The sequence below is a fragment of the Rattus rattus genome, chromosome 11, assembly GCF_011064425.1.
Source record: "Rattus rattus isolate New Zealand chromosome 11, Rrattus_CSIRO_v1, whole genome shotgun sequence".
Classification (NCBI taxonomy): Eukaryota; Metazoa; Chordata; class Mammalia; order Rodentia; family Muridae; genus Rattus; species Rattus rattus.
The window spans coordinates 68,017,967-68,162,145 of NC_046164.1; the positions used below are offsets into that span (position 1 = coordinate 68,017,967).

General features: G+C 49.4%; 2 protein-coding genes across 2 annotated transcripts in view; one reads left to right on the forward strand and one right to left on the reverse strand.

The window, feature by feature from the left end:
* Positions 1-5,473: 5,473 nt before the first annotated feature.
* Positions 5,474-101,392, reverse strand: Jakmip1 (janus kinase and microtubule interacting protein 1). Its single transcript, XM_032917018.1, has 13 exons — positions 101,131-101,392; positions 43,834-44,096; positions 37,757-38,251; positions 28,159-28,368; positions 27,084-27,203; positions 24,528-24,674; positions 23,718-23,858; positions 22,248-22,307; positions 11,947-12,075; positions 10,776-10,904; positions 8,427-8,510; positions 7,313-7,375; positions 5,474-5,882 (listed from the first exon to the last, which is right to left on the reverse strand). Exons 2-13 carry the CDS (start codon positions 43,960-43,962, stop codon positions 5,709-5,711), a joined length of 1,881 nt encoding a protein of 626 aa, XP_032772909.1. The 5' UTR covers positions 43,963-44,096; positions 101,131-101,392; the 3' UTR covers positions 5,474-5,708.
* Positions 101,393-141,663: 40,271 nt separating this feature from the next.
* Positions 141,664-144,179, forward strand: part of Wfs1 (wolframin ER transmembrane glycoprotein) — a 24,571-nt gene continuing 22,055 nt past the window's right edge. Inside the window, exon 1 of the mRNA XM_032916520.1 lies at positions 141,664-141,768. The gene's annotated coding sequence lies outside the window, so the exon portion shown is untranslated. The remainder of the gene's footprint in view (positions 141,769-144,179) is intronic.

The following is a 144,179-nucleotide window of genomic DNA, read 5'->3' on the forward strand; positions in this document are numbered from 1 at the left end:
GGATCTCCCTCTAGTATTTATAACATGAAGTGAAATGTCAGGCAGGCCGGTGTGGTGGGGTGATGGTGCCCAGAAACATATGGGTGCCAGCTAGCAGGAAGTTGGCAAAGGTGAGCAGAGTATAAGCCAGAGGTGGGCAAGGGGTGGCAAAGCAGAGACTAGCGGATGCCAGACAGGCCTCATTTCTTCCTCTGTGAGAGGACACAAGAGGTTAAAGGGGCCTGGGGGTTCTATGATACTGGACTTGGCATAGCTGCTGGGACATGTGTGGCCCTGTGCTGCCTGAAACCTGTTCCCAGTGAGGCCCTCACCTTCCACCATGGCAGCCTTGCCCCTAGGGACACTCCAGGGTCTGGAGAGCCAGCGCTTACCAAGGTCCAAACACTAGCCCACTATGAGCCAGACAGCCCAAGGCATAGACTGCTCCTACTCTATTCATCCGATTCTGAGACCCCTGAACAGCAAGTAGTGGACCCAAGAATCAAACTAGGAGAGGTCTCCTTGGAAACAAGGGAGGTTGCAAATGTGGCTTCTTCCTCATTCTCCAGAGACTCACTGGGAACAGAACACTGACAGACTACATGAGTTATATATCTTTAGTCAGCATTAGGTGATTCTATAGGGCCTGTGTTATGAAGGGCTGGAACACCACATTCAATTTTGCTGATGACAGCAGCCATATACTGTATCTGCCTAACACTGTGGTGGACACCTGTTTCTCATGGACCTCCAATGAGCCGAGTGTGACTCACTGACCCAACCATCCACTGGAGAAAACAAACATGGCCAGGTAAGAGGCAGAAGCAGAAAGCACTGAGTCCCACCCAAACATCACCCTTCCCCAACCGTGTGACCTGGGACAAGGCACTATCACAGTGTCTCATCTCAGTGTTTTGTGCCCTTGACCTGGCTGAGGGTTGGGAGATGATTATGTGCCTAGGGGAGAAAACTGTATTTTAAATGTCCTGCTGACAACTGTGGAAGGAATTCAGTCTAGATCATCCAAAAGTTTCATTTCAGAGTTTGACTTGTGTGGAAGGAAAAGATCTACAGGAAAGACTCTACAAAAAGCTTCGTGCATCTCAACTTCTAGTTTACTGTAGGAGGCATGTAAGCCAGCATGTATCCATTTTAGAAAAAAAAAGTCAAAATTTAGCATCTTTAATACACAAAGCACACACAGAAAGAACGGTTACAGCAAATACTTATGGGATGGATGGATGGATGGATGGATGGACGGACGGATGGATGGATGGACGGATGGATGGATGGCAAATGAATGAATAGAAAACCTTCCAAAGAAATGCAATCACACTTCATGAGGCAAGAGAAACAGTTGAGGCAACACTGGAAATCTCACCATGCTGAGTACCCACTCAAACACAGTACCACTGTGACCTCACACGGTGCGGTGTCTACCAACTGCCCATGTTTTTTATTAAAGCCACATTGTAAGTGGAAATAGACTAGGTGCCAAAACCTTCAGGTTTATGGCTCCAGGCTCTGCCAAAACCCTGGTAAGTGGCTTACTATCTGGCCCGGATTCCTGTCCCAGAATGTATGCGTGGGCTCTCCGGTGCATGTAGACATGTAGTGTGAAGTTGTCCCCAGGGAACACCGGTAAAGAGGAAAGGGTGGGCATTCCCTGGGCGCTGAGTTACTGGAAGGTGATGAGGTTCTCTGTGGGTATCTGTGACGGAATGGCATCGAGGCCATTTGAATATGTCCCCGTGAGCCCTTCAAATAGCTTAGCAAGCAGGAGAGAAACACGGCATGTTAACTACTCCAAAAGCGAACGGACGTGGAGGGGCACTGGATGAAAATAAAGCAAACACCACAGGTTGTTTCCTTCCAGAGGGCGATGTGCACTTCCCCCTGAGTTTCAAGGCTTTCTGCAGTGAGCGTGTGGGGCGCTCCATCTCGAACACGCAAAGACATGCATGTGTACATGCAGACGCAGACTGACCCACACACATGCTCCCAAATAAAGCGACACACCAGTGTACAGTCTCTGCTATGGTGCTGGGTGCGGGGACAAGATGTGAGCACAAGGACACTGCCGGGTCTACCTTTTCACACAGGGCAAGCACAGTTCCCGCTTGGATTACTGCAACCTGCTCTTCATTCCTCAAATTCTACAACACAAAAAGGGGTAAGGGGTTGACACTGGGTTCCAAGTCCACGGCGGACAGTCAGTGCCAAGCCCTTCTGGGGTGCATGCTGGTGATCAGCCCTCAGTCAAGAACCAACCAGGGTCAGCCATCTGAGGTGGATAGCTCCAGTCCCCCTAGGTGGACACAGTTCACAGAGTGGCCCCAACGCTTGGGAAAATAGTGCCTTGTTAAAGACCATCTTTTCAGAAGGCAAAGAATTCATCACCTTTTGACCTCAGCAATCTTGAGTATGGGACCTTCTGTCTGTACGTCCCTTAGTCTTTAGGCTGGTTGGTCCCCTGTTCACCGAAGATTGTAAGGCTGTTCTCAGTATAGAACCCCACTCTGACAAATACAGACCCGACCACCCACATGGGGACACGGCCATACAAGAGCCTTCCATTGTACTTCTCAGCTCTCTTAAATCAGAGAAAATTTAAAAACAAAAAAGTCACACAGAACACCCCAATCAAAACAAGGACACAAAACTGGGAACCGATCGCTGATAGTTACCCCGTTATCGCCAAGGATATCTAAGTTCTTCATAAGTTCAGAGATATTCACACCCTGGAAAAGATTTCCAATGTTCATTCTCATGTGAGCTGCACGTAACCATCCACACCGACTCTAGAGCCATGGCTCACACGCCGCCTCCTGCTCTGAAGCCACAGTGGGGCCCAGCCTCTGGCTCTGCGCAGGCAGGTGGGGAAGGCGTAGCTATGGTTCCTATGCTGAGATTCACTCCAGCGCAATCCGGCTTTCTACGCTCATGGGCATCTGAAGGGCTCATGTGGGGTCCTGTGGGGGCACCAGGCCTGTGGCCAACCATAGTCACCATCAAGAAAGCCCTTGTTATTGGGCACTGTGCAAAAAAAGAGACCGCCCATTGCGAGATTGAGTTCAGAGTCTTCCTGTCGGTAAGCAGAAGGTAACACTTGATGGTCCTTTCACCCAGCTCTCTGTCTTTCAAAACAGCAGTACAGGCTCTGTCCCTGACCTAATGGCACAATCCCCCTTTACCACCGCGCCAGGCCTCAGTCCGCCCCTGAATGGCAGGTCCATGGGACATACCCCACCCCCCAAGCATGCTACCTTTACTCCTTCCTGGTGACAGAACAGCTGGAGGGCGCTGCTGTTGTTCTCGGGGAAGGTGGTGATTTGGAGGTTAAAGGCTGGCGACCTCCGCTCTCTCTCCTGGGGAAAAGACGTGGTTTAAAGACAGAACTTGACTGTGCTATTCACCACTTGCCATCTTCCCACGTTATCAGCAAAGGAGGAACTACACGGCACACATCTGGACCACACGCTCCTGGTATGGGACGTGTGGTGTCTTGCTGCCCTTTCGGGGCCAGAGACCTCTTTGGACATTTCACATCTCCCCTACTGCCAGGGAGAAATAAACGATTGAGTCTCACAGGTCTGCCTGTTGCAATCCAAACCCCAGAACTCACAGAACTCACAGATGAGGAGGCTTAATCAAAACAATGTCCCAGATTCGACAGAGAACAGAAGCCAGCCACCATGGGGTATATTCTAGGCCGGGTACATTAGTTATCCCAAGTGATGTCCAGGCTACCTCACAAGGCACATACCCATGGAGGCTTGGGATGGCTGAGTCTGAGGTCCCCTGCTAGTGAGTGGCAGAACTGGGCTCACTTCGGACTCTCTTTGCTTTCCATCACAATGGGTGACTCAGCTTGGAGTTTTTAATTTGGTTTTGTTTCTTTGGTCCACACTAACAAGACCCATGATCACCACTGTCCCCCCACCTCAGATATATGATCAGGTGTCCCAAAAGAGACAATCACCAGCCATACACCACACGAGCACTTTATAGAAGGCCTGCGGGAGCCTGGTAGCTTAGAGGAATTATAGCATGTTGGCAGAACAGCACCCTGGTCTCCTGTGCATTTTCTTCATGGAGCTGGCTTTAAGCCCATGACACTAGCAGATGAGTTATGACGGCTTGGCACCCTCTCAAATTCTACATCGGATCAAGCTGCTCTGGGGGGGAGGGGTGCACTGAAATTACAGTAACAATAACTTACAGACCTAGGACACCTTTATAACCATACCAAGAGAAGTGACGGGAATTAGTGTGAACCCGGAAAGCACACCTTAACACACTGAGTGAGGCTTGAGGGGAGGGCTGGGGGCCGTTCACAGTGAGTTTCCAGGAAGCCCTCAGCTGGCGCACCTCACTTCGCACTGCTCTAAGATCTAAGACAGTTACAATCATTCACTTCCCCACACACCTGCCGCCAGACGTACTCAATCGGTGGGCTTTTCCCAGAAAAGGGGGGGTCGGAGCAGCCTGTGTTTTGTATGAACAAAGTCATAAACCTGCTTTCCAGTGGCTCCGAAGGCCCTTGGAAAGTTCTGGCAAAGAGTGTGGTATCTGGAATTCTCAGTGCAAAGGGGTCATAGCGAAGGACTTGTGGAAGGCATTCTCACAGCGGTGGGGAACGAAGCATGACCTCATGACTTCTAACTTCTGATGGATGGATAACGGCTAGAGCTGAGGCACAGTGACAATGGAAGTTGAAAGCCACCCGGCCCATCCTTGCCAGGAGAACAAGGCTCGGGCCACAGAAGGAGGGAAAACGAAACCAGAGAAGCCACAGATGAGAAAGGACGCCCACTGGGATGGAGAGAAGTCACACATGCAAAGGTGTCGGCTGGGGAAGCAGCAGTGTCACAAGAGCCCGTGGAGGCGCGCCACAAATGCAGACATGTTTAGAATGCTGATGACTTTTAAACGGAAGCAGAATGGGAGGATGAAGGGCCGTGAGAGCAGAGCAATACCGTAACACACCTGACGCAGGGTTGTGACTGGAAGCAACAAATTCCTCAGTGTCCCCTCAGAGTCCTACTCACTGCCCTGAGGCATTCCCAGAGGGACAAGGTTTCTACGGGTGCAGTGTCTGAGAGTTTCCGGTTGCAGTTTGAATCACATATAATTTAAATTCAAATGCCTGCAGTGCCCAGGTCTGTATTTACTGGGCGGAAGGGTTTGAGTGGAAGTAGCTGGTAACACCTGTGTAAATACATCCTCCTGCCTGCCTGCCTCCACTTACCTTGCGTTTGCTTTGGCAGGCAGAAAATGGGCCCACACTACTGTTAAACACAGCAGGGATCGAGAGCCGGCTGGGGGGGCAGACCCCCCCGCCCCGCTATCTCAGAAGAGGCCTGCTGCATGCAAGATCAAAGGTGTGTTATCCATTGCAACGGTGTTGCTGTCTGGGGCTGCGGAAGGCACACCCAGTGGCTGCATGCAGGATAGTAGTTATGGAAATGAAACACAAATAAAAAAGGCAAAATATTGCAAAAACAACTTATTTTATTAAGTGCAAAACAAGCGGTAGGCAATAAGTCGATTGCTCTGGTACAGGTCCACAGGCGTCGCGAGCATCCTCCCCAGGACATGTTAAGGCAGTGAAGTTACCCCGAACATACAGATCTTTTTAAAAAGACGAAGAGGAAAAGAACGGAGGAAGGAAGGAGAGAAACGGTAACGCGCGTCCCTTCACGCATGCTTGGAAATAGCAGAGAGCTTTACACGAATTTCAGTTTGGGCTCAAAGAGAATGTCTGCTCCGTTTGAGAGCTTACAACAGATAGAGTCTCTTACTTCGAGTTCTAGCACTCTGAATTCTAACAGCTCGTTCTGGTCCTTGGCGTCTTGCATTTCGCTCTTTAGCTGGTTCTCCTCCATCTCCAGCCTGTAAATCTGGGGCAAAGACACCTTTACGTTAATGGCCTCCGTGGTTGCTCCCCATACCCCGGGGGATCCCACAACTAGAATCCAACATCAGTGGGTAGTCTGAGAGAAAAAGGGCAGAGCTGGCCACGGGCCCATCTGCCGGTGAGCCTGGAGTGAGGGGGAGTGGCTGGGCTAGATTTGCCTCCATAGCACCAATCCCAGACCAAGAGACTAAAAACGCCTTATATTTTTGCTGAACAAATGAGTGGTGGGGCCTGAGGCCTGGGGCTACCAAGTCCCTCCCTGATGTCAGTGTAAGGGAAGTAAATGGTTCAGCTCCCAGAGCCCTCCAAGCCCTTTCAAGCCAGGCCCCAGATAAGCTGTGGAAGCCACTACAGGCAGGTACTGTGGGGGCTCAGGTCTCTAACACCCCAAAAAGCTCTTAAGAGAACACTAATTGCCCTGAGAGCACACAGCAGCTTGGAAAGAGCTTAAGGACGCAAGTCAGAACTGCTCTGACCCTCAGTTTCCACCCAAAGAGGATAGCAGTCGTGCCTACAACCTATAGCAGCGAGAAGCCACCAAGACAGTGTATGTAGGCGAGAGCTTTGGGGGGGGTAGCTATTCTCTCTCCTCCTATCAGAAAGCCAAAGAAGGGTTATCGTGCAGGTAATCCCAACCTCAGGAGACACCAGGAAACACTGAGTTCCTTGTGTGGCTTGTAGGACTAAAGCAAGAGCCACTAAAGCCCTCCTGACACATAGGGCCCATAAGGTGGCCAAGACCAGCCACCCCTCGATGCCTGAAGGAAGACAGGGTCAGGGCAGGCCACCTATCTGGAAGATGGGCCTTGCCAGTTCAGACCTGGTATTTCGGGATGCTTTAGACCTAGGGCCCACCCTAGATTCTCTTCTGCTGGCACGGAATATGCATACTGATCACATAGCTCAAATATACTGGGCCTCAGGAAACAGGGAGTAGGAAGGACTGCAGCTTGGCATGGCGGAGGGAAGCTCAAACTGCTCTAAAAGGGCTCTGGGATTATGGTGGCACAACTTGGCATCTACTTTAGCAATAACTGAATGGCCCCATCGGAGCAAGGGAAAGCTAATCCCAATGCCAAAGCACATTCAGAGCTTCAGGGAGGCCCATGGTGAGAGGGCAAGGCATACAGGCTCCGAAACAGGAACTGACCCAGCTGAGGGGGTCCTACCTTGGACACTGGACTCTGTCTGCCTTGGGTGTCCCCGTGAGGAACGGCTTCCAAATCAAAGCAAAGGGACCTAAAGATGCTGTCCCAGGGGACAGACCCTGAGTCCAGTGGGAAAGACCCCTCTCCTATGAGAACTACTGAGTCATGGGGCCCTGGTCGTTATGGTGTACTGATGGCTTGGGGCAGGTTAGTGGCCTCTGTGGTTCAGTTCATGACCAGGCCGGAGGCTCTGGCCTGAGCATACCTTCTCCAGCAGGTCCTGGTTTGTCCTCATGAGTACCTGCTTCTCCTCTACCCACGCAGCGTCCTGCAGGAAACACAGGGTATTTATTCACTGGTTCCACTGTTGACTGAGCCATCAACTCCCAGACATGGACAGCAGCCGAGTGACTTCATCGCCCCTCTAAACCTTCACAGTCAGGTAAGAACAACAGGGTCCCTCTAATTGCCCTGAGAGCACATAGCAGCAGAAGGGATGACCAGACCACAAGTGGCAAGTGAGCTCGTTTAAGGCCTCCTAGCCCCACTTGACCTGCCTCACTACTGAAGCTTCAGGGCAACCCCAGGCAAGACCAACAGAACAACCATTTGCAGAGCCCAGCCTGGCACCAATCCACAGATCTCAGAGCAAATCAAACCCTACTATTTAAGCAGCTAAGTTTGGAGGCAGTTTGTTACCACACACACACACACATGCACACACACACACACACACACACACACAACACACACACGCGCACACACACACACACACACACACACACACACACACACACACACACACACACCCCTACCTCTTAGACCTCTCCATATTCCCTCAGTCCCTGACTGAGAGCAGGAGCAAGGGCCTATAGACACCCATGCCTGTGCCTCAGCCCTTCATAGGCCAATGGGGCCACGTGACTGGTTTGGGCCAGTAAGCTATGCTGAGGCAGTGACAGTCACCTCAACCTGCTGACAGGAAGAGTTCTAGGATGGCACCTCCAGTACCGAGTGCCCATGTAGAGTAGATGACCCTCTGCTTACAACAGGCACCAGCAAGAAAGGCCTAAGGGCTGCCTACCTCTGCCTGCTCTCCACTTGGCCTGGACTAATTAAATCAGAGAGGAAAGTCCATGAAGATAACCAACTCCTATGGCATAGTCACAGCCTTAGCCTGTTGCTATGGACCAAGTGGTCCACCAGGCAAGCTTTCAGGCCACACTTTGACTGTGGCAACACATTCTTGCCTGGGGTCACAGTGATTCCTCAACGGAACCTCACCCTTGCCCTCGGCACACCAAAGACACCATTGGACCCCAGGGGCACCATGGGGACAAAACCATAAGGATCACAGAGTGCACAACCTTCCTGCTTACCTGTCCCTTCTCAACCAGCAGCTTCTCTAAGTCCTCGATTTTGGCCTGGCATCTCAGCAGGTCAGCCTGAAGCTGCTCCCGAGTCTGGAAGGAAGGAAAAAAGACCAGGAAGTGAGCAAGTCACTGGCAGAGGTGACACAGAGGTAAGGGATCAGGCTGCCAACCCGAGGGTATGTGCACACCCCAAGAGTTTGGGGGTAGTGAACCCCCCAGTGAACTAGACTGTCGGGGGGAGGGCGGCAATGGGGGGAGGGTGGGGAGGGGAACACCCATAAGGAAGGGGGGGAGGGAAGGGGATGTTTGCCCGGAAACCGGGAAAGGGAATAACACTCGAAATGTACATAAGAAATACTCAAGTTAATAAAAAAAAAAAAAAAAAAAAAACAAAAAAAAAAAAAAAAAAACAAAAAAAAAAAAAAAAAAAAAAAAAAAAAAAAAGAAAAAAATAAATCCAGTATTAAGGGAACCAAAAAAAAAAAAAGAGTTTGGGGGTAGGAGGGTCCTTTTACATGAATGCCCACATCACAACCACTTGAAGGCTTTGAAGTCCATCTGCAGCCCTATCATAAGCAAGAACTAAGAGGTCAGGGGAGGTGATGGCTCTAACTCTCCCAGCAAAAGACAATCAAAGGGCAGCCTGGAAGAGGAGCCATCTTCTGGGATGAACTAGCCCAAACTGGATGCCTCAGGGCCCCAAAGCCAGCTCTGACAAGTGCTTTCTCATTCAGCACCATCCAGCTGCTGACAGCTGTGCTTGGTGGTCTAATGGGGCTCTCTGTTACCTACAGTAAAGACCCAAACCTAATGCCTCATAAACCAGACAAGTCATGTACATCAGGGAAGCCATTGACCATACAGCAAGAAGAAGCAGGCAGGGACCAGTGCAGGCACATACACGAGGCCCGGAGGCATAGCTACTTGGCTATAGCCACACAGTGACACAGGGAATGGGAAGACACAGATGTGACCTGCTTCCCAGAAGTCAAGAATCCAAGCTAGGTGTGTTGTCAGAGGCCTGAAATCTTGGCTCCCAGGAGGTGCATTGGGAGTTCAAGGTCATCTGGAAAGTGGGGAAATCTATCTCTTTCCCTTCTCTTTTTAAGTTATGAAACAAGGCCTCACGTTATAGCCCAGGCTAGCCTAGAACTCACTATGTGGCCCCAGCTGGCCTCCAAGTCATGGCAATCCTCCTGCTATAGCCTCCAAGTGCTGGGATTACATGTATATGCCCATGCCCTACCATGCATTTCACGGTGAAATCTCCATTAACTGGCCAAGTGGGTGATGTTAAATTAAACACAGATAACCTAGACATTTGCCTGCTGAGGCTCAGAAAAGAAAGACTGATCTTTTATGGTAGCAGAAATGGCTATATCCCCCGGGGATCTTGTTCCCTGTGTGTCTGCTCCTGTCCAACCCCTGAAATGTTACCACCCTGATCCCTGAGTGCCAAGTTCATTTTGGAGATGGTTGCTCCTGCCTATGCCTTTCATCTTCCCGAGACCTACAAACCAAGGTGTTTTGTATGCTTTAGGACCCCTAAGCCCTAATGCATGGGGTTCCCGGGTCTGCTTCCAGAGCATTCTGAGCCACAGTGGCATGGTCCCAGCTTCCAGATATGTTGGGGACCATCAGGCAAGCTGCTACTTTCTGGAGCTTCTATTCCTTTTTCAGGACATAGGATTGATTCGTCCTAGCTCATAGGACTATGGGAGTGAGACAGAGGACATGGGACAGCACTAAACCAGTATGGACTCTCTGGTGTCTCCAGCACTCCCAGAGGGACATGCAAATACCATAGACTTCAAGGTGGGAGAAGGGTCAGTGGGAGGAAGTTTCCAGAAAAGTTCATCCCAATACCAGGATGTATTCCCTGAACCTGTAGTGCCTGTGCCTTGGGTGCTCCAAGAACCCCTGAAAGTGTTTCTCGAGGACACTGGGGGGGTGAGGGGGAGGGACTCAGGTCTACAGGGAGGATAGGTCTGAAGCCTGAAAGGTTGCCTGAGTCTATAATTTCTCACTTCCTTACATTCCATTCTATTTTAATTTATTGTATGTGCGTGTGTTTGCCTATGTGGAGGTCATAGGACGACTTGCAAGAATCAGTTCTTTTGCTACCACATGGGCTCGGCAGACGGAACTAAGATCATCGGGTTTCGCAGCAAGTCCCTCGGCTGTTTGGTCGTCTGCCTGCCCCCACCCCTTCAACCCTGTACGTCTTCTCGCCTGCAAACAGATGGTAGGCGGAAAGTGGAGGGTATAGTGTCCACCTCCATCAGTTATAAGATTCCAGGTCCCCTCCTGGTTCCCAGTCTCTGTCCCTCCCCACCAACGGTGGGACACACTTACCCGGGCCTCCCTCTCAGCATCCAGTGTTCCCCCAACCTGCTCCTGAAGCAGGGCGTAAGCCCTCTGCAGAGCCTGGTACTCCCTAGTCAGCTGGCAGAACCTCAGGTCAGCCTCTTCTCTGGTTGTTGTCTGAACCAAACAATAACAAGACAGACAAACAAGTCAATCCATGACTTGATGAGGCTTCAAGGGACAGAGCCAAAACACGAGCAAATGCCCACATCTCTCCAGCGTGTCTACAAATGCCTAGTGAGCTTGCCGTGCCAGGAAGTAATGGGAAAGACCGGTAGTGAAGGCCTGGTAGTGAAGGCTGCTGGGAGGAAATGCCTTCCCCACTTCAGCACCCCACCCTGAGCACTCACAGGCCTCCTGGGGACCAGCCTGACTCCACAGGTAAAGGTTCACTCTGAGAAGGTGTCCCTCTGACCCCACGTCTGGGAGCTTCTGCTCTCCAGGCAGACGCTGGCTGGTACGTGAATGGAGAGCACCTGTGTGTGAAAGCCCTCGTGTGGTCATGAGAGGACAGTGCAGGGTGACTAATGCAGCAAGTCACTGTTGCAGGCATCATGACAAGTTTGTAAAAATCTCAGATAATGTTGGACCAAATTTTAGCCGGATACTTAGACAGGATGTGGCACTTGTGGCATTTCCCACATGGTGGGTCCCTCCGGAAGCACCCGAATTTAAGGTCAGTGGGTTGACTTGGAGGAAGGGTCCATCCTCCTGAGGGTCCTGATGCCATTCAAGAAGGCACTCCATAGTAAAGTCTGAATGGACCCCAACCATGGGACCGTAAGAGGTGGCTACTCAAAGAGCTAGGACAAGGAGACGCAGGATGGGCAATTCTTAGGCTCCTCCGGGAAGCTGCACGGAGCTTCCCAACAGGGCACATGGGACACCAGAAAGCTCCACCAGTCCCTGCCACAACCAGAGCCAGTGCACCCCTTCTCACTCAGGCTCAAGAGACAGCCGCTGAGGGGTGCATGGAGGACAGACAGAGGAAGCCTCACAGGAGATCAGCTCTGAGGAAGATGCTCATTGGGTGCCCTCTAGGCAGCAAGGACCAGCTTTCCTTGCTCTGAGGCCCTGTGGCATGGCAGGATTGACCACCAGAGAGGGAGCGGCCCTGGCCAAGAGGAAGGTTTGTCCCTAGCATATGCAGTTTGCTTACCTCATCTAAGTCCTCTTCAGGCGTGGCTGGGGTCCGGTCTGTCCTGTCTGTGTTGTAGGACGTCTCTGACAATGTTTCAGAGTCCACAGACTCCTCATCAAATCCAAAAAATGTCTCCACAACATGCTTCTGTGAGAGGCAACGAGCATGACGTCAGGAAGACAGCAGCTGCCTATCCATGGCCAGCCCAGCGCACTGGGGGCTGAGGCAGGGCGGACAGAGCTGTGGCCCCCATCTACGGCTGGCTCAGGATAGGGGCGAGCCGCTAAGGCAGCTGAAGATGTGGCTAGCTTAACAACGCCGATCAGGTGAGAGGAGGGGTCATAGGCAGAGAGGGCTATGCAACTCCTGAGTTGGCCCTAAATGCAAGGTCCTCTGAGCCCTAAGTCCCTCCTGGCCATGGATGAGCTGCCACCCTTGCAGCAGAAGAGGGGACCTCACTCACTGTCTGCTTAGTCAAGGTCCAGCACCCAGAGCACTGTACAAACTGAGATGTCTGATCCCACAGAAGGAGCTGAAACATGGGATGCCAGGAAGAGGACATGGGAGACCCAGAATTCTGACCCTGGGGCTAGGCTGGAGAAGCAGCTTCGACTCTGCCTAAGAGGCGATTTTCTTAGCTTTGGATGACAATGCATTCAGATCACTGACATAATTAGAAAGAATCACATTAAGGGCCCTGTATTCAGAGCCTCGGACAGCTACTATGCCATTTGCTGACTACCTGAGACTCTGGCCACACCTCTCTCACTCCAAACTGTACAGGACGTGGGGCTCTGCTCATTCATTCGTTCAATCATTCATTCACTCTTTCAGGAATCTCGGGCTGAGCAGCTTCAGTGGTCCAGACAAGGGTCAGCCTGATGACATGAGCAGGGATAGCTGCTAGGGAGCACAAGCCCCAGAGGCTGCCTCCATCAACCCCCATCTCCACATGCACCCCTCTTTCAGGCTCCAGGCACACTGCCCTTGGTTCTCTTCCTAAACACCCCCCTTTGAGAGAATTCCTTGCCTTCACACTCAGGGTGCTTTCCATGACTGAGAGAAAGTAGCCTCATTGCAGTGATCAGCCCCGGCCTCCCAGGAATTCCCAGAGTCGCACACCTCTCCTCAACCCGCAGATGAGGCAGGGTGTACCCCACACCCCAGCCACTGTGGCCCCAATCACGCATGTGCAGACAGGAGAACATGGAGGTCACCAGCAAACAACATCATGGGGAAGTCCCTTTGACATTACAGGGAAGGGGCATGGAGGAGCTTCTTGGTCACTTTGTACAGTTAGGGTTTCTACAGAGCCTCTACAAGGCTCCTGCAAGCACTCCCCACCAGAATGTTCCTCACATGCTTTGGGGTTTGCTCGTGACCTCCTTGAAGGTTCACGTGGCCAGCATCTGCTGGGTATCCACCTGCCTCCAAGCCCAGGTGAGCTGGCAGGTTAAGACGGTGAGACCAGGTTAGGCTTCATGCAGTCCAAGTGGCCTTCAGCATCTCCCCCTCCCCTCAGAAAGAAAGCCCCACCCCTGCAGGCATTGGAGACTCCAGGAAGCAGTGGAGTCTACACCAGCAGCTCTCCTCTGCCTCGAGCTCCACACCCCTGTTGCCTTGGGCTGCTGCCTGGCCAACCTTATTTTTCATAAACACTGCTAATTGCCTGGGCTCTGGGGACAGATCTGCATGTTGGCTGTGCTAACTGGTGGCTTGTTGTAGTGACATTTCTGCTCCTCCTCCTCCTACCGAGTGGGCTCCAGGAAGATTCTAAATGACACGCTTCCCAAGATCAGGACGTCGTGTTGGGCTACAGCCATCCGGTGTTAGCATTCTGGAAGTTTCTGGGGCAGGTCAATGGCCTAGGCTAATCTGCTCTTGAAGACCAGGGTGACTTCCAATGAAGTGCTCAATGACAGAGCCTAATAACAAGGTTTCAACTGCTCAAGTTCCCAACTGAACAGGCCAGGGTCAGGCCCAGGTAGAGCCTCACAGTAGACCTAGCCCTAGACTGGGGCTGCAGGAAGCCATGGTATACCAGGGAAAGCCGGAAAATACTTACAGGGAGGAAGTCAGCACAAACCTATAGTCTCAGTGAAATCCCACCATAGTGGAAGGGGATCCATCCCTGGGGAGGCTCCTTTCTGGTTTATTTTCTTTTTTAAATAATGCCTCATGCCGTCCAGGCTTGCTTTAAAGTCCATCCCTCGTGCCCCCACCTCGCAAATGGCAGAATTAGAGGTGTGTGTGCCTGCATGCCGGGACAGCTCCTTTGTCTAGGAGATGAGGTGACAGAGAGGCTGACAGAGCCAGCCCACCCAACACAGCCTCACTAACAGCACAAAACAGAAAAGCCACCTTGGTGTTTAAAGTGAACACAGTGCCTGTGTCCTTGAAGAGCTGGAAATTTATTTTGGCTGCTTCCTCGATACCCTGAGGTAGCCCACATTTACTTCCCAAGAGTGGGGGAAGGCTACCAGGAGATGTCCCCTGCCTGCTGCCAAGTGCCCTGTGTCCCTTAATTCTAAACTTAATGAATGTTTACCTCATGAAACTCTTTTTTTTTTTTTTTTTTTTGGTTCTTTTTTTCGGAGCTGGGGACCGAACCCAGGGCCTTGCGCTTCCTAGGTAAGCGCTCTACCACTGAGCTAAATCCCCAGCCCCTCATGAAACTCTTGAACAGCAAAGTTCCCACTATCTACAGGTACCAAGTGCGCTGACCGTGAAAAGGGCTTGCCCCTCTAGACACCCACCCTCCTTACAACACAGGTCCGTCTAGCCAGTGTCATTTTTATAAAGAAATCCAAAGTTCAAAACGTAGTTTGGGGGCTAAGGGTGTACTTCAGCTGGTAGATCTCCAGCGCAGTGTGCAACAAGGGTGGCATGCATGGCTGTGGGGTGCTGTGCTGACAGCTGTGAGTCACTGGACACACAGGGCATGACGGAGGTAGAGACAGGACGGGCAGAAATTCAAGGTCAAAGTCATCCTCAGATACATGGTTAAGTCTGAAGCTGCCTCGAGCTACAGGAGACTTTGTGCATGAGCACGTATGTATATAATTGTAATTTTCACCAATATGCTTTTAGAGCAAATGTTTCCTCTCCATATACACACAAGCTCATGCTTGACACACAGGAGAGGATACACACACACACACACACACACACACACACACCTCTCCAATGGACTCAGCATACCACACACACATAGACTAACCTCTCCACTGGATTCTCTCATTTTTCTCATTCTTTTCTCTCTCTCTCTCTCTCTCTCTCTCTCTCTCTCTCTCTCTCTCTCCCTCTCTCCCTCTCTCTGCCTCTCTCTCCTCTCTCTGCCTCTCTCCCCCTCTCTCTCTCTCTCTCTTCTCTCTCTCTCTCTCTCTCTCTCTCTCTCTCTCTCTCTCTCTCTCTCTCTCTCTCTCTCTCTCCACACACACACACACACTCCCTCTCCCTCTCTCTCTCACTCCTCCCCCCCTCTCTCCCACTCACTCCTCTCTACATACACACACACACACACACACACACACACACACACACACACACACCTCTCTACTGGACCCAGCATCTCATCAGCTCTTCTCTTCACCTTCCCAGCATCCAGCCAGAATTGCCCAGAAGATCTAGGACCTTGCAATGGCAGCCAGGAACCTCCAAGACAGATCTCCCATCCCAGGCAGCTGCGTACCTTCATGCTTATAGGTCATCTCCTGGCAGCCAGAGAAGTACAGGCACACGAGGGCGCAGAGGCAGAGGAAGAAGGAGAAGTAGAGCACAAACAGAATGTACTCCATGTTGGGGATGCTGCAGGGACTGCTAGGCTGTGCTGGCTGGACAGGCCATCCCTGGCTTCTCTCTAGCCCCAGAAAAACACACACCTGCCCCTCACAGCTTCTTGAATAGTGTCGGCGGCAGGAGCTGGAGAACAGGGACGCCCCAAAGGGTGCCCCCTTGGCAACGGCGACGGCACCATGGACCAGCTCCCAGATGCTGGTGACAGGGTTATCAATGGAGAGTAGCCAGTTTCCAGGCCAGCCCCAGGTATTAGTCATAGAGCACAGCTTCTCAGCCAGCGTGTCCTCTTGGGACTTCCCTCCTAGGACCCAATCTCCCTATACCCAGGACTGTTGTCAACAGTCCCAGGTCCCTGGATAGTTGCAAAGAAAGCCCTTGGGCACAGCGGTAGCAACGGTATCGTGACGAGAGCCTTCTGCTTCAGGGCCAGAGCCACAAAGGATGGGACATCTCTTTGCTCACCTGCCTAGGACAGCTCCACACTAATCCACCACCACCCGTGGGTGGGTGTCCGGGCACTCAGCCCTGCTGTCCCTGAAGTGTGTCTCTCAAAGCTTATTGACCTTGGCTCTCACACAACCTGCAACACTCCACTACGGAGAGTTGGGGAATGCCTGAGCTATAGGGAAGTCAACAGTTCCTCGCCCAGTCAGAGGTCAGGGGCTGGATTTAGGGGTGCAGCCCTTAGAGAAGTACCACTATGACAGCAGAAAAACCTGGCCCCTTATCTCTCCCACACAATGGACAAAGACCAGCCTTGTGTTCAACTTGGGCATAAAAATCTATGACCGCTTCATGCAGTCACCGTTCTGAACCTCTGGGCTTGCTATGCTGAAAGGTGTGCCTTCCTGACACACAGGACATGATGAAGCCACACAAGCCCCCGGGCCACAGCTGGCGAAGGACTGACTAGGAATGGGTTCAGTTGCAAACACAGCGATAAAATCACTTTTAGCAAAAGTCACACTGAAAACCAGTAGGATGCCCAAGGCAGGAAGTCACTCCACAGCAGTGTCTGCTCCCGAAGTGCCCGACGTTTCTCTGGCCCCACCCTCTGTGAGCAGCAGGGCTAGCTGTGAGGCTGTTAGTTTTGTAGGACTCCTAGGTGTGGTGTCAGAATGGACTCAGGAACAACAAGTCAAAAGGATCTTCCACACATCAGCCATGAACTGCTCACTGCCAGCAGTAAACCAAAGTCCCTAGGGAAGAGGGGACTCAGATGCATGGCCCAGCAGGCTCTACAGCCTTTCTGGGTAGACACCACCACAGGACACTTACTGGCTCAAAGGCTATGCTGTGGATTAGGCGGACCTGAGAATCTGCATTTAGTCCAGTCACAATAACCCAGCTAGCCTCAGCTATTGACCTGACACAGCCTTGGACCTCAACTAAAGAGCAGCCCTGACAGGACTGGTCTGCAGCCATGTCTGAAGAACTGTCTTGGTGACTGATGTGGGAGGGGCCCAGCCCACCATCGACATTGCCATCCTTGAGCAGGTCCTGTACTGTAGAAGGCTGGCAGAGCATGAGCCAGTCACTAACAGTCCCCCATGGTCTCTGCTTCAGTTTCTGTTCAGATTCCTGCCTTGAGTTTCTGTCCTGACTCCCCTCGATGATGAACTATAACCAATGAACTAAAACAAAGCCCTTCCTCCCATAGTCATGGTGTTTACTATACCAATAGAAAGCAAACTAGAACATGCAACAAGGCTACTGTTCAAAGACAAAGAGAGAAGCGAGGAGGCACTATTGATTCCTGACCACAGACACAGAACCAGGGCTCCATTGTGATCTGATCCGCATGTGATTTCGTTCTGAGAACTAGGAAGCAGGTCCTAGGAGTGTACAGCCCTTGCTTATCTCAGACCTTAGAACCTGTGTTGGGGCTTACTCCTCAATGCTCCAGGTCTCAGCTTCTCAGCAACATCTAAGATCCCCATCAACCATGTGCTCAGAGCTCTGCTAGGGTTCGATTCACATGCCTATGGGACAGTAGCTATTGACAGCCTGCATCCCGGTTCTTGCCCCATACTGAGGCCTCCTTGCTGCCAGACCCCTACAAAGAGTCCCTAGACTCCAGGACAGGGCCCAATGAATCACCAAGTCCCTCCCAACCCTTGCATCTCTCACTGGGAACTAATGTTAGCCAGCACTAAGCTAGCAGGAGGCACAGAGAGTCTGCACAGTCTTGCTCCAGAGGGAATCCCACGGCAGAAGAGGGTGCTCCTGGGAAGCCCAGGGTGACATGAAGATAATCCTTAAGACTCTGGAGATCATTCAAATATGAGAGCCACCAGTGGGGACACTGCCCTGTCTCTACCACCTGCACATCAGGGTGTGCTGTGATGTAGAGGGGCCCTCCTTCCTAGGGAGTGATGGTCAATCTCACCGTTCACCTGAATGGACTGACAGAAACACCCAGGAAAAGTAGTCAAGAGAACCTTCAGAGACTATCAGACCACAGCCATCAGAGGACTTCAGGTTTTGAGCAGCTGGTCAAGAGGTGGTAGAAACTTGGAGGTGGGGCCTGGCTGGAGGAAGTGATCACTGAGGGAGTGTCTCTGGAACTATATCTGCCCTGGTCCCTTCCTGTGCTTTCTCTCAGCTTCCTGCATAGCATGTGGGCAGCTTGCACCATATGCTCCTGCGGCTCGCTAGGGGCCCAGAATCAACGGAGTCGGCATGACGGACAGTGCCATCAGAGGCTGCAAGCCCACCCAAGCCCTTCCTCCCTTATGCTGTTTCTGGCAGATGTCTGGTCTCCATGGTAACAAGAGTAATTAATACAGGGGTCCTTAGAGGATAGGGGCTTCTTTAGGGTCAAGGTGTCAGGAGCCAAGAGCAAGAATGGATCTGTGAGGCTTCTGGAAAATGTTACAACTGTCAGTGAAGTCATTCGAATGATCTTTGAAGCTGGAGGACCTGGCACAGGGACATGGTCCCCGGACATAAACTGTACAGAGTGAAAGGGGGCCACTTACAGGGAGAGACAACGAAACCTCAGTAGTTCAGCCTGTAGGACGAGGCAGGGATGCACCAGGCCTGAAGGGCACCAATGGGGCGTGGATGACTAAAATCATGCTAAGGCCCAAAGGCCCTATCTCCTGTGCACCCGGTCTGCACAGGGCTGGGAGGAAAAGCAGGATCCTGGGATCAAAGCCAGCCTACGTGAATCTAGAGAAAAAGAGGTGTTGGTGGCCCAGGAAACGGTAAGTGGGAAATCACTTCCCATGGGCTGGGGATGCAGATCAACTGCGGAAGGGCTTACCTAGCAGGTACAAAGGCCTGGGTTCAGTCTCCAACACTCCATAAGACTGGGCTTGGTGGAGCATACCAGTAACCCCGCCACTCAGGAAGTGGGGTCAGAGGATCCTCAACTACACAGAGGTCAAAGCCAACTTGGGCTATAAGCAATCCCACCTTTACGAAAACAAAATCCATAAAAGTTTCCCAAGCCCATCTTCTAGGGCTCTCACTAACATACCCACACACACCCCTGCTTCTCTGAGGTAGGCAATGTCCTGCAAATGCATTTCTCAGGAGACGCTGTGCACCTAGTCAGTCAGCCATTCTTTGGGGACACCTGCTCTGTGCCACCACTCTTTGGAGACAGATGTGACCCACTCTGACTCACTGTCAGTGTGCTGTTTATGTCTCTCCCAATCAGTAGATTTGGAAATCAGGACCAGTGGAAGAAAGACACAGGCTGTTTGATTCCCAACACCGAAGCACAGGGCGAGTGTTCCTATCTGAGATGATTGGGAGCACAAGTACTTATTAATTGCTGAGTTTTTCTGATTGGCAGAATTTTTTTAAATAGACTTTATCAGTGAAATATCCCTAATCCAGAATCCAAAACCTGAATTTTTCATTTGATACAGAAGACATTTTAAGTTTCAAAATTAGAGTTTTGGATTAAGGCTTCACAGCCCATGTAGGCTTGAAGTAGTCCTGCCTCACAACGGGTTCCTTGGCAACCTCTAACCATGGACTGTTTCACGCCAAGCCCGTGGAATGAACCAACCAGCCGCCCGCCCTCAGTATTTTAATTCCTGTCTCACAAGCACTGTTGGCAGATGTCACCATCTTCTTCTGGCAGCAGGGGGCGCTTTCTCCCCATTAGGTCCATGTTGCAACCACTGAGAGGGCATTAGCCAGAATCACCCAGACTTTCTGAGCAAAATGACTTTACTGCAGACATTTACCGGAGCAAAATGTCCCCCAGAAGGGGGAAGGGCAGCAAATAATTGTACAGCCACCAAACGCAATGTGCAGCAGTTGGCAGAATCAGCTGAAGGCTGTTGTGTGGATTCGTCAGGAGCAGAGACAGGCACCACAGCGTTCCTCCTAACCACAGGAGGGAGAAAGCATGTCTACAGCTGCACGGCGCTGAACAAGTAGATGGCCCACACATCCAGCAGATTACGTGGCCGTGAACATTCGTATTTCTGATAACAGCTCATGGTTATGACAAACATTTCCAGTGTAATGTTGAGTGAGAGGCAGTTAAGTCCTAGATGGGTGTAGGACTGACACTGACCCTGGAGATGTGCCACGGGGACATCTGTTTCTATTCCCAGCTCTTCTAGAATGTGGCCAGCAGGTCTGTGACTATAAACGAGTCGTGCTGGACCACCTCCCGGTCCATTTTGGTTGGTCGGTTATGAAGTGTTTTGTTTTGTTTTGTTTTGTTTTGTTTTGTTTTGTCTTAGAGAGGGTCTCACTGCGTAGCCCTGGCTGAGGTGGCTTGAAGCTTGCTGTATGTGTGAACCAACCTGGTGTCAAACTGCCTCCCTTTGCCCCCAGAGTGCTGGGATTGAAGACGCGCAGCATCCTGCACAGCCTTCCGAGCATCTAAGATCAGCACACAAAGACCTGCCCAACCAAGCTCAGCCCGATAGACCGTGAGTCTGGGACTCAACCCCATCTGCCCTGGCTCTTCTTCAGGCTGTCCCTACAGCTCTGTGTCCTGTAACTGAGCCAGGGTGGCTCTGAGGATGAAAAGAGAGGGTGGGTGGACGCTAACTAATCCAAGCACCCATGGGCTCAGACATTGACCCCAGCGCCACCGCAGGCTACCCGGGAGCCAGAAACGGCTCAGAGACGTATTTTACACGCTCTACATTCTGACATATACATCCACATTAAAAATTCTTGGATTTTTATATAAAGGTGTCATGACTAAATTGTGTCCCCCTCAAAAGATATGCTGAGGTCCTGGCTGTGCTGTGGCCAAATGTGAATTTTTTCGCTGGGTGCAAAAGAAACAATGGAAGAGTTACTGACCGTGCACTGAGGTACTGTAGCTGAGCCCAGTATGTCCCTAAAGATGACAGGGGGACCCAGGAGTGGACCCGTGTCATGCACGGAATACCCACCATTACTGGAACACTCCAGGAGAACATTGGAGGAGATGGAAAAGGCCCTCCAGACGCCAGAGGGAAGGAGCCTGACCTCACCAGCACCCTGAGACCAGGCTTCTTCTGGCCTCTCAAATTATAAGACACTAACTTTCTGTCATTCCAAGGGACCTATTTTTGTTCAGACAATCCTAGGAAAATAATATGTAAGGGCTTTATACCTCCCTCTCCTCTTGGCTTACTGACGACGGGCCTCATATAGCCCAGGCTAGCCTCAAACTCGACAACTAGCTGAGGCTAGTTTTGAACTCCAAACCTTCCCATTTCTACTTGTCCAGTGCTGGGGTCGTAGGTATTCCCCACCACTCTAAGGTGAAGACTTATGCTTCCCTTTAAACAGTGGAATGCCTAACACCATCGGCCCACCTTGTGCCAACCATGTTCTGGGCCAGATAAGGGTTGTCTCCGCCGCTCCCTGCTGTCACCCTGACTCCACCAGGGAGTGCGTCCTTAGTCGTTTGCTATCATGCCTTTGCAGCTTTTCTTACACAGAAGTACTTCTCTACAGCCATCTCTGTCAGTAGATGAAGCTGCCAGGTGCCAGTTCAGGAAGGGGCAGAGATCCATCCCAGACAGGTGGCCCTGGGTGCTGACAAGTAAACTGCAGCTTCTTCTAGGCCTCCCTGTGGGCCTCTAAGTCTCCCCACCCAGCTCTGCACTCTCCTGCCAGAACACCTAGACAGACTCTGGGAGACCGCACAGTTCCATTTTACAAAAATAACTCCATTCTGCATCTTTCAACAAAGTGCCTGGGATCCCAGAACACACGGTTAAGAGGCATAAAACAAGGCTGAGTGTCCTTCGAATCCCTCAGAAGGCTGGAGTATTTATGTTTTTAATTTTGGATGCACATAACCCAAGGTCCAAACACTGAATTCCATTAGTAAGTATTCTATGAATAAATTACCATATCTGGGTCACATTACTGTGCTATACTGCATGTGGCCCTAAGACAGGCAGAAGAGCCTTTCTTTCAACAGACAACACACAGCTTGTCACGCAGTCATGACACCTCTGGGACTGGGACTGGCCCTGTTACCCTCCCCTCCTGTAAGCCTGGCTCATCCTGAAGATTCATGACAGACACTAAGGCAGGCTCACCTTGGGGGGTTTCAGGCTCTTCCCTCGATGCCTCTTGGAGCGCAGCAGGCGTTCTCTTTCCTGCAAGGAAGTATAGCCACTTGTGAGCACTTGCAGCCAGGCCCCCACCGCAGCACCACACAGTGAAGACTTAGAGGTTCTGTGCACCAACCTGCCTGCTTACCTCCCTGTCTGTGTGGCCTAGTTCACATTGTGGGCACCCAACTGAGAGCCTGGTGACAAGGCCCTCGTCATCCACCCTAATAGGCTATCTCATCACAGACAAACCTGGATTATTCTTTGGCTCAAGAGGCTGCAAAGCCCAAGCAGTATGACCTCACGCTGGTTCTGCTGGCCTTGGCAGGGTTTGCCTGCAACAGGAGCAGTGGGATGTTTATGGCTTTGAGCTTGGGCAGAGCCAGGGTGGAATCCCTCACAACCCTTATTACTGGCTGGGTGACCACTTTATTTTCTCCAGTTGTTTCCTCCCTGCTGTGTGGGGCTAGGAACTTCCTGCAGCAGTGCTTGGTTGGGGTCCTCTGCAGAAAGGAGGACGGTGCTGAGGAGGCACTGTACCCAGAGGGAGCTCTCAGCATCCCCTCCTTTCCCTCCAGCAGGACAAAGCTGGGACTAGGCCTGACCATCCTCCCACCGGATCCTGGCAGACTGGTCATTATGCTCCCCAGCCCTGTTTTGGCTTGTCATTCTTCTTGTCACTCATTGTCTCTTTACTGAGTGTATCTTGTCATCCTTGGCTACATTATGTCATCTAGGTAATGAAGCCAAGATGGACAGCTACGTGGATAGTGGAAGTAAGAGAGGGGGGGAAGGAGAGGAGGACAGAGGATGGGCACTGCTTCTCATCAAACCCGTTGAGGATGTGATCATAGCTTCCCGGCCTTCAGAGTCCTGTGGATGGAGCCATCATGCACACACAGGTCTTGTGAGCAAGCAGAGCCCACTCTGCTTCTGAGATCCAACTGGAGCTCACTGCAGATGTGCCTGCCGGCACTGCTTGCAGGGAACTATCTTTGGGATAAGACACCCCCTCTCTACTGCAGGCTCGCTCCCCTCGCCTTTCAGCATAACCACCCCTGAGCAGTCATGAAGCCCACAGGACAGCCTTAGCTGGTCCTCCAAACTCTGATCTGATGACAAAGTTCAGATTTGCAGGCTCAAACTCCCGGTATGCAATAGCTAAATTTAAAAAAAAAAAGAAATGAATCCAGGTTAATAATAACTCAGAGGCCCCTCAGAACAGATCCAGGCTGCCTCTTCACCAGGGCAAGCCAGGAGCCCATTGAAAAGTGGGTTGCCATGGAGACTGTTCCCAGGTAGCACTGATCTCATTTCAACCAAGCTGAGGCTGCTTCCTGGAGATCACAGGGGACCTAGTGCCTGAAGCTGGGCTGTCAGGTCCCACTCCCATCATGATGCCCGCTCTTGACTCCGCCTCCTGGGGTGCCACCCTGCCCGAGAGTGACAACATACCAGAGAGAGGTCATCAATGACATGCTGCTGTTCCAGCACCTGCAGCCTCAGGAACTCTATCTCCTGCTCGTCCCTGGTCAGACTGAGGTCATTCAGGGACGTGTGTCGCTTTAGTGAGGCCTGGGCAGACAGCTTTTCTTTCTGCAGCCAGAAGGAGAGAGGGTACTGAGGTGTGCTACAGTGTGAAGGACAGCACTGCTGTGGGGCTCAGGGGTGGGGATGACAGACGCCTGGTCCCAAGATGGGGAAGACACAGCTGCAGGCCAAGGCCAAGCCATGTGTGGTCATCGATGCTCACTGGAACAGGATGGGGTGGCAGGGCATGGGGCAGAGGGTGTTCTGAATGATCCCCGAAAGCAAGCCAGAAGGCAAGACAGGCAAGGGGAACTCCCCCACCACAGGCTGTTCATACTCATACCTGGGCCCCAGTCTTCTAAGCTGTGAAATGGGCACTCCCGTCAATGGACCTGAAAGCATCTTACAAACCACCCAGAGCACAGATACCAGGCATCCTTGCTGGAGGAAAACCCTGGCCCTGTGCACAGCCTTTTTAGCAGTAACTGTTTCCATAGGAACCCATGAAGCATGATCATGGGCTATGATCCATCCAGTGGATAAGCCTGCCTTATTGATTCTGCCCTTCCCTCCTCTGAGAAACTGAGGGGATAAGGCAGGCACTCAGCAGTACACGCTGGAGACGTGGGGAGGAGGAAGACCAGCCGGGGACTGTGCCCACTGGGAGGTGTCTTGGGGTGGGTAGAGATCATGGACCACAGCATCTAGCTGTGTGGGTCCAGGGCTGGGCCTCACCATCTCCACGTTTTCCCTCGTGAGGCTCTTGAGTTTCTCCTCCATCCTCTGGATGCTGTGCAGCAGATCCTCGTTCTTTTTATTCATGCGTTTGTTCTTCTCTACCAGTGGCTTCAGCTGCACCTCTGTCTCCCGAGAGCGCTTCAGCTGCAGCAGGTACAGACACAAGTCAGGAGGCTGCACAGCCCCACGGGTGGCCAAGCTCCACCGCTGAGGCCAGCAGAGATTCAACATGGTCCCTCTTCAGGAGCACGACCCCCAGACGTTAATCCAGCCAGCCCGCCTAGTCTTTTTGGGCCCCTCTTTGGCAGGCCACAGGGCAACACCCTGCAGACAAGAGCCCTGGCCTCAGTCCGGGGCATGGAGCTGAGTATAGGCCTACAGCCCGGAGGGATTCACCACAACCTCCAAGCAGACAGTCCCTGCAACAGTGAGGTGTATTTCCAGGCTATCATATGTTCAGCCTCTGTTAACCCTTTTGGGCCCCTCTTGTCCATCTTGTCTTCACCCCAGTTCCCAGCATCTTTGAGTTAGGAAAGTTTTGTGGTCAGATCTACCTTCTAAAACAATCCATGGTTCTAATGTGTGGTGTGAGGGCCAGACCAGTGGGGCAGTGACCAGTGAGAGGTCACAGTGGCCGCCAGGGAGGAGGGGCAGAGTCCTCTGTGGTTAAAAGCAGCCACTCTTTATTCTTTTAAGCACAGTTAGTACAACTGCAGGGTTGGCCACTGATCAGCTACACAGCCATGGTCAAGTTTTCAGCCTGTTCCCTCATCTATAAAACTGAGGGAACGGCCTCATCTGCTTCAGACTCACGATGACCACCTGCCTTCACAAAGCTCTTTCAATGGACCAAAAGCAAAAGCAACCAAAACATCCCCATGTCAGTACCACAAAAGGGGCAGGCAGCCATGTCACCAAGCCCTCGTCATGAACCTGAATGAGCTCTGACCCTCTCAGCTCACTTACTAAGACCCCCAGCTACCCAGGAGGGCCATGGCCACTAGGCTGTGCCCTGAAATGTGAGCAAAGAGGTGGGCCTGTGGTCCCCGAGGGCACAATCACAGCACTGGAACCAGGACCCAGAGGCCGACCCCAGCACCCACCCCCAATCCCTGTGAAAACTGAACACTCAGAAGCTGTCTGTCAGATTCCAAAGGCACCGTGTGACCCATGAGCTACTTCCAGAGTTCTACTCCTGCTCTCACCCCAGAAAGGATAGCTACAGCCCCTCTGAAGTAAACACAGGCATGGGGCTTCTCGGCATTACTTATAATCATAAAGAAGCCAGGAGCAGCCTCAATGGCCACGAGGCAGGGATGGTCAGCAGGCTATAATGCTACCATACCAGGAAGTCCAAGACAACCATGAAAAGAACACTACTAATCAATGGGAATGGCTGTACTGATAAATCTAAGTGAAAAGGACGCCTTGCGGAGCATTAAAAAAAACAATCCCACTTTGTAAGTGCAAAGTCAAACCAAACACCCTTTGGGTGTGGATTTGTTTACTAACGTGAAGTCTGCAGCCATCCTGGTCAGGAGCCACTGCACTGTGGGGAATTCAGGTGCCGACTACCTCACTCTTTCTACCTGAAACTTGTTCAGGCAGTCCCTGTGTTTTGCTACACGCTCAGTAAATTGTCCTATGGCTCACGAGTATTTATTCAGCTCATGAATATTTAAGCTAGAAGTAGAAACCTAATGGGTATACAGTGTGTCTGAGGTGTGCCTTCAAGTACACTAGGAAGAAAGCAATTTTGTTTCTGCTAAACCCCTGAAGATACATTTCCCTTCACAGTCAAGATTAGGACAAGCAACAAGACCGTGAGGCTTTTCCCAAGTTTCCTGCGCTAACAATGGAAGACCAGCTTAGCTGGGGCCAGCAAGAGGGCTCGATGGGTGAAGGTGCTTGCCGCCAAGCAAAGACCTGAAGTTGATTATGGGGTGCTGGGTATGGAATCCAGGGCTTCCCGCATGCCAGGCAAAGACTCTAGCCACTACACGGCCAGCATGCATGCTCATCTGTTTTAAAAATAGAAATGTATCAGCTCTTATGCCAAGTAAATAAAGGAAAAAAAATAGAGCTATCCGTAAGCATGCTACCTAAACAGACGGCTTTCCATATCTGAAACCATGCCAAGGCCTGCTCTGTACGTCGATTCTATCCTGCGATTTAAGGGCAAGGAGTTTCCCTGTCGGCTCCTCGTCACTGTGCAGCATCAGATCCTGTGCGAGAGGCTTTGGTATTGAAGGCCTGTGTTTGTTGTTACTTTCTGATGCTGGTAATACTGCGAAACCCTACAGAGATCACCCTCTCCGGCACCCTCTCTCATTGACTTCCCAACTGGATCCCTACACAGACAATAAGCAGAGAGACTTCTTCCATATATGTGATACACACACGCGTGCACACACACGCACGTACACACACACACACACACACACACACACAGAATGGGAAAGAGTAAAGAGAGCCAGAAACCCCTCAGCATCCACTCCTGGCCCTAGTCCCTTCCTCACGTCCACAGATGCCATGTGTGTCTCGGGTGGTTACCAGTTCGTTCCTCTCATCAGCCAGCAGGGTGTTCCTGTCTTCCAGCTTCCGAATCACTGAATTCAGTTCGGCAATCTTCAGCTGAAATCGCCTCACATCTCGCTCATCCATATGCTGATCCTAAAAATAAAAACTCTGAAGAAGCTCAAATGATTCCTTGGAGCCTATGAAGACCCCGTGAAGACACAACAGGGACAGCCCTGTCTAGAGGACCCTGTGCTCGACAAGGAGGCGGGCAGACGGACATACCTGTTCCATCCTCCTGGGGACACTTCACCTCAACCTGCCTGAGACTGAAAACCTCGGTGCGATTCAAACACCAGCCCAGGAGGCTGGAGCCGAAGCTCCCACCCACACTGCGTCTCTTCTGAAGACCCACTGGGTGTTGTTGTGGGATCTAGAATATGCTAGCACTTTCCTCCACAGCAGGCTGTCCTGCTCAATTCTGAAACATCAGCATCTAATGTACATTCAGCACAGAGCATTCATGACATCTGATGAGGCAGAGGGAGGGAGGGAGGGAGGGAGGGAGGGAGGGAGAGAGAGAGGGAGGCAGGGAGGGAGGGAGGGAGGGAGGGAGGAAGGATAGGACTGCTTCACCTGCCTATCTTAGTCTCCAGGGGTCCCCCAAAACACACACACACACACACACACACACACACACATACACACACACACACAGGCCTCCTGGGCTGGTGTTTGCCCTGGCTCTTTGAGGAAACCCTGCTAGTCTCGGGCCTCTGACTTTGTCACTCTCTGACTTGCCCAGCAGCCTCCTTCTTGCAGAGCCCAGCCATGCACCCCTGCTCTCTGAGACCTCCGTATAGTTATTGCACAACAGGCTCAGCCAGCCAGTCCTTCACGAGAACCTTCTCCGTGCTGAGCCTGGCACACCCTGAATATCAGTCAAGGTGGGAAGGGTCCAGGGAGGAGTGAAGTGTGAGAGGGTAGGAAAGGCCAGAGAACAGCCAGCAAGCTCTGGCTGACCCAGCAAGCTGAGTAGGACAGTAGCCAGCAGAGGAAGGATGCAGGTAAGTGGTCTTCTTCACGGTTAGCAGGAGACACCGTCCCTCACCTGGCCACCCATAAGTTCTGTCATGTCACCAATGCCTGGAGGAAGCTCCCTCTTTGGGCTGCTGTGGTGGCGTTCGGCCTCCTTGACCTGGACCAGCTGCTCATCCAGAGCCTCCTTCTGTAATAGCAGCCGCTGGGTCTGCCCGGCCTGCACACCAAGCTCCTTCTCCAGGGCCAGGATCACGCGTTCCTTTCCTTTGATCTCGTCCATCTGGTAGAGCGGAAAACAATGGGCCATCAGAAGTGGGCTCAGGACCAGGGTGGGAGGTCCCTGCCAGACTCCGGACTGATGCTGGGGCTGGGTCCACTGAACTGGGAGCGATCTGAAAGTGGGGCAGCCGGAGTCTACAGCACAGAACCTCTAATTTCACAAACACTGAAGACAGAGCCCTAGGTCTGAGGATCTACAGAGTTATGGGTACTTCCCCTGCAACTCAGTGTCCTAAGACTCCCCTAACTCATTAGCTCCCTACTGGCTCAAGCAGGCCGGCCCATCCTGCTTCCTCTCAGATGATCAGATGTGTTTCTTCCAGAGGTAACTGCTCCTGCCTCCCACTCCCTCACAGAGACTTTCCTGGCTGCCTGTATTCTACATGCAACTGATGCAGAAATGTATGTCCCCAATCCTAACTTCTTCTGAATCCCAGAGTCACAGAACTACTAGCCACCCAAACCCTGCTTGGCCTCCAGTGGACCCCTTCTCCAGGTGTGGGGAGCCCCCCTTTGGGTACAGAGGGACACTTAACCCTTGCTTGTCCAGTCAAATCCAGCCTTCCCTGGGGCAGCACACCAAACAGGGGACAGAGCTTAGCACGGTAGGCCAGACAGAGCAGGGAACCACACTGAAGGAGGTTTGCAGAGGAAACTTCAACACCAGACCATCTTCAACTTACTCTTGTGAAGCCAACCATTAGGGAGGTATTTCTGTGAGGACAAGGTCCGGGCTAGAGTGTCACCCAGAATCTACATCTTCTCTACAATCTCTAGATGTGTTCTTTCTTTACAAAGACAGCTGTCGCACCACCATGGGACAAAGGATCATGGGCAACCCAGGAGCTAGGATAGGTGGAAAGGTCCCTCCTCCAGACCCTTCAAGACCACATGGTCCTGGTGACACCTTGGGTTTGGCATCCTAGGGCTTGCTCTGGAGCTAAGAGCCCTTGGTGAGCTCATAGCCCCACTCCAGGAGACCAAGAAGGTTTTAAAGCTTTCAGGTCAGATCACTGGGGAGTTTCCTATCACCCACAGATAGAACCTGGGTTCTTACCAGCAAGTCATCAGCCTGTGACCACCATCACTCTCTCAGCTCTACAAGGCATAGATAGGCCTTTCTTCCCTTCAAAGTCCTGAGAAATAGACCTGGTTCACCCAAGACTCGCAAACCTGATCTCAGAGTGAGGCAAGTGTGGCCTGATTGGCAGGAGAACCCTGGTGGCTCCTCCCAGCCCTCTCCTCCTCTCCACACTGCGAGACTGGTTCTGGAAGGCAGGGCCCCGGGATGTGCAAGGCAGTGGAAATCACAGTTGGGACAGCAACTTACCTTGACCTTTAGAAACTCTGTGAGCCCCACAGCTCTGCAAAGTTTGTAAGGTTCAAAAGGTCAGAGGCAGAGGCCACTACTGCTACAGCCATTCTCACTGTCATCCTGGGCACCTGTAATGGGGTAAGCAGTGTCCCCAAATGCTATGCTAGCCGCAGGACTCACAGCATGACTTTCCTTGGATATTGGATCTGTACAGATACAATGACGGACACGAAGATGATACCTATGGACCCCAAATCCAAGGACTGGTGTCTTTGGGACAGAGCAGGGTACAGACATGGGGAGATGTGGGGGTGAAGGCAGAGACTGGATGGAGTCAGCCACACTCCAAGGAGTTTCAAGGATAGATAGCTGCCACAGAACCTGAAAGAGATGAGGACCTTCCCCAAAGCCTATAGAGGGCTCATGACACTGATGTTGCCTTGGTTTTGGACTCCGATCCCCAAGAACACTGAGAGAGTCGAGTTCTGCTATTGTCAACTAAAATGTGACATTTGTGGGCAGGGCGACTCTGGAGTAGCAGAGCACTGTTCTCGGGGGCTAAGCACCCTGTATCTAGGAAACCAGGAATAGCCAAGGAGGATCAAGCCAAAGGAGGAAGCAGACACGTGTGCTTAAATGAAGATGCCACATTCTTCTCCATCTTCCCTCCTAGCTCTAGGGACAAAGACAAGATGGCCGGTGTGCCATGGAGACAGCCGTAGAACTGGCCTGAATTACAGGGCCTTCTGAGGAGACTGCTAGGAGACACTGTGTGGCTCAGACAACCCCACCTAGGACTGCCAGATTCTATGAAGGGGATAAATAATACCCCAGGCCCCCGAGGATGCAGAGGATGCTCCACCGCACGTGGATATACAAAATCCCAACTCAGCCAGGGAGCTAGGAACCGGATGGCACTGTTCCATGCTTCTCCTCACCATTGCTCCTGAGCCACTTCTTCTAAAGGTGTGAGGAAGTGGAGGAACTGCTTGCATGCCTGATGTGGTCCAGTAAAAGAGAAAATACAACTTGGGCCACCTTCACATCAAGTTGACATGCGTAACAAATGTGCTTAGGATGACGGCTGACAGACTTGCTCCCTCCTGCCAAGTGGAATGCTGTATGTGAGGGTGCGTATGCAGAGCGATCAGGAAAGGGGAGATGGCCTTTTTAGTCCTACAGTGAACAACCTCTCAGTCAGCGATCCCTGAGTGTGTTACGTGGAGCTGTGGCCATCTGCTTGACCACACAGTGTCCGTGGAATACAGACACGGACTTGGCAGGTCTCCTACCAACTACAGGAGTCGCTGGATGTTTTGGTTCACCTAAAGTCCCATAGCTTTACGTGGTTATCCCTAATCACTAGTAAGGCCAGAGGCTCAGTGTTCCCAGAGGGACAGTGAATGAGATGGAGTCTAAACTCTTCCCCAGGGCAGACTTTCCCCTGGAGCTTCAGGTCCCACCAGCCCAGGGATGCTCTGTCTTCTCTTTCCTGGCCTTCATGCTCTACAACAGGTGGATTCCTGGGACTGGGTGCTATGTGTCACCCTCTGTGACCCACGCGAAGTCAGGTTTTGAGGCCTAACACCACTCTAGGCTGGACCATCAGTGAACAAATGAAATTTTACATTTTTGAGTTTCTGAAACAACCACTGTGGTCTCATAAAAGCACATAATTGGATCCAAAGCAGCTTCATATGCCCAAGGTTTGCATGGCCCCAGTAAGCCATGAAATAATAGCATCTTTGACAGAGACTGAGACCAATGGGGGTGGGAGCAGGGAACTCTCAAAGCCCAGACGGTGGGACATCAGCACCCTAGGAAGTCCCAGGGCCCTGAGAACACCAATGGCCTCCTCAAAGTCCAGCACCTAGAATCACTATGCCTGGAGCTCGCTTGTCCTCTTTAGTGATATCAGTAAGGCTTTTTTGAGGGAGGAAGGGAAGGTGTTGGGACACATTTCCCACAGCCATCCCATCCCCCTAGTCTAACAGTGATGCCAACTAAAGATGGAGAGGGGGTCACATGGACAAGGGAAGCCCCAGCCCTAGGCCTTACTGGTCTCCACATCCAAGAATACAAAAAGCCACTCTGGTTTTCTAATAAGCAGAGCAGTCAGTATCTGCATCTGCTTAACTTACTGTGGGTCCCCAGCCCCCACAAACAAACAAGCCAAAGTCTACATGCCTGAGCTTTTGGGGGAGGGGGCACTCCCAACAAAGTGCCTGGGCTTCCTGGGGTGAGGAAATAACTACCCTTGACGTGACTCAACCCTGTGGAGCCAAGGCATGGAGGTCAGAGCATGGACGGCTTTCCCTTGATCTTCTCCTCTTCCTGGGCCATGGGAGACAGGCCTTGCACAACTACCTATTCTGCAGGTTCAGGTTTCCCATCCCATAGGCTGCTGCAGAGTCCAGACAGGAACAAGAAGTTACAAGATGTCCTGGCCTTTACCAAACCTGTTACCCGCTGGCCCAGCTTTGCTGGTAATGACGGTGACTTGTTCCTTCCTCCTCTGCTGGATGCTTTAGACTCTCAATTGGTTCAGAATCAGAAGAGAAGACGGCAGAGCGCTGTACCCACGTCTCAAATATCCCACTGTGTGTGCATTTCCTTCTCTGTATCACTTAACCTCCTGCCAGAGGTGTCTGCTGAGAGCAGGAGTCCACAAAGCTTCAGGCCCTCGGCTAAGTCTGCATGGGGTAGGCAGTGCAGTTGTACAGAGAGTGACGGACCTCAGGAGAGCGTCCCTGCATGTTGCAGTTCTGCACAGTCAGCTACAATGTGATCTCAGCCACCCAAAACTTGCCAAGTTTTGCTCAGATATCTATAAGCACTGTACAGGCCAATCACTGCCTTAGATAACTGTGAGTTGATACACCCACCTGGGGCAGCAAGAAAACATTACCCAGCACCCAGGGGAGCTCCTGTGGGGCCTTCCTCACAGACCCACCCTGCAAGCGGCTTCTGCTCTGTCCTCCAGTACCACCCTCCTCTTTCCCCTTCCCCTGCATGGTAGAAATACACAGGATGGCTTCGCCCTCATCTTTGGGTTTTCTCCTTTCTCCTGGCACATGTCTGCAGTTCACTCAAGTTCTTGTACACACCAGAAATGCACTCTTTCACACCATCCCTTTAACTGACTATGCCATTGTTCACATTATTATTAATTTCCTATTTGCATAGCAATACTTCTCTGTCCTTCAGGGAAAGTGGGCCTTCTTGCTGAAGGTCTGACCCTCCTGTAGGCACTTTTTAATGGAGTTGGTTTCTCTGTGCTCCGGGAACTACAGATGTGATCTATTTACTTCTGCCGTCTCTCTCCTACTTGTCACACTGGAACTTCTATGACCCTTTCTTCTTACCATCCTCAAACATAAGAATTTCTGGTACCTCAACTTATTTCTTCAATTAACTTTTAGCTGAGTCTTTCGTTTGTTTCTTTGTTCTGGATCGAAGTCTCACGCACGCCTCTGGTAAGATGGGAGGACTTACAGGAGTGAGAATCCATTCACGGCCCAGGTCTCACCCATCCCCTGGGTCAGACATCTTCCCTGTGTTGAGCACACTGTAACGCATTATTTAAGCAATCACTCAGTGTTTAAACTAAGGGCTACAGATAAACCTAAGTGCACCTTCCTAGGCATTCTTCCCCTTCCTGCCTGAACAGCTTGCATGCCATTTGAGCTCCTACTCTTTGGGAAGTACGCTGCCCTCATACTCCCCTTTTCAGAGAGTGTCATGGCTGGGTCTGGACTCCCACACCAGCAGGCTTGCTCTGAATGCTTTGCTTCACAAGGGTCCCGTGTGTGAGACAGGGGTTTCCAGGGACTTCTTGGGACTACCGGTCTTTTTAACTGAGCCACTCCAGTGACTGTAGGAGGTGTCTTGGCTGTAAATACATCATGGTAGAAACAATTCCTTACAGATACCACACTGTCCCACTGCTGTTTACTGAAACGCCATCCTTTCCCTACAGCACCAGAGAAATAGCCTTCTTCTAGGTCAAGTGATCCCATGTCTACAGGTCTCTTTCTAGACATTACTTGGGGATAAGATGATTGTTAGCAAGCAGGAAGACACACACACACACACACACACACACACACACACAGAGAGAGAGAGAGAGAGAGAGAGAGAGAGAGATACACGCTTGCACAAACAAGCACACACACCTACCATTCCAACCCCTTTAAATGTTTAGTACTAACCTAGAATCTGTTTGCCGACGCCGTGCTACACAGTGATACTCTCAAAATGCAAACACCGTCTTCAAATGTCTGCCATGCCTACTCCTCACTCCTCGGCTGGACGACGGACATCCCACAAGGAAGGGCAGGGAGAGTCACTGAACCCTCCCTGAATATTTAGCCACGCCTCCCTGTTCCATGCAACTCTGCCCTACTACAACTTGGTTTTAGGGCCTCGGGGAGGAGCTAGATCATACAGGCATGGGGGTATTATTGAGAGTCTCCATCTGCACAGACATGGAGAACCATCATCCATGCTGGGTACAGACTCTTCAGTGCAGCCGTATCACAGTTACCCACATTCTTGCCATGACCCAAACTCATTGGTTTCCCCTGGATGAACTCTGGGGAATCAAACATCTGTCATTGGGAATGTGAGGACAGAGTAAGACAATGCTTAGTCATCCCCAACACACCTCTACACACACACACACACACACACACACACACACACACACACACACACACACACACACACACACACACACACTCCAGAGGGAAATTCTCAACAACCCATGAAAACAAGTCAGCTTGGCTTCTGGGAAGCTGCATTTACCTCCCTGGACATTCTCATCAATGCAAACTGTTTACCTGGCTCTCCCTTAACCCTTTCCAGCAAGGCTTCCAGCCTGGCAGAACTCCTGGCACAACTTGCCTTGCCATTGTTCCTGGACCCTGTCCCTGCTTCTGAAAGGTTTTCTCCTTTCCAGAGGTCCACTGCTAGTACACAGAAACGAAAGGCATTTTGTATCTACTTTGTATCAGAGCTTGGACAAATGTGTCTGTTCGTTCTGAGAAGTCATGAGATTGATGACCTTGGAGGAGAGGCTGAGGCCACTGTGTGCCTCCCTTTTGCCATTCTGTGCCAACCACTGTTTGAGGACATGGCTGTGAAGATGCCGTCTTGGGAGCAAGGAATGGGATGCGTCTGACACAGATCCCAGCGGTACCTTGGCTTTCTCATTTCAAGAACCACCACTACCCAGTCTGTGCTAAAAAAAAAAAAAAAAAAAAAAACTGGAGCCCCAGACTCTGCAGCGTCTCTGCATCGTTCACATGTAATTAGCTTCCCCTTCCTCTGACCTTTAGAACTCACTTCTTCCGGGTCTTCTGCCTACTGTCCCCCTGGCTCATGCAGTGCGGAAGAGAAGAGGTGGTAAGGGTCACTCTGATTTGGTCCTGAACTTGGGTGGGAAACCTTAACTGGCTCATCATTATGACAAACATCGTTAGCAGATTTTCCAAAGAGCAATTTATCAGATTAGAGCAACTCCATCTTAATCCAGACATGCTGAAGAGTCCTCCAGTAAGCTGAATTTTAAAATGTTTTGAATGCACCGACAAAAATGGTCACATGGGGTTTAATCCTTTATTGCATTGCCCGATTGAAGTCTGCACAGGCTGTGCTGCGTGTGTTGGCCTCTGTGAATGGATCTCTGTGAGTTTGAGGCCAGCTTGGTCTACATAGCAAGCTCTAGGTCAGTCAAGGCTACACAGTGAGACCACCTCAAAACACCATAGGTAGGTAGGTAGGTAGGTAGGTAGGTAGGTAGGTAGGTAGGTGGGTGGGTGGGTGGGTGGGTGGGTGGGCGAACGGATGGATGGATGGATGGATGGATGGACGAATGGAGGACGGATGGAAGGGCGGGCAGGCAGGTGATGGGTGAGTGGGTGGATGAACGGATAGATAGATAGATAGATAGATAGATAGATAGATAGATAGATAGACAGACAGACAGATAGAATAAAAACCTCTGGTTTTAAATCAGTAAATACTAAGCAAATCTTTACATTTCCATAGTTAACTTAGCCTGGCCCATGATTTATTAGGCCTTCCCACAGAGCCCTGGCCTTTCTTGGTTAATACTTAATTAGCATTCTTATAACTAAGTTCTTAAGAGAGAATGCTCCTTCCCTAGTTTTTCACATGTCGCTGCTTTGGAATCTGCCTGGTGCTGGTGTCATAAGGACTTTGAATACCTTTCTACTTCCTGGATGCATTTGCATCCATGTGGGTTAATCATGTAGTTGACAGGATTAAAATCGCCTAGGAGACACACCCTCTGGACATCTCTATGGGGATGTACCCAGGGGTTTAATTAAGGTAGGAGTCCCTGACCACGTAGTAGTGACCAGCGGTGACCCCATGGTGGAGATCCTGAGCTGAATAACTCTAGTATTTATTTCTCCTTGTTTCTGGGAACTACTTCCTGCTCCTGCCGCCAGGCCTTCCTCACCAGGATGGACTGCACCCTTAAACTGAGAGACAAAATGAATCCTTCCTTCCTTAAGAGGCTTCTTGTCAGGTGTTGGACAATGATTCATTAGTTCCTCAGTGTTTGGATGTGAGGACGCCAGGCCCAGGCTCTTATGTGTGGAAGTACCGAGAGCTTAACTCCCTGCACAGCTATGGGACATTCTATCCTACAGTGTTGATCTTGATGGGCGAGCTGCCACTTCCTCTAAGTACACCTTGACTGTTGATCTACATTACCCATGATGTCAGCATCCCTTTCTCCAGTGACTTACCCCCACCGCCGTGACTTAAAGCCTCTGTTCCCTTAATACATATTGTTAACACTGTATCAACTTAACAATTTTAATTCATTTCTGAACTTGATTTCTTTACTGATATTTATCTTCAGCGAGCCTTGCTCTTTATGATTTTTCCTTGCTCTACTTTCTGGGAGGTGAAGTTTTAATATTTATTACTATCACTATCATTGTGTGTTCACAAGACAATTACATTTGAGTGTGGGTACCTATGTGCCGTGGCATGAGGTAATCAGTTCTCTCCTCCCACCAAGGGTTCCCTGGGATTTCAATTCATCAGGCTTACACAGCAAATGATTTACCCACTCAGCCACCCTGCCAGACTCCTTCCTGGGAATTCTATTGTCTGACTGTCTGCCTCGCAAGACAGTTCAAAAAGATGGTTGACTCCTAGTTTTTCACCTACAGCATGCTTTGCTCTGTGGACTAATGTAGTACACTGTGCCACCCTGCTGCAGGCTGCCCAGGGTCTGGAGGGGCACGCAGCTGTTCTTCACAGTCCCATATGTGTACACGGCACTGCTCCTGTGTCTACTAGGACTGTGGAAGGTGACACTATGCCCTGCAGGCCCCTACTGACCTGCTACATCCCTTCAGTGACTAAGATTACCAGTCTATGGCCATACCACGCTGTAGGTCTGATCTCAGGGGTTGGGCCTGGTTAGTACTTGGATGGAGGGAAGAGTATTATCAGATTGAGCTGGTCCAGTCTGAGGGCTGCTCCTTCCTGTCACCGCTGAGATGGCTCAAAGTCCCACTCCCCTCCTAATCAAAACCTCCATCTTCTCAGACTTAGAACTAGGGCTAAGGTGGTGACTGGTAATGGCTCAGGGAGGTCTCCTTCCCTCAGGAATGGGGATGAAATAAACTTAACAGCTCTCACCCCACTCCCACTTTTTAAATTTTTGGAGTTGGGGGGGAGGGGCAGCACTTTACATTTCCCTGAATGTTGCAGCCCTGGGTCTCACCCAAATGTAAAGCCCATTCCAGTCCAAGTGAATGAAGGTCTGTACTCCCGGCCTTTCCTCTGCAGCCAAAGTCCTCTCAGCCCCCATCCACAAGTCCCACATAGAGATGAGAAAACTGCTCCTGAGGACGTACAGATATTCCCAGAACCACACAATAGGAGAAACCTGCCATCATAACCAACTACCACCCAGGCAATAGCCAGGACTTTATGGACGCCCCTGTACCTCCAACCGTGCCTGCCTGAAGCACATAGCCCCCATGTCCCTGAGGGAAGGGGTATTGTGGGGAGAGATTTCACGTACCAGTCTGCGGATGTCACGCTCACACTCCCGCTTGATGCGGTGCACCTCATCCTGGTGCGCCTGGTACGCAGCGCGCAGGTCGGCGGCTTTGGCCTTGTCTGCCTGCATGCAGTTGCTGAGTGCCTCTTCTGCCTGTTTGCGCGCAGCCTTCAGTTCCAGAATCTCCTGCTGCAGCCTCTGGCGCTCGCCATCAAAGGTCCTGCGCGCCTCCTCGCGCGCGTCGGCCAGCAATGCAGTCTTGACTTTGTCCGCGGCGCCATCGCGCAGCACATTCAGCGTGGCCTGCAGTCGCTGCAGCTCGCCTTCCTTGATCTTGGCGGTCCGCGCTGCCTCCTGCTCGTGCTGCCGGATGAGCGCCTCGCGCAGCGCCTGCAGTTCCTTCGTCTTCTCCTCGTGCAGCTTGGCCTTGAGTTCTGAGATGTAGGCCGTGTGGCGACGCTGCTCCTGCTCCCGTTCCAGCTTGGCCTCCTGCAGACGCTCCCGCAGCTTCCCCACCTACAGCCAAGACAGCGGCCAAGGTTAGGGTCAGATCCCCTCAGCTTGATACTTTTCCTGTCTCCACCCTCTAGTTCCTCGCAGGCCACACCCACAGCTCTGTCCTCCACCTGAACCCCAACCTGGATCTCCCTTTCCACAGTATTTTATGGTTTTCTCTAGAGAGCCATAGCGTGAGGATATTTCAATTCCGAACTGTATAAGGAAGGACAAGAAACTAAAGGGAGATTCTAAACAATTTGAGTCAGTGATGGCTGGCACCACTATTACCTTGTGCCAGAGGGCCTGGCAGACCTGTATGGGATTGAATGCAAAGTAGCTGCCCTGAGGCAGATGCATCATATGCAATCACAGAAACAACAGGTAGGACCATCAATCACTGGTCACCTCCCCCAGAGCTGGAATTGGAGCTCTCTGTGAATTTAGTGCTATGGCATCAAGACTCAAACAGTCTCTAGATGTCCTAAGGACAGCACCCTCCAAACACAAGGAACACTGCAGCTAAGTCTGGTCCTGCACCAGCCTACCTCCCTCAGAGTGCGATGCTATGTCCTCACTGTCGATCTGACGAGGTTTAGAAATACCTCAGAGACTGTGAGGAACGCATCTAGATATGACTATGAAGAGTGTTTCCAGAGAGAAATGAGGGGAGAAGACTTTCTTTCCTTGGAGAGGACCCAGGATCTAGGGAAATGCTCACACATAGCCAAGAAAGGAAGTGCTTTCCTAGGTTCAAAATGTCCAGGCACTAAGGAAACAGTAGCCATGGCTCCAGGTCTACTCAACTGGAAGCAGACCTTGGCATAACCCATGTGGTCTTATGGGGATGAAGAATACAAGAGTGGCAGGATTTATAAGGGAAGATTTTTAAGGGAAGTCTGGGAAGCCAGGCAATGCATAGAAAGGCAAGAGTACCTTCAAGGAGCCGCTATGCCCATAACATGTGAAGTCTAAGGCACAATGCAGATATCAGGATGTCTGAGGTGCCAGGACTGTGAAACATGCTAAGAAAGGCTGCAGGCAACAAGGGAAGCCAACCCGGGATGCAGCTCATGGGAGTGGGGAATGCCCAAGGTCCTCAGAACACACGCTGAGACACCTGTGCTAGACATGGAGGTACCCCAGAGGTTCAGTCTGTTTTGCTTGGTTCCCATGGCTCCTTTCATGGTTCTGGCCCATGATCTTTGGGAAACATGGATCTGTTGTAGTTTTACAAGGGTTCATAGCTAAGAGATTGCCTTGAGTGTCACACAGAGGCTTGGAACATGGACGTTTAAGCTGTGTTAAGGTTTTAGAGACTTATAGACACAGACTGAACACATTTTGCATCGTGACATGGACATGGATGAGCTCTTGGGGGTCCAGGATGGAATGCTATGGTTTAAAGGGAAGTGTCTACATGTCAGACTGACAAAGGGTAGACTTCGCCATCAACTTGACTAAGATTTAGACTCACCCTGGAAATGAGGATTCTAGAAGTTTTCTGTAAGGCTGTCTCTGGAGAGGATTACCTAAGGGGGAAGGATCCACCCTGCAGCTGGAGGGTGCCATTCTATGGGCTGGGGGTCTGGATGGAATAAGATGGAGAGGGGAAGTCCAGTTAAGCTCCACCAAGCCTCCTTTTCCTGCTCCCCTGACATGAACTGATGGTTCTGCTCTGCCACACCTCCCGGTCATGATGGAGGAGTCCTTTGAAAAGGTGGGTCAGAATAAATATGCCCTCCATAAAGCTCTCCACCCCTAGGCTGCTTATGTCAGAATCTTTGTTGTGCCAGCAGTGAGAAGAGTAGCTAACACACAGGGTTTCATGTGGGGCCGCCTTCCAGGAATTTGGCAGGAATTTGACACTTGGCTAGGACTAGGAAGCAGGCTCCAGATGAACACAGCTGAGGACTGTGTTCTTTGTCTCTTTGTATCTCGATGGGTCTTGTTATGGGACCCTTGTCTAGGTTTTGTTTGTTCCTTAACTACTGTTCATGCTGTAGGACTGACCATACTCTTTGCATGTACTTATAATGGTATAAAAGCAGACTGGAAAAAAAATAATAAACCTCACTTCAGTCTCATGTCTAGTTGTCTTTTTCTTTTTAATCCTCGCTCCCTCCCTTGAGACCTGGCTGACTGAGCTGGCTTGGTCAGTTTCAGCCTTGGGACTTGGTGAATTCTAGAAGACCTGGCTCACCCTGCAGCTGTCTCCCCAGAGGTAAGCACTTCCCTCACACAAGAAAGTTTGTTACTGAGGCAGTGCAGAGCCTGTGACTGGACCTTGGTAGAACTGGGAAGTTGTGTTGTGATTGGTAGAAATTAGTATTGCCACATTTGCATGTCACTTCCTGCCATGCCCCCTCCAGGACACAACCGGCTGTACCCCCTCACTTTTTGACCCAGGGCTAAACACCCTCCTGTGCTGCCCCCTGGTGTTGTAAGAGGTTCTCCTGAGAAGTCTTGTTGACCGAGAGCTTCACCATGGGTAAGACAGGCTGAGCAGGTGATAGCACAGGTGGTGACAGCTGCTGCTGTGGTGGTAGGGGCAGCAGCAGCATCACAAAGCCAGCACAGTCACAGAGAGAGACCAGGCAAAGACTGCTGGAAGCCGTGGCAGAAGACAGCTCGGGATAGTGGAAGCACAAAGAAAGCAGAGAGTCAAGGCAGCAGCAGAAGGCTATGGCAGACTTCCAAAGCCAAAGGCCAGAGGCTGCAGCTCCTAGGGGCTGGCAGTTTGAGGTTAGGGTGGGGTCAAGGTCTGACTCACTTCTGCAGACCAAGGCTAGTTGCCGTGTTGGGATGGATTGTATTGTATGGACTAGTTGCTGTGAGACCAAGTAAATCACTGTCGGGCTACAGCCAGAACCTGCATGGCCTTCCCTCTACTATCACGGTGTCCCATATTACTTCAGACTTTGGGCCTTTTCAGGCTTCAAGTTCTACCCTGCCAGCCAGACACCCATCCCACCCTGTCCCCAACTGACACTTGAGTTATTCATAGGGGCTGTTGAAAACTTGATGCTGTGCAAATCTGCTTCCTCTCCAGCCAGTGAAATTCTCAGAGCCAGTTCTAAGGTCTCTGAGAAGCCTTGGCAGACCCGGCTTACCCTGCATGTGCTGAGGGGAGGGACCTCTCCTGAGTCACCTCATGCAAATCAGGTGTCCCAGCTCACAGCAGGCTGCATGCAGTACTCATGACAGGGCCCTCAGTGAACGAGTGGTGGGAGGAACACTTGCCTCACACTCCTTGTTTGCCCCGAACCCTTTGATAACTTTCCTCTACTATCATAAGGACACCATCAACATGGCCTTGCTGGCTGGTATGATATCATGTTCAATGACTCCTAAATGAAATTGTGAAGTTCACGTGTATGCTTTCCTGCTGGCCTGGGGGATGCTCTACTGAAGTCTCTGAGAGCAGACTTGTCTTGGTGACTAAACAGGCAAAGCTCTATGGAGACCACAGAGGGTCATGGAGACAGCAGCCAGGCTATGGCCAGGCAGATATCCCAAGTCCCAGAGCTGAAAAGCAGCCTGGTGGTAGGAGACTCCCACAGCTGGTCCTTGCTACTTTGTGGGTTCTTTTTCCTTCCCTTTACCCCATGGCTTCACCCCACATCACTAGATAGGAGAGAAAGAAGGGTAGAGAAGTGAGGGAGGGAGACAGACAGACAGACAGACAGACAGATCTGACTCTAACTTTTTTTCTTCTTGTTTCTTCTCTATAGCTGGTCTTTGCTCCTATGGGTTCTTCTTTTTTCCCACCCTTATTCCACCCTATCTTTATCCCCATGGTTGCACCCCCTATCACTAGATAGGAAAGAAAGAAGAGTAGAAGGAGAGATAAATCCGAAAATTTCTTTCTTCTTGTTTTTCTTTTGAGTACCACTACTAACAAACAACAAACAACCCCCCAAACAACCAACAACCACGCACCCCAACTATCAGGACTCTAGCATTTGCATACCCTCTTAAAAGTTCCCAGAATTCCAAACATCACACAGTTGCAAAAACCATCTGCAGCTGAGCAAAGCCATGCCTCTGCTAGAGCATTGGACAAATCATAATCAGCTGCTGCAAAGCAGCCCCAAACCCCCACTCCTGGGATGAAGACAAAAACATAGTCTTATAATATTTCTGAGTATGTTTTATTAAGAAACCAAAATTCTAGGGCTGGAGAGATGGTTTAGTGGTTAAGAGCACTAACTGCTCTTCCGAAGGCCCTGAGTTCAATTCCCAGCACCCACATGGTGGCTCACAACCATCTGTAATGGGATCTGATTCCCTCTTCTGGTGTGTGTGTGTGTGTGTGTGTGTGTGTGTGTGTGTGTGTGTGTACATATGTATATGTGTGTGTGTGTGTATATATATATGTACACACACACACACACACATATATATATATATATATATATATACACACACACACATGAATGTGAGAAACATATATATGAATAAGAGAACCCAAAATTCCAGAATTCTCACTACAGAATCCCACGGGTCTGTCTTCCACAGTATAGCACCTGCTAGACCAGGTCTAACCTCATATGGGGGCTCAGTTATGTCTCACAAAACAGACAAGCTAAAGTTCTAAATACTGGAGTGTTAGGATGGCATTAGATTGGTAAGAGGACCTATAACGAGCAGATTAGTATAAAACGAGGATATTCTGTTGGGTCTGAATCCCATCTGTGATGGTTAGGATTAATTATCAACAAGGTAGATGTTAGAATCACCTAGAAAATGGACCTCTGGGCATGTCTTGGGGGGGTGGGTATCTTAATTACATTAAATGATATGGGAAGACCCTTCTGTAGTGGGAAACACCCTGGTCAGGGTATCCAGGGTTGCATAGCAACAGAGAAAGCAAGCTCAACACTGGCACTTGCTAACTGCTCTCAGCTTCCGATTGTGAAGGAGATATGACCAGCTCCCCCAGAATCCATCCTGCAGCTGCGACTTCCCTGCTGTGAGGGACCTCAGACCCTCCCATATCACAACAGCTGCCACAGCAAAGACTATAGCAGTGGGGTTTTCTCCTGTAGCTGTTATCTCAGACATTCAGGACAGCCTTGAACTGCTTCATCTCCTGCAAGCTCAGAACAAGAGTTGGGAGACTTTAAGTCATTCATCCTTGATCAGGAAGCCAGGCTGGCTGAACCGAGGATGGAGGCCACCAGGGCTATGAACCAGAAAGCCGGAGTCCCCTGACAGCACTGTGTTGACATCAGAGCTGTGCCTTGACTTTTCCTGAGGGATGTGGGTACCCAGCTAAGCACTGTTCCAACAGGTTCCGAATCTTATACATGCCCAACAAGGGCAAGAAAACTCCTGTCACATAAGCAGGCTTTTCATAGGTGATTTGCCCATAGCCCCTACTGTGACCCCTATCATGCAAGGAAGGGAAGCTGAAACATAAAGAATCTGGCAGCCCCACCAAGGTCACAGGCGGTGTGGGGGAGAAAACTACTGCCACGTGGTCTTCTCAGCGCCCTCCTGTACTCAAAGGGGCAGCTGAGGCTCAGGACTGGGATTACACCCTTCTCAGCGCAACGCTCACAGCCCAGCCTGAGGTGGCACCAGAGGCCCCGCCGCACCTTGCTCTTCTCCTGCTGGAACTCGATCTGGATGTTGGTCAGCTTGGCCCGTAGCTCTTCATTGGCCATCTGTACAGAGTCTGTCTCTGTCTCAGGCTTCTCACCCTTGCTGCGGCCCTTTTTAGACATGTTTCCTCTTGGAGTGAGACGCTGAGGTCCTGAGGTTCACGCCCGCCCACCGGCAAGCACAGCTACCAGCCCAGCTGTGCTAAGCAGTCGTGCAGGCCTCCGCTCGTCCTCTGTGCACACCATCACTGGAGAGTCTGTTGGGGGAGAAGAGAAACTGAGTAAGCGCATGGCAAGTGTCTCCCTCTAGCCTGAGCATCCCAGGGCTCTAAACACTTGCCTCACTCTCAGAACTTGACCTCACAAGCTCACTCACAAGCTTGGCCTCTCATAGCTCACTGGAGCTACCACAGAATCACCTAGAAGACGTTACAGGTGGAGTCTCACTGTCCTTGGCTCCTGACCACCAACTCCTAAACTATGCCCCAGAGAACCACATTGAACCACTCTGCTCTAATCCTGACCTCTTGAGGATGCAGGACCTCATCAGTGTATCTGTGAACCACAGCATAGAGACCTCTGTGCAGCTCGTGGGTGGTGGATGCTATTTCTAAAGGCATCCCACGATCTTGCCCAAAGACCTGAAGCTCCTGAGGACAAGAGGCAAGAGGCACTGTGTGTGCACTGCACCCCACAGGACAGGAGGCAGGAGGCACTGTGTGTGCACCCCTCAAGCCAGTAACTCTGGAGCAATGTCAGTGCCGCGCTCTGAAACAGATGGTTCATTCCCAGAGTTAACCATTCCCCCATACCAGGTAAAATTCTATCATCCAGGTTACAGATGAAATGAAGAAACTGAGGCACACAGGGGTCAAGCGCCAGGTTACACAGCTCATAACAGGAATTGGAGCTGACCTGATCATCCTGCTATGTCCAAAAGCAACGCAGGACAAGCAACTGAGGTCTCTGAATGTGGGACAGCAGATGGTGCCACCAAGGGCCCAGTTCAAACCCCTCCTACTGCTCACCAAACAAGAGAAGCTCCAGTCAGGGCAATACCCGCCACATGGCCACAAAGCTTCTCAGTGGGTGTGGAGAAGACACATGAAGGGAAAGGAGGAAGGAAGGGAAAGGAGGAAGGAGGGAAGGAAGGAAGGAAGGATAGAAGGAAGGAAGGGAAGGAGGGAGGGAGGGAGGGAGGGAGGGAGGGAGGGAGGGAGGTTGGTTTTTATTCCAACACATAAAAAATTTGGAGTCCAAAGATAGGTAAACAAAACAGAAATAGGGAAATTTCTTAGATTCATCAGAGAACTGAGACCATAGGGCTAAGCAGTGGCCCACAGAGAGCCCAGAGCAGAGAAACATTTCCCGAGTATCAGTTCCAGCTCCTTTTGCATCAGGCCCAGCTCCCAACAAGATATAAAGACTAGGCCCAGACTTAGACGTTAAAGTGATTCTGAATAACATGCAAAGGGCCTGAGAGAAAAAAGCAGACAGCATGGCAGAACAGATGGTCTGTAAGCAGAGAAAAAAATCCAGAAAGGGATATCGAGATGTCCAAATTAAAAAAAAAAAAAAAACCACCACAGAAGAACTCAAACAAGCTTTCCACAAGCTCTTTGCAGGACTGCACAGAGCTGAAGAGTCCATGAGCTCATGGGTGCACCAATAGTACATTCCCCAACTGAACAGAGTCTGTCCGTGAGCTCACAGATGTTAATGCAGTGTCTTCAAGCTAAGAAACAACAGAAAACTGATGGAGAAAGAGACCAGACTGTCCAAGGGCAAAGCACTGAGCTAGTCTAATAGCTGTGATAGAACACCCCAAAAGCAACTTGGGGCGGAAAGGGTTTATCTCAGCTTACAGTTCCACATCACAGTCCATCGCTGACCAAAATCAGAGCAGGAACTCTAATAAGGCAAGAGCCTGGTGACAGGAGCTGATGCAGAGGTCATGAGGGAGCGTTTATTTACTGTCTTGCTCATAGACCGATCTGGTGGGGACATCGTCTTAACCTTGGTTCCCTCCTCTAAAAGGACTCTAGCTTGTGTGATGTTGATCTAAAACTAGCTAACACCGGTGTGAATGGAAGAATGAGAGAAAGAACCACAGGACTATGTGAAGCTGTGTGTGGTCCTCCCCACCTAACAGCAGACACCCAAGCATAGGTGCACAAACTGAGTATGTCACAGCCAAGCTGCAGCTGACCAAAGATGAAGGAAAGGAAAATCCTAAAACAAGGCCAAGAAGAAATAGATTGGCTACAGAGAAACAATGATGAGTTCATCAGACATCTCTGCAGAAATGATATTGGGGTGGGGGAGAACAGAGCAAAATACTCCTTAGAGGGGAAAGTCAGCCTGCAATTCAGTCACCTGGGACATTTTCAGACTAAAACCTCAAGAGAAACAAAAGCCAAAGAATCGGCCGATCCACACAGTCCTCCCCTTTTAAGAAGGCTAAGAGAAACGATCCAGAGAGGGGTTCAATGAATCAAAAAACCCAGTCTAGCTGGACATGTACTGCGGTGTATGCCTTTAACCCCAGCACTCGGGAGGCAGAGGCTGGTGGATCACTCTGAGTTTGGGGTCAGTGTGGGCTACAAAGGGTTTCAAACCAGCCAGGGCTACATAGTGGGAATGTCTAAAACAAAAAACAAACAAACAAAAAGTCCTCAGACTAAACAGGAGGACAAACAAATGAAAACCATATGATATTGCAAAACTATGATTTTAAAAGGTGCTCTGGAGTGGGGATAAGCAAACACAGTAAAAACCTTGAGGTTTCTATTCTTAACTGATCTGAGAGATACCAGTTTACTGAAGCAGAAAGAACTGTGCGCTGGGTGCTCCAGCTGGGAGGGGGAGGGGCGGCAAGCCAGACCCCACAACATACTAGAGGAAGTAGGACCCATGCAGATGCTATCGTATACACCGTTCATCCAAACTGGACTTAAGAGGGCTTCTAAATACATGTTGCAAACTCTGGGCTGCTCCTCAAACAGTTTTGAGAGAGAGGAACAAATTAAGTTTCTCTTAAAATGGAAACATTAAGCTACAAAAGGCAGAAAGAGAGTGGAAGACAAAATCAGTTACTAAGAAGACTCAAGGAATCCGGGGATAACTAACTGGGCAAGGAGCCGCTAAGGACCCCAGCTCTAAGTCAACCACGCAGAGCACAGTGGCTTCACAGTGAGCCGCTGCCCCACACTGGGGTCCTGAAACTGCACGTGAGAGCCAGGAGAAAACTGGCAAAAAATAATATCTGAATTCACACAGCCCCAAACATAATCAAAACCAAACCATAATCACATGGTGTCACTGCAGCTTTGGCTCTGAGCACACAGCACTCACACTTTGCACCATGCAATGCCCACAGAGGCTGCAGGGGACCCTGCCGCTCCATCTCACGGCTGTTGTACTGTCTGCTCTTCTTTAAACAGAACAGCTCCAGTAAGGAAATAGAAGCTTTAAAAATGTTCCTACCTTCGCTGTTTGGCATGTGACTATCAAATTAGTGTCTAAGTCTCTATGTGGTGTTAGAAGGTTGGATTTTTAAAAATCATATCTGGGGCTAGCAAGATGGCTGAGCGGGTAAGGATGTTGGCTGAGCTTAGTCTCTGAGACTCACTTGTGGGGGGCAGGAAGTGACTCCTGCAAGATGTCCTCTGACTTCCAGGTATGTGCACATAAACATAATAAAAATTTTCTTAATTGCTGTCTGTGTTGTTAGCACCTTTCATAAAGAAGCATTCAATGAATTTTGACTCACAGTTAAGGAAGAATTCACAACAATTTCTGAAGTGGTCCTAAGTTTGCTTTTGCTATTCAGTATGATAAGTTTATTTATTCAAAGTGGCATTGAAGCTTTGAGGATTACAAAGTCAAAGTATTAGTCAGCTCCAAAATATATTAGAGATGTCCTTCTCCATCTCTTGGTATTAAATATTCGGCCAATATTTAATTCCTTATGTCAAAATTAAAAGTCTATCCTTCTCATTAGCATGCAAATCTGTTTTCATTTTAAGAAATACCAAGATTATATGAACATAAGAGAATTGTTTTAAAGCCAGGCAGTGGTGGCACATGCCACCAGCACGCAGGAGGCAGAGGCAGGCAGATCTCTGTGAGTCTGAAGCCAGCCTAGTCTACAAAGTAAGTTCCAGGACAGCCAGGGCTACACGAAGAGGAGAGATGGCTCAGCGGTTAAGAGCACTGCTGCAATTCCAGAGGTCCTGAGTTCAATTCCCAGCAACCACAATGGGATCTCATGCCCTCTTCTGGGGTGTCTGAAGACATCTTTAAAAAAAAAAGAAAAAATGTTTAAAAGTAATAGCATATGATTTATTAAGAAACATTTGATTTGTGTATTTATACCTTTAAACTTGAGGTCACATGAAAATTACTCCAGCGAAAAGGGATCACGAGTGGAAAAAGCTTTAGCTCCACCCATGAAGACAGAAACTGTCAAGTGGAGTTGAAAAGTTGCCTATGGGAAAGCGCTGAATTTGAGACTCTCCGGTGTGCAAAGATAGCCAACACATTCACTGTTAATTGGGGGACTGACTTGAATTCATACCCAGTCACAGAGGAACTCAGTGGAAACCATGAAGTAAAGGCCCTCCTGGCAGGGCCTCCAGGATTAGGACACCAGACTCCACTCACCTGAGCTGCTAAATATTTTTGGGCTGGTCCCCCTTTCATCTACTACCTTCACCAGCATCTCCCTTGATGATCATGGGGACAGTTACAGCCAACAAGCTCTCTGTAAGGCTCAAACAACTGATGCTAAGCACAACGCTTCCATTCCCATAAGAAGAAGCACTCTGCATCACACTCTAAGGAGAAGAGAGGGAGGGAAGGAGAGCAAGGGGAGGCCATTAAGGGATGTGACCAATCCTGAACCCAGTTGATGGGAAGCAAATTACAGGACCTGTCCTGAATCAACCCTTCCGGAACGCAGAGTTCATAAGCTCCCTGAAACTTTCCTTCTCCCATGGGTCCACTTTCCAGACACAAGGTTGGCACCCAAAAGTGGGAGGTGATGCGGGAGTCTTTGTTGATTTCTAGTGGAGCAGACACTTCCAGAGCCAGAGATGAAAACCATCTTGTGTTCTCCTGCCTGCAAAGGTGCTTCCTAGAGTAGACCTTGTAAATCTCCTACATGGTTCCCTACACTTCCTAGACTCCTCTGCAGCCGTGGGTCATGTGACCAGACTTGGCCAATGATGTGCATGAGCTGCTGTGCCTGGGGCCCTTATGGGCGGAGTTTAAAGTCTGACTATTCTTCCTGCCTACAGAACCCTTGAAAACCATCTGTTGAGGTGGTGACAGGGCCACAGGGACATCTGGGCTCCTGACTCTGCCACTAGACAGGCCCAGCTAGCCTTCATGAAAGGATCTGTGAGCCTGAACTGTCCTCTTAAGCTTCCTCTGTTGGCATTAACACCTAGAAAACATTCCTCTTGGCCTACTTTCTTCTCCGTGCCACTTACCCAACTTCAAAATTCAACTCAGACGTCACCTGCTTTAGTACACATTTACCAAAGCCACCCCCACCCCTGGCAGGGTGGGAATCATCTCCTGTCCACCCACAGTCCCATTTCCCTCCTCATAGCCCTGACCTGTTGATGCCACTTGTCCCTACCACCAGACAAGATGCTCTGGGGCAGCCAGACCCGTGCTGACCTCAACCTCCCAGAGTCTAGCTCAGGGCCTGCCCAGACTCCAGGTGACTAGGCGGATAAACTGGACTTTGGATGGCCAGGCCAAACCAGTCAGCCTTCTTTACTACTAAGTCATTGTGTAGAAGCTGGACTGACTCCTTGTCAGGATCATCTGCTGCAGAAAGAAACTCCAGGACCTCAAGTGAGATGACATCAGGACATGCCTTACAGTGGATACATGGGTCAGGAGGGATGCCTACTGGCTTCTTTTAAAAAATAAATAAATAAATAAATTTACATGTGTAAACTGTAGCTGTCTTCAGACACACCAGAAGAGGGCATCAGATCCCATTACAGATGGTTGTGAGGCATGTGGTTCCTGGGAATTGAACTCAGGACCACTGGAAGAGTAGTCACTGCTCTTAACCACTGAGCCATCTCTCCAGCCCTCCTGCCTACTATCCTCTTAAGGAGTATCAGAACTTTGATGCTCAGAGAAATGATTATAGGAGAATCCAGGGCAGACACTGTCTGCAAGCCAAAAGTCATACCCAAATCATACCACAAGAGCACAACCCACAGACACCTGATCTCTAACCTCCCATCTCCAGAGCTGTAGGAGACCTCCTCCTACTGCTGAGGCCTGGAAACTTCATCCTGACAGACAACATAATGACATGTTAGCAGGGTAACCCCAGCTCAGGGCAGACCCTGCCCATGTACAGCTTTAACAATAACCTCCCACAAGTGCCCCACAGAGCAAGATAACCTGATCAGGCATCCCCAAACAGTAGTTCTCAGACCACAGCCAGCCTGGACTTGAAATCATTACCTCTACCACCTCCCAGAACCAATTCCAGCCTCGTCTGGGAGTCCCTCCATCTGCCCTGCAGGATGGCTGGTTACCATGGACGCACAGAAGTCCCTGCTAACCATTTCAAATTTATCACCTACCACCTTGATATACTGGCCATGGAGGGAGTTGAGAGACACTGGGAGGGGCAAAGAAGCAAGGAGGCGACTGTTGGTCCCTTCGACACCAGCAGAGATGTTCTGATGGACAGCCTGAGGTGGACAGCCCTAGTCTGTGGTCTAGCCTGTTCTCATGGTCAGTTTTGAAACACCCCCTTTCAGAACTGCAGTAATGGTATCTTCCTCTGGAGGCAGGGGACAAGGAAGGAAGTTGCATGTGGTGTCTGTTAGAATATGCTATGTGTCCACAAAGGGTCACTCATTCAGCTCTCTGTGTGTCTAGCTGATGCTCCTTCTAAGGGGTGTGGACTGAGGTTGCTACTGGGGCAGGAGTCCACCTGCTAGGGTGACAGTAGAATATGACCTGAGATCCTCTTGTGGACCACCCCCCTGCTGTAGGAGGGGTGCAGAGGTGGTTTTTAATCTGCTCTTCCTCTATATTTTCCAAGGCATTTTCCATACCCAAAAGAATGTTTCTCATTAAAGATGGATTAAATTGGAGGACTAGCATCCTCATCACATCCTGTTCACGTGAAAGAAAAAAAAAAAGACACCAAGCAATTGCCATCAAGACAACTACCAGCCAAGAACTTCAAGCACCTGCTGGAGGCCTTGGTCCTCAAAACAGTGAGGAGCATTGAGCAGACATTCAACACTGGTGGCCATACCAGGCTTGGTGGATCAGGCCTATAACCTCAAGCTAGCTGGGAGGCTAAGGCAGGAAGTTCCCAAGTTCAAGGCCAGGCTAAGACCAAAGAACTAAAAGAAGGTAAAGCCAGGGCTGTAAGACCCAAACCTAACACACCACAGCCTCGTGCCTGGCCTTGTAGCAAAGTGGTGCTTGCAAGGATGAGGTCACATTGTCTTGTTAGAACCATGTAGGAGAGGCAACTACCAACACCATGAGGTATACTCCTGTGGCTTTCCCCATCACACTGTGTTACAAAGCGAGCATTGACCACATTCCCCACAATCCCTGAAGAACTTATGGGTAGCGGTCTGTCTCTCTAGCATCTGGCCTCTGCATAGACTTTCTCCCCCAACACAACCCCCAGGATAGCTCTTTCTTATCACCCGAGAGATATCTTGCATAGCCTCATCACAGAAAAGCATGAGTTATGTCTGCATCAAATAGAAAGCTGTCCTGAATTGATCCTGAGGACAGAAAACTGGTGGTCAGTACTGACAAGTCCTCACTGGTCGTCCAGCAGCTGGTGGAACAGGGGTTGACGGGACCCTGGAGAGGGGCTGTGTGGAACTCAGTGTCATAGAGAGGAATCGGGTTGTATAAAGTGTTATCCTACTTTTCCACATTTTACAAGTCGAGTACTCTCTATAAGAAACGCCAGGAAACAGGAAAAGGAAGTGGAAAAGAAGCGTCTGTGTGTCCCCTAATGTATCTGTGTGTGTCTGATGGGGTGGGAAGGGTGGAGACCAATATCATGTGTCTTCCCCTATGCTGGTAAGACACTGTCTCTCACTGAACCTAGAGCTTAGCTCGCTGTTTTGGCTAGAACTGTGGATCGGTGAGTCCCCAGGATCCTCCTGTCTCCAGCCCCCAGTCCTGGGATACGAGTGCCTTACATAGGTGCTGGAAGTGTGGACTCAGGTCTTCTGCTTATATACCGAGCCCTTACCTGATGAGCCAACTCCCTGAACCAGAACTCACTTTTAAACCGTCGTCTACCCGTCATTTTCTATGTTGCCGTGACATACTGGCTCGTTCAATTTTGACAAGGTCTAGGTGTTCCTCTGGGGAAAGGGGGACAGGGGTTTGGGAGGCCCTGGCCCACCCTCTTGGCTGTACTATCCAGCTGACTGCTCTGGAGGAGACCTGTTCAGCCAGGATGTGAGTGAGGAAAGAGGCGAGCCAAGCCCAACCAAGAGCTTGGGATCTGTGGAGCCTGGAGATGTCTGTTGGGATTCTGTGCATGGTGTAGAGGTTATCTTTGTATTCTTCAAATGTTGATTTCTGTGCCAGCAGAGAACTGAGTACCACCCTGACTTTGGTACTGTTGTTCTAATTGCTCTGCACCTGCATCATATTTAGTAAACATTCTTCTCCAAGGCCTTCTGATTGGTTTACAGCTGACAGCCTATGGTGGACAGGAGAGGGAAGGTGAGACATCTGGGCAGAGATAGGATAAGATTCTTCTGGGAAAGAATCGGGTGTGTGGATTTGCCAGCCAGACATGGAAGAGGTCGGGTGTATGGGGACTGAATGAGAGGTAACGGATCATGAGGCAAATGTGAGCTAGAATGAACGGGTTAATTAAGTTATATGAGCTAGCTGGGAAGTAAGGCCTAAGCACTCATAAATAATAAGAGGTCTCTGTCATTGGGTGCTGGCGGGTAGATGTCAATCATAAAGCCAGCCAAGGCAAACAAGGCACAGCAGACCCGCCTGTCCTGGATGTGGGAAGGGCTAAGATGTAAACTGGCCCTCAGAGCCCAGGCTTGCCCGCTGCTCCTTCCCAGCTGGGATGAAATGATCACACCACAGAGGCAAGCGTTGTGACATATTTAACACACCTAACACCTATACACCAAGAAAAGGCAGGCCTCGGTGGGTGGGAGGGTGGATTCCATCTGGGCTTAAAAGAGAGTCAATAGCAAACTCCTCCCTAAGGCAGAGGAAGGACCATTTCCCAAGTCATCCTATGACAGCAAGACTGCAGTGATCCCCAATGACATCGCAAGAGAAGAAGCAGCAAACTGGTACCCTCGATGAACTCGGGCACCCAGATCCTCAGCCAAACACTAGAAAACAGAGCCATGAGGTGAAGAAAAGCAAACACGGCAGCTCCTGGGTCCTAGCAAGGGCTGCCTAGCACATCCCACTCTGGAAGGACAGCTCTCAGAGGGAGAACCCTCTCTCCTCACCCCCCATGGAGATTGCGGATCTCCTCCCCAAAACATCATCAGTGTGCCCCATGCCTCCCTCTGAGAAACCACGCTGGGCAAACGAAGCTGATGTCCCCAGTAACTCTGTTCCACCCACTCCATTCAATCCTTCACTCAAGATCGGCTGGCCTTGCACATGTGCAGGATGCTGGTCCTAGAGTAAGAAGCCCCTGCCTGCCTCTGACCTCTCCTTCCTTACCTTAGTTCTGTGCTCTCGGAACCTGCTGTGTCTGGCACTAAGCAGATGCAGTGAAAGCGCAGCAGAGGGAGACACAGGACAGCTGTGGGCTAGGTCAAGTGCACTGTGGGAATTCTGAAATGGATGGATTCCACAACAAAGGGTAAGGGTATTGAAAGGGATGGGGAGACTCACCAGTTCAGAGTCACCATCCCCCAAGGAAAACCGTTTCTTTCTCTCAGTATACCCCTGAGGAAAACAGGCCCTTCTCACACTCAGCATATGGCTAAGCCTTGCTCCTAGCCGCCCCCTGGCACTGGCACATCCTGTTCACACCCCACCAATCCAGTAGGAAATCTTCGTTGGTGACTGTCCTGTCACCGGCCCTCTCACTGGCCCTGCCACCTAGCATTCACTCAAGCTTCTCCCTATAGTCAAGGTAGGATCCATGTGCACAACTGTGTATGCCTCTCCCCCATTCTTGTTATGGAACTGTCCTTAGCTGTAGGTCTAGGGGTATCTTTGATGATTGCAAGCCAGCCTTGCAGATGAGTGGGTCCCAGTAGCAGGCCATTTTCTTCTGGTGTCTGCAGCAGCTCAGTATCACCCATCAGCCTCAACGGTTTACCACATGACCTGCTGCTGGACTCCGGCAAGCTCTGAGCTGAGCGCCGATGGCTTCTGTGCATCTTTCTGAGACCAAGCGCAGGGTGACTGCATTGCCTGGCAACGTGGCCTAGAGGCCAGCTGACTTCCAGCCCCTGATGCTGGCTCTGGCCCAGCAGACCTTCCTGTTGCAGGGAGTGGCATTTTGCATTTGTTTTTCCTAAACAAATGAGGATTTCAGGCTCTTGCTAGGCCTGCAGGAAACACACATTAACATCACATCTCTACACATCCCTTAATTAGACACACACACACACACACACACACACACACACACACACACACACACACACACACACACACACACACACACACAGGAGTGAATCCACCAAGGAACAGTCCACTGCTTGAGGATCAGGAGACAATGTCGTCATTTTTTACCAGTTCAACCCAGCAGCATGTCCTGGGTACCAGCCAGCCAGGCACAGGGAAAGAGGGCAGAGGGAGGTGCTATGGGGCTGCAGAGAGAGGGACTTGCTTCTTGCTGTCCCTCGCACTGTCTTGTGTGTCACTGTAGCTCATCTGCAGACGGTACCATGGCCATTCCCAGGCCCAGTACTGTGTAGGATTTCAAACATTCCATCCTGGATGGAATCTCCTATGGCCCAGGAAGGAAACAACTTAGCAGTGTCTGGAAGCCCCTGAATGTGCTGGCTACGCCAGAGCCCTCCCTGTATATAAGCAGTAAGAACTGCTAGAGAGATAGAAACTGAGGCAGGTCAGTTTGCTGGAATAGATGCTCTCCAACCAATCGCACGCCTGTTGATGTCCATAAGCCATTACCCATGCTGGGGTGGTCTTTGGGGATGCAGCTGTCTTTCAGTCATTTCTGCTCCTGCAAATAACCCCTCACCCACATTCCCATAAGTAACCCCAGTAACTCATGGGTCACGGAGTTTGACTGTCGTGTTATCCACGCTTTGATCTCCTGTCAGTTGCCATGTTCCCCACACTGATTCTTCCTCCCTGTGTCACCTGGCACCTGCCTTTGAGTCCTCCACAGCCGGTTCCACCCACATTCCTTAGAGGAATACACCACTGAGTCTATGCAAGCATCTGCCCTATGCCAAGTCCTGGGTGAGCAAGATAGGCAGAGAGCCCAACAGCTGCTGCCCTAAGGCCCTGCAGGTTCACAAAAGACATAGAAAAGAAGCCAGTATCGCCTGCCCATGAGCTCAGATGTCTCTCAATGCTGTCAGATGGACTCCCAGCACCATCCCCCACAGCTCACCTATATAAAGAAAGAAAAGCTGCCTGTAAAAACTGAAGAGGCACTCCTGCCAAGGAAGCTAAGTGCAGATATTCACCCCTCCCTCCTCTCCCCCAAAGCCAGTTCCCAAGGCTACCCCAGCCTTTCTCCCTACTCATCCCATTAGCCCAGCCCCCAACTGCAGCAGGTATTCCCTGGGAAGCCAGCAGCCAAGCCTGCCAGAGAAGAAAGTAGGCCAGAGAAGCAGTAGGTGAGCTTCAGATCTTCACTCTTCCTCCCTTCCTCCAAATCTCATACCCCAGTCTCATGCCCAGCTCTGCGGCAGACTACCCATGATGGGTCCTCCTGGCTCTCTGCCCGTTCCCAGGGGCTAAGCTGATCCTGGTGAAAGACTTTACTTTTCTCCCTCTGTAAACTTCCTTTATCCCCCAAGCCCGCCTCTACTTCTAGGTGTCAGTACCTAGAAACATATTTTACCTGGAACCCACAGTGGCCACACCTAGTGTAATCCCAGAGTAATTCCCTACCAATCAACACACAGCCGCCCCCCACAGCCTCCTGAGAACAGAGAGGGCAACAGAAACCAATTAACAAAACCAAGGGACTCAGACAGTCAGCTGAGTGTGGCAAACGTGGCTGGGGAAACCTAGCCCTTCCCCCACTCCCTCTGTCTTGTAAGTAACCGTTAGATTACATTCTTAAAGCTAACCCCCAAGTCTATTCCCTCGTTTGGCCAAGTCTGCCTCCTGAGGCTGACCACCAAGGTCCAGATATGGAATTATTGAGGTCCAGCAATCAAAAGCCCTGCTTTATGCCCAATTAAAATTAAGCACCTCATCGTAACATGGGGTTTACCCTTGTACCTTTATAAACCACCACTTTCCTAAGAGCCACGTCTGACGACTCTATCCTGAGGCACTTCTTTGTCCTCCTGGCACAAATATCTCTTCCCCTTCTCCCCCTGTCCTCCTCTCTCCTTTGTTCCCTTCCTCTATCTCCTGTCTTTGTCCCTTATCCCTGCTATCTGTCCCTCTGGGACAAATAAATCTCTTTTGTGCTGAGAACTTGGTCTTCAGATGTTGGGAGATGACTTTGAGGATCCTTACACAAAAAATCCACCCAACAAAGACAAGACCAAATATCAGCACCTAGAATCACAACCATTGCAAACCCAGATGTCCCCAGAGTAAAAACACAAACAATAACAGCCATGACACTATGTCCCCACTAGCGACCAGCAACCCTACCTACCACAGTAGGCCAGACATAACTTAAGTACAACGCAAAGACCTTCAAAGAGCCACGCAGAATGTGATAAAGGCCCTTAAAGAGGAAACGAATGAATCCCTTAAAGAAATCTGTGAAATAGCAGACAGTGGAAAGAAATGAATAAAACAGGTCAGGACCTGAAAGTAGAAATAAAATCCACAAACTGGAGGAAATCTGTAAACAAGAAGCTTAGGAACTCAAACAGGAACCTCAGAGGCAAGCCTCACCAATAGGATATAAGAGATGAAAGAGAGAATTTCAGGCACTGAAGTAATGGGTACCTCAGTCAAAGAAAATGTTAACTCTTAAAGCAAATGTTGTCACAAAACAGCCAGGAAGTCTGAGACACTATGAAAAGTCCAAATCTAAGAATAACGAATATACAACAAGCCCAAACTTATGAGACACAATGAAGGTAGTTCTAAGAGGCAAATTCACAGCACTAAGTGCCTTCATAAGAAAAAAAAACGGAGAGATCTCATATTGGTAACTTAACAGCACATTTGAAAGCTCTAGAACGAAATGAAGAAATCACCCCCAAAAGGAGTAAACAGAAAGAAATAATCGAGCTCAAGGCTGACATCAATAAAACAGAAACAAACAAGCAAATAATTCAAAGACAAAGAGTTGGTTCTTTGATAAGATTGACAAACTCTTATCCAAATTGATTACAGGGCAGACAGAGAAGATACAAATTAACAAAATCAGAGATGAAGAGGACATGAGAGACACTAGGGAAATCCAGAGAATCATAAGGACATACATTCAAAACCATTACTCCACCAAATTAGGACACCTAGAAGAAATGACTAATTTTCTCAATAGATACAACTTACCAAATTTAAACCAAGAGCAGATAAGTCCTTTAAACAGGCCTATCACCCCAAGTGAAACAGAAGCAGTCACTAAAAGTCTAACAACAGCAACAACAAAAAGCCTAGGGCCAGACGGGTTTAGTGCAGAATCCCACCAGACCTTCAAAGAAGAGTTAATGCCAATATAGCTCAGAAACAGAAGGATTTTGTCCAATTTGTTTTACAAGGCCACAGTTACCCTGACACCACAAAAAGACCCAACAAAGAGAGTTACAGACCAACTTCCCTCATGTATATAGATGCAAAAATTCTCAATGAAATATTATCAAATTGTTATCTAAGAACACATCAAAAAGATCATCTACCATGATCAAGTAGGCTTCATCCCAGAAATGCAAGGATGGTTCGACATACATAAATCAATAAATGAATCCACCATCTAAGCAAACTGAAAGGGAAAAACACATGATCATCCCATTAGATGCAGAAAAAGCTTTCAACAAAATTCAACATCCCTTCATGATAAAAGCCCTAAAGATATTAGGGATATCTACATGGAACATATTTCAACATAATAAAGCCACTTTACAACAAGCGCATAGCCACCCAAGACAAGGCTGTCCACTCTCCCATACCTGCTCAAATAGTACTTGAAGTCTTAGCTAGAGCAATAAGGCAACTAATGGGGATTAAGGGGATACAAATTGAAAAGGAAGAAGCCAAAGTATTATTATTTGCAGATGATACAATAGTATACATAAGAAAATCCCACTATGAAATTCCCTACAGATGATAAACACTTTCAACCAAGTAGCTAGAGGCAAAATTAACTCAAAAATCAACCACCATCCAACATCCAAATGACAGACTGAGAAAGAAATCAGGGAAATACCTTTCAAAACAGCCTCAAATAATATATAATGCCCTACAGTAACTCTAACCAAGCAATTAAAAGACTTGTGTAATAAAAAGAAATTAGGGAACATAATGGAAGATGCAAAGATCTCCCATGCTCATGGATCAGTAGGGTTAACATAGTAAACATGGCCATCCTACCAAAAGCAATCTACAGATTCAATTCAATCCCCATCAAAATTCTAGTACAATTCTTCAGGATCTCAAAAGGTCAATTTTCAAGTTCATATGGAAACACACACACACACACACACATACACACACCAATCCCAAATAATAAAACTGGTAAAAATATCACCATCTCTGACCTCAAATTATACTGTGAAGCTCTAGTAATAAAAAAGAAACTACATGGCTTTGGCACAGAAATAGGCACACTGATCAATTAAATAGAACTGAAGACCCAGACATAATTCACACTCCTGTGGACACCTGGGTTGTTTTTTGGTTTGGTTTGGTTTGGTGTGGTTTGGTGTGGTGTGGTTTGGTTTGGTTTGGTTTTTAAGCCAGAAATACACTGGGGAAGCATCTTTGACAAATGTCTCACAGGGCACACATGCCTGTTAAAAATGTTCTAAAAATATGGAGTCAAAATGCCCCAGATAACTTGGCTCCTCTTAAACTGTTTGCTTGCCTCCCCCTGCAACTGCCAAGTCGGATGTCGTTTTTTCTGTTTTCTGTGTCTTTAAACACTCCCTGTAACATGCATTTGAGGCTGCTCTGTGAGAAGTGTTTCTTTCTAGGCAGGCGCCAGCCATCTTAATATAGACACTTAATTCAGACTTCAGTCATGCTGACTGGTCTTTGGGTCTCTATCTCCCAACAAAGGCGCTGGTCGAACTGTATGGCTGGTATAAATTAATGCAAATGGAGACATACTTATCAACCCACACAAAACTCAACTCTAAGTGGATCAAAGACCTTGACATAAAAACAGACACACTGAACGTGACAGAAGAGACAGCAGGGAACGGCCTTGAACTCAATGGCACAGAAGACTTTCTAACAGAGCTCCGTTAGCACAGGCACTGATGCCAATAATTAATAAATGAGACCTCACAAAAATGAAAGCCTTCTGTGGGGCAAAGGACACTGTCATTTGGACAAAGCATCGGCTTATAAAATAGAAAAAGATTTTTGTCTTTTTACCAAATGCACATCCAATAGATGGTTAATATCCAAAATATATAAAGAACAACAAACTAGATATTGAAAATAAACAAATAATTTAAAAATATCCAGAGAATTCTCCAAAGAGGAAACTCAAATGGCTGAGAAAACTTAAAGAAATGTACAGTCTCCTTAGTCATCAGAAAATTGCAAATCAAGAGACTTTGAGGTCTCATCTTACATCCACCAGAATGGCTAAGATCAGTGAAACAAGTGACAGCTCATGCTGGTAAGGATGTGGAGTAAGGGGACACTCCTCCGTTGTACTTGAACGTGTACAAACGTGTACAGCCACTATGGAAGTCAGTGTGGCGATTCCTTAGGAAGACAGGAGTCAATCTTCCATAAGATCCAGCTATACCACTCTTGGGCATACAGTCAACGGATGCTTCATCGTACCACAGAGACACTTGCTCAACCATACCATCATTGCTCTACTTATAACAGCCAGAAACTGGAAACAACCTAGTTATCCCTCAGCAGATGAATGGATAAAGAAAATGTGGTACATTTACACATTTACACAATTGCTCAGCTGTTAAAAAAAATGATATCAGGAAATCTTCAGGTATATAGATGTAACTAGGAGAACATCCTCCTGTGTGAGGTAACCCAGAATCAGAAAGACAAATATGGCGTGTATATATTTATATGTGGATGTTAGCCATTAAGTCAATGATAACCAAGCTATAAACCATAGACCCAGAGTGGTCAGATATAGAGTAAGGGACTGGGGGTGTGAGTGGAGGATAATTGATCTTCCTAGGAAAGAGAAATAGCATAGATAGTTATGGATGGATGGGGACATATCAGAATGAGAAAACCACATGGGAAGAGGCAATGAATAGGGGACAACAGGGGGAAACAGGGAGAAACAGCTGAAATTAAGGTCCATTTGAGGGGTTGTATGAAAACCTAATTCAGTAGAAGCTTCCTAAAATATATGTAAAGATATGAAGATGATCTAAATGTAATCGCCAAATAATGGAGGAGACAGAGCCCCAATTGGACATCTCTTACCGCCAAATAAAGCTTCCATATCAAAACTGGGTTCCATCTAATTGAGTTGAAGGCCCATGTTAGTCCAATGGGAACCTCCATACAATGCGGGCTGTTGCCAAGACTATAGGTTACTCTACCCAGACAGAAAGGAAGGCCCTATGGCTGAAGACAACACCTACGCCACTCATTGAACATGGAGAAGTCGAGTTGGTGCCTACAGAGAGCCTTCTCACTCCTACAGGCTAACATCTTTGGTACAGGAAGAGAATCTGCATGCTACTAAAGGAGAAATACAGTTACCAACTTAGCTACCAACCCCTTGATCTACAATGGTGTCCTGTCTGCAAGATATGCAATGCAATGGTGACTCAAAGCATGTGGGAGGAACCAACCAATATCTGATTCTACTTAAGGCCCACTCCATGTTGGGACCTCATACCTGACACTGCTGGAGTGACCAAGAGCCTGAGCCTAGATAGACAGCCCCGTGCTCTAGGATAAAACCAAATAGAACTGTTCTACTAAAGAATATAGCAATAGAATGACTCCTGATGAAATTGTGCTAGACTCACAGACCGGTGCCTTGCTCAGCCATCATCAGAGAAGCTTCCTCCTGCAGCAGACAGGAACAAGTAAAGAGACCAGACAATGTGCAGAGTGAGAGACCTTAGGACACGCAGCCCGAAGTGCAATGCCTCCATCAAATCTCTCCCCTCAGGGCTCAGGGAAGGCAGCAGAAGAGGAGGCAGAAAGAGTGTAAGAGCCCGCAGGAATGGAGGACACCAGGAAAACAAGGAACTGTAAACCAACAGGATCTGATATGAACCCACGGAGGCAGCACGCACAGGGCCTGCAGGAGTCTGCACCAGAGTGGGTCCTAGACCTGAAAACAGAGGTGCACACGTGCCCAAATCCCTAACCCAGAAGCTATCTCCAACTGATAACCACTTGCAAATAAAAATTTACTTTCCTCCAAGAGCGTCTCACCAGAGAAACGGACTCCTCTTAAGGGGAAGCCACATGCCCAGCTTCTGTTGATGGCCAACAGAAAACACACTCAACATCTTTGGAGGCTGTCTCATAACGTGCTATCGGGACTGTCTTTTTTGTTTATTTCTAATCTAATTTCTAATTTTCTTTTTTATTTATATATCTTTGTCTCTTTTTACTCTACAAGTCCTTTGCGTATATTATTATGACTTCCACTTAAGAGTTTTATGTGATACCTGAGTGTGCAAACAAGTGTGCCTCTGTGTCTGTTTCTATTTCTTGGGCCTTTTCTTGGGCTCTTTTTCTTCTGTTTGTTAGGTTTTGTTTATTATTATATTGTATTATATTATATTCCCTTAGAATCCTGTTTTTTTTTCTAATGAGAGACAGAAAGGCGGCAGATCTAAATAGGAGGGGATGTGGGGATGAACTAGGAGGAAGAGAGGGAAGGGAAACCATAATTAGGATGTATTATGTGAATCAAATCTCTTTTCAGTAAGAGGCGGGGAAAAGAAAGTAAAATGAAGTAGACTGCCCGTGTCCAGGGACTGGGAAATGGTACTTACCTCAGAGTGGTCCGTGTAAGACCCTCCACTGTGCCTGAGGACACTTCTCTCAGGCAGCATCAGAAAAGGGCCGGCCCCTGCATCCCCAGGGCCTGACTGACACAGCAGCTCCATGGCCTGTCTGCTGAACAGAGCGGTTTCTGCCTCTGGAAATAGACGCCTCCCTCCAAAGCCATGGCTGCTGCACTCGGCCAGCCCATCTTGGCTTCCTCCTGAAACCCACTGGCTTCCCTGACAGCTAGAAAAATCAGTCTGATGCCATCAGTAGGATGCAAAATCATTAAAAGGCACCTCTGAGAAGGCTGTTCTGTAAATCCATCTCCCTAGACACCACTGAGAAGACAGTGTGTGCTGTACATCCATGTCCTGGCTGTCTCCACAGCAGCCGCGCTGTAGTGCTGTCTCCACCATGAGGTCCCCAGCTACACACCAGAGCAGTCCTCCTTAGGGGATCTCTCTCTCTCTCTCTCTCTCTCTCTCTCTCTCTCTCTCTCTCTCTCTCTCACACACACACACACACACACACACACACACACACACAGAGAGAGAGAGAGAGGGGGAAGGGGGGACACTCTACTGGCTCTCCATCAACCAGCAAGGAAAGGCTAAGACTATACAAAGTGGGTCTTTACCCAGAAGCCTCTATTCCTCACCATTCTCATGCCATGAGCAGCCACAGTCCAGCTGTTTCGGCCTGGCAGTCAACAGCCTCCATCATTTAACTCCCAAGCTCAAATACCTTCTTCCCAGCCATGGCAGGTTCACACCAGCGACCACACAGCACCTCCCCTTGTTCCATACATTGTGCCAATATCCTATTTCCTATGGTAAACAGAGGCTCAGTGAGTTCACGTAACCTTAAGATCATAAGACATGCATGATAGGACTAAGATCACACAAGGCTGTCCTTACTGACTCAAGGCCTCTGCCTGCATCCTCCAGGTACATGGTGCCCTGCTGTTCCTCCAACCCTGCCCAAGTAGCCACCCTTAAATACCCACCACTCATGGTCCAGCATATCCAGCACACTCAACCTAGCCGGTGAGCATCCCTGGATGCCTGCCCTGGGGTTTCCCACCCCCACCTGGTTGTTCTCAGAGCTCATCCCAGCCTGAGCCTGTCAGCTTTTCCGGCTGGGGCCATTGGTTTGCAGGACTATCTGTCACTTGCACTCAAAGTGCTCTGAGGGCTACACACAAAAGGGACAAGCTGAAGAGCAATGTAAAATGTACAGGTCAAGAGCTTTGCACTTCAGTTTCCTGCCTAGACCTCAGTTCTCCAGTTACTGCAAAACGCAGTGCTGTTTCGAGACTAAGCAAGAGAGTATATAGGCAAGCACAGTTAGGACCATGCAGGCCCAAGCTACGGGCCTTCCCCCACCATACACATTGCCATTAGTTGACCACTGGAACCTCCCCCCACCCACCCACCCCCGCTTCTTCACCACAGGCTCCTGCTGCCACGGTGCTCTGTTTCCTTCAGGCTAACCTTTGAACCAAATCTTGAAACTTCTAGAATGGTGAATTAAAGTGCATCTTTCTTCAAGTTGTCAGGTATTTTGTCCCAGCAATGAAAAGGCTTGCACAGCACTGGGAAGGCACTGACTTTTGTGCGTGGGTTGCTGGGGACAGAAGTGTGGGTGTTGTGCATGCTCAGCAAGTGTCTTACTACCAGGCTATGCCCCCAGCCAGCATTCACTCCGTGTGTGTGTGTGTGTGTGTGTGTGTGTGTGTGTGTGTGTGTGTGTGTGTGTGTGTGTGTGTGTGTGTGTGTGTGTGTGTGTGTGTGTGTGTGTGTACATGTTTGTGCAGGTACATGTATGCATACAGGCGTATGTAGGAGCCAGAGGTCACTGGTGTGTCCTATCACTCTCCACTCTATTTTTTGAGACAAGACCTCTCCCTGAAGATGGAGTTCACGTTGATTGGCTACACTGGCTGGCCGGGAGACCCAGGGATCCTCCTGTCTCTACCTCCTCAGCCTTGGGATAACAGATAAACCACCATGCCTGCTCTTTATGTGAGTTCAGGGAATCCAAACTTAGAGCCTCAGGCTTGCGTGCAAGCACCCTACTGACTGAGTTGTCTCACCAGCCCCTGCATTGACTTTTCAAAATCAACTTTCCTAAAGTGCCCTTCCCAGTGTTGGTGTACAGCTCAGAGTCTGACAGGAGACACAGTAAGTGTCTGGTCAACTGGAAAACACTTCCATGTCCCTTTGTACAACTTAGCTTTCTTTGCCTAAATACACACACACACACACACACACACACACACACACACACACACACACACACCATCAAGATGGTTTGGTGGTAAAGGTGTTTGCTGCCAAGTCTGATGACCTCACCTCCATCCCTAGAACCCACATAGATGACGGAGAATGTGCTACCGAAAGTTATCCTCTGACCCCACATGTGCATAAATAAATAAGACAAAATGAAGTAACTATAAAAACTAAGTGTGTGTGTGTGTGTGTGTGTGTGTGTACACTAATCTAGCCTCATTCTTATTCCAAGCAATATTTCATGAGCTCGCAGGCTAGTTGCAGTCTTCCTAGTATACACTAAATAATAAGATGGTCACTTGAGCCCTAAAATTCTAAACTTCTCAGACCAAGAGAAGCAGTCAGTCTCGCTAAATAGCATTCCTGAATGCAATGGCCCCAGCGCCAGCTCCCCGAGTCTGGAATCCATACTTGCTTGCACAGGGTCTAGCCCGAGGCTTGTACACAGCAGATGCTATGAAGCCACAGAGCGCCAGCGCCATCTTGGTAGCCCACCCAAACTGTGTCTGGTCCCACAGCCCTGCTGCCCGGGTGAGAGACAGCAGACATGGGCTGAAGGATCTGCATTCGGGCTCCGGCCCTGGGTGCAGAAGAGACACTGACTGAAGCAGGATGGGGCTGGGGCAGAGACGACCTGCGACTCCACAGATGTGCAGTGGCTAATCTGCCTGCATTTTAGCTTGCTGCATATTGTTAATAATCCAGGCGCACACATCAGAACTACTTCGCGGAAACCCACTAGGGTGTCAGTCTGCATTCAGAGGGGTGAGGGGCTCCCTACAGAGGCAACAGACGGATCCCCTTCCAAGTCCTCACTTCACAAGCCAAATAGCTGAAAGGAAGCCTTCTGTGCCCTGAGCAATTAGGCAAGGAGTCTGTCAGATGTCTGCGGACTAAAAATGAGCTGGGGGAGGGGTACATGTCAGCCTAAAAAGAGGGAATGGGGTCGGTTTTCAGACACTTGATCAGCCACCCAAGGTCCCTAGGACACTCGCTCCTCTGCACCCTGGAGTCACACCCAACCCTGCAGCCTGCCAGTCTGGCATCAATTTCCTGGTTCTCCACCCTACTGCCAAGGCCTCGCCCCAGCCAGAATGAACCTTGGACACTGCCCGGTACATGTTCAGCCATGCCTTTGCACATGCTGGCTCCTCCTTCCTGCACCATGCGAGAAACTCCAATTCGTCTTCCAAAGACCCACCCAACCCCCATGTCTCACAGCTCCACAAAACCAACCGGCACAGGCCACACAGGCAGGAGAGAAGAGAGTCGCAGCCGGATCAGAACCAGGTTCTAGACAGCCTTCCTTTCTTGTCTAGTGTGTAAAGGAATCCATAGCCCACCTCAGGCGGGCAGTAGAGCAGTCAGGGGTGAGTGCACACCTGGCCAGTGTGTGATGGGAATGTACCTGGTGGCAGTGTTAGCGACATCGGCCACTAGATCAGGAGCAAGGAAGTCAGATTCTCTAACATCAAAAGGCACACAGATGTCCAGAGTGTCCCTCCACAGTGACCCCAGCCACAAAGGGGAAACAGCCATTCCTGGAGAGAAAGCAACCTAACTAAGTACCCTACCTTCCAGGTACAGCAACCGGCACCACCACAACTGCTTTCAGGGGATGTTTGCCAGCTATCAGCTCTTGGGTTTGTTGTCAGGTTTTTTTTGGGTTTTTTTGTTTTTTCACACATTCCATCCTCACATCAACCTTAAAAGCAGTGACGACAGGACCGGGGGATGGCTCAGTGGATAAAGTGCTTACCTCCCAAGCATGATGACCTGAGTTTGATCCCAGGACAAGTTAAAAAGGCCAGATGGGCATGGTAGTACATACCTCTAATCCTGGTGCTGGAGAGATGGAGACAGGAGGATGGATCTCTGGGGCTCGATGGCCTAACTAGTAAGCTCTGGGCCAAGGAGAGACTCTGTATAAAGGTGGTGGGCAGTGTTCCTAAGGAAGGCTTCTGTGGCTGCTCTCTGCATGCACACACGCACGCATACACTAACACACTCACATACACTAATACACACTCTCACACACATTAACACAAACACACACACTCATACAACTAACACACACTCACACACACACTCACACACACACTCACACACTAACACACACATCATACACACATACACACACACACACACACACACACACACTCACTCACTCACTCACTCATGCATGCACCTTAGCAAACAAAAAACTACTATTAACCCCCTGAGAAATTTAGAATTTGTAGCGGGTAAAGGAACCTGTCCAAAGTCACACAACTGAAGCATAGACTCTGCTTCCGGGAGGGAATAAAACACCAGTTAGATTTGCTAGCCACTGCCTACACACACTAGGGAACATCTGTAGAATGTGGGGCCGTTTAACAGGACCTGTTTCTCCGACTCTGATCTGTCACCCAGCCTTTCCGATCCCTGGTGTATAGATTACAATGCAGCTACTAACGGTTACGAATCATAATGTAAATGTCTGTGTTTCCTGAAGGTCTTAGGCAACCCCTGTGGTGGGGTCATTGGACACCAAAGGGGTCTCAGCCCAGAGGTTGAGAACCACTGTGCCAGGGGTTAAACCAGGGCTTTGTGTGCAACAGGCTTGTAGTGCTCTGCCTCTGAGCCACACCCTCGTCTCACAATCTGGATTTCTGCACATTGGTTTTTCTGCTCCTTAAGATCTTAGACTGTTACCAGGAAGTGCACTTCACTGCTTGGAGAGTCAGCTCTGTGAGCAGCACTGACCATGACAAGGTTTCCAGTGCTTGGTACAGAGAGGCTTAAGAACTTTGTGTCTGGGTGGACCCATCAACTGACAAACTATTTGATGGGATTCACTGACTTTCCATGTGCCCAGCATACGGCCAGGCAGGAACAAAGCCTGCTGTTCCAGTTTGCTGCTATTGCTATGACAGACACCATGACCAAGAGCAGCTCGGGGAAGTCTATTTGGCCTACATGTCATCATGAAGGGAAGCCTACAGGAACTGAAGCAGAGGCTATGAAAGAACACGGCTTGCTTGCTTGTTCTTCAAAGCTTGCTCAGCTGCCTTTCTTATACAACCCCGGACCCATGGATGGCATCACCTACAGTGAGCTGGGCCCTTCCACATCCATTATTAATCAAGAAAAAACTCCCATAGGCCAATCTGATAGAGGCAGTTCCTCAGTGAGGTTCTCTCTTTCCAAATGTGACTAGGTTTATGCCCGGTTGACGAACACTAACCAGCATGCCTGACCTCGGAAGTGATCTGCAACAAGCACCATGTGCATGTCCCATGTGACCCCACCATGCCATCATTCCCTGTGTAACCCTTATGCGATCCAATAGGCTGTCACCACATCGCTGGCAGCACCGTCTCCTCTTACTATTGGCACAACGATCCCGGTGCTGCCCATTGATGGCATCTTTGATGTGGTGACCTAACGGAGTTCAGAATTCACATGAAACCGTGATCTGGATACCTGCATGGCTATCAGGCTGCTGCACAATCCCTTCTAACATTTGCAATTACAAACCTGACACCACCGGTGAAACTTCTGTCCAGCTCATCCTGGTGATCGGAGGAGCATCTGCTGAGGTAAGACTTAATCGTGTTTCTGAAGCAAACACGGGTCTCTCTCCTCATGTTTCCAAAGGAGCTTCCAATGGTGGCGACACCTAGGAGCCCTGCTCTCCATCCTTCCTTGGAGGCCAAAGTCCTCCTGAGCTCCACCCTGGGCCTTTCCTCCAATGTCTGGCTGTGGGAAGCCATGACTCCCATATCAGCTTTGACCTGCAATACCTGTTGGACCTGCTGTGACTGTCTGGTGGCCCACACTCTTGGCCAATGACCACAACTCCGTATTCTGACATTAGTTCCACAGCTATAGAGCCAAGTGTGCTCTGAAGTGGAGTGGGCTGAAAGCTAGGTGAGAGATCTTGCCTACGCCCAAGATCCTTCACTGTCCTCACCTTCTCTGGAGGCAAGGTCAGGCACAGGTCACTAGGCAAGCAAGAGCCAGGCATTGGGGGCTGGAGTTCCAACTCAGCCATCTTCCCCAGGAGCCTTAGTCACACCAGCCTTAGCTGACTCTGTGGTCCCTGCTACTGGGCAGTGAGACTCACCTCTCCCTAAAGCACCATTCCCAAAACATCACCCTAGGTATCTGCAGCAGCAAGGTGAGTGTATCCACTCTCTTCCTGTGGATAGCTTAGTTTCAAAGAACAAGGCTAAGGATACCAGATCCAGACAGGTTACTAGCCATACTCCAGGCTTCTGTGGTGGAGACACAGCAGGGGACAAGGCTCCCAGATGTAGCCCTAACTACTTTACTGCTCTGCCTCTGTCTTCTGCATAAGGCAGACAAGGCAGACAGAGCATACCCAGCAAACCCCACACCCATGTTTGCCCAACATGACGCCTCGGGCTCTGTACCAGTGGTCAAAGCTTAGATACAAAGAACCAGAAAGGCAAGAACGGAGCAGAGACAGCATGGATGTCTACCTGCATACACCCTCCAAGCAAGGCTTCCGAGTGAGCTTCTAGAAACAGCCTGTCACACACAGGGTTCGCAGACTAGCTTCTGGGAGCTGACTGTCAACTTGGCAAAACCTAAGATCGCCTTGAAGACAAATCTCTGGGCATGTCAGTGAGGGTTTCTAGATCAAGTTAGGGAAGACCCATGCGGGCGGCACCATTTTATAGGTATAGGGTCCTGAGGTGAAGGAAAGGGAAAAGGGAGCTGAACATAAGCACTCTTTCTGCTTCCTGACCGCAGGAGCATTACAACCAGCTGCTTCATGCTCCTGCCTCTGTCATTTCCTTGCCATGGTGGACTGTACCCTCAAATTGTGAGCCAGAATGAACCCCTCTTTCCACAGTAATGAAGGGGCTGTGGAAAGGGAAATGCCCAGAAGGTACAAGGCTCCCAACGAAGGCAAAGAAACACAAGAGAGACTGGGTTAATCCTGAGGAGAGGTAAACACAAGTATGAGGGTCAAGAGGTCAGGACTCAGCATTTTCTCAGTGTCTTTAAGGTCAAAGTCAAAGAGGCCGACCACACCAAGCCTGGAAGAATACTCAAAAAAGCCATTGTCTCATAGTATAGACGCATATATGAACTGGATTCAACAGGATTTTCCCCAAAATTCATGTCCTTCCAGTTGGAATGTGACCTTGTCTGGAACCTAGGTCACTGGGGTGTCACTGGTAAGACACACCTGTTTAGGGCTCACATCTAGAGTGATTGCTGTCCTTCCAAGGAGAAACCCAGAGTTGGGCACAAAAGCAGAGAGCGAAGTGAGGCCCCCACAAGCTGAGGAACCGAAGAGCTGCTACCACTACTGGACACTGGAGGAAGAAAGAAGGGTCTTCCCCAAATCCTCTGCGTGAGCAGCACTCCCAGACTGACCTTAACTTCTGGTCTCTAGAAACATGAGGGACTGTAGCTCTGTTTTAAGATGCCTAGTTTGTGGGAATCATTACAGCATCATAGAACCATGTGTGTGTGTGTGTGTGTGTGTGTGTGTGTGTGTGTGTGTGTGTGTGTGTGTGTGTGTGCGTGCATGTGCACACGATTTATTTTCAAGTGACTTTTAACAAGGTGGAGCTTCTGTCCTGGACAACTTTACCATCGTGGAGCAGGCCAAGCACATGGTCCCCTAACCATCTGCAGACGCGGGTTCAGAGTCACACATCTGGGGAAGGGGCAGAGGAGACAGATGTGTAAAGAGAGGCAGTGGGGTTCGGGGTACAGTAGGAGACAGTGCTCAGAGGCTGCTGAGAACCACAACTGGAGAAGCAGACAGCAAAGTAACTCATCCGGGCAGACCAGCTGCCAGGCCTCGCTGGAAAGGCCGGACAGACTACCCGGACTTCTAACGCAAGCGAAAGGCCAGCTCTTTCTCCTCCAAAGCTCCAACCACAGGAAGCCCACCCAGGATTGTGCTGAGCTTTAGACCCACAGGCCCCCCACCAACAGGCACTTCTTGCCAACGAACAGCTGCCCAGTAGCAAACACGACTGTGTAGTCAATAATGAAAATCTGACCAATGACAGGCGACATGCCGTGGTCCCCTGAGATCCCACCTCCAGATGACGCTGTAGCTGCCTGGTCTATGGAAGCCCTCTGTGATGTTCTCCCCTAACTGTATATCATGTCTGAGTACGTCATGTGGTGCATGACTGTCCTTTACTTTTTCCACTTCCTAGGTGAAAAAAACAAACTCACGGGAGGTTTACTACGCCAGCAGGACTAACGCTGCTCCACAGGACAGTGATAAAAGGGGTTGCCTTTCAGGTCCCTCTGACTGCAAAGCACCCAGGACTGGCAAGAGGGGAGATCGTGCCTGGGCATCTCACCAAGACCTGTGCCACCATGGGTGGGTGTCACACCAGGCTCGGCAGGTAAAGCTGTTTGCCATGCAAGCCTGGAGAGGTAAGTTTCATCCCTGGGACCCATGTAAAGGTGAAAGGAGAAAACTGACTCCACAAAGTTGTTCTCTGACCTCTACCTGTGTGTCTTCGTAGATGTACCGCCCCCTCCACATACATACACAAGAGTACGTTTTTAGAAATCCACCACCATTCAGATCATCCCAGCATGTAGGTGGTGGAAGCAGGAGGATGGTAAGCTTCTTTCTGCAGAGCCTGCTAGGACACAGCCATTCCTACCCTCTCAGGAGTCCTGGAGCACAAGGGCAAAGTCCTCACATGCCGATTGTGCTCTTTCACCCAACCAGCAGGCCTGAGGGCAGATTCGGACTTCTCTCACCCCGCAACTGCATCCCTAGGACAGACTGGGGAGAGAGAGCTCAGCTTGTGGCTGTGTCACAAGCTCTGAGTTTACAAAGTCACTGCATGGTTCTGTCTGCGCCTCCATTAAGTCAGGATGCTTATCCGGAATGTTCTTGCAAAGCTGTGCAGACCATCAATAGCTGGACAGCACTGGGATTTGTCATTAATAAGCAACAACAGAAAAACGGATGTTGCACTGCTGTCTGCAGGCTCCCAGGACCACAACCACTGCTCCCTGGAACGAGACTCATACACAAACACATGCACACATATGTCACCACAAGTCCCAGACCCTGTGTCTCAAAGGCAAGCCCTCAGAAACACTGCTGTGTCTCTGCTGTCTGCAGCCCCAAGGCTAGAGGGCTCCATGCCACCTACTCTCACCATGGGTGGTGGGGTGGGAGACATTTTGGAAAGTTGTTCAGAGGCAAGACCATTGTTGAATCTACTGGCTGGAAAGTCAGCCCCGAGCTGCCCATGCTGCCAACCTTTCCTTCTCCTCCGGGGACAGTGACCTTTCTCTTGGCACTGAACTAATGATCTGCATTCTTCCCTCTATTTGAACAGTCACAAGCAACAAATACTACTTTAGTAAATTCCTCTGTTTAAATTTAAGTACGTGTGCATATATGTATATACACACACAATATCATATATACATACCATATATCATATATACATATATATGTATGTATATATATATATATCATATACATTCAGCCCTTAAACACACAATAATAATAAAATACGTGTTTTAATAATTGTAAAAACAGCAGAGCAGAATATGGCTGGCTAACTCATGAGCAATGGTCGCTGCTCACAACCCTGGGGCTTAGAGAGGTTTGAGTTTCTTGGCCAGTAGCTCAGGTTACTTCACAGAGCCAGGCTAAAGACATGAGGATGGGGTATCTTTCCTGAGACCATGGGCTGGAAGATGTGGGGTCAGAGTTCATGCAGCTGTCAGGGCAGGGTTTGAGCAATTCCCAGAGAACCACCTGAGCAAGGTACAGGCCACAGGCTCCAAGGCAAAGAATGGCCTCCAAGGCCCTTTACTCTCTCCAACATGCTATCTGCACATCCTTTCAGTCCTGTGGACCAGAGAAGAGAATTCTGACCCTCCAGACAGTACACAGCAATTGCTTTTCTGGGCAGAGTCTTTGGCTGTCATGGGGCTGGCTTCCTTAGCAAATTGTGCTGGGTGGCGGGTGTTGGGAATAAGACCTCAGGACACAGGATGATGTCATTTTCCCCTGTGGGTTGAAGCCACTTGTTATGCTGTCACTAGAGCTGCCATCACTACTGTGAGGTAAGTCCTGCCCAGACCTGTGTGAAATATTCAATATGCATGAGTTACCAAACGCACTGAAGGAAAATGTCAAGGAAAATGAAAATCTGAAAGGAGAGGTCTAACACGTTCTAAAAATGATGCCATCCCTACAGAGGGAGAGAAAGTCAGAAGCTCCTGTCTTCATGACAGTGCTGGTCCCCAGGGAACCATCCAGAAAGGATTGTGGATGACAGCTCTTCAAACATGTTAGAGACATGAAGGGGAGACCACAGGATGGATCAGGGAATGCAGTAGCTGTAGGTCTAGGGTATTTCGGACCCCATGGACACTGATAAACTTCAAAAGCCACAAAGAATTTTCTAGAACAGTAAATGAACTTCCCATCCTACATCTGGAGGCCCCAGCTGCCCTGCCCCCATTCGTCCACAGCTGTTTCCCCCGCCTATGAAGAGGCATTTCTGTGCAGAATGCCTATTTTTATGAATCTCTTTTAAGTCACAGACATGTGACTTCCCATCCTGAACACTGACTTTGATCTTAAGACCAAAGATGATATAAAATCACAAAGCAGTCATCCCCCCGTGTCAGTGCACTCCACATCTGTGAGTTCCAACCATGGATGAGAAATACTTTTAATTGCATCTGCACTGACACACATAAACTTTTCTTTTTTATTTAAGGAACAAAACACGGTCAGAGCAAGACTTTTGCAGAAGTTTCCACATCACCAAACGTCACGCAAAATGAGAGGCAACTAAAAGGCTCACAGGGGATGATATACATGGGTTTCATCAAACACAGCCCCGTTTGGAAAATCGTGAGGTTTCAGTACCTGGTCAGACTAGTCCCCCAGAAGACACCGAAGGGCAGCTGCACAGTTACCAAAGCTAGAAACTCCCCCATTGACAAGAAATACACTTGTCACCACCAGATGCCACAACAATGTCCTACCCAGGCCTTAGAGCAGTTGTACAGAGGGCACAGTCCGTCTGTCAGTGCTACCCCCAGCCACAAACTCCCCCAGAACAGCTAAATGGCCACACAGAATATCATGGCACACAGAGAATAGCCGGCACTATCAGGCGAGGTGTGGTCTTTGATAACTGAGGAACAGGATGACAGCAAGCTCCTGGCTAAGGTCAGCTTCCGTGGTCAAGGAATCAGAAGCCATGAGCCTTAAGGCAGGATGGTCCTCCATCCCTGGGAGGTGGTAGTGCGACCCAGAGCAGGCCCCAGCACATAAGAGCCAGGAACTGGACTGTGCATCTCTGGACAATCCGGGTTAGCCTGGAAGGTCACACTGCTGCCACAGGTCTCGGTTTCCTCATCTACAAAGCATCAGAACTCGCTCACACCCTCTTGGAGAGCAGCTAAGCACACTCTCAGGTCTAGTAAGATGGTGCGCCAGGTAAAAGCGCTTGCCTCATAGCCTGATAAACTGAGTTCGATTCCTGGAATCCACTGTAGATAGAGATGTCCTCAATGTCCTCTGACTTCCACATATGTGCTGTGGCACTGGTGCTCACTCACTTGCATAGACTCATTGCCCCCCAACAACCTGCACACACACACACACACACACACACACACACACATACACACACACATGCACACATACACACACTCATGCACACACACACACGCACACACATACATGCACACATACACTCTCATGCACACACACACACATACATGCACACATACACTCTCATGCACACACACACACATGCACACACACATTCTCATGCACACATGTACAAACACCCAATAAAATAAATGTGCTTCTAGTTCACCTCAAGACGCTACTAAAAGAGACCTCCCTACTCACCCTTCTGTCTCTCTTTCTGGGCCCAAAGTGCCTTCAATAGACCTTGACCCAGTCAGATGGCTGCTGTGTTTTTTGTCACCCTGCTCCACTATTCCCCTACTATTTCTTCCCACAATTGCATCCAGGCAGCTACCTGTCCCCTGGACCACTGGGAACCACACTGAATTCTGACCCAGTGCCCCCTGACCTAGGCAGGTACACTGTGTCTTCATGAGAAGACAGATACAGTCACATTCTGGGCCTGGCTCGCCTACCTAACAATAGGACCAAATTCCACAGCCTGGAGAAGGACCCCCTCACTTGGCCCCTATTACACGGCCTCTTAAACTGTCCTCATATGCTAAAGTGACCAAGATCTGGGCAGCAACACTGACAGGCAGGACACCTGTTCTGCAAAGGACTCCTGAGGCCAGGAAGGCTCAGAGAGACAGAGGTACTTATCCAAAGTCACATAGCTCATAAGTGATCAAACCACTGACACAAGCATGTGAGCCCCAGAGCAAGCGCCCTTACTGGAAGGTTTACTGGAAGGCACCATCTTGAGCAGGTGCAAGGGTGCTAGGGGTCAGCACACCTGAGTTCAGGTCATCCAGGAGAGCCACAGTGACAGAACATCATAGGATTGCACAGAAGACCCACAAAGTGCTGAGAATAACTGTCAGGTGCTCAGTCTTAAACTGACATCTGTGTCACCCCCTCAAAGGCTTGGAGAATACCACAGAAAGCAGGGCATAAATTATGTAAGATACTGCAGAGGACAGGAAGGAGTACCGGGAAACACTGTCTTTTGGATACAACATGACTGTTAAACCTGTAGCTCAGGGCCTTAATGGCTACCTGAGGCCTTAGACTTGGCCACCGACATTCCAGCATGGATTGGGAGATGCTCACACAGCCCCACCCCTCCCCAAGGAGCCAGAGGCAGTTAATGGTTGCTGGGAGAAAGGGGGCCATAGTCCCCTTGGTATAGCCACTGGCAAGTTGTTATTGCTAAAGTAAATAACCCACCACCCATACTCCTACAGGCAACCCTTATTAAATGAAGAGGGGGGGAAGGGGAGGGGGAGGGGAGGAGGAGAGGGAGAAGGAGGGAGTGGAGGAGGAGTAGGAGGGGGAAGAGGGAGAAGAGGGGGAGGAGGAGAGGGGGAGGAGGGGGAGGAGGAGGCTCAGTGAGAAGAAGAAGGGGATGAGAGTATAAAGGAGGAACAGGCTCCAAGTACATTTTATAGAAGTATGTGTGAAATTATAGAAGAATAGCAGGCCCATACGCAAACCCACACAGCTAGAGCCATCTGATTTTTAGAAAAGCTGCCAAAAAATACAAACTGAAGGAGAGACAGCATCTTCAACTAATGGTGCTGGGAAAACTGGATATCCACTTGCAGAAAAATTACACTAGACCTGTATCTCTGATCTTGTATAAAAATCAGCCCCAAATGGATCAGAGACTTTACTATGAAACTTGAAACACTGAAAGTGACAGAGGGAAAAAAAATCAGAGAATGTACTTTAAGACTCAGCATAGGGGGCTGGAGAGACGGCTCAGTGGTTAAGAGCACTGACCACTCTCCCCAAGGAAATGGGCTCAGGGTCAAGCAACCCCATGGTGGCTCACAACCATCTTTAACTCCAGGGGGTCCAATGCCCTGTTCTAGTGTCCTGGAACACAGGAGTGGGGCACAAACACTTGCAGGCAAGTAGTTTTTTTTATTAAGAAAAGATTAGACACAGGTAAGGACTTTCTGGATGGGATTCCAGTTGTCTGGAAATGAGGCCGACAACTAACCAATGGGATCTCATGAAATTCAGAAGCTTCAACTCAGTTCAGAAGAAACAGTCAAGTAGGGGACAGCCGACAAAACGGGAGAAAATCTCTGCTAACTAAACATCTGACAAAGGACTGAGATCTAGAATATACAAAGAACTCCAAACTACACAGAAACTAAACAACCGAATCAATCAATAATAGGCTGATCAAATGAGCAGACGCTTCTCGGAAGGTGTACAAAGGGCTGGAAAAGAAATATAAAACCAACACAAAGCTGTTCACCTTCACCAGACACCAAAGAAACACACATCCAAACTCCAGTGAAACTCCTTCCTACCCCAGTGAGAATGGCAGTCGTTAAGAAAACAACCACATACACGTGCACATGCACACACATGCACACACACATGCACACACATACACACACATGCACATGCACACACACACACACACACACACACACACACACACACACACACACACACACACACACAAACAATGGAGAAGGGAACCTGAGTCTGGATCCTAGCACCCATAGCTGGGAATGGCCACATATGCCCCTTAACCTTAGTGCTATGGGGAGTAGAGGCAGAAGGATAGCTAGGGTTAGCTGGATCCCAGCTCTAGGTTCAGTGGGTGATACAGTAGGACACTAGATATTTTCCTCTGTCCTACACACACACACACACACACACACACACACACACACACACCGCTCATGCACACACACACGCATGCACGCATGCATGCACACACTCAGAAAACAACATTGTCAAGGGTATGAACAAAAGGAAATCCTTGCACACAGCTGGTGGGAACGTAAACTAGTCCAAGCCATGATGGAAATCAGTTCCTCAAAAAACTCAAACTATGTTTGCCATATAATCCACACGCCACTCCCGGTATTTATTCAAAGAAACCCCTCGGCAGGCCGCAGAGATTCTCGCACACTCCTGTCCACTGTAGCACTTTACAACAGCCCGAGTGTCCACCAACACAAATGCGGTCTATCTACACAAACGTGGAATTTCTTTTAGCCACAAAGAGCAAAGTTACGCCATTTGCAGAGAAATAGGTGCACATGGGCATGGTCACATTAAGAGAATTAACCAGTCTCAGAAGGACAAGCTACCTTTCTCGTTTGTAGCCCGTAGACTTTGCATGTACCTGAAGTCACAGAAGTATACAGGACATCACAGTAGAACTGGAACTGCCTAGAGACAAAGAAGACTGAAAAGGGGGTGAAGAGAAGGCTGGGGAGAGTGGAGGGCGTGCTGAGCACACAGTACCTACTCCTATGAAAGTGTCTATATGGGAGACAGTACCATGTACCTTGAATACACGATCTAATAATTTTCAAGTATGTATAGTATGTATTCAACAACAACAACAAAAGAGCGTCACCTCTCCAAGTGTGAGCCTTCTTCACAGAGCCCCAGATAGCATCAAAAGAAACAGCAGAGGGAGAGGGAGAGGTTGGTGTGGGGTGCTTCCCTTCTTTACAATATTATGGTTAATTCTACCACTCTGAACCTTCGCACACGCACACGTTTGCCAGCTGGTGGTGCTGTTTTGGGAGGTTGTGAAATCTCAGGAAGTGGGACCTAGCCAGAGGAAGTGGGTCATTAGAGCACGGGCCAGAGGGTTACAACTCTGCCCTCCCTCCCAGAGCTCTCAGCTTCCTGAGGGCCCTCGAGTGTAAGCAGTTACTTCACACTCTTAGCACGGGGCAGCACCTCCATGACTTCCCCAACATGACAGACTGCGGCCTTTTAAACCAGGGGCCAAAATGAATCCATCCTCCCTTGAGCTATTCCCCCGAGGTCTGCAATCCCAGCATTGAGAATTAGCTGACATGTGTGCAACAATGCCTGGAAGCCTAGGTGATTAGGAGCCCCAGGCAAAAAGTTCACCAAGATGAACCATGCACCAGAGTGGGGAGGTCAGGAGGGTGGGCGGAGGGGGGGGGGGTATCCCAGCTGAGAACTCACCCAGCAAGGTCAGCCCTGGACAAGCTGTCTCCTCTGTGCCCTGGCAGATGAACACTGCCCCAGCACACCTCCCTGAGCACACATGCAGCCAGCTACCAGGGTGTGGCTCTCTGGCACACCTGCAGAAGGCTGCCCTCAGCACTGACCTTCCTCCATTTAAAGGAACAGGTGCTTCAGGAATGCCTTGAGGTGAAAAGGCTAACGAAGTCACACAATGCTCAACTCTGGATCTCTCAAGGCCACTGCTCTCTGGGAAGCAGATGTGCCCCCCCCGCCCCAGTAATGTGTCACAAAGTCTGCAGACTAACCACAAAGTTGGTTTTAGAAAGCTTTAACAAAATGGCAGCAGGCATCCTTGAAGGGAGGAGCCTCCCAAACATGTACCTCCCCCAAAAAATAAGACCACACCCCAAAATAAGAAGTATCACAAAAGACTCTTCCCAGCTAAGGACACTTCAATGGGGCATCTTTCCAGTAACAGTCAGTCCTAATACAGCTGATCTGCAGCCAAGATCCTCTCCCAGCAACACCCAGGGCACAACTCACTGCCTATGGCACACTGTGAGAACCGACGAGTTTATTTTTAAAATAAGCTGCATGTACTTCTTCTCTCCGGCTTTGAATGGTTTCCCCAGCTGTGCCTATGTCAGAGCACCCATATCTCAGCTCGCAGCCCTCTGGAGAGTCCAAGTTACACTCAGGGTCTTAGGAGCACTCCTCTTCCTGCTGCCGCTTCAGGCCGGCACTAAAGTCACGGAGATATACAAGGTACACTGTGCCCAAGAGTGTCAACAGACACCCAGCGACAACAGATCACTGCAAGGTTTGAACTTGACCACAAGCACAAGAGCCACCCCAGGTATATGCCTGGAAAGAGCTATGCCTCCAGGGCCATCATGGAGGTCAGCTTGGAGGTGAGCCACTGGTGGGATGGAGGACAGAGAAAAGGCTGTGTCTTTGGTGTGGTAAGAAGCTATCTGAGGGGGTTGGGGATTTAGCTTAGCGGTAGAGCAAGGCCCTGGGTTTGATCCCCAGCTCCGAAAAAAAGAAAAGAAAAGAAAAAAAAAAGAAGCTATCTGAGATAAGGCACAGATATGAATTAGAAAGACAAGACAAACAGCTGAATCGGAGAATTCATGAAGCGAGTAAATGAAAGAGAATTGCTAAAACGTTAGTATTGTGTTAGCATCTTCATCTAGTTCTCAGCCTCTGTGTCCTCCCATGGGCCACTTCTCTTCAGAGTGGGGAAGCAGTGTTGTGTCCCATCACCTGGAATCACTCAGCATGGGGCAGCAAAGCTAGACTGTACCAGCTCCAACAAAGGAGAAACTGAGGCTCTTGGTAATGAGGTGACCCCTGAAGGATCCATGAACCCAGCATGTAAGCGCATGCCACCCAAAAAGCAGGGACCTTTTCCTGGTGTCCCCAGTGGGCAAGCCTGGCACAGTAAAAATGGCTACTGAGGCCAGAAAGAAATGGTCCCTATTGTAAAATAACCAGTGAAACACAGGCCTGTTGTCATGAAGATCGGCCTTGCCTGAGGAGCACTCACTGTCAGCACTGGGAAACCACACAGGAACTTTGGGTGGGAAAGAAACGACAGACAGATATCAATCAAGGCTACCAAGCAGAAAAGTATTTAGGAAGCACTGCGACAAATTAGCAGGTCCCAGGGTTGGGACTTTAAGAAAGGTCATCTGGGACCTGGAGAGATGGCTCAGTGTTAAGAGCACTAGCTGTTCTTCTAAAGGTCCTGAATTCAAATCCCACCAACCACATGGTGGCTCACAACCATCTGTAATGGGATCTGATGCTGTCTTCTGGTGTGTCTGAAGGCAGCTACAATGTATTCATATTAATAAAATAAATATTTTTAAAAAAGAAAAGGAAGGAAGGAAGAAAGAAAGAAAGACAGACAGGAAGGAAGGAAGGAAGGAAGGAAGGAAGGAAGGAAGGAAGGAAGAAAGAAAGAAAGAAAGAAAGAAAGAAAGAAAGAAAGAAAGAAAGAAAGAAAGAAAGGCAGGCAGGCCGGCCATCTGGTCCACTCCTCACCACATAGATGGACATCAAGGCAATAGGAATGTATCTAACTCCTAAATACACACGGTAGCAGGATGTGAACACCCTCCCACCCTCACCCCTGTGCTGTTTTACCAACATCTCACTCATACCTGGGTAGTCAATGGCTGCCCCAGAAAGCTCTCCGTGACTGTCAACACGGACCCGGAGGCCCTGAAACCCTAGGGCTTCTATGGATGCAGACTGAAGGAAAAGGAGTCGAGAATTCCAGACCTTGGGTCAAGTCCCAGCTCCAGCTCTTACTGTCCTATGGCCTTTATTGACCCTGTCACCTCAGAGTCCTGCCACTGTTGAATGGGTGAAGGTCTCAGCGCCTAAGCAAAGCCACCCTCGCAGGACAGGGTGAAGCAAAGAACACTCATCCCCATACCAGCAATGCCTGTGACGTCGGAAGCCATTACCTACATTAGGGCCAGGTCCTCTGGGCCACCAGGGTGCCCGGCTCCACCTGCCTTGGGGCCCTGCTCGCTGTACCTCGCAGTCCATCTTCCTCCTACACCCTGCCAAGCCACTCAACCTCAGAAGCAATTTTAAATAGAAAAAAAGTCAATGAATTCTAACAGCCCTAACATAGTAATCTACTTCCGGTATAAACAGCCTAACTTCCGGTCTGACTTTTACTCTCAAGTCTCCCTCCCTGAGCCACGCCCCTTTCCCTGTTCTCTGTCCCCGCCCCCCCAGAAGAAAAAAATCCCTGGGGGCTAATCATTTGGCACATACCCACACTGAATGAATGAATGAATGAATGAATGAATGAATGAATGAATGAACGTTAAAAAGCCCATCCTTAATGTTTTGTAGTGTCTCTGTCTCTGTAGTATTAGCTCTGTCTGTCCCTGTCAGCCTCCGTCTCTGTCTGTCTCTGTCTGTCTCTGTCTGCATCCCCGCTCTCATTAGAGCATCTGGCAACCTTACCTTCAGAAAAGTGGCATTTCCTATCATAGTTACAAGGGCAGTTCCACCAGGACTAGGCTGGGGCAACTGAAACCAGTTATCAATTCAATTCTCTCTCCAGGACAGAGACTCTGCCCCAAAGCACACAATAACCAACAGCCAGGAAGCCCTGGTAAGAAAGGCAAGTTCACCCCAGCACAGCATGTTCTCAGGAAACAATAGAACCAGCCAGGCTGTTCTAAAAGGTGCTCCTCAAACCTTTTTACCCTTTGTCATGAAATGGAATCTTCTCTTCTCTTCCTTGGGCATGCCCTGGTCTCCCAGCCACCTTCCTCAGATCTGCCTGAAAGTTTTGGACTGTAGAGAGAGAAGCAAGGTGGCCCAGACTCATTAGCTCTCACCTTTCAGTGACTGGCACATTCCAGTATCTTGCTTCCTCTGGGCATGTGGTTGAGAGGCTGAGGAAGGAAGCTACAGCACCTGCCCCAGGGAGCACTCAGTAAATACCACAGCACAGCAGCAGGTGGGTGCAAGGAAACAGGAAGACTGAACCCCAGCAGGAGACCAGGCCCATCCACCATGGTCTGCCTCTTCCACCTTCCCGAGACCCCAATAGGTACTAAAGACTGGAGGGAGCAGCAGAAGCGCGCATGTGCACATCAAAAAAACTGAACTCTCACTCCCCATACCCAACCACATCTCAGCATCACTGCTGCGTCCAGACTCAGGAGCAGCACTAAAACAAGCCGGTGCCAGGTGAGTGAGCAAACACGCCTCCTCACAGCCCACTGGTGGAACAAGCAACAGTATCCTCAGCACTGAACAGATAAGGAAACTTGAGGCACTTACTGCAGACAGAAAGCTTTAAGGCAGGAAGGAAACCCCAGGCACTTTCCAGCTGCAGAAAGAGCTGCCCGTTTCGTTCCCTACTCTTCAGAGCAGCACAATGCAGGCATGCTCAGGGAAGACGCCAAGAACACACTGAGATGAGCAACCAGGCTCCTTCCTGCACACCCAAAGGAGAGACAGAGGTAGAAATGGGTGATATATATTCTCCGAGAATAACTAAGTGCCAGAATCTGTATCCTCCTCTCTTTAGACAAAACCCAGTACGAATGAAGAGATATGTGCCAGCCGATAACAGCCACTGCTCCTGCAGCTCCTGCCGAGTGCCAGAAACTGTTGTAAAGCTTTTAGACAATTGCTGCTTGGAGAGCTGGCGGCATAGCTCTACCCACACCAAGATGCTCTCCCGATGGCTCAGTCGACACAGAGCTTACCGATAAGGCCTGACGTTCAGTTCTCGAGAACCCACATAAAGGAGTAGGCATGAGGACCCTCCTGCAACCCCAGCATGAGAGACAGAGACAAGGGGGAGTGGGGGCCAGAGCAAGCTGACTACTCAGAAAAGCTGGCATGGCAACTCCAGGTTCAGTAAGAGACCTTTTATCAGTATGTAAGGTGGAGAATGATCAAGGATGCCATCCTGAGGAGCTCCACGGGTACATAGACATATATACACATGCACATGTATGTGAACACGCAACATGTGAACACATCTGTGAACACACATCCACGATTAGAAAAAGAAAAAACCTAAAAAGATCAAAGAAATAACCACCTGCTAGTAACCTTGCAGGACCGGTAAATTCCTCAGACAATGTATTTAGCAAGTGGTACAGCCACAGGGTATGGCTCTACTGACTTTTGTCCAACCCTGTTCAGGGGTGTGGCTTCTTGGGGCCATTTATTATGCTAGGCCCTGAGGCTAGAACCAGAAGGTTGCAGTCAGGTCCAACAGAGAAAAGGTCAAACTAACTCCATGCATAAAACAAAGAGCCTAAAGTCCCAGAAGGGCCCCAGCCATCCTGCATGTCAGAGGGTGGGTGGCCACCCCTTCTGAGATGGTATAAAACCTCGGGAGTAACTGACACATTATTTTAGTGCTCTGAACTTCTTGGAGAAAGACACATTATTTCCCTTATTTTACAAAAGAATTCAGCCTCAGAGGGACTGTAAGAATTTGCTAATATCCCCACCAGAATGCAAAGCCTTCCTCTGGGCAGACTGCCTACAGCACCCAAGAATCCCCTATTAGACAGGACCCTTAAAAGGTCTCCCCCAGAGCGCTGAGGCCTCCTGTTGTTTTTGTACCAACTCTGCTGAAGTGAGAACTCCTGGGTGAGGGCCACCCTTGAGAATGGGTAGGAACCGCCGTTGAGGCCCAAGAAAAGACTAACTTCTTTCTGTGGTTTCCATATCCTCTCACGCTCGCTGTGGCTTGACATGCATAGAGCACTCTCCTCAAAGTGCACCTGTTATGTGCACAGATTGTCAAGAGGCATGCCCGGGACCCAGAGGGAGGGGAACCAGAGTTCACAGGTGCCATGGTTTCTCTCCAGAAGCTCCAGGAAGTGTGGTTGAGGGTGAGATGGGAAGGGAGGGACTTGAAACTCAGAGAGTGGGGTGCTCAACCCACTGTGTAGGGGGTGGGGTGTTTATTCACCAGCTTTGTAGCAGCTCACAAGAAGTGAAAGAGATAGCCCGAGGTCACCTGCAGACCCCTCACAGTCCCAACCCTAGAGTGGGTACCCTGATGCAATCCCCCCAGCCCCAATACACATACAGTCAAGGAGTTCCCAACTGAGTTGAGAAAACACCAACTCAAGGCCAGGTAATGCTTAGCCACAGAAGCCATGGGGACCCCTGTGATGGAGGGACAGTTGCAGTGGGCCTTGGCTGTGGTAAATAAGAATTTACAGAGACAGGTACAGGAGCCTAAGGGAAGTTAAGAGGCACCTAGGCAGGCAGGGCAGCGGGGACCCCAAGTCTCATTCACTTATTCAACTGACCCAGGAGCATTCCTGTGTCTGCTCCACCCTGAGCCAGGTGCTGACCACTGGAATCTCGGACATGAAGCACAGCTCCTCCATGTATATTGAACATGGAAGAAATGTGGAAAAGAAGAGCTACATGGGACAAGAGAGGCACAGCAGATGAGAGAAATATCTGAGGAGAGAGGGGCCTGGGCCAGGTTGGAGGTACCAGGAAGGGTGTGGCAGGGGAAGGGCACAGCAGCAGCAGACAGGACAAAGGTGGGGCCTGGTGAAGTTAGAGGTGGCAGGAAACTCCCTAGTGGAGAACGGCTAGGTTCCCCAAGGTTCATATACTATGCCCCTAGCAGGGTCATATGATATGACGAGGCAGGGCCTTCCCATTAGAAAAGTCATGTCAGGACAAAAGAGAGAGCTTGCTTCTTCCTGTCGCCACCATAGCAGAGCACAGAACAATGAGACCTGCAACCCAGCAAGAGGACCTCACCAGACCAGAGGAGACCAGACCCTGACCTCTGACTGCACCGCCTGTGACACAGTGAGAAGCAATCTCTGCTGGGGTTCTCAGCCTCCGGAATTCGTTAAGACCGGCCCGACTGATAATGACTGATGCCCACCAACTCAAGCAGGGGGCATGTGGCCCTTCAAGAGGCCACACGGGTAGTGACAGGAGTCTGCGTTTCACATCTATTGTGGGAGCTCTTTCAGCGGGTGTGAGTTTCAAGAATGTGTTACGCCGTCTCCATTCATTCATTCAACCTCCCAAATGTTTCCTAGAAATCCAGAGCTGCTCCAACGGAGAAGTGGAGATCCTCGAACATTCCAGGAAGCACAGGACCCTGCTGTGATTCCAATACCTTGAGGAACATAGCTCCTGGCCTCCTCAGCCCACAGTGGTCCTGGAGGCTCCCGACCTTGATGCTTAGAGGTTTGGGACAGAAGAGCTAAGAATGATGCTGACACATCGATGACAGCCCACAGACACAGACGCCAGACCAAGGGGCCATGTCCGAAGTGGAGCAAGATATTCAGCCCTCGAGATACCGAGACACAGAGCCCATTTTTTCAAACCCAGATGCATGAAGTCTCGGGGATGTCTTGAAGATGCTGGAGGCTGGGAGAGTGAGTCTGACAGGCCCAGTCTGGTTTTGTCTCGTCTGGGCTGCCCAGTGAGTACTTGCTTATCGTCATCCTGTCTTGGGTACAGCCATCCCATCCTCTCCTGGGAAGAGCTCTGAGCCTGCTGAGCTTGTGGACGCTGCCAGTTGCAGGAACACTGGGCACGTTGTCACTACACAGGATGTTTCCATGGCAACAGCCAAGCCTGCTGTCAATCATCGTGCCACAGGCTGCTCCGACGAGCACGGTCTCCCAGACTTCTTTTCCAAATGTTAAATTCATCAAAGTAAAATGGTCTTCAAATGAAAACCGGTATTGGCAGAGATAAAGAACTGAACTTGACACCACTCCCCTGTTTTGTTTAGAAGAACAAGATGGTTCAGCTGTGTTGGTTTGTTTTTTGTTTTTTGTTGTTTTTTTTTAATGTGGGGTTTGGGGGCTGGAGAGATGGCTCAATGTGTAACAGCCCTTGCCGCACAAGCGTGAAGACCTAAGTTCAAGTCTCCAAAGCTATATCTCATACAGGTATAGGTGTGGCCTTGTGTACCTGTAACCCCAGTACTGTGATGGAGACTGAGACAGGAGGATCGCTGAAGCTTGCTGGAGCAGCTCCAGGGTCAGCGACAGACCTTGTCTCAAAGGGACAAGGTAGAGAGTCATAGAGCAAGACAGCCAATGTCCTCTGATGGCTCCACTCGGGCACAGACATGCACATGGCACCACACGTACACACACCATACATAAACACATTTTTTAAAATAGTTGACTTAAAAATCATTTTTAAACACTTTATTCTGAGGATGAGGGCACAGGCCAGAGAGGGATACAGGTATCACACTGCTCCGGAACCACTGTCTCTACTTAATGGGTGGAAACCAGCCATTAAGCAAACAGACCCCAAAACATCACCAGAAGGCTGTGGAGAAGCCAAACCCAGGTCCTCTGGGACCTCCATCCAAGACTCTGGCCCACAGTTTTTCATCCCTTCTTCAGCCATTCCTCCTTTCCTAGATGTGCATCCACACCCATCGTCCCATGCAGGGAGAGCACAGTTAAAGAGCCAGGACTTCTTCCTTCTGCAAGAAGATACCGGAAGCCAAGTACACTGACCCTAGAGCAGCAGTTTGAAGCCAGTGCCTGTGTGCACCCTGCACTCTGCACCCGGCACACAGCCGAGGTCCTCAGGCCACCCTCAGAATGGCAGGGGAAGACAGAAATTCCTACATGCAGAGGAACCTGTCAAGCCCTTCAGAAAAAAAAAAAACAGAACCATAAAACACCCCTGCTCTCTACTTCTCCTGTTGGACGGCCTATCGGAAGCCCCAAAAGGACTAAAGAGGCAGGCTGCTCAAAGGCAGGGGACCAGAGGATGTGAAGTCATGAAATGCTTCCTGGAGCTACGGTTGCCACCGCTAACCTTTCTCTTCTCACTGCACAAGCTCTTTAGAGGGGTTCCTTCCAGCCTATGATCCATACCCTTACCCCAGCTGGGATCAATGCTCCCACTAATGCTTCACTGACCGTATGTCTAGACTACAAACAAACACTGCATTACCTCATACAGGAGGCCACTTTCCAATCCTTTTGTGCAGTAAGAGGGCGCAGCAGCAGCAGCAGCAGCAGCAGCAGCAGCAGCAGCAGGTGCAGGCCCCGCCCCCAGGGCAGTCGCAACTGTGATGGAGAGGCATACAGAGCCAAGCATCCACTAGGGTGAATGGAGCCTGAGAAGGGGCCACGGAAGGGAAGGTGAAGTGGGCTGGGGAGGATCCTGAGTCCCAAGGAAGGCTGGACAGTGGCAGGTGTCGGGGTATAAGCGTTGGGGGCAAAAATGAATGTCCTCGGATTGGTCATGGACAAGATCAGCAGGCAAGGCAGGAAGGTAAAGAGTGACAGTCACGAAGGGACAGGGAACAAACTGGGAAACTTGCCATAGAAGGCTGGGGAGGGGGTAAGAAGGACTGTGAGCGGATGAAAGAAAGGAAAAGTGGGGACCTTGGACGTCACCCAGGAAGAACTGTGCGCCCTCTACTGACCTCTGCTAGTGCCTGTTACAGCGAGTGGTTTTACAGTGTTGCTCCTTGAAAGCTTCTGTCCAGTCTTTCTGTCCATTAACAGTACTTCTCTTGGCCTTCATCAGAGAACCTTGTTTTCACAATTGGAGTTCATGAAGGACTCAAGGCCAGTTAGAGTGCTGAGAATATGTGACATCTATAGTACGTCTACCTCAGGGAACATGGTAAAAAACGGTGCTGGAGAATAAGAGACCTATGCCATCTTCTGGGCATGATGGGACCAATGCGGTCAGGAACTCATGGCAGCTGAGATTGCCTGCATAGATTGAGCCAGTCAACAATCAGCACAGATGGGGGCGGGGCTCCTGAGGCCCCGCCCCCAGCTGAAGAGCTATTGGTAGCCAATGGCTGCTGGGGAAGGGAAGAGTCTTTTTTTTTCCCTTCAGGGACGTGGCCCCTGGTAGGTTGCCATGCTCCAGTGGATGGCCCCACTCCCATGTCCATGCATACAGGCAGCACTAACTGTGAGTTACCAGAGAAGAAAGCACAAAGCGGGTAGGGACAATGTTGGGTAGTAGGGGGCCAGGGCAGGGGGAAGTAGGTCCAGGAGGAGCTGGAACGGGATCGGGGAATGCATAGGACAAAAATACATGGTATTCATATGTGAAATTCTCAAAGAATAAAACAAAATGCCCAAAAATCAGATAATTTAAAAAGGAGTAGGATATGGAGTGGAGGGTGGACTTCCGCAGCAGAGCACCGCCTCGTGTGTTTGAGGGCCTGGGTCTCAATCGCAGCACCACCAAGTGTGCAGGGAAATGAAGTATGTGACTGTCATTGTTGAACACCTCCTCCACTTTAGGGGTTCTGCACACGGATTTTGGTGCTACGCTGTTAACTGAGAGCATGCTTACAGTTGTTAACTAGTCCTGTGGAATCGATCCTTTTTTATACTTATAAAATGTTGTTCCTCGTCTCTAATGATTATTTTATTTTTAAAGTCTATTCTGTTTGTTATCCGCACAGTTACTCGTTTGCTCTGGGTTTCTATCCCCACCTTTCAGCATCCGTTTATACGTCCGGATCTAAAACGTGTCTCACAGGGCAGTGCTGTGGTCCGGGGACTTAACGTTCCCGGATGTAAGTCAGATACGCACCTGCTAAAACCTAACAAATGTGACGGCCTGCGGTGGGGCAGGGAGGTGATGGGTGAAGCTCTGCAGCCATCGAATGGGGTTAGACCCAAGGCCCAGGCAGCCCTTCCTGACATGAGAGGACTCAACAGAAGCTACAAGGAAGCAGGACTTCACTGAATATGTAGGTGTCCTGAGTTAGACTAACACCTCCAGTATGTGTGAAAGGCATTTCTTCTGTTTACAAACTCCCAACCTAAGGTATTTTGTTACAGTAGGCCAGGTGGGTTAAGGTAGCATACAGCTGGATCCATATTCTTTAGCCGTTCTAAAAGCATCCACCTTTTGATTGGGTTGTTTAACATATTCCTGTTTAATGGTGTCATTGGAATGACTAGATTTGCCTTTTTTTTTCCTCCTTATTGTTTAATAATACGCATATATTTTTATCAAGCTCATTCTCATTCTCTCCTCTACAGCTCCTCCCCTACCCCACCATGCATGTTTCCCTCTCACATCGATGAGCTCTGTCATTATCAAACCCAGAGTCCTCTCAGGGCTGCCCGTACGTGCTTGGGTTTAAGCATGAGCAGACCCGTGTCCCTCATCCCAAAAGGAAACTGACTTGACTCTCCCTCGCCTGTTTCTATCTTTCTGTCCCTCTGTTCCCCTTTATTGCTTTCGTCTGCGTTAAATGAAGCAGGTACTGCACTCAGCATATAATTCAGGAGTGAGGAGTTTCAAAGAGTTATTTCTGTCCAATGTAGATAGATGATTTTAAGCTTCTTAAATGGCTCATTTTTCAAATCTATCATGTTTTTCCCTATCTGATGCCAGTAAATGGGAAGGAGCAAATCGACCCTTTATTGAACAGTCACAGGACACCAGCTGCATTTCAGAGTGCCCACTGCCAGCCTCCCAGCTGGGGCATCTGAGGTCTTCAAGTGAATCTCCTCACCAGAAGGAAGGACAAAGTCATTAAGCTTTGGGTATCTCATGATATATTGTGGCAGCCCAGAGTTTCAGACCAAGATATGGTGATGGTGCCTTGCCCTCAAGGACACTGGCATGGGTGTGAAGCAAGCTCTAGGGCCCAGAAGTGTTTTATGAAGTGAATAAGTCAGACAGCACCAAAAGTTCTCAGCCAGTCTCCAATGCCTGAACGGCAACACCATTCAACTTCCTTGCTTCGCTGCAAAGCCCTCCTCACCATGCACCAGCAAAAAAAATGAAAGATAGCTGTAACCCAGCAGCCTGGGGCTTGTGAAGTCTCACAACTACAACTTATACTCTGAGATGGGTGATGGTGCATGCTTCCCTGTCCTCTGCTGAAGGACCCCCATTTCCCGATACCCTACAGCAACAGGGCCCGTTTGTGTCTTGGAGCATCTAGTATTCGTCTGTAGCAAAACCTACAGAAACAGGCAGAGGGAGGTCTGTAACTCAGGCCTTTGGAAAGCAGGCCCACGCTGAGTCACTGTGATGTTTCCAGGCATGGGTACATTAGTGAAATAAATACCCATGGTAACCAATGTAATAAAGAAGTCAGACACAAAGAAGGGCTCATGGCCCTTTTGCCTGTGTTAGTTGGTAAGAAGCTGTCGCCGCAAATACAGAGTTGGAAGAACATTTTTTTTCCAATACTTCCTATCCCTGTCCCATTAAAAGATGAGGGGTTTTACCCATATGCCCTAGCTGTCATTCTCAGGCTTTTCAAGCATGGGGTGCATTATTGTGGTGTCTGGGTCTCAGATGACTATCACAGGAAATGGCTACTTGGGGCACAGACTGACCTTACCAAGAGCAGGTGGATCCAAGGATATCAAGGCCCAATGTTTTCAGTTTATGCATATGCTGTTGGCATTTAGTCTAGGCTCCGCCCCACAGTTACCTGGCAACAGCCAGGTGTGCCTGACTCATTATAAAATGGGCTGCTTGCCCCCTCCTCTCTCTCTTGCCTCCTTGCCCTCTCTCTGTCCTCTTATCCCACTCCCCCTCATTCCCCATTTCCCTCCCGATCTCTCTCCATGTGCTCATGGCCAGCCTCTACTCCTCTGCGTGTTCTCTCTCTCTCTCTCTCTCTCTCTCTCTCTCTCTCTCTCTCTCTCTCTCTCTCTCTCTGCCTTTTTCTGTCTGTTTTACCCTCTCAGCTGCCCTCCCCATGCCCTGAATAAACTCTATTCTATACTATACTATCCTGCGGCTGGTCCCTCATGGGGAAGGGATGCCTCAGCATGGGCACCCAGGGCATCCCCGTCCCCCATACCTGACTACATATCCACAAACATATTCCTTCTCTTCTTATCTTTTTATAAAACACAGCATATGCCCAACCAAGAACTGACATCATGGCAACCTGAGGACAAAAAGCCAAAATGAAGTCTGTGGACCTACTGAGTGTTGTGTTCAAACTGGACCCTGGGATCCTGCTGTGAGTGGACAGCACTTTCCTCCTCGTGGTAGCCTTACAGGGAGGTACACAAGTTCCTAGCAGCTACCACACAATTGTCTAGGGCAGTCATAAAGGACGTTGGAGGCAGGGATCCTGGAGAGGTACCTGACCCTTCCTGGGAAAGGGGGCACATGATGCCGTGAGGGAAGATTCTCAGGAGAAAAGCCTGGTAATGAAAATGAACTCCAAATGAAGGCATGGCATTGGCTGGGCAGGAATGGGCAAACAGAGTAAGCCAGGAATAAGTGGTAGACAGTGCAACTGACCAAAGCAAGTCTGTTCCCTGTCCTGAGTATGCTCCAGGGACAGCCCCTAGTTTTCATTCATATAATTTGTAGCAACTAGGAAATATTCTCTCATTGTCATAGTTTGAATATGCTTGGCCCAGGGAGGGGCACTATCTGGAGGTGTGGCCCTATTGGAGTAGGTGTGTCACTATGAGCATGGATTTAAGACCCTCATCCTAACTACCGGGAAGTGAATATTCTGCTAGCAGTCTTCAAATGAAGATGTAGAACCCTCAGCTCCTCCTGCACCATTCCTGCCTGGATGCTGCCATGTTCCCGCCTTGATGATAATGGACTGAACCTCTGAACCTGTAAGCCAGCCCCAATTAAATGTTGTCCTGGTCATGGTGTCTGTTAACAGCAGTAAAACCCTAACAAAGATACTCATGGAAAGAGAGGGCTTATAAAGCTCAGGAAATTGGAGGCTGTAGAGAAGGCTCAGTAACTTAGAGCACTTGTTGCCCTTGCAGAGAATCTAAGTTCATTTCCCCAAATTTACACATCTTGTGGCTTATAGTCAATCATAACTCCAGTTCCAGGGGATATAATGCACTCTTCTGACCTCCCTGAGCACCAGACATGCATAACACATGTATACATGTAGGGAAAACACTCATACATACAAAATAAAAATATTTTTAATTTCCTAGGAAGTAAATAAAACTTACAAGTCTTAGGAAGCACCTGAAACTCACAGGACTCATACCCCCCCGCCCCCTGAAAGATACCCTCAGTCACACAGCCAAACTCATTTCCATTTATGTGTGAGCCCAACCCACTTCCACCTTGATCCCTGCCAGACACTTTCAGGCAGATGTGCAAAGGAGGTCTGACCCTGCTAAGCTTATTCCAAGTGCTCCCTGGGCCCCTTTCTGTACAAAGTATATACTCTGTGATACCCCAAGAAACCAGAGCTCCTAGAGAAAAGACAGCAAGGGATCATTCAATACACAATGCCCTAACTGGCCTGGCAGAAAGTGGAAGATTAGGAGTCCCTAATCTTAGGGGCCACAGCCTTGTAGGGAGTACTAGGAGAGATCTTAAGTTTCTAGGGTAAATTACTGTAGACTATTTGAGAAACTAGTGCCATTAGCAGAAGTGACACCAGGAGTGTCCCTACACTCTCCAGACACATCAGGTTAGTGATAAACAACTGTGAGCCCTCCCATCCCCACCCCAGGGCACAAAACCAAGAGGCCATGAGCAGAAAGCCTTGCAGATGGGACCATCAGTACTCCCTGCCTCCAGCCTTCTAAAAGCCCATTTGGGCTGGTGTCAGTACTGGCTTCGTATTTTTATTCAAACTCTGTGGCCTGTGAGTCTCTCCCCTCCCCAACAAAGGCAGCTCCAGGTCCTCTAGACCTAGGGGCCCAAGCCATAGCAAGACACGAGAAAGCCTGCTGTGAGCAATAGTTCTCTGTCACTGTTTGTCATCAGGCTGAGCTTCTTGTTCACAGAACAGGACACCAAAAAGTCACAAACCTCCCTGGCCCAAGGTCACACAGGCAACGAGAAGAGAAGACAGAGTTGGGATGGGAAAGTGGTGGGTGTGAATACCTTGTACTAAACAAAACTCTTAGCCTCAGGGAGCTTCAAACTACCTATAGCAGCAGGGACAGCCCAACAGGGATACTGTCACTTCAGTTGTGCAGTGCTAGAGCAAGCCCAGGCCTTGGCCCCTGAGCCTCAGTCTGTCACCTTAAATATTCCAGTGATTACATCATAAAAATTGAAAAAGCAACAAGTGGTATTAACACCTCGGAGCATGACCCTCTCCCGACAGGCTCACGGCTCCACTCACCCCTGGGTTTATTCACATTAGTAAGTCTGACCCTATGCCTGCTGGAGTCCTGTCTCAGTGCTCAGGAGCCACACTGTTGGGGTAGCTGTTACAGCACAGCAGTTCAGCTCAGGGGGTCTCCTGGTCATCCACTTGAGTCTCCAAGCCAGAGGAAACTCACTCAGTCTGAGCACCTCCAGCAAGGACATCGAAGGCCTTATGCTGAGCTATCTTCTCATGCATTGGCGATGGCAGTCCCCAGGATAAACAAGGACACCCTCCACATCTCACAGAGGAAGCAGAACCCAGAAAGATTAAGCCTTGTGCTCAGAGCTAGCAAGGCAGCCCGGGGAAAACCAAGTCACCCCACCTCCACGCAGCAGCGTTCAGTACACATGGACGCCATCCGGATGGCTGAGAGTCACAAAAGCTTAGGAAATGAGTCTCGGCGTGCATGATGCTTTTTGGGGGTGGGGGGTGTACATGAAAGAGGGAGACAAGGTCCTATCAGTTCAGGAAGACTCTCAGGAGGAAATTGAAGCACGGGTGAGGAGAGAGTGGAGCTCTGATCTGTGACAGCAATCTAAGATGGAAGGAAGCCAAGCAGTCAGCCAGGGCCAGGGCGCAGGACAGCCTTCCAGAGAGCAAACAGCAAACAGAAATGCTTCTCACAGCCAGAGCCCGGCGTGTTCCAGAAACTGGCAGCGAGGTAGCTAGGGTTCCCTGCACTTTGCCAGCTGCCTCCCCTGGCCATTCCGCCACTCCGCACATCCTCTCTCCAGCTTCAGGGGTATTCCCTTGTTCTTGCTGGTGAGATTAAGGAGCCATTAAGCCGAACTGGTTGGATGCTCCCAGAACGGCGCTGGGCATGGAGAACCCATAACCATCACAATGGTTAGCTTCAGGTTCTGTCAATTTACCTCAGGTTTGTTTTTTTCCCCCCGGAGCTGAGGACCGAACCCAGGGCCTTGCGCTTGCTAGGCAAGCATTCTACCACTGAGCTAAATCCCCAACCCCCGCCCCCCACTTTTTTTTAAAGAGGGGTCATGTAGAACAGGTGGGGGAGGGGGACGGCCTCAATGGACGATGCAGATTGTGACTCCATGACACAGTGTCTCATGCTGGAGTGCACAGGTGCAGTGTCAACCTCCAGAACAGTATTAAAAGGAACACAGAAGGAGCCCAGTCGTCTGTCACTACCCGCCTGACTTTTATGCCTCGGCTCTCCTGGGAAGTAGGACACCGCTCCTATAGCACATCCTGCTCCTTCCATCCCCGAGGAAAGTACCAAAGGCTCTAGACTCGAAACACTGCGAGGGAGAGGCTACAGGCCAGAAAGCGGAGCCAGCATATCCCTGTGACCTGGAATACACAAGCACATTACCACCACAAAGCCCAGTCCCCACTGATGCACACAGAACTTCTTTCATTCCTCAAAATGGTCCTTCAGCCAAGCCAGGGTCATGGGGAGAGAGAGCAGGCAGCCAGGGCCCAGTCCCAGGCTGCCGTGCTTAGTCTGAAGTAGTCATCAGGGCACTGAAGTGTGCTGAGGGTATATCCAGGCCCTAGAAAGGGGAAAGAGGCCACACTCAGGTCACGCTGAACAACACGGAATGTGCTGTCCCAAGGCACCACCTTGCTGATCCTGTCTGCTGCACAGTGCCAAACAAGTCTCCCCATCCTTGTGTCCAGGGGATTTGCAAGGCACGAAAAATCCAGTGTTCTACTTTACTTTCCGTCACTGTGATAAAGCACTGACTAAAAGCTGGGGAGTGTTGGTATCAAGAACTGCTTTCCAGCCTCCAGCAGTGCCATCACTTAGTCACCTGCTCATCTGTTGCCATGGCCACGGCCATACATTGCCAGCATACCTTCGGCTTAGTTCCCACTTTCACCTGGGAGCAGTTACAGCAAATTTCAAATAAAAGGCAGACATTTCCTGCCCCTTCTCTCTCTCCTCATCTTCTCTCTCTCGTCCCTCTCCCTTGTCTCGTCGTTTCATTAAACCTCTCCACGTGGAACCGTGTTGGCCTGGTGTGGTGTGTCCGACACGAGCTGAGATTTCCCCAACAGGGAGGAGAGGGTTTATTTCATCTTACTGTTTACTGTTTTTCATCCAGGGAAGCCAGGACAGGAACTCAAGGCAGGAATGGCATGACCATGGAGGAGTGCTGCTTACTGGCTTGCTCCCCATGGCTTTCCTATACTTGCCCAGGCCCCCTCCACACTCTCAATGGGCAGGCCTTCTCCCATCACACCTCGCACCTCACATGAAGGCAATACTCCTTAGACAGGCCCACAGGCCAATCTGATGGAGGCAGTTCCTCAACTGAGACTCTCTCCTGCAGGTCTGTATCAAGCTGACAAAGCAAACTATGAGAAATGGCTCCACAGATAAGGTACTTTATCACCAAGTCTTGGTGTCCTGAGTCCCATCCCCAGGAGTCACACAGTAGGAGAGAACCAACTCTCACAAGTTGTCCTCTCACCTCCACATGCAGCTGTGGCAGGCACTCACCCCTCAATAAATAAATAATGTCATTTAAAAAATTAACTATGGCACCCCTCCCCCACCCCCACCCCCACCCAGTGAACTCTGAGACACAACTGTATCACTTCAAGACACATTCTTTCATTCCTTGGTCCCAAGAGCTCATGTTACTATCGCCATATAAAAGACAACATTCTAATTTTAAAAGTTCCATTCTTAAAAAAAAAAATCGTCAATGATTTTAAAGTCCGTGATTTCTTTCGAAACCCAACATCAGAGCACCCGAGAGGCTCAGCAGTTAAGACCATTGGAGCTCTTGCAGAAGACCAAGATTTGGTTCCCAGCACTCACATGATGGCTCACAACCATACACAGTACACATACATATATATGTGCATACGGGCAAAACATTCAAACACATAAAATAAACCCACAAATTTTATAAACAAAAATCCAGGGTCTAGAGAGATGGCTCCGTGGTTAAGAGCACTGGCTGGTCTTGTTGAGGATCTGGGTTTATAACCCAGCACCCACATGGTGGCTCACAACCATTTGTAACTCTAGTACCTTGGAACTAATGCTTTGCTGATCTCTGAAAGGCACCACTCGCCCATGCACACACAGTGCGCTTACGTGCATGCAAGCCAAATGCTCACACACGTAAAATATAAAAAATAAAAAATGAATCCAAAGTCTATTAACTGGATGCCTGTGAAATCTAAAACAAGTTCTGTGTTTTCTTATTCCAAAAGGGAAGGGGCAGACCACATTTACAAGCAAAACAAAACAAAACCAACACTCAACAGTAGGAAAACTTCAATGTCCATCTGGGACTCACTCATGATTTTCTGGGCTCCGAGTGACTTGGTTGTAGCCACCTCTTCAGTTCTGGTATTCACAGCACATAGCTTGCCTTGTCAGCTCTAACCAGCTATACTTCACACCCACTACTGTCCTTGCAGGATGTCCCAAGGCCCAGCATCTCCAATATATTCCGGGGTGTCCACAGCCATCACTTCACCAATGGCCTCTCTTGGCCTCCAAACTTCAGCTTCTCTCCATGATACCTTCAATCTTAATAGTTTTCAATGCTACTGAGGCTATACACTGGTGGCCTGGCCTGGCCTCTCATGGCACCAAGGGTCAGCTGCTCTCCATGGCCCCTTCATGTCTTCAAAACCAGAACCACCTAAGGGACTCTTACACATTCTCAACTTCTGTCTCCAGCTTGAGCTGCAGCCTTAAACCCTCTGGACCACAGCTTCTGTGTGCTGACCCAGAGGAAATACCTCTCAGAAGATTTCATTTCAGTGATGCTGGTTTCTTATTAATCACTGTTGACTCTTCAGCCCTAGTTGACCAGAAACTACAGAGCCTCCATTCAAAATATCATAAAAAGGCCCCAACAGAGTCTTTGAGGGACTCTCAAACTTCCCTCTAAAGCTTCAGAAACCAGGCCTCCACACCAGTCCTCCACTGTCTGCACAGCTCTCAGCACCCACACATTCCAAGCTCCTACAGAACAGCCCATAGAGTTCTGAGCACAAATGGCTTTTCTAGCCCAAAGTTTCAAATGTTTCCACCCTTGCCCCAAATAACATTGGTCAGTTATAAAAACTCCCCTTGGTACCAATTTCTGGTCTAGTTTGCTTTCTGTCATTGTGACACAATATTGACCCATAAAAACTTCAAAGTGGGTGGGGTGGGAATTGTTACAGGTTACAGCCAGTTATTGAGGGAACTCAGAGCAGGAACTTGAGACAGTGACTTGAAGTCAGGAACTGAAGCAGAGACCATAGAGGAGTGCTGCTTCCTGGCTTGTTCCCCGTGGCTTACTCAGCCTGCTTCTTATACAACCTAGTATCGACTTCCCAGGAGTGGCGCAGTTCGAAGTGGGCTGGGCCCTCCTACACCAATTAGCAATCAATGTTCCACAGACATAGCCAGAGACCAATCTGATGGAGGCAATCCTTCAATTCAGACTTCCCTTCTAAAATGTGTCTTGGTCTGTGTCAGGCTGACGAAAGTCCATGACAGCAGGACCATTGACTTCACCAAATAAGGAAAGTAAAACGCAGGGGATCTTGAAGGGCACAGACGTTTGTACAGTTAACTGGTAAAAGGCGATGCTGGCATTGAACCTGAGGCTGGGATTTGTACTGGGCTGTGAGGGCCAATAAAGAACTCATCCTGCAGTTTCAGTTGATAGAAAGTTCTGGAAATGGATGACAGCCATGGCTGCAGAGTAGTGCAACTGCGCTTAATGCAACAAACTGTGCACTTAACAAGGATTACTGTAATAGCCATTGTTAAATAAATATACTGTTAATGTAAATAAAATATTTTAAGAATTGATCAGCAAATTTTGACATCATATATAAGAAACTATACCCTGCACCCCACGAACATGGTAAAATTAAATGAGTGGCAATAAAAGTGTAAAGTTCCAAGAAGAAGAAGGAGAAGGAGAAGAAGAAGAAATAACACCGACTTTTTGGCTATGTTGACCCTCTCTGTGCTCATTTGTTAAGAGATCTCCCTCTGCATCTCAACAAGTTCAGAGTCAGAGGCAGCATGGTCCACAGGGCAGCAACCCCCTCCACCCACCATGCCAGCACAAAAAAAGCAGGGCAGGGTTCTGTTTACACAAGTACTAGCTGCCAACCCTAGTGTGGACCCTAATGCTTGCTAAGAGCTTTGCTATACTGTTCTAAAAACCATGACATTTGCCGATCCACTCTGAAAGTTCCTGAGAAGCACAACACGTCCTGGGCAATTTAGAAAAGGTGTGTCCAAGCCAGAGGCAAGAGCAGAGTGCCGTCCCATCACCTCTCCTCCTCTGGGTTGCCCTCAAAATGCTGACCTCTTTTCTGCTTCTAGCCAGGGTCTGTCCCTAAAAGATTTACTTTTAGTTTATTGTATGAACATCTTGCCTGTGCCTATGCCTCTGCACCATTTATGTGCTCAGTGACTGCAGAAGCCAGGAAGGGGCATGGAACTTCCTGGAACTGGAGTTGCAGATGGTTGTGAGCTGCCATATGGGTGCTAGGAACCAACTCAGGTCCTCTTCAAGAGTAGCAAGTGCTCTTAACAGCTGAAACATCTCTCCAGACCCCCAAGCAAGGTTCTGACCCAGCACCCAATTACATCTTCCAAGTCATCACTGTCCCCGTGTCCACTTCATATGTATGAGACTCCTGCCTTCTCCACTCTCAGTTCAGGCTCTCGGAGCTACCCCCACCCCTGTACCCTGCTGCCTGTGGCCTCTGCCTGCAGAACCGCATGAGCAAAGACAGCACGTCTACAACACTTTGGAGTTGGAGGATTGCTGGCCATCCCAGGACCCTCTTCTGAGCCTGTAACTATAGCAACCCCGGTGGCTAGGAGGCTATTCCAGTGGCATGTTTCCACAGAGACAGTACCCTGTTTTATGCTAGCCCTTCAGGAAGATGGTGATCCACTGCTGGGGTATCACACGTAGGGCAGCATTTGAGGTAGAGGGAAGCTCACCGATCTTCTGCTCCTCCACAGGAGCAGACTGCTGATCACATGATCCATACCTGCATGGCATGTGGCTAAAATAAGAACCCTCATGGCAGAAGTGGGAGGTAGAGTGGTGCGAGCTGCTCTCCTTATATAACCTGCCCTCCTACAGAGCACAGAGACTGAGCGCCTTGCCTAGAGACACAGAGCCACTGGGAACTGAGCCCCCCCTCACCCAGGACTGCTTCTTAGGATCATCAGCATAGCTGGAGGGCAAACGAGAGTTTCCAGCATGACAGAGCTGAAAGACACAGATCATCATGACCATTTGGTAAGAGGACCACACCTCTGATCCACAAACAACCCCACAAACGAGAGACACTGCCCCCCCCATTTATACAGGAAATGAAGACTAAGCAGGGCTTAGCGCTCTTGCCCAAGACCTCTCACAGCAATAAGAATCAGGGCATAGATGAGTCTAGTGGGGCCATTCTATCACCTTGGAAGAGGAGACCCACTCAAGAGAATGGGGACCACAGTAATAAACTCCCCACAGGAGGAGGACCCTTTGTCAGAAAGCCCAGGTGGAAAACACCTGCACATCCAAAGAGGCAGGTAGGGTTTAAGACATCTCAGTTCCCAGAATCCCTACTGGGCTAGAGCTGCCTGAGGGAAAGCCCACACAAATCCTGTTGTTGCACACATGTGGGACGCTCTGGGAGGTACACAGAGGGAGTCACACAGTCTTGCAAATCAAGAGAAAAACCACAAGAATGTAACTCCAGTGCAGGGCGTTAAGGCACGAACAGGAACTTCTCAGAAGACAAGAAGGAAACATTGTTTGAGAGGAAGGGCAGGGAAAACCAAATCTGTGTGCACACATGACCCATAAATCCCAAAAGTTGCTGGGACAGGACAGCAGGAAAAGGGATCAAGTGGGCCAGGAACACCAACAGTGAGGAACTTGCTGCCACAACGGAGCCAGTGGGACTCTGAAGATGGTTTATGGCACAGGGAATAGCAGTCTTGTCATCAACTGGAACCACAGACCTTTTGAGAATTTCTGGTTGTGAAATGGCCCAGGTGGTGAGAATTACCTCCAACTGCCGTGCAGACCTGGAGTAAGGTCTCGATGAGCACGTCGCGACAGTCCTCAGCTTCGCAAATGAACCCACAAAATGAGCTTTCGCACTACCCCTCACTTGGAACACGACCCTCCCACTTGTCCCGCCCACCTGATAGAACAGTCAAGGACCAGCCCTCTGATCTGGAGAAACAGTCAGCTCCTCCCCTAGCCTTGCCCACACACCAGAGACTCCCAAATTATACGAGGTGACATCAGGTGTGGCTACTCTTCTGTTCACCTCCTATGCTTTGGGAGGCACTGCTATTAAACGTGAAGGTCCAAGGGAGGGGAGTGGGAAGGGTGATAGGCCATGCTACACCAGGAAGCACGGACTGGCAAGGCGCTCTGCTTAACTTTGTGATCTTCAAGGAGCTGGCCAGCCGAAGTAAGGGCGTGCCCAAAATGGGAACAGCACAGCAAAGGCCAAGGTCAGTGTTCCTGAGTGTGTGCGAAAGGCAGGCGCTGAACAAGTATCTTTGAGCTTAAAGCGCTGAGGAGAGACTACCGGAGAGAGAGCCTAGTGTGCGGGAAGAGAAGCCTGGCCAGAGGCCTAAAACGGCCTATCTTTAAAATCCCGCAGCTGAGAGGATGGAATGATGGACAGAAGGTCTAGGAATGTGCAGCACAGCGCAGCTTCCTAACAGGAGGCCGAAAGGTCGCCAACCTGATCGCCCAGGAGCACGGCATGCTACCGGGCAGTATCACGGAGTTGATCCTGGCGCCTGCCCCGAAAGACGGTGCGCCCAGGGCGCGCCGCCGGGCACAGGGTGGATACCAGCCTTTCTTCGCAGCGCCCCAGCCTTCTACCCGGCGCACACGTGGGCGGAGCGGCGCGAGGGTGTGCGTAGCCCGGCAGCCGCAGCGTGTGCAGTGCGTGGGGTGCGATATCGCCAGGGCGGCCTCCCCCTCCCGGTCACCCCTACACACTCTGGGCTCCACCTAGGCAGAGACCCTCAGGACAGGAACCGGCCGGCCAACCACGCCCCCCACGCCACTAGCACGGGTGGGTCCCCTCCCACTCCCACTCCTCACTCCTGGACGTAATGACATGACGACTGGAAAGCGAGGTGGCGTGAGCGACACAGGGGAGCCACCGGCCAGTGTTCCGGAGCGCCGCCACCACAGAAAAGATTGCGGGGGGTGGGGGGGGGAGTTTGAGGAAAGTGGGGGAGGGGAGATGGGCGGGGCCGGGAGGTGGAATGAACTGTTATGAGAGGCGCAGAGGCTGGGGGTGGGGGGATCGGACTAGCAGCAAGGGTAGCGGTGTCCTCGTCGCAGGGTCCGCCCACTGGGTGCGGTGTCCCGGACCCCCTTCCTCTGCGGCACACCTGTACCCACCTGCTTGACGCTCCGACCCAAGCCGGGCAGCAGCGGGGAGCCGCATTCTCCAGCCGCCTCCTCCCCGCGCGCGCCTACGCTGCTGTCCCAGTCACCGCTGCCTTAAAAGGGACAAGATAGAACAGAAAATGAATGCATGCAAAAAATGAAAATAAAGAAAACCTGGACCGTAGCCGAGGAGGCTCGGCCCGCGGAGAACCCGTGCACGATGCGGGAACGGCGGGGACAGGCGCCGCACGCTAGCGGCTGCAGGTCGGTGGGCGCCGGGCGCCGGCTCGCGGTGCGGCCCCGCCCCCTCCCGCGTCGTCCCTCCGATTGGTGTTTTCTCTCGCCAGTCATGGGGAGGGCGTGGCGTCCTCGCGGCCCGGGGCGAAAGCCCATAGCGGTGGTCAGCTCCCGGCACTGGCGAGCTTGCGCACTGAAAAGGGAAGGGCTGGGTGTAGCTAGTCTGGACCACCGGCTACCGCAGGCAAGAGAAACAGAGGAAGGGCTGGGTGGGGGTCCTGGGGGCACACTGTCTCAGGCCTAGGAAGCTCTCCCTGCCCACAGAGGCCGCCCACCGCGGGATGGTGACCATCCTGGGAAAGATGCAGCGATGGCCCGGTGTCTCCCCCACTTTGTGCAGATAAGAAATCTGAAGATCAGAGATTAAAGCGAAATGTTCAAGGTCACGGTGGTAAGCGAAAGACCCAGGATTCCGAAGGTTCTGAAATCTCCATCATTGAGCAAAACCGCACCTACTTCAAGACAATGCGATGACAACCAGGATCTTGCAGGAGGGTAGGGTTTAGCTAGACAGAGATCCATTAGTTCAGTGTAAGTCTAGAGATATATATTGAGGACCTTCTGTGTTGTCTGTCTCTAAGATCTAAGGACAACGTAGTGGACAAACCAGCAAAGATGGGAAAGAGCATCCATGCCCAAGGAACAGTTTAAGGACAATGGGACATATTTGAAAATCTAAAAAGGACTGTCTCAAGGCAGAGAAGACTGGAAAGGTAAGAAAGAAGGAATGGGGGACTGGAGAAATGACTCAGAGGTTGAGAGCACTGACTGCTCTTCTGGAGGTCCTGAGTTCAATTCCCAGTAACCATATGGTGGATCACAACCATTTGTAATGGGATCCAATGCCCTCTTCTAATGTGTCTAAAGACAGCTACAGTATGCTTAGTTTACCTAGAATAAACAGCAAGAAAGAAGAAATGGGCAGAAGCCAGCATAACGTCTTATGGGCTATGAGAAAGCATTTGGAGTTTACCCTGAGACTCGTCTCACCTTGGGGGAACCGGCTATCAGATTCACACATTTTAAATAAACCCTGTTGAGCTGTGGAAACAAACAAGCTGGAATCCCACTGACTTGTTTCCTGTCTGTGCTATTCATCCTGCTTGAGTCAATCGGGCTCTGTTGATGGACAGCTGTCACAGGCCACACTTACAAGATTGGGTCAGAAGGAGCACGATTTGCAGAGCATGTAAAGGAAAGGTGGCCTGATACAGGTGTTTGTAAAATCAACCCTCCTACCTCAAAAGCACCACACTCTCTTGCATTTCATTGGCCAATATTGGTCATGCCTGACTTTAGAGAGAGCAGACCTTCCCAAAACTGTGGGGGGAAGACATAGAATGTTTGTGAGGGACTCCAAGGACATCATTAACAGTAACAGACCAGTTGTAAAGAGAGCATGGTCTGAAATGGGAGCCTGGTAGCTACAGGAACAACAGGAAGGGTGATATGATAGGAACACGGGTAACCGGGAAAGGAATAATCAAAGCCCATCTCTCTCTCTCTCAGTACCTCACAATAGGACCTGCTTTAAAAATAAGACCTTGAGGGGTTGGGGATTTAGCTCAGTGGTAGAGCGCTTGCCTAGCAAGCGCAAGGCCCTGAGTTCGGTCCCCAGCTCCGAAAAAAAAAAAAAACCCAAAACCAAAAAAAAAAAAACAAAAAAAAAAAAAAGAAAAAAAAAAAAAAAATAAGACCTTGGCAAGTGTCATTAATTAGGATGAGGTTATCCTGGAGTATGCTGGCCCCTCATCTAGTCTGACTCCTGTTCCTATGAAAATGGGTACAGAGAGGTAGACAGAAAGGGCATAGTTGGTGAACCTGGCATCGCCAGAACACCAAACATCAACAGCCCCCCTTGAGAAAGGAGCAGAAGGGAGGCTTCTGAGAACCACATCCCTGCAGAGGGGCTTGAATGGCTTGAGGAAGCCATTCTAGCTTAGAGCAAAGACAATACGTTTCTGTTACTAGAGTCACTGAATTTGCCCGGATTTGATACATATGTATCAGTTACAGTTTGCATTTGGCCACAAGTTATCTGAAGCACCCTTCTACAGTATGTTAAATTGTATTTTCTCATTTAAGAAACCCAAGGCAAGGCAGCCCTGACTTTCTCCTGTCCTCTCCTCCTCAACATGGGATTTCCTTCCTTGTAGTTAGTGTCTTCAAATGGCAAGGTCACGCCCATCTTCCTGCATCCTGTCATCATTCCAGTCAAGAGAGGGAGATTCAAAATGCACACACATCCCACAGCTCCTTACAACAGCTTTTCTGGAAACTCTCCCAGAGGCTCCCGCTTAATATGTTTGGCCAAGACATCATTGCACAGCCTCTCTGACTCCAGAGCAGGAGTTCTCTTTTATTTAAGGAAGCATTTTTTTTCAGATTCATAAAGAAAAACAATATCCCAGGGCTCTGATAATGGGTTAGAGAAGAAGAATGGATCATGAACAGATGTCTGTATGCTGCATGAGTTTCATGGTGCCCAGAGCTTCCGAAATCAGGAGCCCTCCTTAAGAAGAATAAGAATTACAAGGTTATATGCAAAAAGACAATATTTATTTAGAAAAACTGGAGCCATAAAGATGGTTCAGCGGGTAAAGCACCTGCTACTGGGTCTGATGACCTGAGACCTGCATGGTGAAAGGAGAAAGGAGAAAGCCAACTCCTACAGTGGTTTCTCTCTCTCTCTCTCTCTCTCTCTCTCTCTCTCTCTCTCTGTGTGTGTGTGTGTGTGTGTGTGTGTGTGTGTGTGTGTGTAAGAGAGAGAGAGAGAGGCAGGCACACGCATGCATGGAGAGAGAGAGAGAAAACACTACACATATAAACACAGATGCACATACAAGATACATATATAGACACATGTAGAGACGTGTCACACATAAATGTAAAATTATTTTTATCTAGAATAACAAAGTACAACAAATTTTGTTTTCTGCAGCTAGAAGCCACAAACGTAACAAGACACAAGACTCATAAAAACAGTATAATAATTGAATTAACTACTCACCTGACAGCCACTATTATAGTAGTATCTTTCAATCGTTTCTTCTTCTTCTTCTTCTTCTTCTTCTTCTTCTTCTTCTTCTTCTTCTTCTTCTTCTTCTTCTTCCTCTTCTTCTCCTCTTCCTCCTCTTTCCTCCTCCTCTTCCTCCTCCTCCTCTTCTTCCTCTTCCTCCTCTTCTTCATCTTCCTCCTCCTCCTCCTCCTCTTCTCCTCCTCTTCTTCCTCTTCCTCCTGTTCCAACTCTCCCTCTTTTTCTCCTCCTCCTCCTCTTCCTCCTCCTCTTCTCCTCCTCTTTCCTCCTCCTCCTCTTCCTCTTCCTCCTCCCCTCCTCCTCCTCCCCTCCTGCTCCTGCACCCTCTTCTGCTTCCTCTTCCTCTTCTTCATCTATTTTGAGTAACTTCAAGGTATAATGATTTGATAACACTTTTCTATGCAGAAAGCATAGAAATAGATCATTCAGAGTTCTGTAGTAAGAGTAGGAAAAACTTTTTGGTTGATTTTTGTTGTTGTTGTTGTTGTTGTTGTTGTTGTTGTTGTTGTTGTTGTTGTTTGCTTGAGACAAGATTTGTCTGTGTATGTAGCTTTGGCCGTTCTGGAACTCACTCTGTAGACTAGGATGTCCTTGAACTCAGAAAAACCTGTCTGCCTCTCCTTGGATTAAGGCATGCACCGCCAGTGCTGGCAGGCTCCAGTAGAGGAGATTTTGATGCAGATAGAAAGGTTCTCCTGACTCAGACTCATTATGAGTGATATGCACATTTTCAAGATTGTTTGAAAGCTAGGGAGTACTTTCCTTGAGAAATGAATGCTTAATGTAAAGTTATTTATTTATTAGAGATATATTTTACAAAGAGTCTCACTGTCTTTGTTGTATTTTGTTATTCTAAACAAAAAGTGAACTCTCTCTCTCTCTCTCTCTCTCTCTGTGTGTGTGTGTGTGTGTGTGTGTGTGTGTGTGTGTGTGTGTGTGTGTACCACTGTGGGAGTTGGTTCTCTCCTTTTACAATATGTGTCCCAGGGATTTAACTCAGATCATCAAACAAAGTGTCAGGTGCTTTTACACATTGAATCATCTCTCCAACCCCCAATTATTCTAAATAAATAAATATTCATCTTACATGTAGATAAGAATTCACGTCAGTCCCCCTGCCTCAGCTTCCAGAGTCACGGGACAATGAGCATGTGACAGTATGTGTGGCTAGGAGAAGCATCTATCTAATAATTGCAAGTGCAAAGTGATATGCCCAGCACTTCCCATCCTGGGGATCCCTGCCACCTAGGAAGAAAGAACCCAAGTGCCTAAGCTCCTGTAGGTCCCCTGGATGATAAGTCACAGTGGCAGAGCATGGCTCTGTGACTTTGCAGTGTTCTTACTGCTCTGAAGCCTGCTGGTCCTGGCAGTGTGATTCACTGACTCCCAGGTCACCTGGTGACTCTGGCATCTATCTGCTAATCCTGGCCAGGGTACCTTAAATCACACCAACAGGAAATGAAACTCACACAACACCGAAAGCACAAAGCCATGTGGCCACCCCAGATGTTGAAAGGGACAATGCTTAACCTCTCAAGCGTGAAGGTGATTCTGCCCCTGTGCCACCATATAGCTGCTGCATAATCCCCAGTTCAGCCTGGTGAGAAAGGTGCCACCGTGTTATCCTAATAAAGGACAAGAAGCTGGGCCCAGGAAGCAAGCACCTGGGGACACATCTAGTATCCAAAACTGCACCCCTGAAATTGTGTTTTATGGCATTCAGCCCTGAAGTCTAAGGCTCAGCCATGACCGACAGACTAAGTATTTCCAACAGAGAGATACCATCTGAAAGTTCAGAGAGCTACCCTGTGGCAGGAGGTCCACTTCCACAGAAGTTCAGAGGATCCAGAGAACCAGAAAGTGCCTGGTAACTGTGGGCAACTCTGCAATTACCTCAAAATAGAACAGGCTTTTAAAAAGATCAATCATCCTTTGATAACCTTGAAAGTTGAGGTTCTTGTTCTGCAGAGAGGTTTTTATTTCTGGGACAGGGAGGTGTGGTTAGGGGGTGCAGACTCTCCTCCAAAACTTAGGAGTGTCCGCCTCAAGAGTGGGTGAGCCTGGCTTGTCCCTCAGAGCCAGGCTATGTGACTTCCTGCTGGGAACTTCAGATCCCTCTGCCAGGACACTGCTTCCTGGGTCCTCGCCTTTGAATAGGTATAGTTTGCTTTCTATGAGTCTCATGGAACGATTTAAATAGTGCAGGCGATTATAGAAAGGAAAATGAAGGCTGCCTTCAATCTTACCTCCCAGGACAAGTTCACAAACCTGACCTTGCCTCAATGTCTCTCCTTGTGTGCAAACACAGAACTTTCTGTAAAGCACAGATTCTCCCACTCTGCAGGCGGCCCATCTTCACAGCCTGGCCAGTTTTGATTTTGCATTCATTACTGGGGTTACTAGAAAGTCAGATACACCAGGCAAGTGTTCTAATGCTGAGAAATTAACCAGATTTTTCTGGTTCTCTTCTGCACACACACAACTACACTCAGGAAATCCACCCCCACCCCCCTACTGCCAGTGCGTTAGGGTCTCTAATTCATCCTCTGATGGGCTGTGCTTCGCACTGCTGTGCACTTCCTCTTGGTGGCCAGCATCTTCATTACTGCCAGCCAGGGTCAATGGCAGGAAACATCCTTCCACCCAGGCCAGAATTTCTATTTCCTAAAGACTGTTGTTGGTTTCTGGGTAGAGTGTTACTTTTACTAGCTATCCCTGGGACCCTATAACATGTCATTTTTACTTTCTTGGTTCCCATTATCAATCCATGTCACTGTGTGCTACAGTGTTACCAGGAAAGGGTGTTCAGTCCTCCTAAGTTATTTTGAAATAGTGTTGCATATTCTGGGCTGGCTTTAAACTCACTGTGTAGTCTGTAATGATACAATTTCTAAAACTATCTTTTAAAAGAGACTTAACTTTCACCTGACCTCGCATCCAAGTTAATGGTGTGCCTTGAGATGGTTTAAGACTATGCACTTAGCCTGCTCTCCTACTGTGTGCTTAGATGTAAGATCAACCTTCCTTTAAGGGAACAATGTAACCCAAACTGACTATACCTTTTACAAGCTAAGCTAATCATAGCTTTAATCTTAACTTATGCACTCTTCCATGCCCAGAACAATATATATTGTATGCATGTGTGTTGTGGTCATCATTTTCAGAAAGCAGCCAATAGGTTGGAAGCAACCTTAACAAATATCCCATAAATGTTTAAAGCAATGACTAGATACATGTTGATAACATCTGTTTCCAGTTTTGAATGCTTCTTGGAGTTAACTGGGGTTAACCAAGTAATTTCTTTCTTTGTAAGATCCTGTTAAAGATTTCTGTAAAGAAATCTTTTCTCATTTTCATACAAAACAAAGCCCTTTGTTCAGGGCAGTCACAAGAAGGCCACTTGGACAGGACAGACAGACCAGATAGATATATGTGATAGAAAGACTGCAAGTGGGGTTGGGGATTTAGGTCAGTGGTAGAGCGCTTGCCTAGCAAGCACAAGGCCCTGGGTTCGGTCCCCAGCTCCAAAAAAAAGAAAAAAAAGAAAGAAAGAAAGACTGCAAGTAAACAGGAACTATAAGCAGAGGAAAAACACTGGGAAAGAAATGGGGAATGCAGGTCTGGGCTGGTTCCTGGTAGAATTTCTCCCAAAGGGAGGATCTGTCTTTATTCTGTACTGCTCTTGCAGAAGACCCAGGTTCAATTCCCGGCACCCACATGGTAACTCACAACCATCTGTAACTCTAGTTCCAGGGGATCTGATGCCCTCTCTGACCTCAGAGAGCAATAGACCCTCACATATTTAGAGGGGGCAGGGATGGCTAAAGAGATGACTCAGTGGTTAAGAGCACTTGCTGCTCTTGCAGAAGACCTGGGTTCAGTTACTCACATCCACATTGGCAGCTCACAACCATTCATAACTGCAGCTCCAAGAACTAGAACCTTCCACCCTCTTCTGATCTCCACATGCACCAGGAACGCATGTGGTGCACAGAGACACTTTCAGGCAAAACATTCATACACATAAAATAAAATAAATCTTCTAATAATTAAAAAGCTAAAATAAAAACCACAGGTAGGTGACAAAGGTGATCCCATAAAGAATCTTTATGTGGGATATTTTCCTACCATGTGGCACATTGCAAGAACACCAGGAAAGACAAACACCTTCTCCAAAGACTGGTAGGAGGCCTCCAATAAAGTCAGTTCTGCCTGAAAAATAAAAAGAATGAAACCAAAGATGGTGAGGTCTGTAGGTTGATGTCACTATTCAGGTGAAGGCAGACACAAGATAAAACGAGGTCCATCATTGGATGAGAAGGAAGGGAGGCGGGAACAGAGGTTTTAGAAGGAGAGGGAGAAGCAGAAGAGAGAGGAGAGGCAACATGGAGGAAGACGTAAACGATCCTTGCCATGCAGCTCTACATAGATACAGGTTGTTATGAATAGTTCTTAAGGGATGGATTTCTATAGGTCAGTTTATCTTATTTAATGGGAGGTTTATATCTTTATCATTTGGTTGTGAGTTTATTTCGTGGATTGAGAATTAAACATATAAATCTGATCATTAGGTTATATTTTATTGAGTCTTGATTTTCCCCGGTAGCTGGGAGTTTATACTTTAACTACCAGGGGGTGGTTGTTGGCAATTTGAGTAGAGTCTGTAGCAGGGAGCCACCATAGGCCAACCCATGCTGGACTTGTAGAGCCCTGATTTCACTCGGTAGCTGGAACCAGAGAATTCACAGCTAGTAGAGAGCCGCTGGGAGAGATATTAACCAGAGGTAAAGTTCCATATGGCCCCACAGGTGCCCCACAGGGATTAGCATGGCAAGGTGCCACACTGGAACGGCTTGCAGATCACCTGTGTCTGAGAGTACTTGGGGGCAGTGTGAAGCGGCTGAGGTAAAGATACCCCACAGTGCCATGTGGCCCTATGGGTACTGCACTAGCTATGGGTGGGATAAAAGGTTCCATCATGTTTTTAAAGATTTAATGCAACAGGATCATACTACACAAGTCACAGGTATGGACCCAAGGCAGCTGTGAAGAAATTGTCATTTGTGTGGGTCTGTCCCTCACAGCAGTGAGTTCCCATGGCCCTTCATGAGAGCAGGGGCAAGGCAGTAGCATGTCTGCAAACTTACCTGCTCTTGTAGATCTTAGTACATCCAAGCCTACAGACTAGGCATTAAGGGACCAGCATTCACAGACACAAGAGGCCCCATCCCCGTGCCTCTCTCCTCGGTGTGTTATCTTTCTCACTCCATGTGCAGAGACTATAAACATAAGCCTTTTTCTTTACTTTTAACTTGATAATGACCTTTTAAAATCCATAGTTTTGTTGGCCCCTGTGGCTTGGAAAGATATCATTTTAAACATATTGCAACAAGGTAACTTGAACATTTGAGTTTCTGACCATGGTCCTCCAGAAAAAGACACTTGATCTTTGAGGCAAGTTCTTGAGCAGGGCAACACAGCATCTTCAGTCTCCACCCTAGAAGTGCTGAAGTGTCTTCCCCACATGATGTAGCAAAACTGTGACTCTAAAGGGAGAGCAGCATTGCCCCTGAGGAGAACCATAATTAAGTGTGTCTGTCATAGGAGTGGAAGAGCTGTCAAGTCCATAGAGGTATAAACATCACCAACTTTACTGTACAAAAAACCCTCCAAGATGTGCATGACAGTTTATCCTGTAGCAGCTTTGGAGGAAATGTTTGCCATTCCCCCAATTGTATCCCCCACACCTTCTGGATGCCAGTGCTGGGCTGGGATCTGTTCCACATGTCTTCTCCCATATCCTTCACGGGTTCCTCTGCATGAATGAAAACAGAGCCTTCGATGCAGTCAGTGCTTGCAACGCTTTTCTCTGATCTGAGAGCCTGTGTTTTAATAAGTTCTCAATCTTGAAGCAATAACAGAACATGCGCCCGGATTCCCTCAGGTTCTGTTTTGTTTTGTTTTTCCATCTCAAAGATTAATGGCCATGGAACTGAGGTTTGGTTACATTTTTATTTATTACTTCAGTGTGTGTGTGTTTGTGTGTGTGTGTGTGTGTGCAATAGCACATGTGTATAGGTCGGAGGACAACGTGGAGTCAGATCTCTTTCTGCCTTTACATGGGTTCCAGGGATTAAACTTGAGTTTTCTTTTGCAGACAGCACCTATACCTGCTGAGCTGACTCCCTGACCCAGAACTGAGGTTTATGAGGAACTAGGGAGGGAAGGAGGGAGGGAGGGGGAGGGAGGAGGGAGGAGGGAGAGAGAGAGAGAGAGAGAGAGAGAGAGAGAGAGAGAGAGAGAGAGAGAGAGAGAACACTGGAATTATAGACACACACCACCACGCCTGGCTTTTTATGTGAGTGCGAGGAGTGTGGACTCAGGACAGCAAGCACTTCGCTGACTGTACCATCTCCCCAGCTCTGATTAACTTTTGACTTCCCAACAGGTGCCTGCGCCATGTCATTGAGTTTTCGATTTCTTCTTTCCCTGGAAGAAATTAACAGCAGTACCAGCGTGTACCTCTCCGTCGTGTACAACTCCGTCGTGTGTCCAGACTGTGACACACACTGAGTTCCTCTCAGGAAATTCTGCTTATCTCCTGTCATTTGTCTACTCCGTCTCTTGCCACATGGCCACACCCGCCCAGCACAGCATGTCCCCAGCTTGTTCATTTTCTCAGAGCCTGGCAGCTCTCCTTAAACCTTTGCTGTTCCATATACAGCGTGGAATTTGCTTGGCAGACTTGCAAAGAGCTTTGTTAGCGTTTGAACAGCCCTGCATTGAATCCATCACAAATGAGAGAGAGAGAGAGACAGAGAGAGGGAGGGAGGGAGGGAAAGAGAGAGGGAGGGAGGGAGAGACCTTACAGACTGCATCTCCAGGTCGTAGATCCTGCCAGCATCTGCTCCTTCCTTCTTCTTTCTCTTTTGTGTGCATGCATGGACATGTGTGCATGTTAGTGTGTATGTAGAGCCCAACTACCTTGAATTTTTAGATAGGGTGAGTCTCTTATTGAGACCCAGGGCACTAGACTAGACCAGCTAGCTTGTGAGCCTAGAGATCCAGGTTTCTGTCAGTGATGGATTACAGGTATGCTGAACCCTGGTTTTTATGTGGGTGCTGGGAACCAAACTGAGGTCCTCTTGATTATATGTATGCGTGGTATACGTGTGTGTGTGTGTGTGTGTGTGTGTGTGTGTGTGTGTGCTGTGATGTGTATGTTCGTGTCTGTGTGTTTATATATGCACAGGTGTTTGCACTTGTGTGTACTTGCGCAGGTGTGTATGTGTGTGTGTGTGTGTGTGTGTGTGTGTGTGTGTGTAGGCTGTAAGTTCAATGTTAGATGTCTTCCTCTATGGTTCTCCGTCCTCTTTTTGGGCAGAGTCTCTCACTGAACCTGGAGCTCACCAATTCATCTAGACATCCAGAAAGCCCAAATGATCATCCTGAGTCTGTCTCCGAGAACTGGAATTATAGACACACACCACCATGCCTGGCTTTTTATTGAGTGTGGACTCAGGACAGCAAGCACTTTGCTGACTGTGCCATCTCCCCAGCTCTGTTTAATTTTTGACTTTCCAACAGGTGCCTGTGCCATGTCATTGAGTTTTTTTTTTTTAAATATCTGTTTATTTATTATGCATACATCATGCAGCTTTCTACTTGCATGTGCGCCTACCGGCCAGAAGAGGGCATCAGACCTGATTACAGATGGTTGTGAGCCACCATGTGGTTGCTGGGAATTGAACTCAGGATCTCTGGAAGAGCAGTCAGTGCTCTTAACTGCTGAGCCATCTCTCCAGCCCCATGTCATTGAGTTTTTAATTTGCATGATTGATAACTAGTCTGTTTTCCTGCGCTTATTTGGAACTCGCTTACCTTCATGTGAATTCAACACATGAGCCAGTTTTTAATTGCTTGGTTTCCTCATTGAACAGCAAATAATTTCATTTTTAATGGATTTATGTTACATGCTCACACACCAATGTAATTTTTTATCCCGGACTCTTGTCTTTTCGTTTTCTAGCAATATCTTATGCTTTTGCTATTGTACCTCAGAAATCTTTGCCTAACCCAAGTCCACACCACTTTTCCCATTTCCTCCTGTAAGCTTCCCAGCTTTAAGCTTATGCATATAGGCCTGTCATTCATTATGGAGAAGTTTGGTTTTTTTTTTTTTTATAAATGTTCGAGGGTTGCTCAAAATTGATTTTTTCATGTGGCTATCCAATTGTCCCAACACCATTTGTTGAACAACACTCTGTGTCCTCCATGAATTTCCTTAGCATCATTGTCAAAATATCGATCCGCCACACATGTGAGGGTCTATCTGTGCATCCTCTGCTCCATTGATCCGTCTGCACAATATCAACACCATGGTTGATGTAAGACTCTAATGCCTTAAGCAATATTTCTCTGGCTGCTTTGGTTTTATTTCCAGCAGTAAGGAGAATATGCTTCCATGTGTACGCATGTTCAGGGGTTGCAGAACACTTTGATCTTTGTCTTCATCAGATTTAGAATTTCTGGAACAATTTATTTCAGTATTCCTATCTGCCTCCTCTCTTCCGAAGCCACATATGTATCTCCTGAAATCGCCCTTCCAGTCACCGAGGCTTTCCCTTCTCCTGCTTCAGCTTAGGGCTTCAGGCTGCTCTCTCACGCTGTTCATGACCCCTGTCCATTATCCTGTGTAAGGCGAATCCGGAGACAGTTCCATTCCAAGACGATGTCCAGAAGACCTGTTTGTTCTTCCTTCCTTCTTTATTTCCTCACTGGTTCTGTCTTTCTCCCCAGTGCCACATACACAGAGACAGCTTCTCCACAGCCTTAGAGAACAACTTCTCCTCTTCCTTCCCCTCCTCTCCCCCTCCTCTTCCTCTTCCTCCTCTCTCCTATCTGGGAGTTTCCTTAAGCTCTCTTCCCCCTAGTTAATGTTCCATGTTCTCCTTTTAAAGGACTTCATGAAGCCTAGGCTGACCTTGAACCTATGACACTCCCCCAGTGCTGATATTATAAGTCTGCTCGCTCCAGCATGCCCAGTTTATTCAGTACTGAGGTTGGACCCAGGGCTTTGTGCATGTTGGGCAAGCCCTCTTCTAGCAGAGCCACATGTCCAGCCCTCTGCTTTCATTCTCCTGTTTCCTTATTTGTCTAGTAGTTACTGATGGGCGCCAACCTTATTATGATTTACTTTCCAAGTGCAGTAGTTCTTCCTTTAAAGGATGTCTGGGATTTTTTTTCCCTTCACATCAATTATTTATCTGAAGATCAGCTTGAACTTGTTTGTTTTGAGACAGAGTCTCTTGTAGCCCAGGCTGACCTCGAACTTGCTGAATAGCTGAGGCATGTCCCCCCCACACCTGACTCAACTTAACTGAAGTGTTTATTATAGCACATGGCTCCCAAGGTTGCAGCCATGGCTGACTGGATTCCTGCTTTCACTGTGGTGGCGGTGGGACACCATGGCAGGAAGATCATGGTAGGAAGTTGCTTGCCTCATGGCAACCAGGAAGCAGAAGGACATAGGAAGGGGCTGAAGACAGCCTGCTCTTCCAGGAATTCTACCCAAGGACCCATTTCCTCCAACTCAGCCCCACTTTCTCATTTCCACCCCTCCCAATAAGGCTAAAAGATTATAGCACGATGAAGGAATGAGTCCATTGACAGTCAGAGCCCTCAGTCCATCCTAAACATCCACCTTTGAACAGTGCTTCACTGGGGACCCAGGAACAACAAAAGAATCACTGGGAGACACTTCCTCACCAAGATACAACACAAGTCCATTAACTCTGACACCTGCAGAAGTCCTCAGTCACAACCGCTAAGGTGCTTGGTGTGTTTTTCCCACACTCACACTTTAAAAGTGTGAACACAAATCCTCAAACTCCCCTACCTAATAGGCATGCTTATTATCCCCACATAGTAGGCGACAAGACTGAACCCCCAAAGACGGGAAGAGGACAGCCTGAGAGATGATCCCAGACTACCAGGCCACAGGGAGGTTATCTTGATGTAGGCAGCCTCAGAAATTCACACGAAGAGCCTAAGAACCCCTAGGTTCTTACCTTAGTACCTATGGTCGCCTACCACAAGTTGAACATTAATAGGTAAACAGGAGAGAAATGCTTTGGGAAGAGGTGTGTGTGGGAGAGGGGGCAGATGTGTGTGTGTGAAGAACTCGCCGTTTCCAATAGTTTAAACTGTCATTTAAATTGTGTGTGTGAGTGTGTGTGCACGTGTGCGTGCGTGCGTGCGTGCGTGCATGCGTGCGTGTGTGTGTTACACCAAAGCATTAACAAGAGGACACACATAGGGACACTGCTCTGAGCTTTCAATTCCACCACCAGCGATCGTGTATCATGTATTCTTAGGAGATCAGAAAATATAAAAGGACGTATAAATAATTTAGAAAAGAGGCTTCTACAGACAGCTCCCTGATGGCAGCAAACCTGCGAGCAACCGGCTCCCCCCGCCCCCAGCCCCGCCCCGGATGGGGCGGAGCTTCCAGCCCTTCAGACCTCCCACTGCAGCTTTCTCCAAAGCCTGGGGAGCTTGAAGCAAGAAGCGACCACACCCCAAGACGATAGAGCTGGAGACTGCGGACCTCCTATTCAGGCCGCTGCCCACAGGAACTGTGCAACACAAACAGCTGCTAGATTTAGCGACTGGACTTTGTCCTGGGCAGCCTCTGTCTCGAGAGCAAGAAGTGAGGTGCCCTCAGGAAAGAACAATGTCCCCAAGTGGTCCCCAGGCCCTGGCATGTGATTAGCTATAGGAGGGGGCGCCGGGAGCGGGAGGAGTCTTTGGCTCCATTACTACCAATTGCACCGGAGTTACCTTGCTGGGTAGCCTCCAGGGTGCGGGAGCTGTCCGCCGACTGGTGCTGAAGGGGACAAGACGGGTTCGAGATGGCCTGCTGCCAGACCACAGGGTTGGTCACGCCACTGCTTGGGGAGGGCAGCAATGTGCAATGTTAGATTGTTTTGTGACACGCCCACAGCGCCCTGGCAGAGAGATTGACCCAAACCAGAGTTTTAAAAGGCATCTGAGACTTTGAGGCTGGAATGGAGCTCACATCCTCACAGTTCTGCCACTGATGTTAAAATTGACATTGGAAAGATTTGGTTTCTTCCTGGGATTTTTCCTTAGGCAGCTGCCCCACCTGTATCCAATGGTTCCATGTTTGGGGTGTAGCTTAGAAAAGACAGCCATCCCTGGTGCTTCCTGCCTCCTGGGTGTCAGGCAGAAGAAGCTGGAAAGGTGTGGCTGGTAGATGGCAGCACTGGCTCAAGCTAGACTGTCCTGCTCTAAGATGTGGCCACTGCACCGTCAAGCTTCTCAGTAGGCCTGGGGCTCTAGGGCAGGCTGCACCACTGGAGAGCTTGGGCACCTTAGGGTTTACCCAAAATTAAAACAAGAGTATTAGACAGGCAACCGTCTGTTGTAGTCTGCTTTCTTCAGGCCACTTAGCTATGCCCACTGCTGTTTTTCTCATCCGTGTACAGCCTGGCATAGCCTCAGACTAGTCTGTCCACTGAATGAAGGGACAGGACAGGGGCAGCCAGCCAGCTGTGCTGTGCTCTGGTGCTCATTAAGCTTAGGCCCTTGGGAAAAGGTCAAACTGGGAGAGACACGGCCAGGTCCTGTTGGAGTAAAAGTTCAGGGCAGGGTGAGTAAGGAGAGGATTTCTATTTGTCAGTGAGGTGCCTGGGGAGATATGGGGAGCCAGCCAGGGGGCAGTGTTTGTCTTCCCCTGCCCACATCTATGAACTGGTGTCTTCGGTCCAAGGAATACGCTTGAGTGTTGATATAGTGAAGGAATGGAGGTGTAGATTGCATAGGACAGGCAACTTGAGGAGTCTGATGATCATCCTGGTTTGGTTTGGTTTGGGTTGACTTCTGTCCTAGTGTCTCCATTGCTGTGAAGGAACACCATGACCAAGGCAACTCTCATAAAGGACAATGTTTAATTGGGGCTGGTGTACACTTGCAGAGGTTCAGTCCATTATCGTTATAGCAGGAAGCATGGCAGTGTGCAGACAGACATGGTGCTTGAGTTGCTGAGAGTTCCGCATCTTGGTCTGACTGAAACCAGGAGACTGTCTCCTCGGTAGTTGGGAGGAGGGTCTCTTCCACAAAGGGTGGAGCCTGAGCTTAGGACCTCAAAGCCCAGCTACAGAGTGACACACTTCCTCCAACAAGGGCACACCTATTCCAACAAGGCCACATGTCCTCATAGTGTCATTTTCCATGGGCCAAGTTTATTCAAAACACCACAGTCACCACCACTGCCTCCTCCACTGCTGCTGCTGCTGCCACCATCTTTCAGAGCTGAATTTCACGGGCGGATGAACTTCAGGCTGGAGATGTAGGGCTAGCCATCTTCGAGCCGTTGATGCCAGGCTGGGATGCCTGGGATTCATATCAAAAGTGGCGGGAACTGCAGAGGACACATGCCTATTGGCTCAGAGGCAAGCAATGCTTGTGGAAGAGGGTCCTACATTGCTGGGGGCAGCCCTGGAGAGGGGACCATTCCATCAACCTGTTCCTGTAAGTTTCTTTTCTCAATGCCATGACAAAATACAGGACAAAAGCAACTTACAAGAGAAAGTCTATTTGGGTTCAGAGTTCCAAGGCATGGTTCATTATGGTGGGAAAATCCTTCTAGCATAGGTCTAAAGTGAATGGTTACATTGTATCCATAGTCAGGTAGCAGGGAATGATGAATATTGCTGCTTAGCTCAATTATATTTAGTCTGGGACCCCAGCTCATGAGACCATACTTTCTACATTTAGGGTAGTTCTTATTCCCTCAATTTACCCAATCTGGAAATTGTCTCATTGAAACACCTTTAGACACGTACATGTTTCTATGGTGATTCTAAATCAAGTCAAACCGAGCGTGGCATTTGACCTTTACACCACCCATATCCCAGATACACCCGTTGACTCAGCAACCCAATTCCTAGGAAGCTCACCACACACAGGCGATACGGTAGAGACTGTGACTGCTCTTTGCACCTGTCACTGGGCTGTAAATGCTCTGAGTCCCATGAGCACAGCCATCATGGTATACACTTCCTGCAGACGTGCTTTGGGTATGCTGACACAGAAGCCCCTGAGACACGCTGACAGCCAAAAAGGCAGCCCCTGGCAGAATGTCCGTGGTGCCAGTGTCCAGAGCGCTTGTAGGGCTAGACTCACTCTGGTCTTTGGAAGGGGCCAAGGAGAAACCGAGCCTCCAATGAAAATCATTATATGTTGCAGGCTCAGGGTGGGGGAAAAGAAGGAGAGAGGGAGAGGGAGAGAGGGAGAGGGAGGAGATCGAGAGTGAGAGGCTCTGCCTTTCCCACCATTCCCTCTACCTTAACTTCTGAGCCATACTCATGAGTTACCCCCTATAGCCAAGATTCCAGAGAAACCCAAAGCGTGGTTTCAATCATGGACTCCTGGGATTTGCATATGCTCAGCCGTGTGTGAACAGAAAGGGGAGAGAAGGCCAGGCCAGTCCCAGAGCTCTGGTTTACACATGGCTGGTTGTGCCTTTGCTCTTTCCAGAAGTTTGACTCTGTTCTTTCTTGCTTTTTGGTACTCTCAGAATGATTGGCAAAGAACTGTCTTCTGCATCATGGCTTCTTAATGGCATAGTCATGATGAGGTCACCTTTGAGAATCACACAGTATGAAGGGCCTTGCTATGGTATGGGGAGTGGAGGGCAGGTCCTGGGCTGGTTGCCAGGAGACTTGTGCTCATTCCACCTGTGTGGTTCTAGGCCATCTGTGCCTCCGTGCATTTAGTCTTCCCACTGATATATCAACTCATGCATGTGGCCAGGGAGACAAGCCATGGTCATGTGTGCACCAATGGACCCCAGCTATGCAAGTGCCACCTTCTACCTCCTTCCTTCCCATGAGCAAAATGAGGCCATAGTTCAAGCCTACCTGCTTCGTGAGGTGCCATTGTCAGTGTCAGCGGTGAAGTTGACCAATCTAGAGTTATTTATGAAGAGGGACTCTCAGCTGAGGCGCTGCCTCCACAGGATTGACCTATGGGCATGTCCGTGAGGTGTTTTCTTCATTGCTAATTGATGTAGGAGGACCCACACGACTGAGCCATCCTTGGGCAGGTGGCGGTTGTAGAAAAAGGTAGCTGAGTGTGAGCTTGAGAGCAAACCCATGGTTTTCTGCTTCAGGCTTCTGCCTTGACTTTGGCCTTGGCTTCTCTCCATGAGGAGATAGCCGGTAGATGAAACAAACCCTTTCCTCTTCAAGTTGTTTGTGGTGGTGTTTTATTACAGCACCACAAACGGTTGAGGACATGTGGAAACACACACAATCAGTATGCCTCATTATTCTGAGAGCCTTAACAGGCTGCCTCATGACCCAAGGTAGCTGCTGAGCCCTGCCATCCATACCTTATTTCAATCCCAGGAGAGAGATAAGGATTATAAAGGATCTCATGCCCTAAGAAATATGTTCTAGAAGTTGAACACCATACTTCAGTTTAGTCCAATTGGCCAGAACTTAGTCACGTGACCCTACTTGCCTACAATGGATTCTGAGAAGCATATTTATTTATTTATTTATTTATTTATTTATTTATTTATTTATTTATTTATCCTAGGTGACTGACTGCATGACCAACTGAAAGTTCAGGGCTCATTTGTTCCTGGAACAGGGAAGACAAAAGCCAAATTGGGCTTCTCAGCCCACAGACACCTAGGCCCAAGATCAGCCCTGTCTCTGTGGACTAGCACATGACAGGGGAAGAGTGTCCTTACAAGGACACAGTCCTACATATGAAATTAGCACCCCATCTCTAAGTGTAACTATCTTCTGAACACCCCATCTCTAGGTGATGGGGGTCAAGGCTTCAACATGAATGGGGGAAACAGAATTCAGTTGAAAGCACAGTATCCATTCATTTCAGAACAAATGAACGTGGAGACTCCCTGCAGCCAGAGCTGTGATATCTGAAGATGGGACCCAGGCTTAGCAGTGTCCTGTGATGTGGCTCTGGTTCTATAGAAAGCATCCTCGAAGCTCAAAGAAGCAGAGCACTCCACATCCTTGAAAAAAACATCATCCACATGGCAGGGACCAGGGCCTGACCTTCCAAGGAATTTGTAAAAACCCAGGGGCCACAGCGCTCACCAGCGCTCCTGTGAGTGGTGTGAAATACTGCATAGATTAAAGCATCTCTCTGGTTTAGATTGGCACAGGTTCCTCACAGAAGCCTGTCTATCAGCTTCAACCTGTGTTTGCTCAGCCCTGAGGATGGCATGGAAGGAAGGCATCCCTGGCACTTCTGCTCTGTGGCAAGCCCTTCACACACCTAAGCTCATGTGGCCCCGTCTCCTTCAGGCCTCTTGTAGTGGCAGCTGCAGATGTAACATTCTGCCATGTCATGTGTAGCAGCAGCTGGGGCTGGGCCAACCACCATTCGAGCCCAGCTTACTTTGCATTTGTGAAACAAAAGCCATTTTGTTGAACTAAATGTCCAAAATGCTGTCTGCTGCAGTCTGAGCCTAATGTATGTGCTGGGAAGAATCCAATCAGGTGCCCTCTGGCTCCTTGAATCTGCTCACCTGCTTTCTCTCTCGTGGTGCTGGCTGATCCTTTAAGCATCTTTACCGTTTGAGCTGCACTGTTTCCTTTTCCTTTCTCGATGGTGCACTCTAGCGGGTGGCTGTGCTGTCCACATGGAAACACCCTTTGCCTCACGAAGAGACGATAGACTCACTGCCTGCCTGCCTCCATGTGGCAGAGGCAATTTGATAAAAACCCTACATGAGCAATTCAACAAGAACAAAATGCCTAGAAAAGCCGTCCCACAGCCCACTCCAGTCCCTGTCCTGGTAACTGTGGTGTCTGGGCAAGCTAAGGGAACACCCGGGAAGTGTTTTTATCTTAATGGAGAGCTGGCACAAATAGCTGAGACTGGCTCAAGGGAAAGGTGTTTTCAATTTGATTGGGTGATCGATTGATTTTTTTTTTTTATTTAGACTATTGGAATATGGAGAGTGACACTAAAATGTAAAGAATAGTCTCTCCAATAACAAAAGCACTTCCTTGGAGAGTAGCTGAGGTGGAGAAGAGGTGGCTGTATGACCCAGGGTAGCGGTCTGATCCAGGTTCCACATGGAGACTCCATCAGAAACAATGGCTACAAGTGCAGGCTATGAGTGCGATCTGGGCACTGGGCTGAACGGTGCCACTCAGGAACCAAGTCGTTGCATTTTTCCATGGCATGGAGTGATATTAATATTTACTACTGGTGGGAAATGACACTCAGACTCAGGAACGTGGGAGGGCATGTGCCGGGTGGAGGCAATCCCCATACGCCTTGAGCGATAGTTCAGGAACTCTCCGAGGTGCTGAACGTTCCTTGCTCCCACAACTACACAGATCAGAAGTAATGAGACCATGCTTGCTGAACGTCTATCATGTCTGTGAATCAGATTGTGCTTGCCGAACACTTACTATGTGCCTGATGCCTGGCTATCCATGCAAAATTAGCTCATTAGCACACATCGTCCCTACACTGGTTTTTTGCCTTTGATTGACCTGAGGTCTTCCTGATCTAAATCCTCTGTTGCCATCCCAACCCATGTGTGGCCTGACCAATTCAGTCCTTTGTTCTCTAGCACATATGTCCTGGCCATGACAGCACCTTGTGGCTGGCCTGCCGGGACCCTCACTTGCTTCCTGCCCTCAGATGGTACCACCTGGCCCCTGGGATAACCCAAAGCCATTATCTATATACCACAGTCTCTACTAGATTCTGGGCACCATGAAAGTGGAGCCTGTGTCTTTCTGAGTCAGGAGTAAAATTTTTGAACAGACCCTCACTCTATAGCTCAGGCTTGTTCTGAACTCAGATGAGCAGGCCATGGTGGCTTCGAATTCACAATAGTCTTCTCGACTCTGCCCCCTAAACGCTCGAACCACACTCATGTGCAACCCTTCACAGCCAGGGTTGTGCCTTGCCCAGCCTCCACTGGGTTGGGTCCTCCACATATGGCACAGATTTCCAACAACAGAGAGGGCTCCATCACATGGCTAATGGACCTAGAAATAGGATTGATGGCTGAGAGGCTTGAACTTGTGGCATCGATTCCTGGCTGGCTTCTGTGGGGAGAGCCTTGTCTCACTGCAGCATCTGCTGTCGGGAGCTCCTAAGTATTAACACCCTGAATCCTGCCTGTAATCTGCAAGGTGGATACCTGTGGTCTTCATTCTGCAAGCGGGGAAACTGAGCCATGGGTCTGATAAGAGTTACCTGGAAAGCAGACTATCCACTTTCACCATGTTGAGGTGGGGGTCTGTCCACTGTAAACATAGTGACTTAAGCCTAGGCATCACTTTCTGGCTCTACCCAGTGGCTCCCACACCCACTGAATGATGCTGAGTGGCCACTACATCTCTGTCCTGTGGTCCCTTCAGGACACAATCATCTTTTTTTTTAAATATTTTATTTATTTATTATATATAAGTACACTGTAGTTGTCTTCAGAGACACCAGAAGAGGGCACCAGATCCCATTACAGATGGTTGTGAGCCACCATGTGGTTGCTGGGATTTGAACTCAGGACCTCAGGAAGAGCAGTCGGTGCTCTTAACCCCTGAGCCATCTCTCCAGCCCCTGACACAATCATCTTTACAGTGCAGGTGGCTGGAAGGTCTATGCAGCACATAGAAAAGACCCTGTTGATACACTGCCATTGGTATATGTTGCTGCTCATGCATGCGCAGGCATGAGTGATAGTCTGTGGTCTTTCTCTGTGGATTTCTGGTTTAGAAAAGGCAAAGGAGGCTGAACCAAAGACAGAAGAAGCCTCAAAAGGATCCATCTGTGCCCTGTGTACCTACAACAGGTAGCATCGGGGATGTTAGGCCAACACAGTGGGAACTCACCACCAGAGCTCATGGAGTCTGTGCAGGTTAAGGGGTTCTGAAAACTACAGTTGAGTCTGAGACTTTGATAACTGGCTTAGGTCACAGGTGGGAAATGGGGTGTGGGGGAGAGGGAGGGTTGGACATCCAGGTTTGCCATCAGGTCATGTGGGTTGACCTTCATCAAAGCTCAGCTTCCTTCCCTGTTAGGCTGGATATCTTTGTGTCAATTTGACACAAACTTAAGTCCTATGAGAGAGGGGAGCCTCAACTGAGAAAATGCCTTCAAAGGTCTAGCTGAAGGCAAGCCTGTAGAGTATTTTCTTAATTAGTGATTGATGTGGGTATCAGCCCATTGTGAGTGAGGCCATCTCTGGACTGGTGGTCCTGGGTTCTATAAGAAAGCAGGCTGAGCAAGCCATGGGGAGCAAGCCAATAAGCGGCAGCCTCCGTGGCATCTGCCTCTGTTCCTACCTCCAGATTCCTGCCCTGTTTGAGTTCCTGACTCCCTTCAATAATGAACAGTGATGTGGAAGTGTAAGCAAAATAAACCCTTTCCTCTCCAACTTGCTTTTTGGTCATGGTGTTTCATCCCAGCAATAGAAACCCTGAGACGGTGCCTGATGCTTTAAAAACCCAATATACATATTGTTTTGACAGAGGGCAGCTGACTGCAAAGGCTCTAGATCCCTTCACTGCCTTTCTTCCTCACATGGCTCTAGTCTCTAAATCTCTGACCAACACTATCAATCTGTTGGTTCTCACTCTTTGAGGTCTGGAAACATTTGGAGGCATCCACACACTTCACCCAGGAAGCTGGCCCATCCAGGACCCCCAAGCTTGTCCTCTGTTTTGGGTTGAATTACGGCCAATCCAAGTCAGATCAGACTGGGGAGATCAGGGACACAGTGGGGGTGACAGGGATGTGGGCCGCAGTTGAGTCTCTGCACTGGCACACAATCCTGACCAGATTCCTCAGGGTCAGGCTTCCCTGGGACATGCTTGCTTCTCCGAATATATTTAAAGTTCTGCAGGAAACCAGTGGGCAGGATGGCAGGTACAGTATAGAACCAGAATAGCCTTGGGCACAGGGATGCACCACGTGGGTGGGAAACTCCCAGGCAACATGAACCCTTCTTCAGTGGTGATCAGTATGTTCCCTAGTGAGCTGAGCTGTGATGTGGTACAGCTCAGACTTCTTGTACCATGGACCCAGTGAGAAACACATACCTCATATGATGCTGGACACATACCAATCATGATTTAACCCTAGTGAGATAGTGTTAAGTCTCCTTTAGGGGTGACTCAAATACTTAGTCTTCTTTCTCAGCTCATGTTTTAAAATAGCTAAGCCCCACTTACTATTGATTACAGAACTTCCTCACTGGCCATGAACTATAGCCTCACTACTTCAGGCAGGGGCTCGGACAGGCAGCTTAGCTGGTAGTGTGCTCACATAGCATGCAGAACACTGGATTTCATATTGACCATTGCATAAACCAGATGTGGTGGTACACACCTGGAATCCCAGCATCCAAGCAGTAGAGGTAGGAGGATCAGAAATTCAAGGTCACCCTCTACACATAAAAAGTTCAAGACCAGCCTGGGCCGAAATAATGTCAAATAATATTTAAAAATTAAAAATTGAGTCATCTCCCCTTGACGCACTTTGTCTGTGGAACCAGGCTATTAGGAGTCTCCATGTTGAGTGCTCTCTATTCCAGTAGACCAGCAGCAACTGGACATGGTCATGGAGTTCTACCTGTCTGAGACCTAATGCCACTAAGCAAGGGGCTAAAGATGGCATACCACAGCCTGTAAAAGTAACTTTTATTCACCTGATGTGATTGTCATCTCAGAGGTTTACTGCTGAATAAGCTCACCCTTTCTGGCTCTTTCTAAATTCTGGCTGGTTCACCTCAGCTATTATGGCTCAAACTCCTCTCCAAGCTGACTGATTCAATCTGGCTTCCCTTGGCTTCTCACTGGATTGTTCTGCATGACCTCAAACTAATTCTATCAATTTGTTCTACTCTTATGCTCTTTCTTATTCTCTGGCTTCAACTGTCTCTGCTGACCTGCACTGAACTGCATGAATTCAAGAATGAACTCCACTGCACTGCACTGCACTGCACTGCACTCACTGCACTCACTATGCTGCACCACACTGCACCCACTGCACTGCACTCACTGTGCTGTGCTGCACTGTGCTATGCTGCACTGCATTGGACACCATGCTCACTGCATTATACTCACTGCATCACACTGCACCCACTGCACTGCACTCACTGTGCTGTGCTGCACTGTGCTGCACTGCATTGCACACCATGCTCACTGTACTATACTCACTGCACCACACTGCACCCACTGCACTGCACTCACTGTGCTGTGCTGCACTGTGTTGTGCTGCACTGCATTGCACACCATGATCACTGCATTATACTCACTGCGCCACACTGCACCCACTGCACTGTACTCACTGTGCTGTGCTGCACTGCATTGCACACCATGCTCACTGTACTGTACTCACTGCACTGCAATGCACTCACTGCACTGCACCATGCCTCAATGCACTCGCTGCGCTTCACTGGACTGCACTCACTGCACTGGCTCCCAACTCAGTGATGAACTCAATGAACTCTCCAAACTGACTATTCTCAAATGTCTTTTCTCCTGAGAGTTGGGTATACCCTATCTCTGACTCATTCTGTCAAATCTCTCTCTGATTTGTCACTCTGTCTGCCCCTCAATTAGACATCACTTTCAAACATAGCTATTCCCTTCTACAAGCCAGTTTTACCTTCATTGTTTGGGATTAAGGTATCCACTAAGAATATGTCTGCATTCAGGCTGGATCATATCTTTGGATGTTATCCAAGCAGCCATGTTGCTGGATTAAAATTCTTCTACAACAGCCAGGACGGGCAGGGAAGTCTCAGGACACAGAAGCCATTCTTACAAGGACCTGTGTCAGATGCTCACCGTCATCATCTTGAACATTTTTTCTTTGTCTTTGAATTTGTGTTGTATGACAGTGGGACATCGGAGAGCACATACAACTAGGAAAACATGGAAGCTGGGGCAGCTGGCTAGGGCTGAGAACCAGGTCAGGCTTGGTGCTGCTGCTGCTGCTGCTGCTGCTGCTGCTGCTGCTGCTGCTGGTGGTGGTGGTGATGATGATGGCGGCAATGTGGAGATCCTGGGAAATGCAAAGGTTCCTGTGGAGCAAATGCTCAGACAGACCTGAAACACGAGAAGCCACTGACTCTCCACCTGGAAGCTTGACCCAGAAGCGACTGTGTGTGACCTCTAGCCAAAGCCAAGACCAAACCTGAGGGTTAAGACAGTGAACCTGACAGAGGTTTGGAAGCATGCAGCATCAGAGCAAAGCAACCAAGGAAATCAGCATAAAGTTTATCCAAAGACTGAGCACAGACGTACCCCATGACCCAGTTAGACCCTCCCAAGAATCCACAGTCAGGACGCTGGGTCCCACCAGAGAGATCCTCAGACACCATGGCTATTGCTGGACTTCCCATGATAGCCAGGAAATGGAAGACAGCCCAGGGAGAGATGGATTAAGTACGTAAGAGTCATATGCCTGGTGGAAATTTTATGAAACCACAGCATGTGCACGAAAGTGGAGGGGACTGGAAATTATTATGTTAAGTGGAAACATCCAGTTTCAGAAAGATAAATAGCACAAGATTTCTCTCCTGTGGAACCCAGATCTAAAGTTTTATGAGGGGTGTGTGTGTGTGTGTGTGTGTGTGTGTGTGTGTGTGTGTATGTGTGTGTGTGTGTTTGTATTTGTGTTGAATGTATACATGCTTCCCATGTCTAAATGGTTTGTGTGTCTGAATGTTTTGCATTTTAAATGTAAACATGTTTTACATTTAGATGTATGTATACATGGATGCACATGTATGTGGAGGCCTGAGGTTGATGTCAGGAAATATTTTCCACAGTGCTTCTACCTTATTCGTTGAGACAAGGTCTCTCAATCAAACTCAGAGCTTACCTACATGGCTGGTCTCACTAGCCACCTTCCCTGGGGACACCCTGTCTTCACTCTTAAAGCTGGAATTACAGGTCACCCACCACATGCATTATTTACATGGGGTCTGGAGGTGTGAACTGGGGTCTTCATTCTTGTATAGCAAGTGCTAAGGCACCTTCCAGTCCCTCGAAAGCGATTCTGAGGTTGCATGTATCAGGAACAATGACACCACTTGCAATTAAAAATTAAAGATGGGAGGAGAGAAAGCTTTGATGACCTCTGTATTCGGTGTCCCATTGCTGTCACAAAACACCTGGAGAAAGTGACTTAAAGAAGGAAAGGTTGCTTTTGGCTCACAGTTCAAGGGTGCAGCCCATCACAGTGGGGAGGTCAAGGCAGCAAGGGTGTGAGGCAGCTGCTCGTGCTATACCTGCCATCAGGAAGCCGGGAGAAGGATGCTGGCTCTGAGCTCACTTTGTCCTTCCAACTCGTGATCACAGCACGTGGGAGGATGACACCCATATTTGGGGTGGGCCACAGCTCCTCAAGTAGCCCAATCTAGGGACTTCTTCAGAGAATGCCCTTATGCTTGTCTCTGAGGTGACTGACTATCCCATCAGGTTGGCAATATTATTAACCCTGCGTATTAGTCAGGGCTCTCTAGAAGACCAGGATGGGTGGAATGTGTGGACACAGAAGGAGATTCATTGCATTGTCTTACATAATGGAGTCTGAGCCATCCACCCAAGGCTGTCTGCAGGCTGGAAATCTAGGAATTGCTCAGTCCATGAGGCTGCATCCATCAGTGGTCCACGAAGGGCTGGAAAATCCCCAGAGAGCTTCTGGTGTTCAGGGCATGTTTGAAGGCAGCGGGTCTGACATCAGCAGAGGTTGGCAGCTGTGGCGACAGTGGCAGCATAGACACACACACTCGACCCCAAGAAGGGAAGCCAGGCAGGTGACCTTATATTTATTGCTTTACTTTTTCCTTCTTTATACCTGGGAAGCCGGGTCCCTGATTGAGTTGATCTTCTCTTGAGCAGCCTCACATGCCCAGATTTGTGTCACCCCATTGGTTCCAGATCCCACCAGGTTGACAAGATGAAAGGCCTCATAAGTGAACTTGGTGGAAAGTCATCTGGAAAATTCTGACACTCAGATGTCACATGGATTAAAATGTTCAGAGGTTGCATGCTTGTCACAAAGGAGTGAGAACCTAAGTTGGGATCGTCAGAACCCACAAAAATGTTGGTGGGCATAGCAGCCTGTCTGCAGAGAGGACATGAGAAAGCCCCAGAGCAAGCTGGCTAGCAAGATTAGCCATACCAGAGAGTTCTGAGTTTGATTGAGAGTCCCTGCCTTGATGAATAAGGCTTGGAAAAGCAATAAAGGAAGATCCCCGGTGTCCAGCTCGGTCCTCAGCATGTATGCATGCACAGGCGCACCCAAACACAGATGGAGAGGGCAAAGGCCATTTGTAATCCCTCAGAGTGCTGTGCCTTCAGTTTGTGCTGACTAGTTTTTCATCAACGTGACACAAGCTAGGGTCGTCTGGGAGAAGGGAACCTGTCTCACTCGGGGTTTGTATTCCTGCGCAAACATCATGACCAAGAAGCAAGTTGGAGAGGAAAGGGTTTATTCAGCTTACACTTCCACATTGCTGTTCCTCCCAAAGGAAGTCAGGGCTGGAACTCAAGCAGGTTGGGAAGCAGGAGCTGATGCAGAGGCCATGGAGGGACGTCACTTAATGGCTCACTTCCTCTGGCTTGCTCAGCTTGCTTTCTTAAGAACCCAGGACCACCAGCCCAGGGACGGCACCACCCACAATGTATCCTCCCACCCTTGATCACTAGTTGAGAAAATGCCTTACAGCCGGATCTCATGGAGGCATTTCCTCAAGGGAGGCTCCTTTCTCGGTGACAACTCCAGCTTGTGTCAAGTTGACTCAAACCCAGCCAGTACTGAACCTCAGTTGAGAAAACACCTCCATAAATTGCATATAGGCAAGAATCTAGGATGTTTTGATGATTGGTGATTGATGAAGAGAGCCCAGCCCACTGTGAGTGATGTCACCCTTGGGCTAGGGGTCCTAGACTGTGTTAAAAAGCAAGTGGAGCAAGCCAAGGGGAGCAAGTCAGTAAGCACCATTTCTCCACATTCTCTGCTTCAGTTCCTACCTCCAGGTTCCGGCTTGAGATCCTGCCCTGACTTCCCTCAGTGATAGGTTGTGACCTGAAAGTGTTAAGATAAATTAAACCCTTTCCTTCCAGGGTTGCTTTTGGTTGTGTTTGTTTTCACAGCAACAAGAAGGAAACAAGGACACAGTTTACATGCCTATGCGGTGTGGCGGATTGAATAAAAATGGCCCCTGTAGGAAGTGGCGCTATTAGGAGGCATGGTTTTAATGGAGTGGGTGTGGCCTTGTTGGAGGAAGTGTGTCACTGGGGGTGGGCTTTGAGGTGTCAGGTGCTCAATCCAGGCCCAGTGTCACTCTCGCTTCCTGCTGCCTGCCCATTCAGATGTAGAACTCTCAGCTCCTCTCCAGCACCATGTCTGCCTGCATGTTACCATGCTTCCCACCACGATGATACTGGACCAAACCTCTAAACTATAAGCCAGCCCCAGTTAAGTGTTTTTCTTTATAAGAGTTGCTGTGGTCATGGTATCTCTTCAGAGCAATAGAAACCCCAACTAAGACAGGCTGTCACTCGTCCTCAATATTGTCCCCATCACAGTCTACAAGTGATCACATTTAAAGGGAAGAGTGTCCTATTCTGTGACCTTGCCAGCAGCCTCTTGCCCTCTGAACAAATGACATGTGCTCCTTCAACAAGGGCCCCTCAGGCTCCTTAAGCTCTCTGTGCACTGTCACTCAGGGCTGTGGTATCCTCAATCCAGACTTTTCCCCAAAGAGTCGGCTATATGTTGATGTGGATGAGGGGGCTCCCGCTTGGAATTAGTCCTCCCCAGCATATGTCCTAGAGGAGTCCCAGCTGTGCCGTTCCTCTGACGGGAGGTGGAAAGGTGGAGGTGCCTTTCGCCTGCCTCTAAGGGCAGGGTGTAAATCTCAGCAGCCTTCCTCCCAGCTCTGATGGGCTCTCTGCCCAGCACCTACATAACACTGACTGGATGCTTGTTACAAATGCAAAATCTCAAGCTTGCCCAGGTCTGCTGAGATGCACCTGTGTCCTAATAACACTCCCAGAGAACACAAAGCCGTAAGCAAGAGAAGAACTTAAGAGTGCTATGCTCTGGAGCTGGGGATTTAGCTCAGTGATAGAGCCCTGGGTTTGGTCCCCAGCTCCGAAAAAAAAAAAAAAGAAAGAAAGAAAGAAAGAAAGAAAGGAAGGAAGGAAGGAAGGAAAGAAGGAAGGAAGGAAGGAAGGAAGGAAGGAAGGAAGGAAGGAAGGAAGAAAGAAAGAAAGAAAGAAAGAAAGAAAGAAAGAAAGAAAAGAAAGAAAAAAAAAAAAAGAAAAAGAGTCCTTTGCTCAGAAAATTCAGCTTCACCTAGTGCTGTTTGCAATATGGCCACTGGGGGGCACCAGAGCTAGATGTTGGAGAAAAGATTTCCCAGACGGGGGAAAAAAAAGACATTTAAAACAGATGCTTTTCCACCTAGACCTCAGTACAAGAGCCTCTATCCAACCCCACCACCCCCTAAGCCCCCCAAATTGTTTCATTAGAAAAGTCCTTGTAATGAGCATGTAAGTATGTCAATCAAAAGTAAAAGCTGGTTCCCATTATGGAAACCCTAGGTCACAGGCCAACATGCTAGGCCCAAGGCCTCAGACCCTGAATCCGATATTTGCACTGTTTCCATTGCAGCCAAGTCTGGGCTGGGTACCTCCATGCATGATATACAGGCATTTGGACTGCAAGATTCCCAGGATCCCTCTGGTTTCAAGGTTGAGGCTCAGACTGCGGGGATCATTTTTCTGCAGCCTTTCATGCTAGTCCCCAGAACTTTCCAAGGAGAGAAAAGCAGGCTCTATGCCCTAGGTCCACAAGCAGAACTTACTCCTTGCCTGTGGTCTGCTCTCGGAGACCTGAAGCTTGCTGAAAGGGGGTTCTGCCCCACCTAGGTATGAAGGTTTCCAAATACACAGAGGCAAACAGCACTTGGGTCTCTTTGCTACAAACTCTGGGCCTCAGTAGGGAGGCAGGAAGTAGGAAGCAGAATGAAGCAGGAAACCTTTCTAGCTAGTCAAAGATGGAGAAACTGAGGCCCAGGGAAAGAAATGTCTGTATCCTAAGTCCTCATGGGCCCATCACTGGTACAGCAGGGAATGGAACCCAATTGTCTAAAAGCTAGGAGCAGCACCCCCGTGCTGGTGCTTACCTCAGGCTCCTGGACTCAGGGAGTGGGCAACCATGAACTCTCTCAGGGGAAGTTGCCAGGGCCAGCAGAGGAAAACCAGAATGCAGGGGCTTCCCGGACTCCTGTTCTTGTGAAAGCCCAGCAGACAGCAGCCTATGCCTGTGGCACCCAGAAGGGCAGGTAAGAGGACAGGCAGGGCCCTGCGTCGTGATCAGGGACAGCCTCAGGAGATGACTCATGTGTCAGAAACATGAAATGTGGGGACAGCTGTATGGACGAGAATGAATGATGGAGATTCAGAGTGGTGAAAGTGAAGCCATTTATTTGATGGTTTGGCAAAGCCAAGTGTCTCGGAAATTAACGTGGGGGAAGGGGGCACCTGAGATGGCTCCACACCAAAGGCACTAGCCACCAAGCCTGAGTGTGGGGCTCCCTGAAAGCGCTGCTGGTGGCCAAGAAGTGAACCACAGGAAGCAAGAGAGAACTTGTTCAGGACGACTTAGCCAGTTCAAGCTTAAGTCTGATCCCTTAAATATTTTTGACATAATTAAGCACAGACATAAAGGGATAATCTCTTATGCAGTGTAAGAGCATCACCTGTCAATAAAACGCTGAATAGCCTATAGCAAAGCAGGAGAGAATAGAAGGTGGAACATCTGGCGGAGAGAATGGAATGCTGGGAAAGTCAGGTGCATGGGATTCACCACGGAGACATGGAGGAAATCAGACATATGAAACTGAGGAGAGGTAGCCAGCCACGTGGCAGATATAGAATACTATCAATGGCTTAATTACGTTCCAAGCTAGTTGCAGAACAAGCCTAGCTTAAGGCCTAGGCATTAATTCATCAATGAGTTAGCTTTGTGTCATTATTTGGGAACTGGGTTGGACGTAGAAAAGAACAAATGGCTACAATTCAACCTTAAAAAGATTTCCTCGTGGCAATTGCAAGAAAGCTTAGGGCACAACTGCATCAGAACTCCTTTGCCAAGCATATATCTCTTACAAAGTACCTGTGACCTCTTTCACAAGCGTGGATTCTATGGCCTGAGGAACAGTCTAAGGAGGAAGGGTTTGTAAAATAGTGAAGCTCTTCTGCAAAGCTCATGGGACCTCTTTCATAAGAATGGGTTATTGGGGCGAGACCTGGATCTACAGATAGCAAAACCAGATAGGATCACAGGCTAGTAAATAACTTCCCTCCCAGCCCTCTGCATGGGAAACAGGTTTTCACATTCTTTCCTCTGAAGAAAAAAGCTTGAATGTTTAACCATTCTGGTTTCTCTATTGCTATCTGTAAACATGGGCCCAGTGTCCTTCTACACACACACACACACACACACACACACACACACACACACACACACACACACTTTTTCTTTTTCTTTTTTTTCTTCAATTAGAAATAATCGCACCTTGGATAAATCTCATTGGCTATGATACTGCCACTGCACAAAGCTACACACACACACATTAAAAAATTAAAATAAAATCTAACAGCCCAGAGAATACATCAGAAAACCCTTAGACCTGATAAACACGCTTAGTAAAGTAGATGCAAAAATCAACCTAAAAAATCCAACAATCTTTAGGAACAGCGTTAATGGACACGTTAACAGAAATAACAGGGAAATGCCATTCACAATAGTCTCAAAAAATTACACACCCAGTAGTCTCAAAAAATCACACTCCTTGGTAAGGAATAACCTTACCAAGGGGCTGTGTGAGCTTTATAGTTAAAACTTTAGACCCTGAAGGAAGGAACGGCAGAAGCCCCTGAATGATAGGAAGGCATCTCATGTTCACATATGGACCAGCAGAATTAACCCTGTGACGTGGCCTTATCAGAAAGCAACACTCAGGTTTAGTGTTATCCACCAAAATCCCAATGTCATTCTGTACCCAAATAAAACCAAAAAATAATCATAAAATTCAACTGGAAAAACCCAAGATTCTGAATAGCCAAAGCACTTCTGAGAGAAAACAGCAATTCTGGGGTATCGCGATATCTACATTACACTACAGAGTCACGGCAACAGAGACACCACGGCGCTGTCACCAACATGAGCACGCAGGCCAACAGACGCAGGACCTAAACAAACCCACAAAACTCCAGCCACCTGCATTTAGAGGAAGGGGGCCAAAAACACACGCTGAAGAGAAAACAGGCTCTTCAACACAAGGAGGAGGAAACTGGAGATCCACGTGGACAGGATGAAACCAGAACCCCATCTTTTGCCCTGTGCAAAAATCAACTTCAAATGGATCAGCGACCTTAATGCAAGAGCTCAAACTTGGAAGCTGTTACCAAAAGAAAAAAAAAGAGGGGGGGAAATATTTTAAGATTTTGGCACTGCCTAAGACTTTCTGAAAAGGCCTCCAAATGCCTAGGGAAGAATAGCAGGAACTGACAACAGGATCACAGGAACTTTAAAAGCTTGCAAGCAGCGAAGAAACAATTAACGGAGTGGAGACAGAACGCCCGGTGGGAGAAAAATCTCTGCCAGATGTACATCTGACAGTGTATATGAAGAACTCAACAGATTGCCCAAGGTAACATCTCAGCTGTCCACAAGGCTCCTGCCAGCATCAGAATCCCTCACCCTCTCCCAGTGCCTCCACGGGTTCAAACGGTAGGGAAGTCTGCTGAGCCTCGAGGGCTTCAGAAGTTTGGAAAGCTTCTGAATTGGGCAATTTTCAGTTCCTCTTCAAATCTTGAGTTCTGCATTGCTGAAGATTTTTTTTCCCCTATTGTTTCCTGCTACACAGAACAAGGCGTTCCCCTCCCACCAGCCCTGGGCTTTGTAAGGATGACAGTGGGGGACTTGGGGCTGAAAGCGCTTCACAGCAGAAGTAGGGGTGGGCGCCGTGCACCGCCCCCAGCCCGCAGCCTGTAAGATGTTCTAAGTGTCTCTTCTTTGCTTCCACCGGGAACGTTCCAGGTGCCTGTTGGGTTTTGAACTTTGAGGGTGGGGCAACGGGGTTTGGGGACAATTGGAGCCAGACAGCGTCCCATAGTGGCTCTGGGCATGCCTTTCCACCTCTGGTAGCCTTGACTTCCTGGACTGTGGTGGGACAGACCACCGTGTGCCATGCTGCACTGGGGTCAGCTCCACAGCCAGAGTCTACTGAGGAGCTGCTCAGGGAGGACCATGGGATGGCTGCAGGTCTAAGGGCACCTCATGGGCCAGCCTCGTTGAAGCCTCTGTCCAGGCTCAGCCATCTGATAAAAAGGCAAATGCTCTTAAAAAAAAACACTAAAGTGCTTTAAGTTATGACGTGGTGAAGAAGCTGCAGGGTTTTCTGACAAGGAAATGTCACTCCGCACTGGGGGGAAAAGAACCATGGGGCCAGGAGGAGGAAATCTAGCTGCAGATATGAAGAGTAAGGGCCATTGGGTTGCTGCCTTCTGCTAGCTCCATGACATCTAGGTAAGGAGAACGGAGAAGACAAAGGAACCGTGGACAAACTAGACATATAGGTCAGTGATGTGCTCTTCCTGACCCTTCATGGAGCCTTTGTCTGAACCCAGAGAGTGCCCAGGACCAAGAGCTCACTGAGGCCCAGCTCCAGGGAAATACTTCTGAGAGGTGCCTGTCCACAGTGGAGGAGACTGGGCAGGGAGAAGGAGGGATGGTGGGATGTTCAACTCTCTGCTCTCTTTTGCTGTGAAGCTTAAACTGCTAAAAACAATGAAGTTTATTAAAAAGCAGAGGAAGAGGACAAAGTGGGATGGGAGTGGAGTCAGCACCTGCTCAAGGGAGTCTTCCCTGACTGCAGCTCACGCTGGAAGGCAAACTTTCTCCCTTAAGGAATCTGTGGCAGCATTGTGTCTCACTGGCTGTGCCCTCCCAGACTAACAAGTTCAGCTGTTTCTGCAGCAGCTGGCCTATTGGCCAGGAGTGGGAGAGCAGCAACAGGGCTGAGACCCTCTCACTCCTGCCTCAGTACCCGAGAGGTCCGTGGAGAAGAGCAGTAGCTGTCTAAGTAGCTGTAATTGTCCTGCCCCTTCTGAGGATGAGACAGATGCAGGGATACACTGTGCTGGGTACTTGACAAGCCACTGCTGCTTTGTCCGTCTCTGTGACACCCTGGGATGTGAACCCATGAAGCACAAGGCCCATGTGGACTTTCACTCTTCCTACTGCACGTGATGTCGGTAAGGGCCTAGGCACAGGAAGTCACCTGTTCCTACCTGGTGACTCAGTGGGCTGCCGAGGAGGAGCAGACAATGGTCCTCCTCCGAGGGGCCTCGCCCTTCTCACAGTCCCCCACACTCTCCCCACATGAGACGTCCCAAGGCACTGGGTGACTCACCAGCAAGCAGCACACGGCTGGGGATCACTCTGCCTTTAGAGGCGGGTAAATCACGACTCAGACTCACACAGAGGCTTGGGCCCCGAGAGACAATGGAGCGTGTGTGCACACTGGGGAGTGTGGAGGGGTCGGTAGTCCGTGGGCCTGATGTAGCACATACCCCCTGTGTCATGAGCCGGGTGACCATCAGCGACTCAAACTCCCACTGCTTGTCCTGCGAGCCCTGGAAGACTGTGGAGTGGGCACCACTTGGGTGAATGAGGGAAAGATAGAAAGGTAGGGATGGGGGATGGTTGTGCTGGGAGGTGGGGGTGGGGTGGAGGAGGTGTTACTCAGCAGCCCCTTAGGAAGCTTCATCTTTGACAGGAGGAACAGGTGGGTTGCAGGATGTTGGAAAGATCCATGGAGTCCAAATAGCAAAAATAACCGGAAACAGCCAAAACCTGGGGAGACTGCACGATGGGACTGGTGCGGGGTCGAGCTTAGCATGGCTGGGCAAGCCCCAGAACTTGCTAAATGGTCAAGGTGCTCTCACGCGTATCTTCCCAGGACTCCCGTGGAATTCCAGCCTGGCTGCTAGGGTTGGGAGTACATGCTCCCCACGTGTGGTATGGGATAGGGGCTTCCTGCCTACAATGATGTCTCCGACTCCCACTGGTCTCTTCTTACAGTGAAGTTCTGAGCTGGGTGGTCTGGGGTTGGGCTCTGCATTCCTACTCTGATGGTGGTGATGCCACTGGCCAGTGCAGTGACCCAATCGCATTATGGTGCATTGCGCTGGCTTGGCAGTCACGGGGAAAATGTCTGTATTAAGTGTTAGGCTTCTAATGCTGTGATGAAACACTACAACCAAAGCAATGTGTGGAGGAGAGGGTTTATTTAGCTTATGCTCCTCCATCACAGTCCATCTCTGAGAGAAGTCAGGACAGGAACTCAAATGGGGCAGGAACCTGGAGGCAGGGCCTGGTGCAGAGGCCACGGAGGAGTGCTGTTTACTGGCTTGCTCCCCAAGATTTGCTCAGCCTGATTTCTTACATACCCCAGAACCACCCTGCCTAGGGGTGGTATTACCCACAATGAGTTGGGCCCTCGCAAATCAATCACTAAGAGAATGCACTACAGACTTGTCCACAGGCCAATCAGGTTTCTCACTTGAGGTTCCCTCTTTTGGCATAAAACTAACCAGGACAGTGGCCATATATATCAGTATGTCCAGGGAGCCTAACAAAATGCAGATTCCTGGGTCTAGCTCATTGGATGCTGACGCAGCAAGTTTACCAAATCAGCCCCATTCCATGTATTACCTCTATCAACCCCCAGAGCTAAAAGCCCCACATTCAGGCTACGTGAATGGATATGGTAAGTGTCTTAGTCAGGGTTTCTGTTCATGCACAAAACATCATGACCAAGAAGCAAGTTAGGGAGGGAAGGGTTTATTCAGCTTATACTTCCACATTGCTGTTCCTCACCAAAGGAAGTCAGAACTGAAACTCACACAGAGCAGGAACCTGGAGGCAGGAGCTGATGCAGAGGCCATGGAGGGGATGTTTCTTACTGGCTTGCTTCCCTGGCTTGCTCAGCTTCCTCTCTTATAGAACCCAGGACTATCAGCCTAGGGATGGCACCACTCACAATGGGCTGGACCCTTCTACCCTTGATCACTAATTGAGAAAACGCCTTACAGCCCGATCTCATGGAGGCATTTCCTCAAAAGAGGCTCCTTTCTCTGTGATAACTTCAGTTTGTGCCAAGTTGACACACAAACCCAGCCAGTGCGGTAAGTCTCTAAAACATTCGACCTGGTCACTCAGGAGCCAAAGCGTTGAGTACTGACCGTTTATCCTGTGGGCACTGAGTCTTTCATTCTATGAATGTCGATTTAAATGCCAAGGGCTTGACCACTCTCTCTCCAAAGCCATCCCTGTGAAAGATCAGGATTTCCACACCCCACCTAAGCTTATCTACGGGAACTTGGTTGGGTACCAGGTCATTGCAGGGCCACAATCTTGGCATGTCGTCACTGTGTCCATTTCCTGAAGCTGCCTTCTGATAACTCCGTGGCTTCCAACCACTGAGATGTATCTACCACCATTCTGGAGCCAGATCTCTGAAAGTCACTGTCACTGGGTTGTCATCAAGGAGAAGCCATTTTGCCTCTTCTTGCTTCCAGTGGTGGCTAGCCAGTTGCTACCACATCCTTCTAAGTCCAGCATCTTCAGTCTCTCTCTGTCCTTCTCCTCAGTGTAGCCACCTACCACTCTCTCCAAAGGATATCCAGGCCACCCCTGACCCTTAACTTAATCAAATCCTCCCAGTCCCATTCCCAGGATTCAGTAGTCAGGACCTGATATTGTTGATTCATTTCCTGGCATACCAGTGGCCTCAAGGTCCCCAGTTCAGCTCTCCGGAAGACAATTCACCAGCCCCTGCCCTCAGTGCCTGTGCGCTCGTGTGTAGCCCAGGGAAAGAAGTCAGTAAGTACCAGCAGCAAAAAGGGGGCAGAGAGCTTGAGTGGAGAATCTGAATATCATGACGTCGTGGGAAGAAATCAGGATTCGGATGTGGGAGGAAAGCCCGGCAGGTGGTCCTGGGTGCTTTCGGAAAGCAGGCTAAGCAAGCCATAAGGAGCAAGCCAGTGAGCAGCACTCCTCCACGGCTTCTGCTTCTGCTTCTGCCTCCAGATCCCTGCTTCAAGTTACTGCCCTGACTTTCTTCATGATAGACCGTGTTCTAGACACATGAGCTGAAATAAGCCTTTTCTTCCCCAAGGTGTTGGGTTTGCTGTTTATCACAGCGACAGAAACCCTCACTAAGACACGCTCTCCTTATTTGTCCTCTGGTCCTTCCTTCCTTCCTTCCTTCCTCCCTCCCTCCCTCCTTCCTTCCTTCTTTCCTTCCTTCCTTCCTCCCTCCCTCCTTTCTTCCTTCCTTCTTTCCTTCCTTCCTTCTTTCCTTCCTTCCTCCCTCCTTCCTTCCTCCCTCCTTCCTTCCTCCCTCCTTCCTTCCTTCCTTCTTTCCCGTCCTTCCTTCCTTCCTTCCTTCCTTTCCCTCCCTCCCTCCTTCCTTCCTTCTTCCTTCCTTCCTTCCTCCCTCCCCTCCCTTCCTTCCTTCCTTCCTTCCTTCCTTCCTTCCTTCCTCCCCCTCCCCCTCCTTCCTCCTTCCTTCCTTCCTTCCTTCCTTCCTTCCTTCCTTCCCCATCCTAGAATGTCCTGACTCCTGTGAGAGGAGATTGTAGTTTCTAGTTGTGGGTTAACATGGCCTTTCCTGGAGTTTGTGGTATATGTTCTCCCCACTTGGCAGCCCCAGCAGGAAGTGACTGGCTCAGATCAAATCAGAGCTAAGAGCCACCGCTGGACACCACTTCCTGTTCCTGGCCGTGCTCTGTCTAATGGTCTTCCCCATGTTTGTGATGTCACCGTCAGAGCGGATCTTCGAGATTATTTCCCTCTAAAACTTGGCTCAACATAGCTGCTTGCCAGTTGCATGTTTTCTTTCTTGTCCCTGTGGTGAGGCCTGTCACCACAGGAGAGGGCGCCTTGGTCTTCATCAGAGTGCCCAGATTTTGCACCAAAGTCCTCGAGGAACTTTGTGCCACTGAGATTTATTTTTTCCTCCTTTCAAGATGTGACCCTTCCTTGCTGGAATCCCACAAGGCTTTGTCTGTTTCCTCGGGTTACAGATTATGGCTGCAGCCCAGGGTCACTGGCCATCTATCTCTTCTCTCACCTTCGCTTTCCCTCCAGTTCCCAGTGGGGCTTCTGTATACTGCAAGGTACTCCTCTTGGGACGACTTTTAGATCATTTCCTCCTCTTCCTCCTCCCCTTCCTCCTCCTCCTGCTCATCTTCTTTTTGGTGTGTGGATGTATGAACTGTGTCTGATGTATGTGTGTGTGATGTGTGTAGTATGTGTGGGGGGAGGGTACAGAAGCCAAAGGAGAAGGTGGGATGTCCTATTCTATCACTTTCTGCCTTATTCTCTTGAGATAGGGTCTCCCACAGAACCTGGAGCTAGAATGGTGGCTAGCAACCTCTAGGGATCCTCTCCTCTCCAACCATTAGCAGAGCTATGGTTTCTGGCAAATGTGTGGCTGCACCCAACCTTTTATCTGGGTGCTGGGGATTCAATCCCAGGTTTATGCAGTAAGTGTTCCTACCCACTGAACCACCCTTCCAGCCCCAGCTCCTTTCTGTGTGTCTGGTAGTTTGTGTTTTCCTAAGGGCTGTATGGTGTCTACTCTTTAAGTCATTGTCTAGTTTGCTAATTTGCCCTCACTCTCACTCTCACTCTCTCACTGTCTGTTTTAGGATTTGCCTGTGACTCTGTTCTTTTTTTTCCAGCTCCATGGAGAAGCCAATGTGGTGCTGCATTCTGCGACCCCCTGAGCAGTCAGAGGCAGCTTTATAAAACCCTCTCTTCCCTTAGTCACAGGAAGATTTGTTCTATCTGTCCTTCCCATGAGCTTGCCCCATCCTGGCCTCTGTGTTGTGGCAGCTTGTGCAGCCTCCTGAGAGCCAGGCTGCTGTGATGTCCTGGATGGTGGCCAGCAAGGAGTGGATGACCATGCTACATGTGCTCTTAGAGGCCATAAAGAGTGAGTAGGCAAAGCCCAGCTAGCACAGGCCTCTCTGTGCTAAGCCTTGCAAATGTGAACAGGATGTTAATTCTGCAGGGTGGGCCAAGCCCCAGCCATCCCAGACGGAGGGTAGGTGGGCCGAGTGTAAAAACCAAGAACCAAAACCCAAAAAACTCACTAAATTGGTTTTTAAAGAACTTTTAAATGCTCAAGAGATAATTGGGAGGGAAGGGCTTCCCAGAAGGAGGAGGAGACAGGTGTGTGGCTTAGTTGTGGTTTGCAGGAGATGGGATGAGGAGAGGTGGGAGGTGGGCACTGAGTCAGAGGAGGGAGAAGTTCTGGTTGTCACACAGTAAAGTGGCCCTGTGCTTATGGTGGTGTGCTGGGGATCTCAAAAATAGAAGAAAAACTTCACAGAGATGACGAATGCTTGAGCTGTGTTTACCCTGATTTAAATCTCTCCTCTTTCTCTCTCTCTCTCTCTCCTCTCTCTCTCTCTCTCTCTCTCTCTGCCTGTGTTTGTGTGTGTGTGCGTGCCCGTGTTTGTGCATGTGCTCCTCATACACCTGTATAACTTTCATGTGTCCGTTAAACTACATTTACATTAGCAGACACTGACATTTGTTTCTAGCTGTGAAGTGTTCGGAGGAGGTGAAGCCTTTAATGGGTGGTTAGGCTGTGAAAGGAGTTGAAGTCTTTTGGAGGGGGTGCACTAATTAGTTACAAAGAGTGGCGCCTTAGGTTTTTTACTCTTCTGGTGCCACCCACCCTTCTTTCTGTTCCCCTGCACATGTTGATGCAGGACAAGGCCCTTGCCACGTGCTGTCTGATCCTGGCTTCTCCCACCCCCAGAACAATGAGCCAAATAAACTTCTTCCCTTTGCAAATTACCTAGTCCCAGATATTCTGTCATAGCAACAGAAAATGCATTAAGACAATTGGTTACCATGGAAATGTGAATTGCTATGGCAGGGGCCACTTTTCCTTTTCCATATTGGGAGGTTTTTCCTCCAGCAACTCACAGCAACTTGTTTTGGTAAGCCAAGGCTATAGTTCTGAAAAAGCCACTGCCATCTGGTGCTCCTGCTTCTTGAACTTGCCACTACACCCGCCCCCCCAAAACAGACACCCCAAACTTAGGGGTGAACCTGAAAAATCTTTGCTTCTAAAGAATCACTCTGCTGGGGCAATCTTCCTCCTCTGTGAGCCTAGCTGGGGTACTTGAGAAGATTAGACCCTGAGCAGCTGCAAGAGTCGAAGGATTTGGTGAATCCCGTGCTTTACACAGGTTGTACTGGTTCAGTGGGTGGAGTGCAGCTCCCAAAGATGAACAGCCAGTGCGGTCTCAGTCTGAACTCTTGCTGCAGGTCACGGGAACAGGTTCTGTGCAATGAGGTGTGCGGTTCAGGAAAGGAACGAGCATGGAAACTGGACTGTAGCTTTCATCTCCAAACCACACCTCTTAGACACTCCCGAGGGGGAAAAAGAGGGAGGGGGCTTTCAACTGCCTGATCCTTGCATTATCGCCTGGCTAATCTTTAAAGCGTGCTATAGTTTGCTTTTGGGGTTTGGTAGCACGTGCACATTCTTGTGCCACACTTTTTTGTACTCGTTGCTACACTGGGGAGTCCTCCTCTGTGTTTCTCGATGCCCCGGAATTAGGACGCCCGGCACGAAGTGCGCGACGTTAGTCAGCATTGTAATAGCCGGTCTGAAGTCTGAAGATGGGGCCTCATGGTGCAGAGGCGGGCTAAAGGTGGCGCGAGTCTTGCTCCTGGGTCCAACCACCTGTTATTAGGCAGGCTCACGAGCTTTGGTCAGGAAAGGGACGTCCTGGAGGCGGGGCAGCAAGGGGGCAGGGCCGGGCCGAGTCCACTTGGAAACTTTAAACTGTGGGCCGGCTGGACCCGCCCTCTCGGCGCCATCTGTCCTCCTGGCGACCCGAGAGTGCAAGTCGCAGCAAGGCGAGGCGCACCTTGATTCGCGAGAGCACATAGTGATTGGCAGGCATGTCGGCCACTCAGAGGGACTCTTCCCTCTGAGTCGCTTCAGGAATGGAGGGTGGCAGAGGCCCCGCCCAGACCCCGCCCCCTTCCCAGGGCCGCGCTGAATGTAGGGCCGCGCTCCGCCTGTTCAGCTGGCCGCTGCAATCTCCGCGGTTTTGGAGGAACTTCGCGGCGGGCTGGGAGGCCCAGCACTGCGGCTGGTGAGTTTTTCAGGGTCGTTGTGCCATGGCCTTGGCATTGGCCTTGGGCATGCAGCATTGGGGAGGGTTACGGAGCGCTGGGACGCGTCGCTCTCCCGGCCTCAGTTTCTCCTGATGGGTGGCGGGGCCCCAAGTCTACTCCAAGTTGCTAGAAGTTGGAAGCCAGGACTCTCGCTGCTCCACGGAGCCCGAGGTGTCTACTGTCCCAACTGAGCCAGTTGTGCCCAAGCCGAGCGCCTCTCACTCAGCTCCGGAGTCCCGGCACTCCGGCAAATCTCCCCGCGACACCGCGCTGCGGATGGTACAGCGGGTCTGAGGCTGCCCACGCCCCAGAGCTGCCCCATCAAGACCTAAATCCCCCGACCCTGCACAGGGCCATGCAGGACCTGATCCCTGGGGCGCGTGGGGGCTCAGCCCACCCGGGAGCCGCGTGACTGTTTCTCTCCCTCTTCGGGTTCTCAGTAAAGGAGGCAGGACAGCAGGAATCCTGGGGACCCTCCTGTAGTTATCCACCCTATTAGGAACCCGCTGGCCGTGATGTGGCCACCGGTTCTGGTATGCACCGCACCTTGAGGAACTTACGTTCTGGTCAGATGACTAGAAGCCTTCTGGAAAATCTTACCCTACACTTCTGGGTGTGATGGAGCCGTGTCCTTTCACCGCATTTTGTCAGTTGATCTTATATGAGAGTCCAATAAACCAGTGTTTTGGTTTCTTGGAACTAGCTCCCTGCCACCGTCACCCTCCACCGCGCCCTTGGGCCCCTACTCCCAGGGGTAGGACTTACAGTTTCCATTTGACACCAGAGGCTCAGTAGATTTGGGACACCTAATGGACAGAGCTAATGAATCTCTGCCCCCTCCCCGCCCCCCACTCCCGCCAGCAAGCAGGTGCAGCCCCTCCTCTGTCACCTTGAACAAAGCCCCCAGGAGGTTGGCTGGGACTTTACTCTCTCCAGGATCCATCATTCACTCAGAGCTGTTTGAAGCCCATGGGGATCACAGTGGCTACCTTCCCACTTCCCTCACCTGTTCAACCTCTGTCTGTCTGGTACTGATGACACTTGCATGTACTTTTCATCTGACTAGGAATCAAGAGAGAGTTTATGCTCCAGTTTCTTCCTGAATGTTCCTTGAACCTCCTCAGATACAGGCAGGATTGGGTAGAGACACCCCTCACCTTCCTTCCCAGGTGGAAATGTATGGAACGCCCCAGTACCAGCGGCCTCCCTTACACCTTCAGAAGGTTTGGGGCTGGTCCCATTGGAGACGTAGCTCAATCGTGGCCCCAGAAACACATACGCTATATGTCAGATGCCACACACATTCTCGTCCCTGCTGGTAATGCGGTGGAAATGGGTAGGAGCCCTGTTCTCTATAAGATACCCCTTCTCTCATGTTTCCTACATTAGGAGGGGGCTAAAGCCCCCAGCCACATGCCAAGCCACTTGTAAGTTCCCACTTCTTAGTTCCCCTTACTGAATCCAGTTACAATCTCCCCTCCTTCTTGATGTCCTTTCTACCCGAGTGCTGCCCCTGTTGTAGGCCCCTCACTCTGCCTGGATGGCTCCCACTCTCCTCTCTGGTTTTCCATGGCTCCAACCACCCTCAATGGTTCTTACATTCCTCCGGCCTATGGGATCTCCTAGCCGGGCATTCCTCTGGCTCCAGAGGGCTGATGTCTGCCTGTCTATCTACCCCCCACCCCCAGGGCATGGGGTTATCTGATGTTGAAAATCTTCCTTTGTCTTCTGATTGTCCTGAAGGCTCAGCCAGGCCTCGGCAAAGTCCATAACCTGGCTTTTCCCATGGTTAAATGAGAACCATGCGTCTGCCCAGTCTATCTCCACGGCTTTTCCATCTCGGACAGTCTAACTAGATAACACCTTCCCACCAAGTTAGATGCTTACACGTTACCCGTGGGGCATCTTCTGCTGGACAGGGAGGCCCAGTGCCCCACGCAGCCAGCCCAGCGCAGGTGCCTGACATGATATCTTCACTGTCCACCATGGCAGCCCATGCCCCTCCCTGTTCACTCCCCCTCTGTTCCCATGAACTTGTCACCTTGGGAGAGCTGGACTGTTCCTTGGTTTGGACTTAATACTCTGGGCAAAAATAGGCACCTGGGAGCCATCAAGGGCTTCGTGACCTTGTCTTGAGGGTCAGTTCTATGCCAGAGGGCTGGGTCAGGCCAGGCCAGAGCAGACCTCACAGGCCAGGGACTTGGTCACTGGTGGAGTTTAAAAGAAAGCTTCATTTCAGCTCCCCGAATGCTCCGCGTGCATTACAGAGAATTAAGGAAATGAAATTTTAAAGCTAAAATAAAACCATCTATGTTCCTTGCCCAGAGATAGCAAGTATTGTCATGGGGGAGGGACATTTCTTTCTTTTCCTACAGATAATTTTTTAAAA

Excerpts from the sequence above, each read along its gene's own strand:
- Jakmip1 (XM_032917018.1), bottom strand. The coding sequence starts at position 43,962 with ATGTCTAAAAAGGGCCGCAGCAAGGGTGAGAAGCCTGAGACAGAGACA. Across the intron at positions 24,675-27,083 it reads CTGATGAGAGGAACGAACTG|CTGAAGCGCTCTCGGGAGAC; the intron begins GTAACCACCCGA and ends TACCTGCTGCAG. Across the intron at positions 22,308-23,717 it reads TCATTGATGACCTCTCTCTG|GAAAGAGAACGCCTGCTGCG; the intron begins GTATGTTGTCAC and ends ACTTCCTTGCAG.